General features: G+C 45.9%; 1 protein-coding gene across 2 annotated transcripts; it reads left to right on the top strand.

Annotated features, from left to right (window-relative positions):
• The first annotated feature begins 28,934 nt into the window (after positions 1-28,934).
• JAG2 (jagged canonical Notch ligand 2) lies at positions 28,935-137,782 on the top strand. 2 transcript variants are annotated; one of them, XM_077323861.1, is made up of 26 exons: positions 28,935-29,542; positions 30,585-30,905; positions 80,011-80,065; positions 84,968-85,222; positions 88,870-88,930; positions 96,618-96,748; positions 98,323-98,442; positions 99,510-99,623; positions 103,231-103,344; positions 104,683-104,796; positions 105,245-105,291; positions 105,978-106,151; positions 111,773-111,923; positions 113,506-113,670; positions 114,926-115,039; positions 117,451-117,564; positions 118,658-118,771; positions 120,515-120,631; positions 122,598-122,625; positions 125,130-125,215; positions 127,265-127,378; positions 127,834-127,949; positions 129,565-129,813; positions 131,440-131,571; positions 133,333-133,489; positions 135,283-137,782. In XM_077323861.1, the coding sequence occupies exons 1-26, from the start codon at positions 29,462-29,464 to the stop codon at positions 135,753-135,755; spliced, it is 3,717 nt and encodes a 1,238-aa protein (XP_077179976.1). In that variant the 5' UTR covers positions 28,935-29,461; the 3' UTR covers positions 135,756-137,782. The 2 variants fall into 2 exon arrangements, with proteins under 2 accessions (XP_077179976.1, XP_077179977.1); XM_077323862.1 differs by lacking the exon at positions 104,683-104,796 and having other exon boundaries at positions 28,936-29,542.
• Positions 137,783-144,179: the final 6,397 nt, after the last annotated feature.

Genomic DNA, 144,179 nt, shown 5'->3' with positions numbered 1-144,179 from the left:
GATCCTGCACTTAGCAGGGGGTGGGACTAGATGGCCTGGATGGCCCCTTCCCACTCTAGGATTCTAGGAGTCTAGTTCAGCAGGGGAAGGGGCTGCCTAAGAGGGTGGGGAGCTCCCCCTCACTGGAGGTCTTCAAGCAGCGTCCGGACAGATCCTTCTCCTGGATGCTTGAGGCTGATCCTGCACTGAGCAGGGGGTGGGACTAGATGGTCTGGATGGCCCCTTCCAACTCTATGATTCTATGATTCTATGAAAAACAACGTGAGTCCTGCTGAATCTCAGCACTGCCGAATGCCGAAAACAAGCTGGTAGAAAATTGCATCAAAGCACATCAACCGGCCAGGGTAAATGGTCGTCCATCTTTACCCAGAGAGCATCAGTGTGAGAACAGCAGTGATGGGGAGAACGGCTATCAGGTCACAGCCGAATTGGGGCGGCCCCAAACGGTTTCCAAGACAAGAGATGTACGGAGGTGATTGGCCATTGCCTGCTTCTGTGTAGAAACCCTGGACGGAGCCCAGACCTACGAGCATTGATCCCCAGCCGGCTTTCCAATCAGGAGGGAGGGCTAATCATGGAGGGAACAGCGTAGTGATTCAAGAGACCACATTCCAAAGAAGATCTCAGCCCCCTCGCCCCACTCCCCATCAGCTAAGATTCAAACAGATGGCAGGAGCGTGTCTTCATTAAAGCCAGCCTCGGGGTCTATAGGAAGAAATTGTTCTCAATTAAATCAGTATTATGTGCTGCGCCACAGAATACTGATTGGAAGTTCCATTCCCGGTTGGAATGTCCTTGGGGTGCCAGAAGAAGTTGGTTGGTTCTTATATGTCACTTTTCTCTACCCAAAGGAGTCTCAAAGCAGCTTACAATCGCCTTCCCTTTCCTCTCCCCACAACAGACCCCCTGTGAGAGAGATGAGGCTGAGAGAGCCCTGATATTGAGCAGGGGGTGGGACTAGATGGGACTAGAGGTGGGGAGCTCCCCCTCACTGGCCGTCTTCAAGCAGCGGCTGGACAGATCCTTCTCCTGGATGCTTGAGGCTGATCCTGCACTGAGCAGGGGGTGGACTATATGGCCTGGATGGCCCCTTCCCACTCTAGGATTCTTTGAGTCTAGTTCAGCAGTGGAAGGGGCTGCCTAAGAAGGTGGGGAGCTCCCCCTCACTGGCCGTCTTCAAGCAGCGGCTGGACAGATCCTTCTCCTGTATGCTTGAGGCTGATCCTGCACTGAGCAGTGGATTGGACTAGATGGCCTGGATGGCCCCTTCCCACTCTAGGATTCTATGAGGCTAGTTCAGCAGTGGAAGGGGCTGCCTCAGGAGGTGGGGAGCTCCCCCTCACTGGTGGTCTTCAAGCAGCAGCTGGACAGATCCTTCTCCTGGATGCTTGAGGCTGATCCTGCACTGAGCAGGGGGTGGGTCTAGATGGCCTGGATGGCCCCTTCCCACTCTAGGATTCTAGGAGTCTAGTTCAGCAGTGGAAGGGGCTGCCTAAGGAGGTGGGGAGCTCCCCCTCACTGGCCGTCTTCAAGCAGCGGCTGGACAGATCCTTCTCTTGGATGCTTGAGGCTGATCCTGCATTGAGCAGGGGGTGGGACTAGATGGCCTGGATGGACCCTCCCAACTCTATGGTTCTACAGTTTTCCAGGATATAAACTTTCATGAGTCAAAGTTCACTTCCTCAGACTCAGGAACATGTATATACCCTGGGAGCTCCCCCTCACTGGTGGTCTTCAAGCAGCGGCTGGACAGTTCTGCAGTTCTATTTCTCTGGAGGGACTCAGGACCAAGTCCAGCCCAAAAGTCTCAATACTTCCCAACTCACAACATCACTCAAATTGTCACCACACATCAGAATCAATATCTACATCGCCTCCCACCACTAGAGAATTAAAGTGGCTCAATTAGGATACATCACTGTATGTCCTAATGCTATGATTACTATTTTAACGATTACATGCTGTTTTATTGTTTTTGTATACGGCATTGCCCACCTTGAGCCTTCGGGGAAGGGCGGGTTATAAATAACTCATTATTACTATTAGTCACCCAGCAAGCTTCCACAGCACAGCGACATTCAATCTGGCTGGGGTGCAGTGGAAGAGCTGCTGCTTGGCATGTAGAAGGTCCCAGGCTCCATCCCCACCATCGCCAGTTAACAGGACCAGGGAGAGGGGATGTGAAAGACCTCCGCCCGAGACCACCAGGAAAGCCACAGCCAGCCTGATCACAGACTAGCAGGCCGACATGTTTATTATTACAATTACTATTACTATTACTATTACTATTACTATTACTATTACTACTATTATTACTATTATATTAATATACCTCCCTCCCCGAGAACTCGGGGCAGTTTACAGAAAACAGGAAAAGATACAATTAACATACGGTAACAGGTAACAGTAACAGTAATAACATTATTTTTAACACGCCCGCGGCGCCATGGGCGCCGCGGACTAAATAATTCACTAAGGCCTGAGGGGGAGGAGTTAGGGCGGGCTTTGTCCGTGATGTGGAAGGGGCCCGATTGGCCCCTTCCTCCAGACTGACAAGCGCAGGGCCAATTGGCAGGCGCTTGGCGATTGCCGCCACGCCGCCAAGGGAGCAATTGCGAGCCGCGCACAGTTGCTCCCTTACCGGCGCCCTGATATGTCGGGAGGCGCGAAGTGCCTCCTGACACGTAAGGGCGCCGGCTACAGAGCACCCGCCAGCCGCACATAGCGAAGCGCCTCCGACGTGTCAGGCCGGCGGCCAGGGAACTGCCACTGCCCGCGCGCAGCGCGGCCGGCGGGTGCTCTCTCGCCGCCACCCGCCTCACTGCCCTGAAGACTGGGAGCTGGATGCTCCCTCGCTGCCGCCGCCAGCCTGATAAGCCGGATCTCGCCTCGCCGCCGCCGTACTCGCCACTGCTAAGAAAACTCGCCGCCGCCTGCTCCCTCGCCGCTGCCTCGCTGCAGCCCTGACGACTCGGGGGCACCTGCACCTCCGGTAGCGCCCACTGTATCCAAGGTACAGCGGGCTGTATTACTAGTAACAATAATAATTTAACAAGATCATAACAATAACATTATAAATAGCAACTGCGAGACCCAGTGGGTAAAACCGAATTAGTGTTGGTCGTAGGGGGGGAGCTCAGGGGGCCAACTGGAAGCGGTGGTTTGGGTCGACCTCAACCAAATGCCTGGCGGAGGAGCTCCCTTTTGCAGGCCCTGCGGAACTTTTAGGTTCTGTCAGGTTTATATCCCACCCCTCCTGACAAGTCGGCTCAGGGCGGCTTACAAATAAAAAGGCAAATAGCCTTTACAGTAATCAATGCAATAAAACATAAAATCAATACTCCACCCCCAGTTAAAATATAAAACAGTCAACCCAAAACAATAGCAATCACAAGATGGCGGACAAAAATCCAAAAATAACTCCCCAACTTCCAGCCCACAGTCCATACCACGCCATAGCAGCATATGGTGGGATGACAGGCAGTGTGATGTACTAATCTGATGTTGAGCGGGACACACAGATTGATCAACAAACCCTGGGATCTCCCCATGGCCTCAACCAAAAGCCTGGTGGAACTGCTCCATCTTACAGGCCCTGCGGAACGTTGATAGCTCTGTCAGGGACCTCAGCTCTTCCAGGAGCTTGTTCCACCAGAGCCAAAAAGGCCCCAGCCCCGGTCTAGAACAGGCGGACATCCCAAGGGCCCGGGACCACCAGGAGATTCATACCCGCAGCGCCAAGCACCCTGCGGTGGGCATAGGCAGTCAAGCGGTCCCTCAGCTAGGCAGGACCCAGGCCGCGTATAGCCTTAAAGGTTAAAGGTTGTAAAGCGGCTTCATGTACATCGTGGGCGTGGCTTACAAGGCGGATTTGCTCATCCTCATCAGTAGCTGAGCCCTCAGTCTCAGCAAGTGGCGCGCATGGTCCTTTGCTTCTTCTGACCCACACATCTGGCTGCCAGCATGCCCGGCCACCCCAGCAAGAGCCTGGCAGTGAACTCCCTCCTTCCTGTTTGCGTGCGGAGTAAAGGCTGGTATGCAGGCAGCCAAGGCAGCAAGGTTCGGTGCATCTGCTCATCACACCAGCGGCCATTCGCCCGCGAGGCCCGTCTTTGCCGTGACAGATTTGCCTCTCTAAAAGTAGCACTGACAAATGCAAATGAGGGCTAATTAATGTTTCCCTGCAGTCGAGTTGGCAGCGATCGCCCGGCATTCATGTCATTTCATGGCTGCTGACAGCGCTGCTAATGGGGCCGGGTACAGATTGGGGGGGGGGGACATTAAGCGGGCCGGCGGGATTGTCACGGAGGAGACGCTTGTCTTGCACAGAGTCGGATTGGAAGGAGAGGCCATGTGCAGCCAGGAGAATGAAATGGAGAGCCATGGGGGAGTTGGGCTCAGCCCAAGATGGGCCTGGCATTCTTTAGAGAGGAGGGTCGCAAATAAAACAGAGTGCAGATTTCTGGTGTCCTGTTTGAGAGCCGGCTTGGCGTGGCGGTTCATAGCCATGGTGTCTAATGTGGAAAGCCGGTTTTGATTCCCCACTTCCCTTCCACATGCAGCCAAATGGATGACCTTGGGCCAGTCACGGTCCTGTTAGAGCGGTTCCTGCGGAGCAGTCCTGTCAGAGCTCTCTCAGCCCCACTGACCTCACAGGGTGTCTGTTGTAGGGAGAGGAAGGGAAGGGTGTTTGTAGGCCACTTTGACACTCTTTTGGGCAGTGAAAATTGGGGTATAAAAAACAACTCTTCTTTTTTTTCTGATTCAACACAACCAAAAAAAACCTCTACCAAACAGATGACCAGCTTCATCAGAAGAAAACCCATTACTGGACTCTTTTATATGGATCAATGGTCTAATCCAGCAGGCCTCTTCTGTCAGATGGCTATCTAGCCTCTACTTTAAAAATCCCAAGGAAGGAGAACCCACCAACTCCTGAGGAAGCCTGCTCCACTGAGGAACCACTCTGTCAGGAACTTTTCCCAGATGTTTAGCTGAAAATTCTTTTCAATTAATTTCAACCCATTGAATCTGGTCCATTCCTCCGGGGCAAAAGAGAACTGTGCTCCATCCTCTACATGGCAGCCTTTTAAATATTTGAAGATGGTTATCAAATCCCCTCTCAGTCGTCTCCTCTCCAGGCTAAACAGACCAAGCTCCCCCAACCTTTCCTCATACGTCTTGGTCTCCGAACCCCTCACCATCTTTGTTGCCCTCCTCTGGACATGCTCCAGTTTGTCTACATCCCTCTTCAACTGGGGTGCTCAAAACTGAACACAGTAGTCCAAGTGAGGCCGAACCAGAGCAGAGTAAAGAGGTAACATTACCTCATGATCTGGACACTATATTTCTTATGAAGGCCTCGGCCTCTCTGCCCTGCTGTTGGCCCTCCAGAGGAACCAGTTGGCCACTGTGTGAGGCAGGAGGCTGGACTGGATGGACCCCTGGTCTGACCCAGCAGGGCTCTCCTGATGTCCTTAGGAAGGCCTCGGCCTCTCTGCCCTGTTGCTGGCCCTCCAGAGGAACTGACTGGCCCCTGTGTGAGACAGGAGGCTGGACTGGATGGACTCTGGTCTGATCCAGCAGGGCTCTCCTGATGTTCTTAGGAAGGCCTAGGCATCTCTGCCCTGTTGCTGGCCCTCCAGAGGAACTGGCTGGCCCCTGTGTGAGACAGGAGGCTGGACTGGATGGACCCCTGGTCTGACCCAGCAGGGCTCTCCTGATGTTCTTAGGAAGGCCTCGGCCTCTCTGCCCTGTTGCTGGCCCTCCAGAGGAACTGGCTGGCCCCTGTGTGAGACAGGAGGCTGGACTGGATGGACCCCTGGTCTGACCCAGCAGGGCTCTCCTGATGTTCTTAGGAAGGCCTCGGCCTCTCTGCCCTGTTGCTGGCCCTCCAGAGGAACTGGCTGGCCCCTGTGTGAGACAGGAGGCTGGACTGGATGGACCCCTGGTCTGACCCAGCAGGGCTCTCCTGATGTCCTTAGGAAGGCCTCGGCCTCTCTGCCCTGTTGCTGGCCCTCCAGAGGAACTGGCTGGCCCCTGTGTGAGACAGGAGGCTGGACTGGATGGACCCCTGGTCTGACCCAGCAGGGCTCTCCTGATGTCCTTAGGAAGGCCTCGGCCTCTCTGCCCTGTTGTTGGCCTTCCAGAGGAACCAGTTGGCCACTGTGTGAGGCAGGAGGCTAGAAGAGATGGCCTATCAGTCTGATCCAGCATGACTCTTTTTATGTTCACTGCAAAAATAAATAAACAGATGAATAAATGCAATTGGAGGGTTGGGAGTCGGGACACCAAAACGAGTGCTTTTTCTGCCGAGCGAGAAATGCCTCCTCTCTTTCCCGGATTAAAGTGAATGGAACATTACTCATGGCTCGTGAATTATCAGCCCATCGGCAAAACAAGGTTATGAGAGAGGAGAGTGCATTTACAGGAGGAAGTTGCGGCCACCGTAATGTTGTTATGGAGCACAGTTACATTTTAAAGCCTTTTTTCTTTTCTAAAAAAAAAAGTAGGACTTTTTAAGCTCTTTCCTATTGATGGGAGCCGTCCTGGGCATGAAGTCAAAAGGACGGATTGCCTCTTTCAAGCAAACGGCTACTCCGACAAACAAGATTCAAACCAGCAAAATACATGTTCTGGGAGAAGAAGAAAAAGGATGTTCTTGTGATGAAGAAGAACAAGAGTTAGTTCTTATATGCTGTTTTTCTCTAACCAAAGGAGGTTCAAAGCGGCTTACAGTCGCCTTCCCTTTCCTCTCCCCACAACAGACACACTGTGAGGGAGGGGAGGCTGAGAGAGCCCTGATATTCCTGCTCGGTCAGAACAGTTTTATCAGTGCTGTGGCGAGCCCAAGGTCACCCAGCTGGCTGCATGTGGGGGAGCGCAGAATCGAAATTGGCATGCCAGATTAGACATCCACACTCCTAACCACTACACCAAACTGGATGTAGGACAGTTGCAGTCTATGTGGATGCTGAGGTTTCAAGAAATAAAATGTAGGGGTTGAATTTCCACATTTCCACAGGCCTTAAGAATGTCCTGTTGGTGTGAATGACTCAACATTCTTGGATATGTGTGTGTGGGGGGGGGAGGGAATATGATACATCACTCTAGATCAGCCTTTCTAAACTTTTCGGCCTTTGAGAAACCCTGAAACATTCTTCAGGCTTCGATAAACCCCAGAAGTGGCGTGATGGTGCAGAATATGGTTGGGAAGCAGAGCTGAGGACACGCCTACCCAGGGCCCCTCCTCTTCCCACGCCCTCCAGGCTCCGGGGAATGGTAGAGGACAGGAAGGCCTGGAGGATCATTGTCCATGGGGTCATGACGGATCGGACACAACTTCGCACCTAACAACAACCTTTTTTGCAAAATACTTTGTGGGAGATTTATTTCCTGCATTCAGCATCATGCTTCTATGTGTGGGCAAAAGTGCAATATTAACCAAGTATCCCAATATTCCCCCCCTTCAGTGGAGCATGCCTTTTGTCGCTTGCCCCTCTCTCATCAGCCTGAAAAGGTCCTCCCCCCTCAACTCCAGAGGGAATTGGGGGTTGCCATCTGAGGCAGAAGCTACAAAAGCCATATCCTGCAAGTGGAAACCTTTGAGCGTGCAGAAACAGGGAGCTGGATTCCACCAAAGGTTTTGTACCAATATCCTGTGCATAATTTAAGATGACCCTGCACTGAGCAGGGGGTTGGACTAGATGGCCTGTATGACCCCTTCCAGCTCTAGGATTTTATAATTCTGGTCACCCTGTATTAGAATGCTTTGTTCGTCCTTTCTCTCTGTCCATCATTCATTCATATATTCATGAATCTGTTTAGGAATTTATATACCTCCCATCTCCGACATAGCATCTCAGGGTGGTTTACGTAATCTAAAAACTCAATAAAGTCATAAAATTGACAAGTATAAAATTTCAGAGCCAAAATTAAGTACCGTTGCATCAGCTAGAAATCTATAATAATCCATAGCCTGACGGATTTTGAAGTTAGGCAGAATCAGAGGGGGTCCCCACTGCTGTGGTATGCAGTGATATATGCAGACCTACCGAGGACCAATCTTGAGGTCTGTGGCAGGATCGTAATTCAGAGCCACCAATTGGCTCAGGACTGGTTGGTTACCCTGCGGCAGCCAATAGAGTTGTAGCGGGTAGGATCTACTAAGGATCCAATCAAGTCAAACTTTCAGCGACCAATCACCTGCACCCCTTATGGATCCATTCTTCCATGTATGTATATGTTGGGGGGAGGTTGTTTTGGGGGTCTTCACTGTAGTTATGGTACTACTTGTACTATGAACTGATCACTAATAAAGAGCTGAAAGATTCCAGTTCCTCCATGTTCCTCGACCCACGGGTCTAACACCCACTGGGGACAAAAGTGGTATATAAATACACCACATAAATAAGATGCGAGCAAGTGGCTTATCTGTTCCTCTTCGGTCGTTCCTGATGTTCAGTTCCTCTCAGAGCTCCAAGACTAAGCAGGGACTCGAATGTGGGTCTCCCTTGCATTGAACCTCAATGCTCTGGACCTGGTGCCACTCACTGAAAGCGTGTTGCCCAAACTGAGGTCTATCAAAATTTGGCAAAAGCCAGTTGCAGAATTATCTCGCACCTCCTACCGAAACAAACACTTGAACGCTGGAAGAATTCCAGCCGCACCAAGAATAACGGGGTCCCCGCTGAGCTATGCCAGACCAGCTGCTCCTTCGGATTACTGGCAGATTTGGGAAGCCCGAGATCCTCTTCTCCATCTGAGAGGGACATATACATTCTACGCACTCTGGGAAGAATAAGAAATAAGGATGATTTGTGAAGACTTCCAGACAGAATGATGGGCCTTGGGAAATGATGTACAGTCTTCCCTGTGGTGTGGTATCTACGCCATACAAGGTAGTTTACAATCAAGCACGTAAAACCCGCTCAAGATCCCCACCCCCAGAGAAGTCAAATTGGCCTCAATTAGGGCTTTTGTGGCCCTTGCAACGACCTGGTGGAATACTCTACCAACTGAGATGAGGGCCCTGTGGAAATTAAAACATTTCCACAGGGCTGCAAGAATAAGGTGTTCCACCTGGCCTCTTCTCCATGATCCAGTGGATGTCATTCTTGTGATTGAAATATGCTGCCCGCATGTGCCACCGAATCCTGCCACTGGTTTGTTTACAGCAGGGGTAGTCAAAGTGCGGCCCTCCAGATGTCCATGGACTACAATTCCCAGAATCCCCTGCCAGCAAATGCATTTGCTGGCAGGGGCTTCTGGGAATTGTAGTCCATGGACATCTGGAGGGCCGCAGTTTGACTACCCCTGGTTTACAGATTTCAAGAACGCTTGAAAGAAAAAGCCCAGAGAAAACTTTCTCATATATTCAAAGGCAGCCCTTCTGGTAGGGGAATGTTTCAGGGTAAGGCTGTGTGTGCCTCTCTAGTGGCTTTTCCCAGTGTTCGTAGCACTGCACAGAAACTCCTCTCCATAGCAACCACCTATATTGTTAGAATTTTGGGATATTAAAAAAACCAAAACACCCCCCCCCCCCCGAACTCCAGACTGCTTGTTTACTTCTAGCGGATGAAATAACAAGCCAAAACTGCGGGTGGATTGCCACGATAAAGACTGACAGGTTGACTCTGATACCTCTGAACATAAGGCATCCAATTACTATCTTTTACAGAAGGCAAATGCCAAAATCCAAGAGGGAATGGCTTCTGCAGTCTTGTGGGACAGCATACTTCAGAAGTGATGCTCTTATGTCACAGTGGTCACTTCTGGGGGTCCAGAATTACCCAGAATCTAAGATAGAGGATTTGTGCTCAGTGCAAATACATTCACAAATTAAAGGCCCAGTTTGTAGAGACAAGTTCCATATGTGTGTTCTGGATAGTCTCTGGTGTAGAGGGCTGTTCCTCTTGGGCTCATGCTTCTATTTGTGCAAGACCAATGGCTTCCAGAGGGCTCTGCACAATTCTATGTCAACCTGCACTCTGGGTGGATTGTACCTCCTACGCCACTTTGATATCAGCTCGCATTATGACAACGGCACTAGGTTTTTCTGGGCACTCTGTAAATTGGGCTGGCACTGTTGGGCTTGCAATAACCCTCCCCCCACCTATGTTCAGTTATTACTGCAGAGATCCTCTGGTTTGACTTTAGTCCTTTGGAATCAATGGTCGATAAAGGCACATTCTTCACATCCAGTCTGGTGAAGTTTGTGATCACGAATTTAAAAGGTTGCCATATAGAGGATGGAGCAGAGTTGTTGTCTCTTGCCCCGGAGGGACAGAACAGAACCAATGGGATGAAATTAATGCAAAAGAAATTCCATCTAAACCTCCGGAAGAAGTTCCTGCCAGTTAGAGCGGTTTCTCAGCGGAACAGGCTTCCTCAGTAGGTGGTGGGTTCTACGTCTTTGGAGCTTCTTAAACAGAGGCTGGATAGCTATCTGACGGAGAGGCTGCTTCTGTGAAAGTTGAAGGAGGTGGCAGGTTACAGTGGGTGAGTGATAGGGTTGTAAGTGTCCTGCACTGTGCAGGGGGTTGGACTACATGACCCACAAGGTCCTTTCTAACTCTATTATTCTATGATTCACGATTTTGCGATGATTTGGCTAGTGTTACTTAGTAAAATTGCAATGTATGGCTGCGAGAGTTGGACCATAAGGAAGGCCGAGCATCAAAGAATTGAGGCTTTTGAACTCTGGTGCTGGAGAAGACTCTTGCGAGTCCCTTGGACTGCAAGGCGAACAAACCGGTCAGTCCTAGAGGAGATCAACCCTGACTGCTCTTTAGAAGGCCAGATCCTGAAGATGAAACTCAAATACTTTGGCCACCTCATGAGAAGGAAGGACTCCCTGGAGAAGAGCCTAATGCTGGGAGCGATCGAGGGCAAAAGAAGAAGGGGACGACAGAGAATGAGGTGGCTGGATGGAGTCACTGAAGCAGTAGGTGCAAACTTAAATGGACTCCGGGGAATGGTAGAGGACAGGAAGGCCTGGAGGATCATTGTCCATGGGGTCGCGATGGGTCGGACACGACTTCGCACATAACAACAACTTAGTAAAAGTTTCTGCAAAGGCTGACTCATGGAATCACAGAGGTGGAAGGCACCTCCAGGATCATCTAGTCCAACCGCCTGCAGAATTCAGGAAATTCACACCCACCATAGTGACCCAATTCCATGCTCAGATTATGCCCTTCTGCCCACACATTTACAATCTACCTGAATTCACAGAATTAGCATTTGTCAGACGGCTATCTAGCCACTCTTTAAAAATTTCCTCTGCACGCAGCCAGCCAGGTGGCCATGGGCCATTCACAGTTCTCTCACTTAGGCCCACCTCCCTCACAGGATGTCTGTTGTGAGGAGAGGAAAGGGAAGGAGAATGTAAGCCACTTTGAGACTCCTTCAGGTAGAGAAAAGCGGCATATTAGAACCAACTCTTCTTCTTCTTCAGTAATATCAGAGCTCTCTCAGCCTCACCTACCTCACAGGGTGTCTGTTGTGTGGAGAGGAAAGGGAAGGCAACTTTAAGCCGCTTTGAGACTCCTTCGGGTAAAGAAAAGAGACATATAAGAACCAACTCTTCTTCTTCTTCAGTAATATCAGGGCTCTCCCAGCATCCCCTCCCTCACAAGGTGTCTGTTGTGGGGAGAGGAAAGGGAAGGCAACTGTAAGCCACTTTGAGACTCCTTCAGGAAGAGAAAAGCAGCATATAAGAGCCAACTCTTCTTCTTCTTCAGTAATATCAGGGCTCTCTCAGCCTCCCCTCCCTCACAGGGTGTCTGTCGTGGGAAGAGGAAAGGGAAGGCGATTGTCAGCCACACTGAGACTCCTCTAACAAAAAGCAGGTTACAAAAGAACCTCCTCCTCTTCCTTCTTCTCGCTGATCTCCATCTTATGGAAATCGGCACTGATAAGAGACATAATGGAATGTCCTCTGATCCCCCTTTGATGTTGCCGCAGCAAAATCTTTTCCCTTCTCCATCTGGGAACACTATACAGGAGAAACCATCCTCATCTTCGTCTTGTTGCTGTTGTTATTGTTTATGAAAACTCTTTGTAAACATCTAGCTGCGCCAGGGACGGACAGATGCTCGCCACTGAGAGCAAAGTCCATCTACATATGGGCAGGGAGCTGCAATCCAGGCTCGGCCTGCTGTTGGCAGCTGACTGGAATCGGCGTGCATTGTGGAGAAGGAACCCGGAGTGAAGCACCAAATGGTTACTTCTGCTTCTGAGAGCCAGTTTGGTGTAGTGGTTAGGAGTGCGGACTTCTAATCTGGAATGCCAGGTTCGATTCTGCACTCCCCCACATGCAACCAGCTGGGAGACCTTGGGCTCACCACGGCACTGATAAAGCTGTTCTGGCCAAGCAGGAATCTCAGGGCTCTCTCAGCCTCACCTACCCCACAGGGTGTCTGTTGTGGGGAGAGGAAAGGGAAGTCGACTGTAAGCTGCTTTGAGCCTTCTTCGGGTAGGGAAAAGTGGCATATAAGAACCAACTCTTCTTCTTCTTCTTCTTCTTCTTCTTCTTCTTCTTCTTCTTCTTCTGCTGCTGCTGCTGCTGCTGCTGCTGCGAGTTCTGTCTTGGGCCGGAGCCAGAGATGGATCGCTCATTCTCCTGTTCGGGGCAGGCAGGTGGAACAAGCTGTTTCTGAGCGGCCTCCTGCTTTTCCTTCCAGGGGGCTGCGCCACTAACGTTGCTGTAACCACAGGCTGACTTTCCCCCCAGCAATCTGGGCTTGTGTAAACACCTTCGCAAGATGGTTATCCGTCTTAAAGAAGGAATTGTTGGGAAACAAGGGGGCCTGGGGCTCGGTGGGGGATGGCAACGTGCTGAACAGACCTGGGGGAACTTTGATTGGCCAGCTTAAATCTAGGGAGCTTGACAACATTCATTCCCAAGGAAACATACGTAGGATTGTTAGTCTGTAACAGGGTGGCCAAACAGCAGCTCTCCAGACGTCTCTGGACTACAATTACCATGAGTCCCTGCCGGGGCCTCATGGGAATTGTAGTCCAGGGACAACTGGAGAGCCACAGTTTGGCCATCCCTGGTCTATAGCTTGTATGTTTGGCCGTCAAATCATAGTTGACTTACGGAGACCCCCATTGAGTTTACAAGTGGCCGGCCATTGCCTGCTTCTGCATACCGGAATATGGTATTGCCTGTTGGTTCCTGTTAAGTCTGCAGGTTCGGTGAATACAGACACAGAAGTTCTTTGAAAAGAACTGTTTATTAGCATTTGACTTCAACTATAAAAACAAGAAGCAAAGGACCACCCCACCCCTTCCAATTTAGAAACACTTTCAGATGGACCATAAGTGGACCATCAGTGGAATAGGCTGCCTAAGGAGGTGGTGAGCTCCCCCTCACTGGCGGTCTTCAAGCAAAGGTTGGATACACACTTTTCTTGGATGCTTTAGGATGCTTTAGGCTGATCCTGCGTTGAGCAGGGGGTTGGACTAGATGGCCTGGATGGACCCTCCCAACTCTATGGTTCTACAGTTTTCCAGGATATAAACTTTCATGTGTCAAAGTTCACTTCCTCAGACTCAGGAACATGTATATACCCTGGGAGATTGTGTTGGTCTTTAAGAGGCTAGCAGACTTCAGTTGGGTCATTCCAGAGTGTCAGAAGAAATTGCCGGGAAGTTTTGAAAGCGATCGTCTGTGCCTCCAATTGCAGCCAAATCCAAATGTAAGCTCTTGAGTTTAAATGACAGGATGAACGGCTGCAGGTCCTTTTCTTTTTGTGTCTTCTCCCACACCTCATTGATGGGGCATTTCCACAGAAGTGATCAAACCAGACCCTTTTACTCTAACCAAGACCTGCCTTTATCCCATAAGAATTGGGTTGCCACCTCTGGGTTGGGAAATAGCTGGTCTTTTTTTTGGGGGGGGGGCAGGGTGGAATCTGAGGAGTGTGAGGTCTGGGGAGGGCCGTAGAATCCACTGCCAAAGTGACAATTTTTCTCCAGGTAACCTGGAAAAAAATAATCCTGGAGATCAGTAGTAGTCCCTTGAGACCTCCAGGCACATCCTGGTGGTTGGCATTTCGACCAGCTTGCTGTAGTGGTTAGGAGCAGATGTCTAATCTGTCCTCCTCCATATGTAGCCAGCTGGGTTACATTGGGCTAGTCACAGTCCTGTTAGAGCTGGTCTCTCAGAGCTCTCTCAGCCTCAACTCCCTCACAGGGTGTCTGTTGTGGGGAGAGGAAAGGGAAGGTGAATGTAAGCCACTTTGAGACTCCCTTGGGGAGAGAAAAGCGGCATGTAAGATCCTCCTCCTCCTCCTCCTTCTTCATAAGTAGAAGGGTCTGATTTGAAGAGAAAAAAGGTACTTGGATAAGCTCAACCCTTTCCCCATGACTTACCTCCCTGTGATCTTTTGCGCTATCCCGACTTTGGAGCAGAGAAAAGGGAAGCAGGGTTTTAGGCTGCAGAAAAAATCACAAGGGAGGGAGCAAAGGATCACCTCTCCTCACCTGTGTGTCCCTCTTGCTCGGAAAACCGGGTTCACGCCCATGTTTTGTATGTAATTGGGGCAGGCTCCGTTTTAAATAGACAAGCCTGCGGCGGTTGGGTTGAATTTCTGGCACAGAGTGTTCAGTGTTCTCTGCTTGCAAAATGAACGGCAAGTGGCATGAAAAGGTGCGTTAACCCAGTTTGTGCTCTGCTTTCTTTTAGCGCCCGATGGTGTGCAGTTTCCTTTCTTTGAATTCTGCGCTGCTGAAAGCTGATTCTCCAGAGTTGCAGGATCTGCTCCGATGAAACTGGAGGAGCAAAAGAAGAGGTGAAAGCATGCTATCTTCCTGCTTAAGAACGTAAAAGCCCTGCTGGATCGGACCAGTAGTCCGTCTAGTCCAGCATCCCATCTCAGACTGTGGCCAACCAGTTCCTCTGGAGGGCCAACAACAGGGCAGAGAGGCCGAGGCCTTCCTAAGGACATCAGGAGAGCCCTGCTGGGTCAGACCAGAGGTCCCTCCAGTCCAGCCTCCTGTCTCACACAGGGGCCAGCCAGTTCCTCTGGAGGGCCAGCAACAGGGCAGAGAGGCCGAGGCCTTCCTAAGAGCATCAGGAGAGCCCTGCTGGGTCAGACCAGAGGTCCCTCCAGTCCAGCCTCCTGTCTCACACAGGGGCCAGCCAGTTCCTATGGACAGCCAATAACAGGGCAGAGAGGCCGAGGCCTTCATGAGAACATCAGGAGAGCCCTGCTGGATCAGACCAGGGGTCCCTCCAGTCCAGCCTCCTGTCTCACACAGGGCCCAGCCAGTTCCTCTGGAGGGCCAGCAACAGGGCAGAGAGGCCAAGGCCTTCCTAAGGTCACCAGAAGAGCCCTGCTGGATCCGACCAGGGGTCCATCCAGTCCAGCATCCTGTCTCACACAGGGCCCAGCCAGTTCCTCTGGAGGGCCAGCAACAGGGCAGAGAGGCCAAGGCCTTCCTAAGGTCACCAGAAGAGCCCTGCTGGATCAGACCAGGGGTCCCTCCAGTCCAGCCTCCTGTCTCACACAGGGGCCAGCCAGTTCCTCTGGAGGGCCAGCAACAGGGCAGAGAGGCCAAGGCCTTCCTAAGGTCACCAGAAGAGCCCTGCTGGATCCGACCAGGGGTCCATCCAGTCCAGCATCCTGTCTCACACAGTAGCCAACCAATTCTTCTGGAAGTCTGACTGGGAACAGAGGTCGAGGCCTTCCCCTGATGTTGCTTCCTGGCTCTGGGATTCAGTGGCTTAGTGCCTCTGAATGTGGAGGTTCCCCTCAGCCACCATGGCTAGGAGCCAATGATAGACCTCTCCTCCAAGAATCGAAGCTGTTTATTCCTGTGGCCATTGCAACATCCTCTGGCAGCAAATTCCACATTGTAATCACTCTCTGCGTAAAGGAGGAGTTCCTTTTGTCTATCCTGAACCTACTTCCCATCAGCTTCATTGTCTGAGCGCAAATTCTAGTCTTTTAGGAGCGGGAGAAAAACTTCTCTTTGTCAAGAGCCCAGCTTGGTGCAATGGCTGAAAGCAGCAGCCTCTAATCTGGAGAGCTTGGTTTGATTCCCCGCTCCTCTGCATGCAGCCAACTGGGTGACCTTGGGCTAATCACAGTTCTCTTAGGGCTCTTCTTGAACAGCTGTTCTGTCAGTGCTCTCTCAGACTCACCTACCTTGCAGAGTGTCTGTTATGGGAAGAGGGAAGGAAGGTGATTGTAAACCACTTTGAGGCTCCTTCGGGCAGTAAAAACCGGAGTATTAAAACCAATTCTTCAATTCTCCTTGTTCTCCATGCTGCCGTTTCAGCGGCCTATAAAGCACTACCCAAGTTGCATCTCGCTCTTCTGCAGAGCAGCACAACTACCCTCTGAAAACTAGGGACAGAGACGTCTTGTCCCCACAAATTGCTTGATCCAACTCGTGAGGAGCGTTTTTGTCTAGCTCCAAGCCCTTTGGTGAGCTAATTTTCTAAATGCAGAGACCATTTTGTAATATAGGAGAAGGTTCAAACAATCACCCGCTACAAACTCCATTGATACCTGCCTATCTGTGACCACCTCGATTCCACATCCCGACCTGCGTAGATTCGCAACTGTACACCATTCAGAAGTGAAGAGGTGTCCCCTCTCTCCCGTTCTTAATCGGGACAAACAGATCTTTGCCGTACTACCCTATTTACTTGCATATAAGCCTAGTTTTTCAGCACCTTTTTTACATTGAAAAAGCTCTCCTCGGCTTATACGCGGGTATATACGATAACTGAAATAAAAACCTGGTCCAGCCAACTAATCATTGCATTGCCTTTTGCAAAAGTGTACTGCAAGCTGAGCTTGCTCTGGCAGCTTGTAAGGACCATCAATGGTTTGACTGAGGGGCTCTGATCTTTTTTCCCCCTTTGCCTTCACTTCTTCCTCTTCTTAATCATTTCTTTCAAACTACTCTTTTGGTTTCTGTGGGTGGGGTAGGGTGGGTTTTGGGGGTGCTTTGGGATTTATTGTTTCTTTCTCCTAGTGTTTCTTCTTTTAATTTAGGGGCAGCATTGTTTGCCTTTTCTTCTTGGGGTTGTGTTTCTTTTAAGAGTTTATTTTTACAGTTCTTTCTTTCAGTGTTCAGTTTTACAGTTCATTATTTCAGTGTTTTGTTCGGGGGGGGGGCACTGCAGTTGTAGTTAGAGTTGTCCATTCTCCCAGTTTGGTAGCTGTTGTACTAAGTTGCCAACTTCGGTACTGTTGTTCTTCTCTGGTTTGCTGGCCTGGGGGGCACTCAGGGTGTCTGGCACCAAGAGAGGAAGGGAAGGCAATTGTAAGCCGCTTTGAGACTCCTTTGGTTAGTGAAAAGCGGGGTACAAAACCCAGCAGCTATTCATCCTCTTGACTTTTCTGTATTTGTCGGGGGGGGGGCTGGATGGGAGAGCCTGTGATGATGGAGCATTTCCCACCCTCGGCTTATATGCAAGCCAATACGTTTGCCCAGATATTGTGGTGAAATCAGGTGCCTCGGCTTATATGCAGGTATATGGGGTGTTTCCTCGTTTCATTCATTGCTGTTGAGAGTCTCTTCCGATTCAATTTCCAGTTCTGATTCCTTTCTTCCATGGCATTTTTTGGGTGCTGGTTTCACATTTGTACTCGACAGATGCACAAACAGGTGGCGCTTTTTATGGCAACGATTCCACACAATTCGTTTTGTCTGATCGGCACAGTTTTGTCCCAGGGGAACCAACCCATTTTGGAAAATGGCATTTTCAAAACAGCGTGGCTGCGAGATTTGGTAGCTTCTTTTGTGGGGAAAACAAGCATGGTTGGCCACCATTATCCAATAAGACTAGAGAATCTGTAAATAGCTAGAATATTACATAATTATTTTTTAGAAAATTACTTTGGTTTAACCAAATGCATGCCTCTCAAGTTCTGCAGGGCCAGCAAAATGCAGCTCTTACACCAGGCATTTGGTTGAAGCTGACCGAACTAGCAGTATCTCCAGGGCACCCAGACACTCCTCCCCATGAACTCAATCCTGAACTGACCAACCTCCGAGATCATAGTTAGCAAGTTAATGTTATCACCGGAAAGGCTGGTTGAGGAACCCTGGTCTAGAGGGCCTGATCTCCACCATCTGGAGATCAGCAATAATTTCAGAAAATCTTCCAGCCATGCCTAGAGGTTGGCAACCCTGCATAGGACCCTTTGAAGCTGCCCTGGCCTGTCTCAGATCCGTCCCGATCTGTATTGTCTGCTGAGACTATCAGTGGCTAACACAGTCTATTAGTTAAGAGCAACGGCCTTGAATCTGGAGAACCAGGATTGAATCCCCAGTCCTCTTTCACAAAAACCTGGGCCAGTCACTGTTCTCTCCGAACTCTCAAGGTGCCTGCTGTGGGGAGAGGAAGGGAAGGCAATTGGAAGCCACTTTGGGACTCCGTAAGGTAGAGAAAAGCAGGATATAAGATTCAGCTCTTCTTCTCCCACATGGAGCCAGCTGGGTGAACATGGGACCCTCAAAACACCCTCAGCCGCACCTGTCTCACAAGGGGCCTGTGGTGGGGAGAGGAAGGGAAGGCAACTGGAAACCACGTTGGGACTCCTTAAGGTAGGGATTCTCCACCCGGGTTATGTGAAACCCTGGGGGTTCATTGAGGGCCCTGAAATAGTTTCCTGAATGGGAGGGAGCTAATTCTTTTATATATATATATATTTTTTTTAATGTGAAATATTTATCAGGTGATTTGACCATATATGGTCATGTCAACCCCCCCTTCCAAAAAATGGCCAATTAGGTCCTGGAGGATGTGGTAAGGGGATGGTTCCTGGCTAGGCGTGTCCACAGCTCTGATTCCCAACCATATTCTGCATAATCGTGCTATTTCTGGGGTTTCTGGAAGCCTGAAGAATGTTTTAGGGGTGTCTCAATGGTAGAAAGGTTGAGGAAATCTGTCCTAAAGGCAATCTTCTTCTTCTTCCCAGAAACCCTTCCCCTCACCTGCTACCAAATCCTTGAATTGGAGATGATAGGGATTGAACCTGGGACCTTTGGCATGCCAAGCAGAGGCTCTGCCACTGAGCTATGGCCTCTCTCCATGGCTCTCCAGGGTCACAGGTGGAGGTCTTTCCCATCATCCACTGCCTGGTCCTTTTAACAGGAGATGCCGAGGATTGAACCTGGGAACTTTGGCATGCCAAGCAGAGGCTCTGCCACTGAGCTATGGCCTCTCTCCATGGCTCTCAGGTCTCAGGCGGGTCTCAGGCGGAGGTCTTTCCCATCCCCTCCTGCCTGGTCCTTCTAGCTGGAGATTGAACCTGGGACCTTCTGCATGCCAAGCACATGCCTTACCACTGAGCTACAGCCTCTCCTGCAGGGTTCCCACAAGTTAGAACCCCACCAGGCCTCCCAGGTTTCCATCCTGGCCAGAACATGATGATGGAAAGCCAGCAGGAGTGTGTGTTAGGGGTGCCAACCTCCAGGTGGGACCTGGGGATCCTCTGTTTTTACAGCTCATCTCCAGATGACAACGATCAGTTCCCTGGGAAGAAATGGATGCCTTGCAAGGAAGACTCTGGCATGCCAAGCAGAGGCTCTGCCACTGAGCTATGGCCTCTCTCCATGGCTCTCAGGTCTCAGGCGGGTCTCAGGCGGAGGGAAGAAATGGATGCCTTGCAAGGAAGACTCTGTGGTGTGGTACCCCCCTGAGGCCCCTATCCTCCCCAAATCTCCAAGAGATTCCTAGCCTGGAGCTGGCTACCCTACCCTCATCCCCTGCTGACGGTCAAGGGGGAGTTGGCAATGCTTGCGAGTGTGATTCATGAATTACCCTGAGGAGCTTGTAAAACCTGCAGCTGGTAGAGGCCCTTCCTTTCTGTCCTTGGCTGGGACTCCAACCCCATTAAGCGGAGCTGAAATTGCTCCCCACTAGAAGCAAAAGGCATTCATCACATGCTCAGAAGAACTTTGCTCTTAATTCCTTGGAGGAGGGAGGGAGGCCAGAAAAACCCTCCATCCAGCCGGGAGAAAAGCACGCTGCAAGTTCTACCTAGAAAGTTTTTAAAAAATATATAGGTCACCCTTATAGGATAAGGATTTGTACTGATCCTGCCCTGAGCAAGGACTAGAGGGGCTGGAGAACCCCTGCCCACTCCAACATCTTAACCCCCTTTTAAAGCAGAGCGATGGAGTCTCCCCACCCTCCTGCCCTTTGTAGCTGTGGGGCTGGAAGAGAAGGCAGGTCCATTGCAAAGGTCACCCGAAAGGCCAGCTGTTGAGGCGGGTTCAGAACAGCTGGGGCATAAGAAAATAGAAGCCACGGGCCAGAGAAAGGTGGGCAAACGCAAGCCCACACCCCAATCGATGGGAACAGGGTCAGGCACCTAAGGTGGCCAGGAAGGAGAGAGGCCGGGCGGCCGGCAGGGCTTGGGGAGCGGCTTGGCCACCTGGCCTCCACCAAGCAGCTGCTGAGTGTCAGCTGACGAGGGGGGGACACAGCTGCACCCTGGCCCTTGAATAGCCAAGGAGGAGCAGGGTGCCGGCTGGCGGTGGAGGAGCCAGGCTGGGCTTCTGAAAGGCAGGGGGACGGGACGGCTTTGTGAAGGGGTCTCGGCCCAGCGGGAAGGCTGCAGTCCATTGACTTCTGGGTTATTTGTTCCCCTTGAGCCCCCTTGAATGGAGCAACGGATGGAAGGGTTAAGGAGGGGGGAAGGAGGGGGGGCAGGTTTACAAGGCCAGAGGCCAAAAGAGAGGGGGAAAGAGAGGGGGAGGGAGGGTGTTCTGAAGTGAGATCTGTGCAGATGTCCCTGTGGCTAGTACAGAAGATGTTTTACTAGTTGACTGAACAGCGGTGGGCAGTGATCTAGAGCAGGGGTAGTCAACCTGTGGTCCTCCAGATGTCCATGGACTACAATTCCCATGAGTCCCTCCCAGCAAGCGCTAAACCATGGACATCTGGAGGACCACAGGTTGACTACCCCTGATTTGGAGGACTGGGTATTGTTCCCCCGCTCCTCCACCTGCAGCCAGCTGGGCGACCTTGCATGAGTCACAGTTCTCTTAGGGCTGTTCTCACAGAGCAGGTCTGTCAGGGCTCTCTGAGCTTCACCTCCCTCACAGGAAGGGGAAAGTGTTTGTAAGCCGCTTTGGCACTCCTTCGGGTAGTGAAAAGCGGGGTATAAAAATTACTTTTCTTCTTGCTCTTTTCTACCATCACCTGTGTCTAATTTTTAAACGCAGTAAGGTGCCAATCATGAAAGTGTTGAAACCACGTATGAAAAAGAGACCCAGAATCGTGTAGAGGTGGAAGAGTTGAACTAGGAGCAGAAGAAGAGTTGGTTCTCATATGCTGCTTTTCTCTCCCCGAAGGAGTCTCAAAGCATCTTAACGTTGGCCTTCCCTTTCCCCACAACAGACACCCTGTGAGGGAGGGGAGGCTGAGAGAGCCCTGAGATTACTGAAGCACAAGAAGAGTTGGTTCGTATATGCCGCTTTTCTCTACCCGAAGGAGTCTCATACATTTGCCTTCCCTTTCCTCTCCCCACAAAAGACACCCTGTGAAAGCAGGTGAGGCTGAGAGAGCCCTGATATTACTGCTCGGTCAGAACAGCTTTATCAGTGCCGTGGTGAGCCCAAGGTCACCCAGCTGGCTGCATGGGGGGACCTCGGAATCAAACCCGGCTTGCCAGAGTAGAAGTCTACACTTCTAACCACTCCACCAACCTAGGATCTGGGTAACCCATGTTTGAATCCTCCCTCTGTCCTGGAAGCTTTCTGGGTGACTTGGCCCACTCATGAACTCTCAGACTAAGCTGCCTCACAGGGTTGTTGTGAACCCTGAGCCCCCGGGGACGGCAGTATATAAATATCATGAATGAATGAATGAATGAATGAATGAATGAAAAAGGGAATGATGCCAGCTGCTTTGAGTCCCCATTGTGGAGACAGGCCAGATAGAATTTCCTGCATTCCGCAGAGGGTTGGACTAGATGACCCTGGAGGTCCTTGCCAATTCTATGATTCTAGAAATAAAATAAATATGAAAAGGAGAGCATCAATTAAGGGGAGGAGGAGAATCCCGAGGATGACAGAGTGTGTTTCTTGGGGTGCAAAACGTTGACAGCAACTGAGAGCCAATTAAGGGAGGAAAAGAAATTAGGAGAATTGGCCGTTCAATTGGCCTCTGAGAGTTTTGAGCAGAGATCCCCAACCTTTTTGAGCTTGTGGGCGAATTGGGAGTTCGGGGGGGCACAGCCCCCAAGTGGCAGCTGCCAAAGGCAGAGCCATCCACAAAATGGCTGCCGCAGGAGGCAGAGGTGGCCACAAAATGGCTGCCCCCAGCCTGATTTCAGTCACACCGTGTAGTGGTAGCTGCAGCCCAAGAAACCTTTTAAAGAAATGCCTGCGCAGCCAATCAGATCTCCAGTGGCCAATAATAACCAACTCTTCTTCTTCTTCTTCTTCTCTCCTAATTCCTGTAGTCATCTGACAGCCACTAAGAAAGTTGTCAGTGGGCAGGTGGGGCTTCTGCCCAGCAGGAATTCTGATTGGTCGTTGGCGATCTGATTGGCTGGTGTCGAGAGTCCTGGATTTTAATGCGGGTGAATTTCCAGTTTATTCCCCAGCCTCCAATAACTCACCGATCCCAGGCTCGTAATAATAACAGTATTGTTTGAGCGTAGGAGGCTTCTCTGTTCGCGTGGCAGCTTGACTTATTGCTGCTGATAATTTCTATAGCACCTCCAGCAGGCAGCACAATCTCAAGCTCTTATTTTATTCCCCCTGGAGACACGAGAAGCAGGCCATTCATTAATCCCTGTTAACAATCGGAAAGCTACCGGCTGGAGAAAACCGATTTGCCCAGGAACGCACACTGAATCTGGGATTTAAAACCTGGTTAGCACAGCCTGAAGACACACAGTTTCCCCTTATCCTGACTCTAGGATTAATACATTTGCCACCGTGTTGTTGTTGTTGTTAAGTGCGAATTCGTGTCCGACCTATTGCGACCCCAGGAATTACAGGCTACCTTGACCCCCAATAGTGTTCATTAAAACACCCATAGCCGTAATATTTTTACAACAGAACTATTTTTTACATATGAGCCTTAGAAGGATTCTTGCTTCTGTTGGCTTGGGGGGGGGGTGCATGAAATGGTCCTCGACAAAAATGCTTATTTGGGAGACAAACTGCCTCTCCTCTGCCTTCTCAGGAAATGGGAATCCTGCGCCATCAGAAACATGAACAGCAAGAGAGAGGCTCAGAGCGAGAAGTGGGAAGAAGCCGCCCACACGCTGGATTCGAAATTGGGTCCTATGCGAAACACAGCAGATCACATACATCGGGGGGAGGGCGTGGTGGCTAGAACAGCCTTTTTCAACCTACGGACTGTTGAAGAAACAAATTTTAATGCTTCAAGGGCAATGGGAAGTGATGTCAGCTGGCCATGCCTCCTTGCCACGCCCCTGGAAGTGACATAACCACATGCACCCTTCAATTCCTTTTGCTCCTTCACTCCCTCCTTTGACTACTACAGTGGCTCTGCCTCATGTAGACCAGAAAGGAGGGAAGGTTAGGAGTGCGGACTTCTAATCTGGCATGCCAGGTTCAATTCTGCACTCCCCCACAAGCAGCCAGCTGGGTGACCTTGGGCTCGCCACGGCACTGATAAAACTGTTCTGACCGAGCAGTGATATCAGGGCTCTCTCAGCCTCACCTCCCTCACTGTTGTGGGGAGAGGAAAGGGAAGGCGACTGTAAGCCGCTTTGAGCCTCCTTCGGGTAGAGAAAAGCGGCATATAAGAACCAACTCTTCTTCTTCAATATCATACAACTGACTCTCGCCCTTTAATGTTTACACCCACAACCTACCCACTGTACCCTCCAGGTGAAAGCAGCCAGTTCCCTAGCTTATGGCCAAGTCCAGTAAGACAGATAGGGAAAGGCCGTGGACCCCCCTCCAGAGCCCCCAGGGATCTCTGGTTGGGAATCCCTGGGTTGGAGGGCTGGACTAGGATCGGGAAGGCAGGTTAGAATCCCCCCTCCCCCAATCTGCCATGGGTAAACTTGGGCCAGTTATAAACTCTCAGCCTAAACTTCTTCCCAGGGTAAATAAGTGGCTTCAGTTCTCCCTCACTGAGGAAGAAAAATGAATAGATACAGAGGGCTGCTCCTGATGTCTTAAAATACCACCTTTCGGCACTGGTTTTTGGTGATAATTAGGAGCAACAGGAATATCTCAGCTGGGCAGTGGGGTTTACCGTCTTTGGTACTCCCAAGCAGAATGCCAGCTGATCAGCGGTATGTTTGGATTGCGATGAGTGACCTCAACCTCTGCCAAATAAGTTTGCAGCTACCTGCTGGCCTGAAGCAGACTCAGTGACTGATCAGGGTTGGTGCTGATCAGCTTGGTGATGGGTTCCGATCCCCTCCCACCCCCAGCAAAAGAGCCACATGGTGAAGTTGCAAAAAGGCGAGGAAAAAACGTTGTTTTCTCTTTCCTCCCTTCCGAACTGGGCTAGGATTGAAGCAATGCTTCCCATTTCTGCATTGCAAGAGGCTGGGGAGAAAGAGCTCTCTCTCTGTCCTCCCCTCGAAATCTGGGTGGCAACAGAAGCAAGACTTTTGATCTCTGCATTGCAAGATGGAAGGGAGAGCTCTAGTTCCTCCCCTCATCCAGCTGAGTTAGGCTAGAAGCAGTGGTTTTAATCCCTGCATTGCAAAAAGGAGACATGAAAGAGGGAAAAGAGAGAGAATTCCTCTCTCTTTTTTCTCAGCAGCCAAAGCCAAGAGCATGGGATGAGGAGAAATCAGCTGGCTTTCTAATCACCCGTCTAAATTTGCCTCATCACAGCTTTCCAAGGCTCTAAGATTCAAAGAACCTAACTTCTAGTTTATCAGCTGCAGCCTGGTTCCTGATCAGTCCCTAATGGGTACACAGCACAATTTCCCCCAGCAGGAAACCAGAAGCCAGTTCCCACTGGATCCCTCATCAGCTGAAGGAGATCCCAGGTTCAATCCCCAGCGTCTCCAGTTAAAAGGGTCAAGCAGTAGATGATGTGAAGAATCAAGGCCCCGGAGAGCCATTGCCAGATTGAGCAGACAATTCTGACTTTGACCAGCCAAGCATCTGTTTCAATATAAAGCAGGTTCATGCAAAAGCCACTGTGGGGTTGCACCTCCCAATAACAATTGTGCTCACTCTTATAGCCCCGTATATTTTTAAAAATAGAAAGTACAGAATTTGAGAGTCCAACTGTTTATCAGGGGGTAATCAATGGCAATGACTAGAAGAAGAAGAAGAAGAGTTGGTTCTTATATGCCGCTTTTCCCTACCTGAAGGAGGCTCAAAGCGGCTTACAGTCGCCTTCCCATTCCTCTCCCCACAACAGATACCCTGTGGGGTGGGTGAGGCTGAGAGAGCTCTGATATCACTGCTGGTCAGAGCAGTTTTATCAGTGCTGTGGTGAGCCCAAGGTCACCCAACTGGTTGCATGTGGGGGAGCGCAGATTCGAACCTGGCATGCCAGATTAGAAGTCTGCACTCCTAACCACTACACCAAGCTGACTAAACCAATGTTCTCATACTTTGGTCATATTATGAGAAGACAAGACTCACCAGAGAAGACAACAATGTTAGGAAAAGAGGAAGGTGGCAAGAAAAGAGGAAAACGCAACAGGAGATGGACTCAATCAAGGAAGCCAGGGCTCTCAGTTGGCAAGATCTGAGCAAGGCTAATAAGTAGGATGTTGGGTGGTCATTCATTCATAGGATTGCCATGTCAGAAGCACATTGACAGAACTTAACAGCCACCATGGATAAATGCAGAGAAATATACATTTCTAGCCAATTTCACTATTATCTAGTCAATTTCACTATGGAGCAAAATGTACATTTCTAGCCAGTTTCACTATTATCTAGTCAATTTCACTATGCAGCTAAATTTACATATCTAGCCCATTTCACTGTCTATAGATAGTCTGAGGAAGAGTGCTTGCACTCCGAAGCTCACGCCTTGAATAAATCTTTGTTGGTCTTAAAGGAGCTCCTGGACTCTGATTTTATTGTGTCACTGTTATCTAGTCAATTTCACTATGCAGTGAAATGTACACATCTAGCCAATTTCACTATGCAGCGATATGTACATTTTAGTCAATTTCACTATTATCTAGTCAATTTCACTAACCAGCCAAATGTACTTTTCTAGATAATTTCACTATTATCTAGTCAATTTCACTATTCTCCTTTAGAATGGTGTTAGATCAGGGGTTCCCAGTCTTTTAGAGTAGGGGTAGCCAACCTGTGGTCCTCCATGTCCATGGACTACAATTCCCATGAGCCCCTGCCAGCATTTGCCAGCATGGGAATCGTAGTCCATGGACATCTGGAGGACCACAGGTTGACTACCCCTGTTTTAGAGCCTTTTGGAATTCTGATACAGCCACAAAATGGTTGCCCCAGGAGGCTCACCCAGGGTTTATTAAAAAATCTGCACATCCACTCAAAGCTCCAGTGGCCTGTCAGAAATCTTCCTGGACAAAAGCTCCGCCTGGTCCCACCTACTTTCTAATAACACTTCATGGGCACCAGGAAAGGTGTTGGAGAGTGCCTTAGGCCTAGGTACCACACTCGGTACCCCTGACTTAGACCATTGCCCACTATTTCAAATACAGCTCATAATATCTCAGGGATCACTTCCTGAATTGGGAGCTCTATCACTACAATATTTTCCTCCTTAAGATAGCTCAAATTGTCATCCTTAGCTGTCTTTCATAGAAGTTATCCTAACTAGATCTTCTTCTTATGCGCACAATTTGGATGCATAAGAAAAAGCCCTGTCCTGAGACAACTTGTGCTAGAGGGGTGGAGTAAAAATCAATCAATCAACCGAGACAAGAACCAGTATATCCAAAAACAGAGTTTAGAAACCAATTAAGGTTTTATTTTTTTCCGCATTTCAAATCGGAGCATATAAAATATCAGGCTCTTTAGTCCATTCGGCAGGTTTTTCTCTAACTGGAGAGTGCGTACAAAAAGAAATATTTTGATTTGCACTTGCATTTCATTAGGCTGAGACCTTTTCTAAAAACAACTGAGCACTTTAGCCAGAAGCAAATTTGTAAATATGGTGGGAAGCTGGGGAGGGGGGGGGGCTTTATGGTTTCCTGCTGCTCTAATTTCCTCCCTGATATCTCACTTGGCAAAAAACAGGGTTGAAAACCACAGTCTGAGGCCCTATATAGCAGCGCTTTCTTCCCTCACAAGAAATTACATGCAAAGAAGTCAGCTGCGTGCCAACAGACCTGGAGGGAAAAAAATTCCTGCCCCTTCCCTTCATGGGGGTACTCCATGCCCTGAAAAATTTCACCTGCTGTCTTCTACCTTTTGGGCCCCTATTAAAGAGGTAGGGTTTTTTATCCTCCAGTTTAGGAAGGCACTCTAGGGCAGGGGTAGTCAACCTGTGGTCCTCCAGATGTTCATGGACTACAATTTCCATGACCCCGCCAGATGGCAGGGGCTCATGGGAATTGTAGTCCATGAACATCTGGAGGACCACAAGTTGACTACTTCTGCTCTAGGGGCATCCCTTCCTTCTTCCCTTTTTGAAAGCGCTGCTCTTCCTAACCATCTCCCCACTAAATTGCCAGAAATTTTCCCAATCTGAATTTGGCAACCCCAACGTGACTGCAGTTCTTCTCCAAGTCAGGGACTTGCTGGAAACTAAATTCAAGGGACAGACTCTTGACTTGCCAACCTCCAGGTGGGGCCTGGAGACTCCAGGAATTAATTGTAACCTCCAAGCAAAACATATTAGCTCCCCTGGAGATAGGTTACCAGCTCAGGGGTGAGAAATACCTAGCGATTAGGGGGGAGGGTCCTCAGCTGGGTCTAATGTCAAAGCATCCATCATCCTAAACAGCCGGGGAACTGGGGATCAACTAGTAACAGCAGATCTACAGGTACCACCTGAAGGGAAGGGCAGCTGCATTACGTCAATACCAAGTCACCCTCCAATCCCCAAGCCTAGGCTTGCCATCCTCCAGGTGGTGGCTGGAGATCTCTTGCTATTATAACTGTTGGCCAAAGACCCAAGATCAGTTCCCCAAGGAGAAAATGGCTGCCTTAGGAGACGGACCCTATGGCCTTACACCCCATTGAAGTCCCACCCCAAACTCTACCCTCCTCAGCCTCCACCCCTCCTCCCCCAATCTCCAGAAATTCCCAGTCCAGAGCTGGCAACCCTCACTTCTCCTAGGGGATCTGCTGGGAGAAGATGCAGGATCTGGGTCAGGGAAGACCCTCTGAGGAGTAAACTACCCCAGAGTCCACCCTCCAAACTGCCATTTTCTCGGGGGAGGGGGCACTGATCATCCTGGATATGAGCTGTAAAACAGGGGGGATCCCCAAATCCCACCTGGGCTCCTGGCACCCCTATTAACCCTCAGGCCCCACAATCAGTCCTCAGCCTCCCACCTGGGGACCTGGCACCCCCCATTAACCCTCGGGCCCCACTCTCCACGCATTCCACAGCCTCCCACATGGGGACTTGGCATCCCTAGTAACCCTCCGGCCCCACTGCCCAATCTCCAAGCCTTCCCCCCCCCCCCCAAGGGCCTGTCATCCCTATTCACCCTCCGCCTCGACTGGAGCTGCTCTAGCGCGCCGTCTTTTGCACATTTCTGCTTCCCCGTCGCTCCTCCCCGAGGAATTCCCCACTGCAAGCCGCCCTCCTCCCTCTCCGCGGGGCAGAAAAGGCACGCCGAGATTGCCGCGCGAGCAAGGAAGCGAGCGAGCGAGCGAACGCGCGCGCGCAGGGCCGGGCCTTGCCCACGCGCCACAGGTGGATTGCGCACTCCGCCTCCTCCTCCCCACTCCCCGGGGTCCTAACGAGGCGCGCGCTGAGTGGCTCGCGGGGCCGGGCGTATGCAAACGCGGCGCGCGCGCGCTCCGGGCTCCTTTTATTTTATTTTATTTTTTTTGCACGCGCCTCGCCCGGCTCGCAGCTGGGCCAGCCCTTTAAGGAGCCGCCGCGCGTGGCCACACCCGCCCGCCAGCCGCCGCGGCCCGGGCCCTTCCCCTTCATTAATATGAAGGCAGAGGCGCTGCTGACTAATGGGCAATGAAGCTGTCACTCCGGCACCTACTTGTTGGGTGTTCGCGCGGCGGAGGAGCTGAGAGCGGAGTTGCAAAACGGAGCTGCTGCCGCTGCTGCTGTGCTTGCTGCCGCCGCCGCCGAATCCGGATCGAGGCTGACCAGCGCTCGCGTCGCTGCTGCTGCTGCCGCCGCCGCCGCTCCCCCCTTCCCGCCCCGGAGGCTCGCCGACTGGCTGGATCGCAGGGGCAACAGGGGTCGCCAACCGGTCTCCCGGGGGCGCCAGGAGCGCCGCGCCTCGCCCCCGCCGATGCGATTCCTCCTGGCCTCGGCCGGTCGATGGCTTGTCGGGTCCTCCTCGGTTGTCTTCTCTGAGCCGGCGGCGTTGGGCCGGGAGCTGCAGGCATGCTGGATTGTGGCAGGCGGCCCCGGTCTCTGCTCGCCGCGGCGCTTCGGATCGGGCTGCTGCTAACTTGGTGGGCGCAGGTAAGGAAAGAAGGAAATATAAAGGGGGGGAGGCAGGGGGGAGAAAGCGGCGCAGTGACGGGCGGATGGGCTCGCTCGCTTCGTTGCAGCCTCCGCTTTCCCTCGGGGGCTCGTTTTTATTTTTACGTTTTTGCAAAAGAAGGGGAAAGTGGCGGCTTGCCTTGCAAACACGCGCCGTGCCTTGCGCCCAGCCCCGGGTGGGGGTTGGGAATACCTTGCGTTGCGCCCCCCCCCCAGAATAACTTGAAAGCTTCGGCTTCCTTGGCTGGGGGGGGGGGTACGAGAGCAGCTGGCCGAGGCGCTTCTAATTGTATGGCTTCAGCCTTCTCTCCCTCTCCCCCCCTTGCTTGTTCTTTTTTTTTTTTTGCAACGGGTTGCTTCCCGTGCTCCTGTTGGCTCTGGAAAGAGACGGGCCAAACTTGCATTACGCGCCGTTTTAGAGCCTATTTCGCCCTCCCCTCCCTCCCAGGGATTGATTTTTCTGAATGCTTCTTATGCGTTTTAGGGGGAATTGCCTCGCAATTGCACTTTCTCCAGCTCTTCCGCCTTCCTCTCCCGGGGGATGTTTTAAGTGCTTTTGTCTTTTATTCCTGCGTTGCAAGTGGAGTTCTTATCTCTTCCCCTCCCTTCTTAATTTTCTTTTCTTTTTTTGCATGGCTTTTAAAGCTTTTCCTGTCGGCCGGTCCCTGGCGTTGCAGCGCGCTTTGTCATTTTATTATTCACCGGACGGCGCGACCCGCTTCGAATTAACACGCTTAAATTTGCGGGAAGGGCTTTGGCCAGGGGTAGTCAAACTGCGGCCCTCCAGATGCCCATGGACTACAATTCCCATGAGCCCCTGCCAGCAAATGCTGGCAGGGGCTCATGGGAATTGTAGTCCATGGGCATCTGGAGGGCCGCAGTTTGACTACCCCTGGCTTTGGGCAAGGAACTAGAGTCGGCGGGGGTGCAAAGCGCGCCCGCGCGGCTCTTCCCAAGAGACGGTCTCGTAAAAGCGCCTGTCTCCCGTTTGATGTTTTTTTTTTTTAATTTTTATTTTTAGGTCTCGGAGGCCTCGGGCTATTTCGAGGTGCAGATAAACTCGGTGAAGAACGTCAACGGCGAGTTGTTGAATGGGGAATGTTGTGATGGCGTGAAAAACCCGCAGAACCTGGACTGCAGCCGGAACGAGTGCGACACTTACGTGAAAGTCTGCCTCAAGGAATACCAGTCCAAAATCACGCCCACGGGAGCCTGCAACTACGGCTCCGGATCTACTCCGGTGCTCGGTGGGAATACCTTTTATCTGACCAGCCGCAGTTTGCACCAGGGCAGGAGTCAGGAGATGGGCCGGATTGTCATCAATTTCCAGTTCGCGTGGCCGGTAAGGGCAACCGCTTCCCCCTGTTCCTACACGTAACGCGCTCGGTGCCCTTACTTAGAAGCCGCTTTGGTTTATAGGAGTGCGCTGCCTTTGTAAGCCCGCCCTGGATCTTCCTTGCTTGGGAGGGAAAGCTCTGCCTTCTTGCAAAGAAGAGTAGAGGGCTCCGCTTTGACTTCCGCCTCTTTGCGGTTGGTTCATTGCTTTCTGGCCCCGGCCAAGCCCTCCGGGGTTGCAAGAAGCGGCCAGCCCCGCAGACCTCGGTTGTTTCATCCAGGCCGGGCCGTCTGCAGGCATTTGCTACCGTGGTGCGTTTGAGGGGCTCCAGTCGGAACGCAACGCCCCCCTGTCCCGGCCCACCCCCGGCCTGTGACCGTCTGTTGCTTGGAGAGGGCCGCCCAGTGCATAGATTCGCCTGGAGTCGGTTGGGATCGCATGGAGGGCGGTTCTTCCCTATTAGGAGGGTGGGAGAATCGTGCAAAGCCTTTGGAAGCATGGGGGTGGGGTGGGGGGGGGGAGAGAAGAGGAGGAAGGGGGTATGTTTACACGGGCGCGTCTTCTGGAACGGGAAACCGGTTTTAAACAGGGATTCGGCGTTGGCACCTTGGCGCATTCGAGCGGATCCGGAGCGTTGATGGGATTCCGGTGTGGGTTTTGCTAGCAACGGAGCAGAGCGGTCGCGGCTGCTCCGGAATGATCAACAAGCCGGGGTGGGGTTGGGTGCTAAAGAAGAGGACCTCAACCTGGCAAGCCTCGCCAGGTGTTTGCACAAATAAGAAAAAAAAGAAAAATCCAGGTGCAAGCGTCCGTGCCCGGGGGCTGGCGAGGAGGAGCCGCGCGGCTTTCAGTGGAAGGAGTGCGCCGGCTTCCTTTTAAATAAGTAAAAAAAAAAAAAAAAGGCGGGCTGGCTCTCCAGCAGAGGGCGCGTGCTCTTCGGTGTTAAAATTCGGCATGAAAAGCTCGGTTTTCTGAAATAAAGGCACTTGCACGGGGGGGGGAATTCGTTTAGTAATGGAAGGTGTAACCTGGGAGGGAAAACGAAGCGTGCCGGCGGGGCGGGGGAGAGAGGCGTCGGCCCGCCGCCGCTGCAAAATGCCAGCAGCTGCGGCGTTTCGCCCCGGGCGCTGGATGGGCTTGGGCGCGTGCTGCTGCGCGCGAAAGGCGCGAGCGGCGCTTGGCTCCCGGGACCAGACCTGGCGGGGAAGGAGGGGAGGCGTGGCGGGAACGGCTTGGCGCGCGCGCCTGGGCGGCGACCGTTGAGCGCGCGGAGAACCGTCCTTCCTTTCCCCCTCTGCGCGGTCGAGGCAGGCTTTCTGAGGGGAGTCATGGCTGTAAAAACGAGAGGAAAAACAATCACCCGCCCATGCAGGCACCCACCCTCGACTCCTGTCAGTTCGAAAGCAAATGGGGGAGTTGAAAGGCAGAGGCCTCTGGCTACAGAAAGCGCCTCAACTTTTCCTTCAAAGGAAGTGACTGCAGTGTCTGAGTTTTATGGCAGCGCATTAGAGCTGGCCTTGCCTCAGAGCAATGTGCCTTGTTTCCCCTGCAATCCTGAGGTTGCCAGCTTCAAGTTGGGGAATTCCTGGTAATTTGAGGCATGGAGCCTAGGGAGAGATCTCAGCCAGGGGGGTCATAAGGACATGAGAGAAGCCATGTTGGATCAGGCCAGTGGCCCATCCAGTCTGACGGCCTTTGGCATCCGGTGGCCAAAACCCAGGTGCCATCAAGAGGTCTGCCATAAGAACAGAAGAGAAGCCATGTTGGATCAGGCCAATGGTCCATTCCATGCAACATTCTGTGGCATACAGTGGCCAAAACTCAGGTGCCTTCAAGAGGTCTACCATAAGAGCTGAAGAGAAACCATATTGGATGAAGCCAACAGCCTATCCAGACCAATGTTCTGTGACATACCCTGGCCAAAATCCAGGTGCCACCAGGAGGGGCCAGAATGATGTAGAGTTTGCTGTCCAAAATGACCATTTTTCCCCGGAGACCTGACCTTGGCAGTCTAGTGATCACTTGAAATTCTGGAGAATCTCCTGGCCCCACCTGGAGGTTGGAAATGCTAAGCAGTTTGGTTCTCACCCAATTACTCTGCAGATAGCCTGGCTGCAAGTGCCAGCTTTCTAATTTTTGTTTCGGGGTCCATCCCTAGGACCTAATAAGCTGGTATGGGTGCTTCTGAAGCAGGGACAGAAAATAACTTCACTTTCTCACTAGTGTTGTCTCTGTCAGGCTTTTTGAAGCAGAAGATAGGAGTTGCCACTTTGGTTATCATTGCCAGGTGTGGCGCACATTCACTCTCTCTTCTGACCATATGCAGAGTGAATTTCTTGTAAGGTTGAAGTGACCATGACCTAGCTCCTAAAATTGTTGGGAATTGCAGGTTCAGGCCTCTTGCATATTCATGTGGAAATGAAATCGAGGTCTGTTCCTTCCTCCAAATATGCGAGTGTGAGAGAGAATGGAAATGGAAATGCTTTGGCTGCCCTCTCAGTTAACATCTGCTGACGAAAACTATTTGACCTCAATGCCTGCCTTTCTTTTCAAGGCTTGAAGGAGCAGTTGTTGATGTTGTCAATTGACAAGTCTCTTTGAGGTTGCAGAATGAGCTAGGTGTGCCAAAGATTCTTTTAAACAAAGCATCGTTTAATCTTATCTTAACCTGATATAAACCTGTTGATTGGGATGTATGTTGCTTCCAAGCCTTGGGGTGGCCCAGTAGTGTAGATTTTTCACTGTGTCTCTTAAATTTGGAACTGTTCAACTGTGCAGCCACTGGTCGAGCATATACTCTTGTTCCACCCTAGCCCCATGTTGGCCTCTTGTGAAGTTTGGGAATGTGGATTCATGTAATACAGCTTTGTTCTTGTGGAGGGACAGGCAGTGAACAGGGTGTTGTGAATTGAGAAGATAATGGGCTAAACCAAAGGTGGGTGATGAAATCTAGGGAAACTATAAAACAGTGGTTCTCAACCTGGGGGTCGAATGGCCCTTTTACTGGGGTCGCGGCAGGGTGAGCAGCTTGGGGGGGGGGGGCATTGTCACTGTTGCTGCTTCTCCTGAAGGCACCCGCCAATTTATTTACAATTTCTAACCAATGTATATACAGTTGTGAACAATGGATCTTCACACCCTTGGTCAGTTTTGATTTAATTTCTGTGAAAGAACACTTGCATAATTTTTTATGGTTGGTGGGTCACCACGACATGAGGAACTGTACTAAAGGGTCGCGGCATTAGGAAGGTTGAGAACCACTGCTGTAAAAGGAAGTCATTTGTGATCTATGGGTGTTCGAGAGAGGAGAGTAAGGCTCTGTTTGTATGACAACATGGGCGTGAGGGTAGCTGCACCTGGCTTCTCCATCTGGTTACGACCAGGAAGGGACAGAGTTGGCAGTGGATTTCTGGTGAGGCTGTTGGGTGGTGATTGTGTAGCATGACTGTAGGGATTCTGACGGCAGAAGCCAGGTGCTGCTGGACTTGGCAGGGATACTTTGCTGTTCTTGTTCCCGACCAAACTGTACTCCACACAAACCACGCCAGCATCTGCTATAAATGGTTTGTGGGCTTCTGATTAAGAAGTATTTTTATTATTGGGGGAAGACTATTCAGAGCAGTTGTGTGCTATGTAAAAGGGAGTTAGTGGAATATGGTTGAACAACTGCTAGGCTTCCTGCCCTGGCGGTAGACACAAGTAGCTTAAAATTCAGCCACAGAGCTTCTTGAGCTTCTATCCCCCCTCCCCCAAAAGGTGGTTGTTTCTTATGTCTTTCTCCCAGGACAGCATTCTGCTGTTAATAACACTCAGGGAGGGGAGCACTTGGATTTAAATCGAGCAGCTGGTACTCTCTGTTCTACATTCAGCAATGTTCTACTTAAAAAAAAAAGTTAGGTTCTTCTGAAATATACCGTATATCCAAGTGGGCAACTGTACCACTGTCTGTTACTTTCACTGCCTTTGTTTTAGTTTTGCACAATCCTAGTCCTATCGTATTCCTTCTGAGATGGCTTCTCCTGTTGATTCCATCAATTCACACAGTGTAATGTGCCTTGAGTCTCAATGAAAAGGACAGGAGAGTAAATATGAAATACTTCGAAGCAAACTTTGCCACTGCCCTTTATCTATTAAAGGACAACTAGAACATGTATGTATTGTAGAAAGGTCTTGGATATTCTAGAGCAGGGGTAGTCAACCTGTGGTCCTCCAGATGTTCATGGCAGGGGCTCATGGGAATTGTAATCTATGAACATCTGGAGGACCACAGGTTGACTACCCCTGTTCTAGAGCATGTATTCAGTTTGCATTTATTTCATATACATCCCACCTATCTTCCCAGTGGGGATCCAAAGCAAGCAAGATCCTTCTTCTCTGCTTTATCTTTCCAACAGCTCTTTGTGGTAGCTTAAGCTAGGTGTGTGTGACTGGTCTCAACTACAACACCGTGTTGTGTTTACAATTACATATACATATCATTCTGTTTTCTGTGGGTGTGGATTCAAAATGGCTGGCATATTTCTCCCTTCTGTCATTTTTTCCCTTACGCAGCACTAAGGTATGTTATGCCATTAGAAAGTGACTGGCCCACTCAGTCACTCAGCCAGTGCCCATTTCACAGTGGGATTCAAACCTGAGTCTTCCAGATCCTAATCCAACACTCTATTTTTATTTATACTTTCCAGGGTGCCCCTCCCTGCAGGCGGGCTTAGGGCAGCTCACAACATATAAGCTCTCTTGCACGACACTGGGAAGACCTGTTGATTTATTGTTTACGTGTTTTAACTCTGTTTTATGAATTGTTGTGAGCTGTCCTTAGCCTTTGAAGAAGGGCAGCATATATAAATTATAATTTAGATTAAATCCCAAAATACAGTTATTTTATTTATACTCCACCCTGTCTCTGGAAACTCAGGGTGGATTACATACTTAACACTGTGTAATCATGCCCTACAATGTACCCAATTGTCCGCTGTATTTCCCCATTGAAAGTAAACTTCAATAGTGATAGACTACCAGCTTTACCTTCTTTCACGCACCATCTTAAGGAACTATATGATTCTCTGTAATTGTCTTTAAAGAGAGGCTATTTATAACTCTGATTTTAATTCTTTTCACTCTATTCTGCCACCAGTCACTTCCATTATGTGGGCCACAGGATAATTCATGAACAGTGCTAGCATGTCTACAATTAAATGTGGGTTTTTATTGTCTTTCTGTGCTGAAATCTATAGTAAGTTTCTGAATTTAAGTCTTGCATGGAAGAGATTTTGTTTCAGTAGCTTAAATGTGTTGTTCAGTATTGTTGCAAAATGTTAGCTATAGCAACTTCTAATTGAATGACTGCTGACATGCATTCTAAATATAGCTATAACTGGACTGTTATTTAATTTTACTTTACAATAGACCTCTCTCTCTCTCTCTCTCTCTCTCTCTCTGAATAAAGTTAAAACAGTCAACCAGGTTTATGCAGCTGCATTTGGTTTGACTTTTGTCAGTAGTCTCTTCCTCAATTCGTTTTAAGGGTTTTTTTTAACCAGATAAAAGGACTGTTTGTCTCTAGGGCAGTGTCCTAATAATGTCCAATAATTCTGCGATTGATGCTTAGTCAGTTCAGTAAACTAAAATGGTATACATTGAAGATGAGGAATGACAATCAGCAAGAAATCTAAATATTTTGTCATGCTTATGATAACTTACCAGTGTCCTTCAGTTTGGATAAACTTACAACTGCAAGCTATTCAGTTTGCATTTGGACTGTGCTGCAGTTATGGGGGTTCCATGATTTCTACTGTAGTTCATTGGTTATTCAGGGTTGCCACCAGCCTGAACATTCTGTGTGGAGATAGGGCATGATTTTTGTTTCGCTTCCAGTAGGGTTTTGAAGCAATGTTTATTCTATGGCAAGTATCCCTGCTAAAGAAATGTTAATTTCTAAACCGTTATGGTTAAATGTTTCCGCACCTTGTTTTAACCATGTTAATTTCATTGAGTAACTATGCTAATTTTGTTGAGTGTTCCCTGTAAATATATCTCTTGGGACAGAAGCACTAGCATGTTGTACTAAAGTGTCTGCATGACGCAGTCAAAATGCTGTTGAACTTCAAATGCTAAAACTAGCTCAGTTAATTGCAAGAGTGCATGTACTTTCATTTTGCTGCAGACTTGTCTGAATTGGAATACCTGCTGCAAGTAAGAAGTGGCTGTAGTTAACCAGGCAGGAAAAGGGTGTGGCCTAATGAAAAAAATATTTATAGGTAAATAACTTTTGTGAGATTTGCACATTTTCTGTCTATGGCTATAACTCTGTGCACACACTTTTCACTTGACGATAAGATCAGGGTGTAAGCTGTACTTGAGACTCTCATAAGCTAGCCAGAACATTTCTGTCCTCAAGTGTGCTGTTGTGTTAAGGTGGAACTTGGCTGCTTTCCCATATACTTAAGGTTAATTCTGATTCTAAATACTAGGTAAACTTTTCTGAATATTGTGGATAAATATTATGTATGCCGTTCTAAAGTTGCCATGAAAAAGCCTTGGGTTTGTATAGAATGCCTTATTTGGTTAAACTGTGTGTATAACAGCCTAGATTTATTGCCCATAGCTATAGCAGATTTGAGTGTGTTTAAAGCCTATGGGGAAGTCATAGAATTAATGAACTACTGCATTGCATTACAGCCACTACCGTGTTATAATTCTTGTTACGAAATATTCACTTTTAATTGATGGGTTAGGAAATATAATACACACAGTGGTTACTATCCATGGTGATTAAAAGGAGCCTCCACATCTATAGACAGTAAACCTCTGAACACCAGTGTCAGGAGGCAACATCACATGAGAAGGCCTTAGCCTCTGTCCCCTGCTGTTGACCTTCCAGGGTAACTGGTTGGACACTGTAAGAGACAGGATGCTAGACTTGTTAGACCACTAATCTAATCCATTTGGGTTGCTCTTACGTTCTTGCTGAAGTCATACCATATGAAAACATCTTTAATAGCTGTTTCAACTATAGTTGGATGTGTTTGTTTAAAACTACATGTGGTAAATGCTTGTGCCATTCTAAGCAGGTCTCAAAAGTTTCTCTTAGTGGCATCTACAATGCTGAAGGGCAGAAAAACAAGTATTTAAACTAAATAATTGGGGCTTCCTCCCAGGAAAGTATTGAGATTGCTGTATTGGTCCATGCTGCTTTTACATACTTGAAGACTGGCTGGCTTACTTTTTGTGTAAGTTGGAAAGGACCTAGTTGTCCTGTCCAATTTCACATGTTCCTTCAAGCTTAACATTCCTCACAGATAATCCATGTGATAAGACACATCCTCTGACTCAGGTTAACGTGACATGAGAAGAGTGCAGGAATGATGAAGGTACGTGAAAGCCAGGTGAGCCTAAAGGCAAAAGCCAGGTGATTCAAGTAGTCCAGCATATGATACAGGGGAAGGAGGAAGGAAAAATCTGCAGACTATTTTACCTGAGGGGATCTGTATGAAAAAGGGAATCTGCTCCTACATGCAAACCAAGGTGGCTGAAGCTTTGTATGCTACCATAAATTAGTTGTACCACAGTGATTACTCATTGTCTTGCTGGTCAATTTTTGAACATTTTTTTCGTATCTTTAGGATTCTTTAGTCTGTTACGGGAAAGAGTGAAAGGACAGGGTGGGGCTGTGGTTCAGTGTCAAAGAATGTGCCTGGCATGAAGAAAGCCGCATATTCAATGCCCTGCCATGACCAGACAAAAGATGGCGAGGAAGACCTTGATTTTGAGAACCTGTAGAGCTCCTGCCAGCCACAGCAGAGTGTTGACTTTGATGGGCCAAGGGATTGGTTCAGTAGAAGGCAGTTTCATGTCCGTTCCAATGACTAAGTGAAAGGCAACAGGCATCATTGCTACATGAGTAGAAAGGAAGTCAAACATTGTACATAGTATTTAAATAGTGAAGGTTAGGTTCAGTTAGAGAACACACTTGTCCTGGCAGATGTGAAGAACCCACATATAGACCTGGCTGTATCTTTTATTATTATTATTATTATTTAATTTCTAGACCGCCCTTCTCCCAATAGGTCTCAGGGCGGTTTACAACATAAATAGTTAAAACACAATAAAATCCCCATAAAAACCCCAATTAAAAGTTATCTTTTATTATCTCTCTCGGAAGTGGTGATTCAACCCCTTTCCAGTTGCCATTTCTGTGTGTATAAGAAAATGCTGTTCATATTTTGATGGGTTGTATATCCACAGTTGGATTTTCTTTATTTCTTCAGCTGATGCTTTTTGTAGTGCATCATGTGTGTCTGTTATATGTTGACTAAATATGGTCTATCTACCGTCTGAAAATGTTTCCTTCATTGCTAGTCATTTATAATATATATATAAGTATATGTTCTATCCTGGTTAACTTAGAAAACTGGTTTTGTACATGGTTACAATTGGTATAAAATCATACAGTTGTATTTTCATATTTTTCTTTATGCTCAGGTAGTAAGACATTCCCTTACAAAACAAATCTGGGGGGCATTTATTCTTCAGCTCTGGCATTGTAACTCTGGGGGAAAAGAACATCAGATTACATCTAAAACCCTGCAGTGTATCTCCATTCATGGATTGGTTCTTCCTACTCCCCCCCCCCAAAGCAACATGAAAAGCTGCCCCTGAAATTTGGGAGAGCGTTTGGGAGTAACATGGGGCTCAATTTGAGATCTAGGAAACTGTGATTTTCCTCAGCGTGAATGAAAGTGCCTGCCACTGATTCAGAGGTCACTTTTGATGTAGTTTATATCATATATTTATACCAAATGGCTTAGAAATTTGTACTATTCAAAAATCTTTGGCAATGTGATATTGATATGTGTTAAGTTTTTGAACTTGAAATAGGGTACCAGGCTTGACTTTCCATCAAACATCAATTAATATTTTTGTTAACTCGAATCCACAATTTTTGTTTCAGAGGAGTAGGTGGCAGGTTCTAATAATCTAAAGTTACATGCGTATGTTTTTCAGGAGAACTTGTGAGCAATGTACATACAAATATTTAGTCAAATTTTTTCTACTGTGTAGCTGTATCCAGACTAGTCTAGTTTTGAAAAGGGGTAGCTGATACTATAAACATGACAGATGGTGTTGAATGTTGGCTGTTCAATGAAAATGCAGCACTTGGTATTTACAGATGATACATGAATTTGAAATACAGCTTTTCCTCACAGGAGTACAAGACTGAAATTCGAGTGGATTACTCTTAAGTGGAATTGGTCTGAGGGGGAAGGATAGTTACTTAGCTTTAAAAAAGTTAACGAAGTGTATGGGAGGATAGAATGAAGAAGTGCCTTGTTGCTTGTTAGAAATGAATGAAAGCTGGAGTATTGAAAAGGTGACACCTGTTCTTTCCAAAAATTTTGTTGTTCCGAAGTCCTCACTTTAAAAAGCTTACTGGTTCCCAAGACCCACTTGGAGTACTGTATTCAGTTTTGGGCACTACAACTGAAGAAAGATGTAGAGAAACTGGAGTGTCTCCAGAGGAGGGCTACGGAGATGGTGAGGGATTTGGAGATCAAGTCATATGAGGAAAGGTTGAGGGAGCTCGGTCTGTTTTGCCTGGAGAGAAGATAACTGACAGGTGATATAATACTTGAAGGATTGTCATATAGAAGATTCATAGAATCATAGAGTTGGAAGGGGCCATGCAGGCCATCTAGTCCAATCCCCTGCTCAACGCAGGATCAGCCCAAAGCATCCAAGAAAAGTGTGTATCCAACCTTTGCTTGAAGACTGCCAGTGAGAAGGAGCTCACCACCTCCTTAGGCAGCCTATTCCAGCAGGGTTGTTTTCTGTTGCTCCAGAGGGCTGGACCAGAACCAGTGGGTTTAAATTAATTCAAAATAATATTCAGATAAACATCCACAAAAAGTTCTTGTCAGTTCAGTTCCTCAGTGGAACAAGCTTCCTTGGGAGGTGATGAGTCCTCCTTCTTTGGAAGTTTTTAAGCAGAGGCTAGGTAGTCATCAGACAGAAATGCTGATTTATGGATTTAGGCAGATTGTGAGTGGGTGGGCAGGAAGGGAGGTGCCAGTGTTTGTCTCTTGTGGCCCTTCCTTGCATAACCAGGGAATTGCTAATTGCTGCTGTGGGAAGGTAGGTGAATTTCTTCCAGGCCAGGCTGGATCTGGAGATTTTTGGTGTGTGTGTGTGGGGGGGGGGTCACCATGGTTAGGCAGGTAGTTGTGAGTTCCTGCAATGTGCAGGGGGTTGGACTAGATGACCCTGGAGATCCCTTCCAACTCTGTTTCTATATTTATAGCTTACTAAAATGGGAACCTTGGATATAACTAGGAGAGGCTGTATGTTGCATTATTGGAGTATAAGTGTGCTGTAAGTTTGGCTTTAACCCTTGATCTTATATTTTGTCCAACACTGAAAGTGCACAAAAGTACTAATGAACATGTGCAAAAAAGGAACCGGGGCTGTGTAGAAGCTAGATTACTATAGTTTTTATACTCTGTTTTTACTACACAAAGGAGTTTCAAAATGGTTTACAGATGGCTTTGCCTTCCTCTCCCCACCCCACAACAAACACCATGTGAGGAAGAGGAGAGAGCTGCTCTGCTCTGCAAGAATAGCCCTAAGAGAGCTGTGAGTAACCCGTAGTCACTCAGCTGGCTGCACATGGAGGAGAGGGAAATCAAACTGGGTTCTCCTAATTAGAGGCTGCTGCTTTTAACCTCTATGCCACACTGGCGGTAGTCACTAGTTTCTCTCCCCTGCCTCATGATATTCCACCTGGAAGGAAAATGGTATGTCTATACAGAAGGACATTAAAAAAAGAAAATAAAGGATAGGCAATAGTAAAGATAGGCATCAAAATGCGGGACGCCATCAGATGCTGGATGGCAGAAAGGTATGATTATCATAAAACACATGAAATTCCCTTGTGTAGAACTCCCTTGGTCCAAAGTCGGCATTGTTTACTTTGGCAGCATGTCTCCAGGATCTCGGGCTGAGGTATTTCACATCTTCTTCAATGTCAGGACTTCCACCTGAGACCTTCTGAATGCCATGCACTGAGCTGCAGCTCCTCATTCGTGGTGTAAATGCACAGTGTGTGTCGGTAGTACTTGTATCTAAAGCAGCCAGGGTTGTTCAGTGTATTCTCTGACTTGTGGAGCCTGTCCTTCATCAGTCTTGTGTTTTTTTAGTTATAGGAGACAAAGCTTGAGAGGAGTTACCTGTTAAACTTCTCTGGATGAGACTGAAATCGTTCTTCTGCCTGAAAAGGAAGAATCTCAATGGTTCTTCATGTACGCATACTCATTAGTATCCTGCAGGAGACCCACTGCCTCTGTTTATTGGAAATGAAATGCTCAAGGACCCTAATTGCTCAGGAGGAAATGGGGTTAGTGTGTAGGAGACCTATATAAAGGTAAAGGTAAAGGTATCCCCTGTGCAAGCACCGTCATGTCTGACCCTTGGGGTGACGCCCTCCAGCGTTTTCATGGCAGACTCAATACGGGGTGGTTTGCCAGTGCCTTCCCCAGTCATTACCATTTACCCCAGCGACCTCGGAAGGATGGAAGGCTGAGTCAACCTTGAGCCGGCTGCTGGGATTGAACTCCCAGCCTCATGGGCAAAGCTTTCAGACGGCTGCCTTACCACTCTGCACCACAAGAGGCTCTAGGAGACCTATATAGCATCTTTCTATAAGCTGTTAGATTTGTTTTCAGAAGCACCTTAGAGTAGCGATCCCCAACCTGTGGGCTGCGGACCACATGTGGTCCTTCGACTAATTGGAGGTGGGCCCCGAAGGATGCCTTCTCTCCCCCCCTGGCCCTTTACTTCATCCCCCCCAGCCCTTTACAACACACTTCATTGTTGCGGCATGTCTGTATCTTATTTTGAAGGGATGTTTAAACATTACCATAGCTATCAGAGAGCGCTAGGGCAGTGGTTGAGAGTAGAGGAGTAAACTACCCCCCCCCCCACCGGGCCTCAGTAAAAGGTGTTGAGTGGTCCCTGGTGAGTGGTCCACGGTGATAAAAAGGTTGGGGACCACTGCCTTAGAGAACAGCAAGACTTACTGAGTGTGAGCTTTTGAAAGTCAAAGTTTCCTTTGTTAGATAAGAGTAGAAATGGAGATCTCAAAGTGTTCTTTATTCTAGTCAGAAGATAGGAGAGGCTTGCAGAGGTGCTATATTGTAATCAGCTCGATTATAGGAGAGGGGAAATGCCTGGCAGCAGAACATTTGCACTATCTCTGTATCATGTTCATACTGCATCGTCTCCTCTCAGAGTTTCTCTCCTTAATAACAGTAGAAATTGTTGTACGTTACAACATCACATTTAAATTATAGTGTATCTTTATCGTTATCTTTGTTCTGCATTTTTGAACCTGCAAAAATCAGTAATTTATGGCACAGTTTTCATTGTATACATTGCATCATGGGGGTGTAGATGTGTTGTGTGCACCTAAACCATTTGGGATTCTTTGCCCATCTTGGTGCTGCATTTCTAGCTAGCATCTGCCTGTACCATACAACCAACAGCACTGAAAATGCACAATGATAATTAGCGGAAATGAGGTGTTTTTCAATGTAAAATTTAGAGCCTGGAAATATTTATCTGCAAATATGTATTAATTTTTTTAAAGTTTCCCTATGCAATTATAGCTCTTGGGTGCTAACTGATTGGTTTTACCTAACTTTACAACATCAGCTGTATCTCTTGGGATTTTTGTAATATGTACTTCTTAAACATTATCTGTTGTATATAATGGAACAGGTCACGGTACCTCAGTTTGTAGTGAGTGTGCCTATGGATACGCTAAAGAACAGAAGTTTTAACTTACTCAGTGCTACCCAGGAAGTGCATTGTCACTGTGTGATGTTGTGATACTCTAGGATTTGGAGCAAAACTCATATTTTAATTCCCTCACCCCCTTTTGTTAGCCTTCAGTATTTAAGTTGTCATTAGACTAAGATTTGAATTGTGGCCTTTCACTTTGCTACAGCAAAGGGTCATACCAGCTATACATAGGTTCTGCCATCTTGTAGGTACAATATTAGAATGATGATGCTCTTTATTTTTTTTATTTATTTAGATTTCTATACCGCCCATTTCTTTGCAGCTCTGGGCGGTTGACACTGAACATTATATAACGTACATGGAACATTATACAGACTATAACATCAAAACAACTTTCAATAAAACTTCAAAAGATTACATCAAAAGATTGTTGTTGTTGTTATGTGCGAAGTCGTGTCCGACCCATCGCGACCCCATGGACAATGATCCTCCAGGCCTTCCTGTCCTCTACCATTCCCTGGAGTCCTTTTAAGTTTGCACCTACTGCTTCAGTGACTCCATCCAGCTACCTCATTCTCTGTCGTCCCCTTCTTCTTTTGCCCTCGATCACTCCCAGCATTAGGCTCTTCTCCAGGGAGTCCTTCCTTCTCATGAGGTGGCCAAAGTATTTGAGTTTCATCTTCAGGATCTGGCCTTCTAAAGAGCAGTCAGGGCTGATCTCCTCTAGGACTGACCGGTTTGTTCGCCTTGCAGTCCAAGGGACTCGCAAGAGTCTTCTCCAGCACCAGAGTTCAAAAGCCTCAATTCTTTGACGCTCGGCCTTCCTTATGGTCCAACTTTCGCAGCCATACATTGCAACTGGGAATACCATAGCCTTGACTAAACGCACTTTTGTTGGTAGGGTGATGTCTCTGCTTTTTAGGATGCTGTCTAGATTTGCCATAGCTTTCCTCCCTAGAAGCAAGCGTCTTTTAATTTCTTTGCTGCAGTCCCCATCTGCAGTGATCTTGGAGCCGAGGAAAATAAAATCTGTCACTAATCAAAAGATTACAAAACCACATTTATAATATAAATAACAATTAACAGTAACTTTGGGAGAGTCATGTTTAATCTTATTTAGAATTCCTCAAGCTGAACAGAGGTGTTCAAACATAGATTCTGGCTGACCACTAAAAAAATTCTAAAATAACTGACCCCGTTGGCCTTTTTTGCCCCCATGGGGACAGTGTTGGAAGGGCAAGAAAACTCTGTATCCTCTTCATTTGGCAATATAATCACTGTAAGGATAGATTTTATCCAGTTATTTAAAATTGCTTTACATATTTCAGCCTCTATGCCTGAGGCAGACCCTGAGTGACTTAACACTCTGCCCTTGTGCCCCCCCCTCCCCAGGTCCTTGTGTGGAAACTCAAAGCAAAGTTTACAAATTTAGTTTTAGGCTGCCTTTTTCTTTTTAAGGGAGGTTGCTAAGAAACTGATGAATAGTCTCTGGAGTGTATTTTGTCTAGCCAGAGACACAAGAGTTTGTCCTCCTAAGGTTTATAGCTTGCTTATCCAAGTGAGCACCTAGCTTTAAAACACTGAAGTGGCCTTAAGTAGCAGTTTCTGACCCTGCCAGTTGATTCTTTAGTCTTACTGCTTTCATGCTGTTTTCCCCCCAAAGGAGTGATTTCCAAAGTGTTTAGCTTTGGATAGACGCTGAAAAACATGGAAACTTGAAAGCATTCCTATTGCAGAAACAGCAGAATCTGATAATACGGTGTATTTTTTTCAAAGCTACTGAATCCTGATCAGGATTCAAAGAACTGTAAATCTAGTTCTGCGAATCCCAGGGGCAGTCACTTGAGACTTTTTTTCTTCAGTGGCGCTGCCACTCTCCACTCAAATTGACTAGCAGACTGCTTTTGAAACTGATAAATGTTTCTGCATTAGTTTTGTTATGCCATGAATCATAGAATAGAATCATAAAATAATAGAGTTGGAAGGGACCTCATGGGTCATCTAGTCCAACCTCCTGCACTATGCAGGACACTCACAACCTTATCGCTCATCCACTGTCACTTGCCACCCCCTTGAACCTTCACAGAATCCACCTCTCCGTCAGATGGCTATCTAGCCTCTGTTTAAAGATTTCCAAAGATTGAGAACCTACCATCTCCCAAGGAAACCTGAGGTGGCTGGATGGAGTCACTGAAGCATTCGGTGCAAACTTAAATGGACTTCGAGAAATGGTAGAGGACAGGAAGGCCTGGAGGATCATTGTCCATAGGGTCGCGATGGGTCGGACACGACGTCGCACCTAACAACAACAAATAGCAGAGCTACATTTTAAAAGGCAGGATGGCCACAGTTATCTCCAGTTTGGCCCTTGAAACAATAGTAAAGCAGACTGCGGCACATAACTGAGCTTTCCCCTTAGAAAAGGCAGAAGGTACGCTCTTGTGGGAAAAGGCCAGTGAATGAGTGACAATCTGTGGTGTGGAGATGCTGGTTGGAAAGAAAGAACTAAAAAAGGAAAGTAATACTTGAAAGTTAATTTTTTTACCTTCATAAATACTAATGAGGAATAAGTATGGAAAAAAATCTCAAGGTTCTCCTACCATTTGAGTAGCTAACGGCTATATAAACGCAGGCCACTGAGGTAGAAAATGTTACCTGGGGCGATGGAATAATCTTTTATAGTTGCCACTGCAAATACATTCCTTTTCACTATTCATAGATAAGAAATCCTATATAGAAGCTTCAGAGAAACCAAGCTGACAGGACAAGATCAGAGAAAATCAGTAGTAGGATTACTCTGCAGGTTCTGTAGTTCTCTTATCCTCTGTTGAAAGCCCCATCTATATCTGCAGGAAGATGAGAGAGAAGCTCTGGACTGGAATGTTGCAGGAAAAAAAAGAATTTAGTTTGAAACTTCACCACATATACCTCCCTCAGATGCGAAGAAAGGTGTATCTTTTATTTATGCATTCATTTATGTCCTCCCTCTCCAGTGGGAGCCTAAAGCAGCCTACATCTTTCTCCTCTTTTCCATTTTAAATTGGCTCAGTAGTGGGCAAGGAAGACCTTGGTTTACATCCCTTTTTCAAGTGGTGGAAGGGTCCTCACATGACTCTTCCAACAAGGGTAGACCTACTCCATCAGGGTCCAATTTGACACCCAGACCCAGAGTTCTCGAAACTAATTCCCTGGAAGCTGAACAGGCTTCTCTCCTGACAGTTACATCACTCAAATAATGGATATGGTTCTGGCCTCCAGGAAACTGACCAACACTCTATAAACATTCCTGGAAAGTATTCATTAGGTGGTGTAGACAGAAGAAGGTGAAATGCTTGCATCCCATGATCAAGGAGATGTTAAACTTTTTCCAAGAGGGCCTACGAAGGCAACCAGCAGCCATAATGACCGTTATCCCAACAGTCCAACAGGTTCCTATTTCTAGGCTCCCTTATATACTGAGGTTCCTGAAGGGGGCAGCAGTTAGGGCTCATTGGTTCCATTTGTAGAGGTTAAGAGCGGTCCTTGCAACCTTAACTCAGCTACCTTTTGAACCATTGAAGCAAGGTACCATTACAAATGTTAAAAATGAAAACTATTTGCCATCTTGTCAACTAGACGGGTTTCAGAACTGGGAGCCCTGTCAGTCAGGAAAGACCTGTATTTTTCACAAAGATGGGGTGATCCTTAGGATAAGGTGACCAGATTGTCCCATTTTGGAGGGACATCTGGGGGTACCTGGTAAATTGTACTTATGTTGAAGTTAAAAAATATATATTACAGTACTATTTTTGCGTTCTATGAAACTTTTTGTTGCTCCATATAGACCAAATTTTTAATCAAGACACCCCCCCTCCCCCCGGTCAATGGTGTCCCGCTTTACCAATGTTAAAATCTGGTCACCTTACCTTAGGATGACCCAGCCTTTTGTCAGGAAGTCAGATCGGCCTCCCTGAAACCCAGCCCACTGTCAGGCGTATCTGACACTGCACACACCCCAACCATAACAGTGGAAACTAGCCATTCAATCCCTTCCCTCCATCATTGATTCATAGAATCATAGAGTTGGAAGGGGCCATACAGGCCATCTAGTCCAACCCCCTGCTCAACGCAGGATCAGCCCATAGCATCCAAGAAAAGTGTGTATCCAACCTTTGTTTGAAGACTGCCAGTGAGGGGGCGCTCACCACCTCCTTTGGCAGCCTATTCCATTGCTGAACTATGACTGTGAAAAATTTTTTCTTGATATCTAGCCTATATCGTTGTACTTGTAGTTTAAACCCATTACTGCGCGTTCTTTCCTCTGCAGCCAATGGGATGGAGCTTTCCTTCCTGTAGGGGAGTGAGATCTGCTCTGAGTGACTTTGTCTGTGCAGTCTGCTTATAGGCTCTACGCAGTTTAGAACACACATTTTGCAATCTTCATGGGAAGTTGTAACCTTTCCTGTTTCACTTGGAATGCTTGCATTATAGTGGATGGAGGCCTGCAAGATATGTGCAGCCAACCTCCTGAATTAGCTGTCTTCCTCTTGGTTCAATCAAAAGAAGCTTTGGGGGCTGTCAGTCCTAGAGAGCACTTTCTCCCTTCCCTAACTAGGTATTTGTGATTATATGCTAATATCCTCAGCACTATCAACTCATCCTTCTCCTCCTTGGCCTTTTTGCTCAGTTAGCATGGGAAAATAATGTTTCACTTCCCATTATACTTTAATTTAAAAAGTTCATTTATTCGTTTATTTCATTGAGCTAGAGTTCACAGACCTCGAGTTATACCGACAGATATGGGAAGGCAGTGGTGTGACCCTGATCTTGATGGCCCTGACCAGGCCAATGTTGTCATATCTTGGAAGCTAAGCTGGGTTGGACCTGTTTAGTACTTGGATGGAAGACCATGAGGGAAGTCGAGGACCATAACACAGAGACAGACAATGGCAGAACGCCTCTGAAGGTCTCTTACCTTGGAGGTCAGAACGCCTCTGAAGGTCTCTTACCTGCGGGGTCACCATAAGTCAGCTGCGACTTGACTTTGCTTTCCTCCACCAGCAGTGTGGAAAGAGGCAAAGGGCTTGGGCTACATCTGTTTGCTTCCCAATACACCAGTCTCCACCTGTGTCCAGTGAGCTTCAAACACAGAGTTGATCTGCAAAGGCACCTTTTTCTGCTTGAATCCTGGCTGGCAGTACTACAAATGGCAGTAGTAGACTTACCTCTGCCCCTTTCCAAACCCATGCACTCTTTCACTGTCAACTAAAACCTTTCCAGCATGCACACTTCTCCCTAGAAGTTGCTTTCCTGGCAATGTACAGAGTGGACTAATTTACTCTTGAGTTAATGCTATGGCAGAAGTGGTAAAACATCTCAAAGATCTCCTTCCATAAGTCTGTGAACCATTTATCTCCAGGTTAATGGTGTGTGTGCATAAATGCAGCATAGGGATTCTGAATCAAATAATGCAGCTATTTACACTGCCTTGAAGATACAATCTCTTAACGGGTGTGGGTGAGGACAAATTAGTAAAGCTTGGGAGATGGAAGGACGGTAGCCTGTTTCAAATTGCCTAATACCTCGTTTAACAAATGCAGTTTATGGTTTTGAAATACAAACATTTTGTTCAGAGACTATTGGTATTGTGTGCTTTTCATTGACAGTGGCTCTCCCAGATCTTAGGTAGGAAAAGGTCTTTTCCAATACCTGTTACATGCAGTCGTTCATCTGGAGATGCTATGGATCCAGTCTGGAATATACTACAAAGCATGTGCTCTGTCACTGAGCTCCTGCCTTTGGATTTTTTCCCCCTAGGGGTGAAAACCATACTTCTTTGAGAGTGAGATTCTTTGATTGAGCAGAATTTGCTCATGCAAGTGGTCTGTGGCTCCCCATCTGTGAAAAACCACAACTTGCCACACATACAAAAATTCTTCACAGAAAGGAAGCAGCAATCTTGAGTTCATGACTCCCTTGTTTTGCATTCTTTAGTATTTGGTACTTTTCTGCAGCTGCACTTGAACCTGTCTACAGTTCAAATTAATATGCACAAATTAGTAACCACAGAATTGCAGGATTCTTTGGCAGTTTGTGGTCTCTTCAAGAGCTGGTAGCCCAAGCTCCCTGTTCTAGACTATACTTCTAGTAGGTCACTCATAAGGAGTGTGTGCACACTTTAAGTATGAGGCAGCACTGATAAATTATTGATTGCAGCCCATATGGAAACATAGCTCCAATGTTCCATTGTCTCTTGTTAATTTTTCCCCTCAGAACTCATTCATGCATTTGGTGGCCCAGTAATCTCTTGGAAGAGTTTGAAACTTTGGCTACACTTTATTTGTAACAATATTACTGGATGGGCGGTTAGGCTTATAGACAGAGTTCAACGAGATCTGAACACAATGGAAAAATGGGCAAATGAGAACAAGATGCAATTCAATAAAGATAAGTGTAAAGTTCTGCATCTGGGTCAGAAAAATGAAAAGCATGCCTACTGGATGAGGGATACGCTTCTAGGTAGCACGGTGTGTGAACGAGACCTTGGGGTACTTGTGGATTGTAAACTAAACATGAGCAGGCAGTGTGATGCAGCGGTAAAAAAGGCAAATGCCATTTTGGGCTGTATCAACAGAGGCATCACATCAAAATCACAAGATGTCATAGTCCCATTGTATACGGCACTGGTCAGACCACACTTGGAGTACTGTGTGCAGTTCTGGAGGCCTGACTTCAAGAAGGACGTCGATAAAATTGAAAGGGTACAGAGGAGAGCGACGAAGATGATCTGGGGCCAAGGGACCAAGCCCTATGAAGATAGGTTGAGGGACTTGGGAATGTTCAGCCTGGAGAAAAGGAGGTTGAGAGGGGACATGATAGCCCTCTTTAAGTATTTGAAAGGTTGTCACTTGGAGGAGGGCAGGATGCTGTTTCTGCTGGCTGCAGAGGAGAGGACACGCAGTAATGAGTTTAAACTTCAAGTACAACGATATAGGCTAGATATCAGGAAAAAGTTTTTCACAGTCAGAGTAGTTCAGCAGTGGAATAGGCTGCCTAAGGAGGTGGTGAGCTCCCCCTGACTGGAAGTCTTCAAGCAAAGGTTGGATACACACTTTTCTTGGATGCTTTAGGATGCTTAGGGCTAATCCTGCGTTGAGCAGGGGGTTGGACTAGATGGCCTGTATGGCCCCTTCCAACTCTATGATTCTATGATTCTATATACCTGGTTCTTTCTAAGGTTGCCAAATGGTGGCAAGTCAAAACTGTGTCCTGATGTCCCTAAACTGCATTTGTTTCAGATGGTAGCTTTTATGGCAAAAATAATAAACTTCCTGCTAAAATTCTTCAGCATAATTGGACTAGGATTACAGAAATTTGAATCAAAGCAAAAAGTAGTTCACAATACTTTAATCAGCAGGAAATGGTATGTGTATGGGAAAGACCTTCATTCTGCTGGCTGCAGAAATAAACAGTTGTCTAATAATGTCTCTGAAGAGAATCCCATGATAGCTGTTTGTATGTAATAGAACAGGCACAACCTTTCTGTGAGTTGTGTTTTTGGGCTGCTATCCTGTATGGGCTAAGAGTAAAGTCAGTAACTCAGTTTTATGAATGCCTTGGATATAGCTTGTATTAATGGGTCTAGAATCATTTAATTGATTAAAGGTAAAGGTATCCCCTGTGCAAGCACCGAGTCATGTCTGACCCTTGGGGTGACGCCCTCTAGTGTTTTCATGGCAGACTCAATACGGGGTGGTTTGCCAATGCCTTCCCCAGTCATTACTGTTTACCCCCCAGAAAGCTGGGTACTCATTTTACCGACCTCGGAAGGATGGAAGGCTGAATCGACCTTGAGCCGGCTGTTGGGATTGAACTCCCAACCTCATGGGCAAAGCTTTCAGACGGCTGCCTTACCACTCTGCGCCACAAGAGGCATTTAATTGATTGGAAACTGTCAATTAAGAATTAGATATGGAATTTGGTTCGGACTTAACAGAAGTTTAAATGACATAGTTAAGAGATCTGTGCCATCTCGAAAAATTAAAGTTACATAAAAGTTAGAGTGGAAAAGACATATATGCTCAGACCTTACACTCTTTCCATCTAAGCTTATAGAATCGGTTAAAGGGGAATGGCTTGCGCTGCTGGATAAGAATGGACTATTCATCAAATTTTATGCTAATAAAGGTATCTGAATCTGAATGGACTATTCTCAGAATTTAAAGCCCTTACATTTTCTAGGACCTTCAGCAAGGACTAGTGCCTCGAGAGCAAACCATGAAAGCCAGATGACCTAGGCCGCAGTGCACAAATGTGTCAAAAAACATGCAGAGGAAAAATACCCCAGATCCCATAGAGCCAACTCCAACATTCAGTTGCCATTTTGAGTGTGCTATCTTTTCAATGCAGCTCAGCATATTACTCTGATGAGCCAAATAAGTGACTCCACAGGGGACTTGAACAAAATCAGCCATCTAAATAACAGCTGACTGGAAATACAAACAGCTCCAGGTCCCTTAGTATCACACTAGAGTTTCTTTCCATCAGGGAAGGAGCCCATTAGGGAACCAAAGGGGGAAAATGAATATTTCCTCAAAATATCTGGTGACCCCAATGTTTTCCCTTTACCAGATTTTTTAAAGAGACCAATTAATTCTAAATGGACAAGTCTTATGCCTAACACATATTTTTTAGACTTTATTTAAAAGATACATGCCTCACCTTCTACCATGGAAGAGTTTTTGCAGATGCCTCTAGTCAATATGCCAGTAGCTGCACTGTAGTCCTCAGTCCTGCTGGCAGAAGACAGAGGGCCATATTTGGGATGTAGCAGACAAAAAAAGACATATTTTGCCTTTAAAAAGGCACATGTGGCAGTTGCTATGGCAATCAGGGGTTCCTCATCAGGCTCCATAGTCTCTAGAGCAGCAATAGCATGGAACAGGAAGCTTTTACAGTTACTTCCTGAAAACAATAAAAGCTTAATTAAGTGGGCGAATGCAACCCTAGATACCATGATTTTTTCAGGCAGGGCTCTAGATTCTACAACAGCCACAAGGATATTTCTCTAGTTTAGGGTCTGGCAGGATGATTTTCATTCCAGATCAATCATTGCCTCTTACCAATTTCAGGGTGACAAATTAGTGAGTCTCATAATAAAATTTTATTTGAGACTCAGGTTAAGAGGGGTAGTCTATAAATGGAAGAAATAAGAAAAGGGTACTGCATACTGAACTGTTCATGCTGCAGGGCACTGGGAAATTACTACTTTTTTTACCAAGCAGTCCCTATCAAGGTTCAAGCAGGATTTCAAGAGAATGCTATAGATCCAGTTCAGACAAAATCACAGAGATGGAGCCTTTTCATGTTTTAACAAAACAGAAAAAGTGTGACTCTGCCAGGATTACTGTGGGAAGACGTCTCCTAGGTTTCAAGGTCACATGGTGCAGTCATAATGGACAACAGAAGTTTCACCTTCTGACTACACCATAAAATTCCTTCCGCTACCACCAGAATGCTTAATCATTTTGCGCCTACACTGAAAAAAACAAAAGAGATAAAGAACCATAGATGCAATCAAACATATATTCTAGATCAGCACTGTAGATCCCTGACTCTGAGATAGACCAGGGAATGTATTCATTATTATTCATAGTACCCAAAAAAGAATGGGGACTGGTGAGATGTATTAGACAAAGTTCCAGAAATAACATGTACAATTTCATTATGGAAACACTCAGATCTATCTCAGAAGTGTCACTGCCAGGCGAATACATGACATCTCTGGACTTCACAGAGGCATATTTTCATGTGCCAATTTTCCAGGAGCACCAAAATTATGTTTCTGTGTCAGAAGCCACTGTTTTCAATTTTGGCCACTCCAGTCGACTTATTGACAGTTCCAAGAGTGTTTCTAAGATGCTCATCAATCCTTTGATAGCCTTGAGACATTGGGGCATTTATCTTCACCCCTAATTGGATGATGTACTTGTCCATTCCAACTCTAAGAAGCAAGTGATCCTAGACACAGCATGAACCTTCCAGTTCCTACAGGAATTTGGGTTCCTAGTGAACTTAGAGAACAGTTCTCTCAACCCCTTTTAAGTTCTAGGACACCTGAGGATCATTAGAGGTACTACCAAAAATGCCATCTTCATCACAGACAAGAAAATCCTTAGGATAACATGATGTTATTAGTGATCAGATGCAGGTCAAGTTCATTAAGGAGTCTGTTCAGCCTCATGAGTGTAATGATTTCCAGTATGGATGTTCTACAATGGGGAACATTGAGATCTTTACAACAACTACAACTGCCTTTCAGAGGCAGATTGCCATGAAACAGGACACATTGGTGAAAGTGCCTTACAAATTGCTATTAATGGATGTGAGCTTCTCCAGATGGGACACCACTCTGGATGGCATCCCAGTACAGGGCTAATGAAGTCAGAGGGAATCTCTCCTACAATTCAACTTTTTTGAGCTTTGGGCCATTTGACTGGCACTTCTGGCCTTCTCATCAGTTATCACAAATAATACCTTGTGTTAATAAGAACCAGCAACATCTCAGTAAAGGCTTATTGTCAACAAACGGAAGGATCCAAATCCTCAGCCAGTTTGGTGTAGTGGTTAGGAGCAAGGACTTCTAATCTGGTGAGCTGGGTTTGATTATCCACTCCCCCACGTGCAGCTAGCTGGGTGGCCTTGGGCTTCCCACAGCACTGATAATACTGTTCTGACCGAGCAGTAATATTAGGGCTCTCTCAGCCTCACCTACCTCACAGGGTGTCTGTTGTGGGGAGAGGATTGTAAGCCACTTTGACACTCCTTTGGGTAGAGACAGAAGCAGTCATACTAATGAAGTGGTCAGAAAAGTATCTGGTATCAATTAGAACCAAACATGTCCAAGGCATTGCCAACATTCAAACCAAGCGGCTCAGCTAACAACGGATACAGAATGGGGAATTAACAGTGAAGAAAGGTTCCAGATGATAGAGAATAATTTTGTAATTCTTTTAGTAGATCTATTTGTGTTGCATCAGAACCACAAGATTCTTCCTATAGCTGAGAAGATAGATATTCTGACATTGGACTGGCTAAAAGGCCTCTTCTGTGCCTTCCTCCCAATTTCTGTATTTCACAAACTCCTATAGAAGATCAAAGAACAGCATGCTGCAGGAGCAGTAGTAATGGCAATGTCATGGCCTCATTAGCCATAGTTATCCATTCTGCTTCAAATGTGGTCAGCCTCTTTAAGTCTACCCATCACTCTGGATTTGTTACATCAGGGTCCCATATGGCAGTGGTCCCCAACCTGCGGGCCGCGGCCCGGTGCCGGGCCGCAAAGGCCATGGCACCGGGCCGCGGCTCCCTCTCCCCGCCCCCCCCCCCAGCAGTAAAAAACTTCCCAGGCCGCAAGCTTGCGGCCCGGGAAGCTACTTACTGCGGGAGGCGGGGAGAGGGAATCAGGGCCAGGCCGCGCCTGTGCGGGCCACGCCCGCTCGGCCCGATCCGCGGGCGCGGCCCGGGCGCGGCTCGCGGGCGCGGCGTGGGCGCGGCTCGCGGGCGCGGCTCGGGTGCGGCCCGATCCGCGGGCGCGGCGTGGGCGCGGCCCGCGGGCGTGGCCCGCGGGGGCGCGGTCCGCGGGGGCGCGGCCCGATGCCCTGCCGGTCCCCAGCCTCGGAAAGGTTGGGGACCACTGCCATATGGCACCCCATCCAAAGTTGCTAGAGCTGACCTCTTGGAAGTTGAGAGATTCCACAAGCTAGGCTACGGCCACAACGTCACAGGGACTCTTTTAGCTTCTAGGATAAACTCCACCAACAGAATCTACAACATGACCTGGAAAAGCCTTTCTGTGCCAGTGTCAAAGAAAGAAGGTAGATTGCTGGAAGCTCTGCACTAAAAATATATGACTGTGCTTTCTATTTTTTATTTAATTTAGTCTGTCTTACTGAGACCCAAGGCAGATTCCACAGTGTAAGTCAATGAGGCATCTAGTAACTAAGCGATGTAATAGGATGGATTCTGGAAGTCTGAAACCAAGTGTTATATATGAAATATTAATGCAGAAAATGGTATTTTGATAAGCAAAGCTATACAAAGTAGTATAGTTCAGTACCATTCCCTTGATAATAGTGGCTTTCTGAACCATTCCATTATAGTGTGGCCCTACTATCTTTTTAGAAATTTTCTCCTGAACAGTTCTCTTGTATATAGGCTAAGGAATTATAGAACCATGAGAGCCTTTCTGACCTCCCTGTTAGTTCAGCAGTGGAATAGGCTGCCTAAGGAGGTGGTGAGCTCCCCCTCACTGGCAGTCTTCAAGCAAAGGTTGGATACACACTTTTCTTGGATGCTTTAGGATGCTTTGGGCTGATCCTGCGTTGAGCAGGGGGTTGGACTAGATGGCCTGAATGGCCCCTTCCAACTCTATGATTCTATGATAGGGGACTGTATGTGGAATTAGTGCCGGAAGCACAGTTTTAGTATTTGTGCACGATGACTTGTTGCTCATTGAGGTGGGCCTGTGAGGAATCCTGAAGAAGGGAAAATCTTTATTGCTTTATCTTTTCCATTCTTGCTCACCTTGATATTCCTTCTTCCCATTAATGGCCATTGATGCCTTCTCCTGCTGCTTTCCTTCATTACCTATACTTCTTAGCCAATGCTGCATTTTTTCCTGTTTCAGGTCACTGCAGCCATCCAAAGCAGCCAGAGTCAGCACTTTTGTTTTTGTGATATCTATACATGTGTTCATTATAAGCTGCTCATTGAGGGTGGGATCATCTAATTTTATCTTGGATTCTTTTCTACAAGCTTGAAGTGTTCATATTTGCAGGTCATTTAGTAGAAGAGATAAGGGCTTGACAAATCCCAGGCGCAGGGTTGCCATTGTACCTAGAAATTTAATTGTGAAGCCTAAGTGGACTCTGATGCCTCATGTTTTTTGATTGTTTGTTTTTCTTTTTTTGTGGTAGCAATAACTAAACTCTTAAATGCTGGAATCTGAGTCTAGTCCCCTGCATTTTTGGGGCTGCCTTCTAGAACCAAAGAAAATGTGTCAAGGCCTAGAACAGATTAAGTGGCTGTGTTCATTCAGACAATGCTTGCTGATATGACACTGTGAATCTGGCTAGGTTTAGGAATGCCCTTGACACAACCAGATGATGTCCAGTCTCAAATGCCTATGAAGTTTGTGTCATGATTTTTTAAATTAATGGAGCCTACTAAGTTAACTACCATTAAAGTTATAGAGGAGAATGTTGCCAGGGGCCAATCCACTCTTTGCTCTGGCATGTAAGATTTCACAATTAGCAGCTGTAGCTTTAGATTGAAGACTTAGAATCTTTATTACTGATAGACTATAATAATGTTCACATTTGCTAAGCCAGGATTTGCTTTGAATTAAGAATCCCAATCGGTATTTATTTAGTAAATTGTAGGGTGTGAAAAAAATCACTTTTCAACTCAGGTCTGTTGGACCCCCTCAATATTTTGTTTTTTCCGGAACAAACAGTTCCAATACAAATATGGTATTTGGACCTGTTTCCCCCCCCAGAAATCCCACATTTTTTTCAGTCCAATAGATCCAAGAAGTAGAAACCCTATTTCTTTAAGCCAACCCTACCCCTGGGGCTGGCTTGGCTTGTCCTTCAAGGTGTTTCCAGGATGAGCATGCAGTGGGGAAAGATCTCCCAACTACACATAGACCTGGCTTGGAGGGCTTCTGCTAGGGTGGGGTTTAAACGCCATCACAGGAGAAACTTTTCCCAGGATCTCTGTGCAGTTTCTGCTGCCTGGGATGGTCCTGGCTGTGCTCTCCCACCCACGGCAGTTTATGGGGGGGGGGGAGCCTAATGGACAGCTTAAATGGCTTTCAATGTAGAACCATCAAGCTATTAGGTTTGAATGACTGGTAACCATTTCAGCAATCCATTTTGCACCATCCTGCTTGGAAGTGGGGGGCTGGGGCAAAATGGACAGCCCAGATATGCCTGAACAAAAACTGGAATAAACAGGCTGTCATGTATATGTGCTATGCTGTCAAGTGAAATGTTTAAAAAGAACCATACAAAGTGCTTACTCTGGGGAATTCTGATTATATTGGAAGAAGGTTAACGTTGCTTGTTTTTAATAGAAAGGTTCTTTTATAGCACTTGCATCTGTCAGTCATTAATGTATCTACTGCCAGAAAATGCAGTAATGGTTCACTACAGCATTGCTTGGCATTCTTGAAAAGATTGGATGTTTAATACATACAAAGACACTGTTCTCTTGTGTAGAATATAAGGAGTTAAAATGCCTGTTCCAAGACAACATCTTCCACATTCAATGGGGTGTGGATCAAGCCTCAGTGGAATATATGGTAAATTACAACTTCTGGAATATAAAGTAAAGGCTAGGTTAAGTAGTAATAGTACCAGTTTAATGACTGGGGAAGGCACTGGCAAACCACCCCGTATTGAGTCTGCCATGAAAACGCTAGAGGGGGTCACCCCAAGGGTCAGACATGACTCTGTGCTTGCACAGGGGATACCTTTACCTTTAAACCTGGGGTGGGAATGTATACTATCACAAGGTGTCTAGTCCTGCTGTATACTGCATTGGTCAGACTGAACCCAGAGTACTGTGTGCAGTTCTGGAGGGGAGACTTCAAAAAGCTTGTGGGAAAAAATGAGAGGGTTCAGAGGGAGTGTGATGAGCATGATCGGGGTACTGGGGACCAAGCCCTGTGACGGAAAGACTGAGAGACTTGGGAATGTTCAGCCTGTAGAAGACGAGATGGAGAGTGAACATGTTTGCTGTCTTGAAATATTTGAAAGTTTGTCACTGGGAGGCGGACAGGGAGCGATACCTGTTGGCAGCAAATGATAGGACTTGTTCTACTCTGCCGGGCCTTACCTAGTCAGAGCCGCTGCGGTTGCAGCTGAGAAGCCACACTGAATTACTGTCCACTTATCAAGGTCCAAAGTAGGCTGACGTCTTTCGGAGAAAGCAGGGAGTCCAGGTTCAGCAAGATAAACCAGAGTACATGAGTCACGTAGGGTCATTACCAAAGGAGCAGTCCAGAAGCATGGAGCGTGAGCAAGGATGCAGCAGAAGCTCAGCAGAGCGAGTAGGGAGGCGGGACGGAGCAGAGGAGCAGGTCAGCAGGGAGTTGGATCAAGGGAGCTGATTACCAGGGGTAGCAGATGGAGGTCCAAAGAGCAGGCTGAGGTCTTAACCGGGAGTCAATCCAGCAGAGCTTTTTCTTTTTTTTTCTCTTTTTTTAATTAATTAGTTAATATTGATTATATATATATATATACACACACACACACAAGATTGTCATTTATTAATTGATTCTCTTGAGAGATTCATCCCCCCTCCCTCACCTCCATTCAGTCATTGGTTAGTTTGATAGTCCACGAAGAGCTTCCATTGCTTCTGGAATTCATTTTCCAGTCGGCTATTGACTAATACTATCAGTCTCGCCAATTTAGCAAAGTCAGATAGCTTTTCTAGCCAAAGTTCTGTCGTGGGTATCATCTTCACTTTCCAATTTTTAGCCAACAGTATTCTGGCCGCCATTGTAGCATAAAAAAATAATACTCTTGCCTGTACCGGCAGATTGTCCGGAAAGAAACTTAGTAACCAGTACTCAGGTTTCAATACAAACTTATTTTTTAGCATCTTTTCTAGCTCCTAGCGAACCTTGGTCCAATACTTATACACCCTATGACACCTCCACCACATGTGAAAAAATGATTCCACCTTCTCCTGATACTTCCAACATTTGTTATTACCCCTATTGGACATCCTTACTAAAGCTTTTGGTGTTAGGTACCAACGATAAAACATTTTATACCAATTCTCCCTAACGGCCTGACTCCTAGTTAGCTTTGGTATTTTATTCCATATCCCTTCCCAAGTTTCTAAAGAAATTTGAGTTTTGAGGTTCATCATCCATTTAATCATGCAGTTCTTAATAGACTCTGTTTCAGTCTCATATTGCAAGAGTATTTTATAAATTTGTTTTTGTAAATGGGCTTTTTCCTGTATAATGATTTTCTCAAACTCCATTAGGGATATTTTAACACCCTTTGAAGTTCCAAATTCCGTTTTGAGTCTCGACCTCAATTGGTTATATTCTATCCATTGCAATGGAATTCCTCCTTCATTCAGAGTTTGAAGGTCTTTTAGTAGGCCTGTATTAGTTAAGATGTCTATATACTTCAGACAGGATATCCTTGTTTGCTGAGCTTTTTCAACACGAAACAGGTACCAGGTATATAGGTGGATAGGCAGGCAACATGTTGCACCCACAGAAGGACTTAAGACCCATTCTACCTTAAATGCAGCCTGGTCTGGCGCCCTTGCCATCCATCACTAATTCACAGCTGAGTTAAATCTTCATCTTTGTAAAGGCAGTCAACTGCTCACCCTCCACCTGACAGCGAACTGCCAATCTCATGCTCCGCCAGTGAACTGTCAAGTCAGTACGCCATCTCCAGTGTTCTGGGAACCCCTTAGGGCTCGATGGGACTGGTAGGGCGGAACCCAGCACCTCATGCCCACCAACCTGAACCAGCCCCTAGCATGAGCCTGGGAGCTGATTGCCCACCGGTTCCTGTGCTCCCCTGCTCTGTGCCGGTTCTGGCCATACCAAGTGGAGTGATCCCAGGCTCCCCGGAAGACCCGCCCGCAGCCATTGGATCATCTGCTGGAAGTCACTAGAGAGTGCAAGCATGACAGGACAACAGTCATGGCTTTAAACTATGTAGAATGATTCTGGCTAGGTATCAGAAAACAATTTTCACAGTCAGAATAGTTCAGCAGTGGAATAGTCTACCTAAACAGGCAGTGAATTCCCCATCACTGGCAGTCTTTAAGCAGTGGACAGATACTTATAAAAGACGCTTTAAAGCGATCCTGCATTGAGAAGGGGGTTGGACTAGATGGCGTATATGACCCCTTTCTACTCTGATTCTACTACAGTTGTTAATATAAGGAAATTGATTTCAGTTAAGAAGAAGAGTTCATTTTTATACCCCGCTTTTCACTGCCCAAAGGAGTCTGAAAGCAGCTTACAATCGCCTTCTCTTCCTCTCCCCACAACAGACATCCTATGAGGAGGTAAGTGAGACTGAGAAAGCTTCTGACAGGACTGATTGGTCAGGACAGCACTATCAGGACTGTGACAAGCCCAAGGTCGCCCAGCTGGCTGCATGTAGAGGAGTGGGGAATCAAACCCAGCTCGCCAGTTTAGAAGCTGCTACTCTTAACCATTACACCATGCCGGCATTAGTGTAGGCTGAAATATTTTCTTTGGCTATCAGAGCCAGTCCAAAAACTTAGGTGCCAGAGCCACGGCTATATTTCCTACCAAAGAACTGACTACTGAGCATTTCAGTTTATCATAATCTTATTCAAGATGTAGTTGACAGAAGTGTTGTATACATGTAGGTAATTCTGTCTGTCGTCGTAATAAAATCATTGCTGAAAATACAAGGCTTCTAAGTGAAATATTTTGTGCAATGGTGACCTGGTGCCTGGGATGTGGATCAAGCCTTTAATGTAATAGTGCGGTTTTACTGTAGAAAACGATAGGTGTGAATATATCGAACGCATTCAAAAGCAGACCCCATTGTTGTTCTGACTCCTTGATCAGTTTGCTCTGAATCCTGAGGGCAGAAGCAGATTGACTTGACTTAAAGCTGTTTTCAAATGGGCCGTGAAACTTGCCATCATGACCTTGTACAATAAGGGGTAGTTAAACTGCAGCCCTCCAGATGTCCATGGACTAAAATTCCCATGAGCCCCTGCCAGCATTTGCTGGCAGGGGTTCATGGGAATTGTAGTCCATGGACATCTGGAGGGCCGCAGTTTGACTACCCCTCAGCTACTGCTTCTCTGCCCTATGGGGACTACTCTTGGTTATTAAATGTTCCCCCACTGCAGATCTTTTTTTTAAACATCTTTTGAGATCCATGTTTGAGGCGATTTTCCTGGACTTGCAAAATAATTTCAGGGTGCACTGAACCGTTTCCTCCATGAAGTGAGTTTCCTCTTTAAAAAGGACCAGATATATATAGTGAAAGCTGAGAAGGCTGGCTGTTAAAGTGAGGCAGGGAGGATTTAGCAGCCAGCTGGTACAATCTATGACATCTTAAACGAGTGCAGCTTTTGCAGAAAGGGCTGTTCATCCATGTGCTCTTCCCTTGCGCCATTCATTCTCCACCCTTCCCAGCCCCCATCCTGCTCTAAGCAGGCTTGCCAGCAAGAGGGAGAAGAAACTGAGATAAAGCATGTACTATCTTGTTGATGGTTTGGTCTCCCTGGAGCTGTTTGCTCTGGAGCTACAAAAGCTCTCAGAGCCATACAAGCCGCTTTTCGTTCTATGCCGATGCACTGGTTTTGATTTTAACTTTAGTTTTGCGCAAATTAGCATGAGTCGCCTGGCTTGGCCTGATCTTGTCAGAGCGTGGAAGTTAAACGGGGTTGGCCACAGGAAGGGAGACCACCAAAGACGTCCAGTTGCTGTGCAGAGCCAGGCACTGGCAAACCACCTCAGCGCATACCTTGCTTTGAAAACCCTATGGTCACGGGGTCACCATGAATTGGTTGCAACAAGATGGCACACAATGGTACTTATTACTATTACGTGTTAACATTATCATCACAGTTTTGTCCTGAGGATATGTGTAAAGGGCTTTCAAGACAAGTGACAAGCCGAAGCGGTTTACCATTGCTTTTCTCTGCATAGCTTCTGACGTCCAATTTATGTATTTTATTTATGTTTTAATTTATATACCACTGCTCTCAGGAATACTGTCTCGCAACGGTTTACAATAAAACAGTAAAAAATACAATATTGTCGTTGTTAGTTGCGAAGTCATGTCCGACCCAACGCAACCCCATGGACAATGATCCTCCAGGCCTTCCTGTCCTCTACTATTCCCCGGAGTCCAAAAATACAATATAACCCCTGGCTATATGCTGGCAGGGGCTCATGGGAATTGTAGTCCAAGGACATCTGGAGGATCACAGGTTTGACTTCCCCTGCTCTATCCCTCAAAGCTACAATGCAGGCAGCAGTTGCCCACATACTGGACTTGGACCCACAGGAACCCCCCTCTGTTCCTGTCCAGGCATGTAACAAAAGACCCAGCTTGCTTTAGCATACCTTTTTTAATACACATTAACGATAACTAGTTACGTTTGTCAATGAGTAACTTTTAGCTTGCAGTTAGAAACAGCTGTTAATACAAAGCTTTCTTCGTTACTGGGTCTCAAGAGAGCCAGCGCTCTCAAGCAAAGCTTGACAAGTCTGAAGTTGTTTGGAAGCTTCAGGTAGTTTCAAAACAGTGATCCCGATTTCTTCCTCCTGGCTAGATATCACGACCATTGATCCAGTGGCAATGGATCTAAAAATAGAGAATATCAAATGTATACAAATGAAAAGTGCATTGCTTGCATAGGAATGATCTCATACAGCCACAGTTTTCGAAGACAGGGTGGAATATAAGTCCCTAAATGAATAAATCAGTAGGACTACCAGGATATTTGGGTCTTCAACTATAGCTTGTTTCACCTTCAAGAAGGTACCTGTAGTCTCCTCTGTCTTTCTGACAATGTTTTCAGTCATTTTTTCAAGGTCCCAACATTTTCAGGAGCTAGAGGCTATAGAATGAATTACCTCAAATCACAGTGTGGTTTAGGTCTATATTTAATTTTTTCCCATGGTTCTGAAGAGGAACAGGAAATGGTGACCCATTCTGGGCTCTAGCTTCTAAACCAGATGCAGAAGCTTCGATGGTTCTGAATGGAAACTCTTTAATTCATCATAGAAATTATGAACAGGTGTATTTCTTTTCTTTTTTTAATAGACCTCACTGAGATATTATCTTTACATTCCAGGTTGACTTCTGTTTTGGAAGTTTTTTTTCAGATTCTTACTTTAGAACCATCACTTCCAGGTTTTTGGGCAATGCCAGTTTTTGTGTGGCATCAGCTCCCAGATCCTTTACCAAAATGGTGGTATTGTTAGTGACTGCTCCTTGGAGGCATGACCTCTACCTTTAAGTTTAACTGAATGACCTTCAGGTTAGCGAGCCCCTCCATCCTGAATGGAGCTGAGGACCTGTGGAGAACAATAATTCTTTGGTAAACATTGGTTTGTGATTGACTTTAAAAAGAACCTTTTGTCACATTCTCTAGTAATAACTCAATTGAGGGCAGTGATCGAAGCATCAGCGGGAAAACATTTCCTTCCACCATAGGCACATTTCCTTCCACTATAGGCACACGGACAATCATTGCTTTGGCTCAGCAAGTTCCATCTCAACCTTCCTCAAGCACCATGTTCCCTTCGGGTTCTCTTGGGCCACAACCGAGATGGTCCCACGAGTGAAAACACGCTTGAAAGTTAATTATTCCCTGGCAGACATCAGGATTAGTGAAGAGTCATTGGAAAATTCCTGTTTCAAACAGGTGAGATCGTCTTAATTTGTTTGCACAACGCCTCTAGCCTTTTGAGAGGCACATCTCCTACCAGAGCTGGTGGTGACGCCAGTTGCCAACCTGGGAGGATGGAGTCAACTCAAGTACAAGAGAATTCGACCTTTTGAGATCAGTCCAAACCAAGAAATTGTAAAGTGTGGTATTCTTAAAATCCCTGGAGATGGTAATGGGCTAGATGCAGACCAACAAACTGAAACTCAGGCTAGATGAGGCAGGCTGAGATCCTATTTGATGATAACAGAACTGATTGTCTTATTTTTTGGATAACATTACTCTCAACTGGTGTACCCTTCTTTGAGAGGCATGCCAAAATATACTGCATGTGTGAAAACAGGTAGAGTTGTGTGTGCTTTGCCTCACTTGTAGAAGTTAGAAGAGTTGTTTTTAATACCCTGCTTTTCATTACCAGATGAAGTCTCAAAGTAGCTTGTGTTACAGTGTTAGTCGCTGCTGAAGCAGTGCTTTTAAAACTGCACATCCATTCGCCAACCAGAAGCCTTGTTGAGCAAAAGACTCACCTGGACCTTCCTACTTTGTGAAAACACTTGGCAGATGCCAGAAGGGGTCTTGGTGGGCACCATGTTGGAGAACTCTTGTCTAGTTATAGAAGATGGCCAGTAGACGTTTTTCTAGGTTGTCAGTTCGGTCATAGTGAAATTTAAAACAAAATATGCTCTGATGTTTATGCCATAGCATTCTTGACATAACTTAAGAGCCTCTTGTGGCGCAGAGTGGTAAGGCAGCCGTCTGAAAGCTTTGCCCATAAGACTGGGAGTTCGATCCCAGCAGCCGGCTCAAGGTTGACTCAGCCTTCCATCCTTCCGAGGTCGGTAAAATGAGTACCCAGCTTGCTGGGGGGTAAACGGTCATGACTGGGGAAGGCACTGGCAAACCACCCCCTATTGAGTCTGCCATGAAAACGCTAGAGGGCGTCACCCCAAGGGTCAGACATGACTCGGTGCTTGCACAGGGGATACCTTTACCTTTACCTTTATTCTTGACTTTCTGGAATATATGACCTCTGCCTATGAAAACTGCCTTTTTGCTTTGCCAACCTTAACGTGGCACTCCAATAATACTGTGAATTACTTTATTTACCTTGTATGAAGAGTTGCCGTGTTATTAATCCCACATTGAATGTGAGGGCTGAAGAAGCAGAAAAGTGTTTGCGCTAGAAGAGAGCTAAGTGAGAAAGTATTACAAAAAACAGTAGAGGTGAACATACCTTAAATACATACCTGTGTTGAAGTTGGTGCTTATGGCTATTCAAATGGCTGTGCACAGGATGGAAAACAGGCAGACTGCAATTTCTGTGTTCCAGTGACACACTGCTATATTAGTTGCAACAATTTCCTGGGGATATGGATCCAACTGCCTGCAATGACTTTTTCAGATAACGGACTGGATGTAGGCTGGCTTCTCCATCGGCAGGATGGGAATGTCTTTGGCTACCTTTTCCCACTGCACCCCTCAGATCTCTACCAAATGCTGCAACTGAGGGGTAGGGGACTCTGATGAATGATAGAAGGTGAGGGTCTGCAGTGGGAAGGGGAATCAGCTGGAAACATCTCATTTACTCGGGCTCATGCATATTACCCCGGAAGTGTTGGCCAACTTTGTCATGAAGCTACTACTTCATGTCACCCACCTTGAGCCTCACAAGAAGGGTGGGTTAGAAAAATTATCATCATTACTTTAAAACGCTATATGTTCACTGTTCTGAAGTGGACACAGACTTGCGGCCATTTCTACTGCTTCCTTCCCGCTTATCAGTTTTTGATACTTAAGCATTAACTTTTTTTTTAATACAACGGTACAACCATTACTTAAACTTAGACGGGGTGGTGATGATGATCATGATGATGTTATCCGTTCAGTCGTGTCCGACCCTCGGGGATTCTGTAGGAAAGTCTTCACCATGTCCCCGTCTCTGACTGCTTCTTTTAGTTGCTTCATGGTCATCCCTGTATCGGCTTTGGCAACCACGTTTCCTTTTGCCGCTGACCATGCCGAACATTAATGATTTTTCTAGCGAGTTTGATCACATGATGTGTCCAAAGTAAGTGAGCTTTAGCCATAATATCTTCCCTTCTAATGACATGGTTGGTTTGCTCCTCTCTAAAACTATCTTGTTGGTAACTTTAGCTGTCAGGGTACGAGTGGATTAAATGAGCATGTTGGAGCAGGCTAGTGTATTGGACAATGATCTGATGGAACATCCAGGCTCAAATCCCTACTGTGTCATGGAAGCTTGCAGGGTGACCTTAGACCAGGGTTCCTCAAGTGAGGGTGCCTCTGGACTTCTAACACAGTGTGGTGGGCACAGTCATGAAATGGCGACTGCAGGAGGTGTAGCCAGCAGCAAAGTGGTTGCCACAGCTCAGCTTCAGTCACACAGGTTGACAGCTACTGCCAATCAAATCTCCAGTGGCCAGTCAGAAGCCTTGCTGGGGAAAGCTCCACTTTGCCCTGCCCACTTTATCAAAGCCCTTGGCAGGCATCAAGAAAGGTATTGGCAGTCACTCTGGTTCCCATGGCCTTGACATGACCTACCTCACACTCTTGTGAGAATAAAAAGAAGTGAAGAACAAGGTAAACTGCTTTGTGTCGCCTACTCTGGAGAAAGTTGGGAGATAAATAAAGGAGACAAAATGGCTAAGTCAGCCCCCCTCTTTTTGGACCCAGAAGAGTGTGTGAGGTACTTCTGTTCAGGGTAATTCCAAGGTTATCTGATCACAAGGAATCTGAAGGTTACAACTCTTTTGCCTCTTAATGGGTAAAAATGGGCAATCACATAAAAGAACCTTCAGATAAAGTTGCAGGAAATTATCTTGAACATACATTACAGAAATTAGCATTTGCTGTATTTGTTTGTGGCACAGTTTACTGATGTAAACAGAATTGATTTTTACTATATATTCCCTGTCATGTAAGGCAGGGGTAGTCAACCTGTGGTCCTCCAGATGCCCATGGACTACAATTCCCATGAGCCCCTGCCAGCAAACGCTGGCAGGGGCTCATGGGAATTGTAGTCCATGGGCATCTAGAGGACCACAGGTTGACTACCCCTGATGTAAGGAGATCATAGTCTGAGGAAGAGTGCTTGCACTCGAAAGCTCACGCCCTGAATAAATCTTTGTTGGTCTTAAAAGTGCTACCGGACTCTGATTTTATTACAGAAACTGATATGCATTTAAACATAAGTAATTCAGCTTTCTTCTCTTCTTAAAATGTCACCGACACAAGTTGATGCAATATGTCACTTTGTAGCAAGGATATTAAGTCGATATATTTGAACCCTGCTAACTGTCTTCCAGTAAGATCATTTTTCAAAACGGTTTATTGTATCTAACAGAGTATTGGAAGGTTCCTGTTGTGGTGTGATTGCTGCCAAAAGTAACACGCAATGGCGCAAAATGCCATTTCGTTCATTGGAGACAAGTCAGACACCCTGATGTGTTTGGCATCCTAGGAGGCAGGAACTAAATGGATTTTTCCACCCCCCCAAAAAAGGAACCTTCTAAGTTACTTCAATATTTCCTTAGGCAGTTACCCTCCGAGCAGCAGGTTGCCATATTTGTGCACCACAGGGGGGGGGGGAATATTAACATACTTAATAGGCAAGAGGTATTTTGCCCTGCCACCCACCGACACTCTACACTTTACCCTCTCCTCCCTGATAGTGGGCATTAGTCTTGGACACAGGGCTTGTGTTATTTATCACCTGTTCGCCGTGGATTTTTATATTGTATCGGTATGTCCTTTTAATGGGGGTTCTAATGGGATTTTTCATGAGGACCTTGTGACCTGCCACTAGCCATTGTATGGGAGTGGTGGGAAATAAACCAGATGGATGGATGGAGAGAGAGAGAGAGACATATCCACTCTCTGCCCTCAAACACCTGCAGTCTCAGAGGCCGTGATCCATTTGGAGACGGGATGGCAGATGTCACCTCCTTTGTTGGCAGAGGGCAGGTGTTTCTGAAGCTCAGTGCTCAGATGCAGGAGAAGTGGTTGAAGGTTACCCCCCGTCCCTTCTGTTCTTCAAACCCCCAGGGATTTGCATGAAGGAGACTTTGGGCGCTTTCATGCACGCTGAATAATTCACTTTCAGTGCATTTTTGCAACTGGATTTTTGTTCAATATGGAAGACTTCCTTCGTGGACCATGTGAAATACTAATTAACAGTTGGGTAATGTGCATTAAGTCTCGAGAGCTCCCTCCCTTCTGTGGGCATCTGTTGAGCTGCTAATTTGAATAGTTGATAGGTTAAAAGAAATCTTTTTGTGCTTTGGCATATGTGAGATATTGGACTTCAGGTTTGAGGGATGCTGTTTCTGGTCTTTGGAAATACGAGTCAGTTGTTTGGTGTCATGCTCTAAATCCAAAGAGACTTCCGTTCTTCCTTGGGGTAAATTCTGATTGAAATTCTGATTATGGTGATGTGTCACTTTGAGAGAGGTCTTTCTCTTAAGAGTGTGTGTAATATTAATTATGGCTCACATGCAATATTCAGTGAGACTTCCAATTTTGGGGCATACTCGTTATCTGATTGGATGTAAAGAATGCTGCCATCTATATAGATTTCAAGATATATGCGAGAGAGAGAATTTAGTGTTTTTCACTTTTTTGTTCTAATTTGTATAAGGGATAGTTACTTGTGAGTTTTTACATGATCACAGGCTGCGTTCAGTTGCTAAAAACCAGGTGACGTTTTTTATTTATTACATTTATATACCACCCTACTCTGAGGCTTAAGGTGGCTCACATGGATCACTGTGGCTAGGTATTATGGAACCAAAAAGGGAACTAGTAGTTTGACTTCACAGAATCAGAGTTGGAAGGGGCCATACAGGCCATCTAGTCCAACCCCCTGCTCAACACAGGATCAGCCCAAAGCATCCTAAAGCATCCAAGAAAAGTGTGTATCCAACCTTTGCTTGAAGACTGCCAGTGAGGGGGAGCTCACCACCTCCTTAGGCAGCCTATTCCACTGCTGAACTACTCTGACTGTGAAATTTTTTTTCCTGATATCTAGCCTATATCGTTGTACTTGAAGTTTAAACCCATTACTGCGTGTCCTCTCCTCTGCAGCCAGAGGGAACAGCATCCTGCCCTCCTCCAAGTGACAACCTTTCAAATACTTAAAGAGGGCTATCATGTCCCCTCTCAACCTCCTTTTCTCCAGGCTGAACATTCCCAAGTCCATCAACCTATCTTCATAGGGCTTGGTCCCTTGGCCCCAGATCATCTTCGTCGCTCTCCTCTGTACCCTTTCAGTTTTATCTACGTCCTTCTTGAAGTGAGGCCTCCAGAACTGCAAACAGTACTCTTGGCGAAGGTAGCAGAAAGCCAGCTGCACTAGTCTCGTGACCTGAGCCTCCATTGAGAGGGAGTACTCGAGGATCACACCCCGGTTCCTGGCGGAGTGAAAGTGGAGACAAGTAGGAAAAAAGTAGATTTATAAATCCATATACATTAGAAAACAAAAATCGCATAGTAAGAGAGAGAACTGCAATATTTAAAAAGATGAATTAATAGAGATTCACAACAAGGGGATAGAATCCTAGAATCATAGAGTTGGAAGGGGCCATTCTGGCCATCTAGTCCAACCCCCTGCTCAATGCAGGGTCAGTCCAAAAGGATTTGGAGAGCAGAAGAAAAAGGGTCTGTTTGTTGTTGTATTTTAAACCCATGGACTGTTGAGGTCCATAATAAGAGATAAGAAATTAGCAAATGAACTGCTTACACTTGAGTAGTGTTATTAATAATGGGTTGGTGGAATTTACTTTGAGCACGTCATTAACGTTCTCAGGACAGAATTTGGGAGAAGAATTTAGGATAGTCCTAGCTCTAAGATAGATCCGCCAGGGAAAATATCTTAATAGGAGTTCTGAATAACAACACGGATAGCTGTAGTTTTGGAGTCCTGGAATCTGAGAAGCTACTGGGCCTGAGTGTCACTATAGTTTTGAGGATATTCTCAGGTATAAGGCTGGACAATGAGGATCTAGTTGCTCTAGAAACAGCCTTTAGATCTGGTTCCTGAACTTCAGCAACATGGGAATCTTTATTTCGGTTTATAATTTCCTAAGGCTCTTGGATCCTGGCAACCAATCAGTCTCCCCATCCCAGCTCTCAGCCTGCCAGAGCTTCCTCCCCCCCCCCCTCACCTGCTCTTGGTGGCTCACCTGGGACTGTTCTAGGAGGACCTGCTGAGGCTCAGCTCTCCTCCCCCCCCCCTCCCTCTGGCTTGCCAGTGGCTTGGACATGCTGTTGTACTGGTCCCCACTCTCACTGCTTCATGGTAAGTATGTTGCCTGCATATGTGCAGACAGTGCTTTTTATTGGAAGAGGATATTTAAACCTTCTATAGCACAGGTAGTCAAACTGCAGCCCTCCAGATGTCCATGGACTACAGTTCCCATGAGCCCCTGCCAGAGAACACTGGCGAATGCTGGGAGGGGCTCATGGGAATTGTAGCCCATGGCCATCTGGAGGGCCGCATTTTGACTACCCCTGTTTAAGAGGATATTTAAACCTATTTATTTCTAACTTTTCAGGTTTTTCTGCAAACCTAGGAGGCCACAAATTTGCAGAAAAACCTGATTGGGATAAGGGTATCCACAGATAAGGGGCACGATTGGGGATTAATTACATCTTTTGGGAAAATAGCTGGATATAACATTTTTATGACTAATAAGTTGGAGAAGAAATTGTGTTTAGCCATCTGGGAAATATATTGAAACTTAACTAATGAATGAGTGACATTGGGGTTCGAGATGCTTCTTTTAAGAGTCTGCAATCATTCCTCCAAAGTCAGGGAAAGAGGATGAAGTTAGGTGAGAAAACTTTGTAGAATATGCCCTAATATGTGAGGTTCCTCAAGGAGCTGTTCTCCCCAGTGTTCTTTAACATCTATATAGGGAATGCATATAGATCTGGAACTTTCAGCTGGATTGTCATCAATATTCCAATGACACCCAGCTAAATCTGTTGATGGATATCTGTCCACGCCCATGGACTCTGACGAGATGTCTGGAGGTAATGGCAGCCTGGCTCAAGCGTAGTTGGCTGAAGTTAAATCCAGCTAAGACAGAGGTCCTTTGGCTGAGCTGCTACAACTCCAGGCTGTTGACAGAGTCCAATTAACAGCAGGAGACCATCAGGAGTCTAGGTGTGATTCTGGATGTTTCCATATCCATGGAGACCCAGGTCGCAAATGTCAGTCACCAAGCATTTAATCATCTCTGCCAGGCCCGACAATTAGTGCTCTGTCTGTCCACATCTGGCTTATCCACTGTATCAGTCTCCTCCAGGATGGATTACAGCAATTTGCACTACACAGGGCTGCCCTTGAAACCATTCCAGAAACTCCAACTAATCCAGAATGCAGGTGCTTGAGTACTAACTGAGACCCAATGGAGAGCCCATATCCAAGCTGCCTTTGCTCAGCTACACTGGCTCTGGATTGATGACCAGGTCAGGTTGAAGGTTTTAGTTCTCACCTTTTAAAGCCCTTAATGATCCGGGACCACTGTGTCTATGGGACTACCTCTCTCACACTGTCCCTCCAGGGCATGTAAGACAAGAGCTATTCTGCCAGGCCTATGGTTGCCTAAAAACACCTGATCAGTTGTCCCCCCTGGCAGAATCTACCATGAGGCTCAGGGCAGATACCATCATTGTATAAAATTCAATAGTTTTAAAATTATGTATGTGTTTGTTTGTTTGTTTGTTTGTTTGTTTGTTTGTTGGTCCGTCTGTCTGTCCGTTTGTTTATACCGCCCTCCCCAAAGGAAAAACATCATAAAAACAATGGAGGTTGGATGGGAGCGCACCCTCTTTGAGTGCCTGTATAATTGGACACCATGTTCCAATCTTTTTGGAATTTGGGGGTTATTTTGAGGAGAAGTTCCTGCAGCTGAACTGCAAATTTGGAGCCTCTACCTATCTCCCTATGGCAACCGAATCAAAGTTCGGTGTTTCAGTCAAGATTGATTCGAGCAGTTTATAATGATCCCCCTCTTTTTCATGCTAGTGGAACAGGCAAGTAGTGTAATCCCTCTTTCAGTACACTCATTTTAAATCTATTTTTTTGTATTATAATATATGTTTTCACTTTTATCGTAATCACCCCTGAGTCCCTTGAGATACAGTGGATAATAAATATAGCCATAAGAATAATACATGTACTACGGTCTCATATGTGTTCATTTACATTCATTATTTTTTATTTTATTTATGGTATTGTTATTGTTATTATTATAGCCTGCCTTTTTTGCAATGTCCCAGTAAAATTAACAAAACGGAGCATTCAGTGTTGTGGGCCACTAGTGTGTTGATAGTAAAAATGATGGCAATCCAAAGGCCTAGCTTAGTAAATTTACAGACTGGCTTGTGAGATTATGGGGCCGAATAGAGATGTACTAAATGCCTTGCTTGAATAAAGAAAGGACGGGAAAATATAGTAACTTTGAGAATTACTGGAAATGGTTAAGATTCTTGATATCTAAAGCTCTTCATCATTAATGGATCATTTTTACAAATTGTAGAGCCTCTTGTGGTAAGGCAGCAGACATGCAGTCTGAAAGCTCTGCCCATGAGGCTGGGAGTTCAATCCTGGCAGCCGGCTCAAGGTTGACTCAGCCTTCCATCCTTCCGAGGTCGGTAAAATGAGTACCCAGCATGCTTGCTGGGGGGTAAATGGTAATGACTGGGGAAGGCACTGGCAAACCACCCCGTATTGAGTCTGCCATGAAAACGCTGGAGGGCGTCACCCCAAGGGTCAGACATGACCCAGAGCTTGCACAGGGGATACCTTTACCTTTTATCGTTGGCTTTCTTTTGTCGCTTTATTTAATATCTTGTAGTAGGTAGTTCATATTTATAATTTTCTAGAATTTCTATGGGACTGAGTTTTGTTTTATTAAGTTCTAATTTGAATTTGAGGTGGTAGTTGACATGTATTTGATATTGAAAAACTTCCTATTCAGTAATATTAAAAGGCACTGTAGGTTCTTGCGGATTTGAACTTTGATGAACCTTCAATACCCAGATAGCTGAAGTCTTCTAGTGTATTATGTAATACATTTATAGTAAGCTAACAACCTACAAGAGCCTCTTGTGGCGCAGAGTGGTAAGGCAGCCGTCTGAAAGCTTTGCCCATGAGGCTGGGAGTTCAATCCCAGCAGCCGGCTCAAGGTTGACTCAGCCTTCCATCCTTCGAGGTCGGTAAAATGAGTACCCAGCTTGCTGGGGGGTAAACGGTAATGACTGGGGAAGGCACTGGCAAACCACCCCGTATTGCGTCTGCCATGAAAACGCTGGAGGGCGTCACCCCAAGGGTCAGACATGACTCGGTGTTTGCACAGGGGATACCTTTACCTTTACCTTTTTAACAACCTTTTCATTAGAAAAACCCGCCGTGACTCAGTGATAGATCACGTGGTATGCAGAAGGTCCCAGGTTCAATCACTGGCAATTTCAGTTAAAGGATCTGACAGTAGGTGCTACAAAAGACCTTATTCTATGGTCTGAAAGGGGGGAGAGTTTGGTTAGAGACACCAAATTTGCAGTGTAATTGTGGGAGCCTCTCCTCAAAAGAACCCTAAAGTTTCAAAAAGATTGGACCAGGGGATCAAATTCTATGAACACCCAAAAAGGGTGTCCCAGTACTCACCATGGGAATTTCCCCTTGCCATTGGGAACATTGGAGGTTGGATGAGGGATTCTTTAAGTGCCTGTAGAATTGGACACCATATTCCAATCTTTTTGGAATTTGGGGGTTATTTTGAGGAGAGGCTCCTGCAGCTGTACTGCAAATCTGGAGCCTCTACCTATCTCCTTACGGCCGAATTGCAACCAAATCAAAGTTCGGAGTTTCAGTCAAGGTTGATTAGAGAAGTTTAACTTGAGGAGTGCAATTTGGTCCAGATTTGTCCAGAAAGTGTCATAGAATCATAGAGTTGGAAGGGACCTCCAGGGCCGACTAGTCTAACTCCCTGCACAATGCAGGAACTTACAACTACCTGTCCACCTACAGTGACCCTAATTTCATGCCCAAGTGAGCCCTCCACCCAAAATCTCCAGAATCCAGCCTGGCCTAGAAGAAATTCACTTACCCACAGCGGCAATTAGCAATTCCCTGGGTATGCAAGGAAGGGCCACAAGAGACAAACACTGGCACATCCCTTCCTGTCCACCCACTCCCAATCTTCCTAAGTTCATAAAATCAGCATTTCTGTCAGATGACTTGTTGTTGTTGTTGTTGTTGTTAGGTGCGAAGTCGTGTCCGACCCATTGCGACCCCATGGATGAAAACACAACCTGTGCTCCCAAGTCCTAAACTTTTCCCCCCAAGGCCATGTGGTCTCGCTCTATATACACACTGCACTGGGTAGTATCATTCCCACTTGAATGAGCAGGAAGGAAGATCTGTCCTTGGGCTTGACATTGATTCGGGTACTTTTCAGGCTATACAAAACAAACTGCGCATGCCTAGATAAGACTGACCTTGATGAACCAGTGGCCTGATTCAACGTAAGATAACTTAATGTGTACAGTACTTTAAAGTGTTGTAAATTGTCAGAATGACTCCAATGATCATACTGTCAAACTTCCATTAAAAATGACTCTGGGTGTGGTGAAATTATTTTAAGAGTTGGCCCTTTTCACAGCATCTTTGAAATGAGCATTGTTTGTTATGGAGAGCAAAAAGTTTTTCAAGTTGATAGCGAGGTCCCATGAAGTATCAAGCTGCGTTTTTTTCTGAAGATATAACAGCTGTTTAATTCTCACCATCTAGTTATTTTTAATTCTGTAAACTGGATTCTCTAATCCTTAAATGACTGTATTCGGCTGAATTAAGCCAACAAACCATTATCGGGATATTGAAACCCAAAATGGTTTGTCGGTTGGAGGAAGTGCTTTCTAATTAAATTCTCACTTTTAAACTAAAGAAACTCTAATTCATCTAATTCATTTTTCCCCCCCAAAGCAAATAAATGCTTGAAGTTCATCCTCTGTTCTTTTTTGGAACTGATTGCTGTATTCAGCTGTAGGAGAGCCCTGGGTCCTTTTATAACAGGAAGCCAAAGTATTTAAAAACTTGGGCTGGGATCCGTTAACATTTCCTCTTTCTCTGGTTTGGTTCTGGCATTAGCGTCTCAGTATGGATCAGTAGCCAATTCAGTTACTCTGAACCAATTTGCATATGCTTCGAGGAAATAATTTTGAATTAATGAATCAATAGTGGGGTTTGTACCCCTCCCCTCCCAGCAAGCCAGCTCATAAATACCTGGTTTTATTTTCCAAATACATTACTTTTTCATAGCTATGGTAATCTTAAATTACTTTTGTGAGGGAATTAACTCATTGTCAAACTTTAGAAGTCATATTTTGTTTTCATGTGCATGAACCGATTGCCTGAAATGGAAGGAAAGTGGTCTAAAAGTTTCTAAAATTGACCCATTCGGAAGTCCAAATGAATTCTTGGTATCTTTTATGCTTCTGTGTAACAAACTTCCCAAGCGGGACTTCATCCTTTTCCATATGTGGAAGATACTAGTTCTCCCTGTGTCTGGAGATCACACATTTCCCTATACGATGTGTTTTTACTTCAAATGTTCCAATAATGTGTGAAAACAAGAAACACCACAAGGTTCAATAGTGCATTGCGTTTCATCTCCACCTATCCTTTATGTGCTGATTTTCTTAATGCAGGGGTAATCAACCAGTGGTCTTCCAGATGTCCATGGACTACAATTCCCATGAGCCCCTGGCAGCAAATGCTGGCAGAGGCTCATGGGAATTGTAGTCCATGGACATCTGGAGGACCACAGAGGTTGACTACCTCTGACAATGTATAGAAAGTCTTACCACGATGGTGTGTAAAGTCTGATTGCATGGATGAATGGATGGATGGATTGATTTCATTTACCGTATTTGCCGGCGTATAAGACGACTGGGCGTATAAGACGACCCCCCAACATTTCCACTCAAAATACAGTACTATGGGCCACTATGGGCAGCTATGTCTATCCCAACTGAAGTGCACCCGGCATATAGGACAACCCCCCCACTTGGAGGCATGTTTTTCAGGGGGGGAAAGTAGTCTTATATGCCAGCAAATACTGTATACACTGCCTCCCTGGAGGCTCAGGGCGGTTTACAAATAAATGTATAAACAATACAAGAAACAATCCAAAACATATAAATAACCATAACATGAATACGATTAACTGATAATTGTAACAGTGCAAACAGTGCACCATTAATATATTATTATATATTATCAAATATCTCGACTTGTCACTTTATTCAGGAGACTATTCAAGAAGAAACCAATGTATGTGATTTTTTTCAGTGACTCAGTATCATCTTTACAACTGGCCAAACATTTCTGATAATACAGTCACACTCTGCTTATGGTTTGGATTGCACTTCAGAAATCCCAAATAGTAACGTCTACCTACACTCAAGGTGAATGCATTAGGTAGGAAAGCTACTGCTCCCAAGCCTGCACCTAGCCAAGTTACCGAATCAGCTTGTCAGGTAGTCTTTTCCTTAGGGTCAAAGCAGAGATCCTTTCTTTGTTGTCCCCTAAAGCATTAGTCCGCAACCTTTCTAAGGCTGCAGACTGGTGATGGTGGGGAGGGCGATCCGGCTGCCGTGCATGCGCGTTTGCCCTGGCGGCCCTGCTTCCCCCCCACCACCACAAAAAGAAGCTTGCCGGGCCGCAAGCTAATTGGCCACTTTTGCGGCCAATTTGCTTGCGGCCTGGGAATTTTCTCACTGCGGGGGGGGGGGGGCGGGGAGAGGGAGCCACGGCCCGGTGCCAGGGCCTTCGCAGCCCGGCACCGGACCACAGCCCAGTGGTTGGGGACCACTGCCCTAAAGAACCACCTAGCCAAGTTACCGAATCACATTTTGAAATGTCTTCAGACCACTGGCTTTATGTTCAAGTAAACCGATTTGGGTTTGAATTGAATTCTGGCTCACTGAACTGTGTTTCGGGTTTGACTTCTTAGTATATAAAATGTATTTTACCCTATAAACCTGATGCTTTTTAGTACAAGTCTGGTGTGAGTGACAAACCAATCAAGCCTTGCCATCGCCACAGTGAATGCCAGTATCTGTGCTGGTGAGTGTAAGTGGCACCACAGTTGTGTCAAGCCAACTAGGTTGATGCTATTTGTGTGTGTGCTGATGTGTTGTTTTCAGCATGCTATTCACCGCGTTCTTTTTTGGGGTGTTCCTTGGTGAAGAAAAGGGGGTGTCTGTTGCGAGGAGAGGAAGGGAAGGCAATAGTAAGCTGCTTTGGTAGAGAAAAGTGGGGTATGAAAACCAACTCGTCTTCTTGTTGATAATTGTGAATCTGGCTCTCCGTGAGTTGTAGAGTATCACTTTTTTTTTTTTTTGACATCAAGTTGCAGCCAACTTCGGGTTTCCAAGTCAAGAGAGGTTCACAAGTGTTTTGCCATTGCTGGTCTCTGTGGACTGCCCCTGGACAAACCATCTTAACTTCTGAGATCTGACTAGATAGGGCTAGTCTAGGCTATCCAAGTCAGGGCACTATATCCGTGCACCTCAAGGGATTTATCTCTCCAGCCTTTTTCTGTTAACTCTAAATTTCTTTGGTTCCAAGTATGGTGAAAAAAGTCGAGAGACTGACCTGACGTCTGCGTGTGCGCACATCTCAAGAACATACTCATATAATCATAGAGTTGGGAGGGACCTCCAGGGTCATCTAATCTAGCGGTCCCCAACCTTGTTGTGGTCGGGGACCGCCTCCGGGGGGTGGGGGAGAGCCAGCGGCCCGGCTGCCACAGTTACGCGTAAACGTCCATGCGCAATTGCTGCACATGCGTGTTTTGGCCGCCAGGTGGCGCTAACACGCATGCACAGAGTTGCCACGCATGCGCGTTTCCGCCAGCAGGGGCGCAAACGCGCATGCGCGGCAGCTCTGCGCGTGCACGTTTGTGTCGCCGGCGTGCCGGCTGCCGCACTGGCCTCTTCCCCCCTCTCACTGCAGGGGAGGAGGCAGGCGCGGCCGCTGGCGGCCCGGTATGAAGGCCTTTGCGTCCCGGTACCAGGCCGCGGACCGGGGATTGGGGACCCCCTGCACTATGCAGGAACACAATGCTGCTTGAGGAGGTAGTGAGCTCCCCCTCATTGGCGGTCTTCAAATTGCGACTGGACACATACTTATTGTGGATGTTTTAGTGTGATCCTGCCTTGAGCAGGGGGTTAGACTAGATGGCCTCTATGGCCTGTTCCAACTCTATGATTCTATTCATCATTAACAATTTGACTGCTAGGCAGAGGAGAAACCAATTAGAGGTGGCAGCAAGCATTTAATATAACCTTAGCAGAATGAGAATTTCCCCCAATGCTGTATAAAAATATACCTGTGATTTATGAGGCATCACTTCATTACAGTGACATTATTATTATTATTATTATTATTATTATTATTATTATTATTATTATTATTATTATTATTATTATTATTATTATTATTATTATTATATTTATAGCCTGCCACTCCCTTGTGGCTCGTGGCGGATAACAATACCACTATCAGTGATAGTATGTTCTTGAGATGTGCGCATAACACTTAGCATAGGCAGTATCATACAGCTAAGGTCTTCTTGCTATCAGGAATAAAGTTTAGACCGCCTATCGCCTTATGCTCCCCGCTGGGCCGTGCAGTCGGCAGGTACTAATTTGTTGGTGGTTCCTGGCCCACGGGAGGCTTGCCTGATCTCAACCAGGGCCAGGGTCTTTTCAGTCCTGACCCCGACCTGGTGGAATGAGCTCCCAGAAGAGCTGAGGGTCCTGCAGGAACTCTTGCAGTTCTGCAGGGCCTGCAACACGGAGCTCTTCTGCCAGATCTTTGGTTGAGGCCAGGGTGCAGAAGATCGAGGGGCACCTCCACATTTAAGAAGAACTTCACTGCATCTGGAACGATTGGTACCCCCGGAAATTCCCCTGATGCGCTGTGGGGGGGGGGGAGACGGGAGGAAGATGGGGGTTTGATTACTTTTTGGCTGCTGTAGTGTGGTTGGGTTTTAATCGTTGTGGGGCTTTTTTTCTTTTAATCTTTGTAACCCGCTGCGAGACGATCCTCGATAGCGGTGGGTAAGAAATCTAAATAATAGTCCTTCCGGGAGAAATTACTTATTTTATCTATTAAGCATCTGTTTATCTCTGGCTACATTAAGTTGGGAGAGAAGAATAGTTGGGTAAATTGTTTTTTTTTTTTTGTGAGTATATGTGCACGCATGGTCTTCATCTCTTCTGCAGAGAGTCAAAGTGTTTTTGTACAAGATTTTCTCAGGCAGTGGCCAAATTGAAACTTCCTTAGCTTCAGCAAGGTGACGTCATAATTTGGCTGGTTTCTTTAATAAGGAAGTGGACGGGGCTGCTTCAGATGTTAACTGTCTGTATGAGCTGGACTTAAATTCTATACAAAAGATCTGTAAGCTGTGTTTGGGTTGTTATGTACAGGAAAAGATGCCATCCTTGTTCAAAATTTAAAAACATTGTCTATGATCTCCACTCTCTTAAAATGTGTCACAATGCTTCATATTTTAGATTTATAGTAATTCTAGGAAACACAGGAAACATAAGCAGAATATTAGGGGATTAAATTTTTAAACCGCTTTTCTTAATGTGTCTGTTATCATTTTGACCCTTAGTCAAAATTCAGAAACTGGTCTGGCAAAGTTTGACAGGTATTCAGACCAAGGGCTATTTTGATGTGGTGTTTTCAGAACTGTAACTTTCCTTGTTCCCCCCAGTAATTAATTTAATGTCTTTTTAATTCCAGAGAGCATTCACATTAATAATCGAAGCCTGGGATTTGGATAATGAGACTAAACCTGGTAAGTATATCTTTAAAGAATTTGAACATTGTGACATTTAAAATATTAGGGAGGGGGGTGCAGCTATGTACTAAGTTTGCCACCCCTTGTTGAAGGTATCCAGAGACCCCAGTTTGAAAAGCCATATTCTCTCAAACAACCACTGCTGTTGTTGTTAGGCTTGCTGTTTTGTTCCACCCCTGAGAAATAGAGGATCTGAAGAAAAAGTGCTCTGGGAATTTCCTTATGTCTCCGTGATCTGTAGCCCAGGAGATTCCTAGAGTGTCACAGAAGCACCACCTTGCCCGCCCTAGGCACCACCCTCAAAATCTTCTAGTATCTGCCAAACCATTGCTGGCAAACACATTGAAAATAATTCAGTCCCATTATTTGCATGTTTAGAGTACTTTTAACACACTTCTTAGGGAACAAGGTTTGACATGGGTTATAATAACTTTTTGACAGAGCGGGAGGCGTTTGGCTGCTCTTAGCTTCACAAGTGTCCGTCCGTATTTGCCAAGGCAAGCTATATTGTATAAAAAAGCCTACACATATTTTCAGAAATTCATAACAGTGCTAAGGCCGAGTCACAAAAAGACATTGGACTTGACTTTAGTCACACATTTGATAGTTTTTCAGTTGTGTACTTTGGTGCCCACAAGTAACCCGTCCTAATGGAGCTTCCTTATTCTGGTCATGGTAGAGTTGAACTTGAATTAGAACTGATTTTGAATGACATAGCTTGTGTTAAATAAGCCAGTCTTCACTCATTGTATAGAGAAAATTAATGCCGATAGAATAGCTGAATCAAAAGAATGTGAATTTGCTTGGGTTTTTGTACTTGGTTGATGTTAAACTGAACCTCATTTTACTTTTTGGATGCTTCATTGCTGATTGCGGTAGGGTATTTTTTTTAGAGGGGGGTAATCTGGAAATAATCGAAGGCAATTTGTACCTTGTCCAGAAACTCTATGCTAGTTGTGTGTTTTGATGATTCTAGATTATTGACCAGTTTTCTAGAATACATTAAGGGGAAAAGCTAGCTAGTGCAGCACTCAACCTTATTTTTAGTTCATAGTACATTAAACTGATTATCAAGATAATTTTTAAAAAGTTGGATGCCCATCTAGATGGGGTTGTGTGTCATCTGCATGTGTATCCCATTGAAAACCACATAGTGTAGATAGAAGCACCTGCACTGTAGTTCCTAATCAGGCAACTGATACATGAGTAGAAACCGATTTGTGCCCTTGGATTACCTCGACTATGAGGATGATGATGTTAGCCATTCAGTCATGTCTCACTCTTGGCGATCCTATAGCTCAGCCCGTCTCCATGTCTTTCTGTCTTGCACCACTTCTTTTAGTTGTCAGGGATTGCTTTCGGGCACTTGTGGTAGTCACTTGTTAATGTTAAGGATCAGCTTAAGCAAACTCAATATGCTTAATTAGACCATTGTTAACTCTGATTGACAGGAGCTCTCTCTCAGATCTCAGAGAGAAGCCTTTCACTTCACCTGCTATTTGATCTTTTGTATCATGGTTGCTTTAAGAGAGGGGCTTAATCATTCTGTCCATTCAGCTTGTAAAGACTAAGGGAAATCCACAGTATCGGTCCGTCTTATTGGCCCCTAAATTATATAACAGTCATGTCATTTATTATTTATTTACTATATTTATATACCACCCTCCCCTAAGGCTCAGGGTGGGTCACATAAAACAGAAACGGAACAGATAACTTAGTTTAACAATAATAAAGTGCTAACAAAAATAAAGTTATAACAACAAGTAACAGAACAGTAGAAAAATATGGGGAACATTAAATGAATGCATACTGATAGCCCAGTGGGTTGGGCAAATTGGAGAGGGTGCCATAGGAGGGAGGCTCAGAGGGGAGGGCCCACGGGTAGTGGTGGTACAGATCGACCTCTGCTAAGTGCCTGGTGAAGGAGATCCCTTCTGCAGGTCCTGTGGAACTGTTCTAGCTCTGTCAGGGCCCTGATCTCCTCTGGGAGCTTGTTCCATCAGGTGGGGGCCAGGATGGAGAAAGCTCTGGCCCTGGTTGAGGTCAAGCGAGCTTCCCTAGGGCCGGGGGTCACCAGAAAGTTGGAAGTGCTGGAGCGTAAGGCTCTTTGGGGGGTGTAAGCAGAGAGGCGATCCTTCAGGTACACTATTGAATATCTTCATGATTTTATTGCAGAGTAACAACTCCTAAAACATGTGAAGGACTGTGAGGTCACATGAATATTATATAGACAACCCTTGGCACTTGTGTGGTAATGCTTTATGGAAGCCATAACAAGCTAAACATAGGCTTTTTCAGTTCCTTGTTTAGATTTGAAATTTCCAGTAGTATTACTAAACTATATTGTTACTACACAATGGTTTTTCTTCTTTTGTACAACTGTCATACACTGTGTATCCTATTCTGTATTTTTGGTTCCCACAAGAAGCTTGGCAACCCAAGGGCAAAGTGTTAAGAACCTCCCATGCACTGATCAGATTCCAAGCCCTGGTTTCTAGTCTAGTTTAAACTAAAACACAAACGAAGTATAGTGAGCCAATCTTGAAAATTCTATATTCTACTCCTTACTCTGTGTGTTTATTAGCTGTTCTTTGACTATCCTTCTGATGATATCATGCAATCCTTCTAGCTTACAAAATCTACTTGAAATATTTTTACACACAAACGGAGTTATCACTTCCCACTGTTTCACATAGCCCTTAGGGTCAGGATTCCATTGAGCTGTGCCTGAGGCTGTTCGTTGTTTTGTTTTTTTATTGCCATTATATTTATATTTGGAATCCAATTAATTTTTTTCAATAAATTGGGATACAATTTATTTTTATTTCATGTCTTAAGAAGATTAGAGTTCAAAAGTAGAATCTCCGGTTCTTTGGAAACCTGTAGCTGAAGGTTCATGTACAGATTTCCCTCTACGCTAACATAAACTATAGAGTTGAGCATCTATAGGTGACGTATGAGTCTCTGCCATGCTTATGCAAGACTATCTGCTGGGTGGAAGGATGCTGCCTTTCTGCCCCACATACAAAGGGCTAATTCTGGCTTCCCTTCTCTGCTGGCACAGGTGCTGGGTGGGCTGAAGGGCAAATCGCCAATGCAACAAGAGAAGGTCAAGCTGAATTAACCCCTTCAGGACTGCTGTAGGCAGGAATCCTGCAACATGTACTCAGACATGCTTGTCTGTCTCCAGAGAGACTTAACAGAGATCTGTCTCTTTGTGTGTGACCCTTTACAGCCTTTTTACTCTACTGCATACTTCAACGCTGGCCCTTTGTAATGAACAACATACCTCTCCATGAGTAACGGGAGAGAATCAATTCCCCCCTCCCTTACCCCAACAATCTAAAATAGTTTGAGATGAAATTTGAGTTCAGCCGCTCTTGCAGAGCCTAGCTGTACATTCTTAAGTGGGTGTACTTCTGACAGGCTGGTTCCATTAGCGTGCCAACTTATTCATGACGTTTGTATCTTCCTTAGCTGTGAGTAAACTCCAGAGGGTCACAAATGGAAAACACTTTTGTTATAGTAACCAACATTGCATTCTAATAGGACATTGCTGCTGCTTTGGGGTTCATTTTCAGTATTTGGACTGAACCACAGTAGAACTTTGTGGAGCAGAAGACAAATCTTGCATGTACTAACTAGTCCATGAACATCTTGACCTAGGTGGCCCAGACTTGCCCATTCTCATCAGATCTCGGAAGTCAGTCAGGGTCAGCCCTCGTTAGTACCAGATGGGAGACTACTAAGGATGCTGGGGGGGGGGGTTGCTATGCACAGGTGGGCTACGGTGAGCCACGTCTGTTTGCTTCTTGCCTCTAAAACCTATGGCAGCCTTTCTCAACTTTTTTATCATTGAGAAACCCCTGGAACTTTGTTCAGGCTTAGAGAAACTCCAGAAGTGGGACAATCATGCAGAATATGGTCGAGAAGCATAGCTGTGTACACACCCACGAGAGGCCCCTTCCCATCTCCTCCAGGCCCATCATTGGCCATTTTATTATTATTATTATTATTATTATTATTATTATTATTATTATTATTATTATTATTATTAGATTTATTCCCCGCCACTCCCTTGCAGCTCGTGGCGGGTTACAACATTCTAAAATCCCCATTAAAACTCCATTAAAACAATAATTACATTCCCAGCATTACCAACATGACAAGATTGGCAACTCAACTTCCCCCCCTCCCACTACTGGCGGGTGGAGAGGGGATCCTGATGGTGTTTATTTCAGGTCCTGATGGTGTTTACTTCAGGTCCTAATCCCAAATCCCAGGGATTAGGTCATATCGCCTGATAAATCTTCAACACATTTTAAAAATATATACAGAATGAATTAACTCCCACCCATTTGGGAAACCCTTCCAAGTCCATCAAGAAACCCCAAGGTTTCACGAAACCCTGGTTGAGAAAGCTTGCCCTATGGGGGCACCATTTGTAAGCCATGACTTGACAACACTTCCTTCCATCAGTCAGTGAACGCCATTTAATCCTTTTCCTCTAGCCTGCTGCCTCTGTAGCAGCAGTCTGTCAACATGATTGATGTTGGTTTGTCACTATTTTCCACTCCGGTTGATAATGGCATCACCATTTGGAGCTGTCATTTGCCAGTGCAGAAACTTGTCTTGTGCTGGCTGCCTTGTCTCTAATGGGGTGGATCCTACCACTCCATTGAGCAAAGGTTATTTTATTGATAGATTAAAATAGTTATACTCCACCTTGCCTTTTAACTCAAGTATGAAGCCTGTCTCCAGTCTAACTTAAGCAGCTCTATTGTTGGACTTCTTAGTTGGAGGGATTCACCTTGAAGTACGGTTGGATCCCACCCCACTCTCTTGTCTTTGTTTGTGAAACAGATGGCTTGCCTTACTTCTCATTTTCTTTCTTTTAAGACGAAGGCGAATTCATTGATCGAGTGTCGTACGCCGGAATGATCAACCCAGAAGATCGATGGCAGACGCAGCAGCTCAATGGCCACGTTGCCCATTTTGAAGTCCAAATCAGAGTAAAATGTGACGAAAACTACTATGGCCCACAGTGCAATAAATTCTGTGGCCCCCGCGACGACTTCGTGGGCCACTACACATGTGACCAAAATGGGAACAAAGCTTGTATGGAAGGCTGGATGGGCAAAGATTGCAAGCAAGGTACCACGTTTCTTAATTTTAGACCTTGGAATACCATGCTCGAATCTGAAATGCACAGTGCTTTGTTAATCATGGTGATATTTAAGAGCTGATTACCCTGCGCGATATGCCCGATGCCTGCTGGGTCATGGGTCTTCAACAGGACTTGCAGTCAGGTGTACATTAGTGGGACTCGCCTTGAATTTCTCATTTGCTTGCTGCTGTGAGGGAGCACTACATGGAAGGAGATAAAAGACCTTCTGGTACCATCCCGCCCCACTTTCACCAGCAGAAAGGGTAGTGGAGTGGCTTTCTCTGCACCTTTTCTCTGGCTTCACAGGCTTTTGCTAGGGAATCTGAAACCTGAGAAGAAGAGCGAAAAGCACTCCCCCTTTCCACTAGCAAAAATAGGGCAGGAGGGAAAACACAAGCTTCTTCTCCTCTTGCAGCACTGAGCAAATGAGTGCTTTTAGACAAGTTCCCTTCAATGTACAAATGATTGTGAATCCTGTCACACACCCGTGACATGTCAGGTATATCATGTAGTTTGGCCCTGAGCCTGCAAGCCTTTGCATGCAAATGACCAACTACTGATGTATGGCCCTCCCCCTAGGAGATATTTCTGTATGGAACTAAGTTTGAGTCCAGTAGCATCTTTAAGACCAACAAAGTTTATTTCTGGGTATAAGCTTCCATCAGCACGCACACTTCTTCATGAAAGCTTGTATCCAGAATTAAAATGTGTCAGTCTTAAAGGCATCTCTGGACTCACACTTTGATCTGTTGCTTCAGACCAACATGGCTACACACCTGAATCTGTATTTCTGTGTGATTCCTGTACTGAAGAAGAAGAAGAAGAGTTGGTTCTTATATGCTGCTTTTCCCTACCTGAAGGAGGCTCAAAGCAGCTTACAGTCGCCTTCCCATTCCCACAACAGACACCCTATGAGGGAGGTGAGGCTGAAGAGAGCCCTGATATTCCTGCTCGGTCAGAACACCTTTATCAGTGCTGTGGTGAGCCCAAGGTCACCCAGCTGGCTGCATGTGGGGGAGCGCAGAATTGAACCCGGCATGCCAGATTAGAAGTCCGCCCTCCTGACCACTACACCAAACTGGCTCTCAAAGAAGCCTTTGTTGTGTAGGGAAAGTTCTCTCAAGACTTTCCATTTTTCAAGGTTTGGTGCTGAAAGATCTGCTTTCATTGACCTCATGACTCCCATTTGCCTCAACACACCGGTGATGATGCCATTTTTCACACACGTTGAAGGATAAGCATATGCAGTTTATCCAAGCCCATCCTTCCTTTCAAGTTCCTTCAGCTTGATCATCCCGTGATTTATATTTATATTCATATTCATATACCGCCCTCCCCCGAAGGCTCGGGGCGGTTTACAGGGAACAGGAAACAGATACATATAACATGAGGAACACAAGTGACAACAGCAACAGTACAACAACAATAACCCCAACATGATAACAGTAATAAGATGAACTGCAAAGGAGCCTCAGCTCAACTCCCACCGGGACCCAGTGCGCCAGGCAGTCTAGTGGCGGTTAAAATAGGAGGTGGGGGGGGGGGCTGAGGGCCAATTGGAAGCGATGGTCCGGGTCAACCTCAACCAAATGCCTGGTGGAGGAGCTCCCTTTTGCAGGCCCTACGGAACTGTCTAGGTTCCATCAGGGCCTTGATCTCCTCTAGGAGCTCGTTCCACCAGGTGGGGGCCAGGATGGAGAAAGCTCTGGCCCTGGTTGAGGTTAAGCGGTTAGAATGGGTTGTGTTGCTTTAGAAAATTAATTTTGGCTCTGAATAGTTTCAGGGAACAGTATTTAAAGGTATAGTCCAGGGGCTCCTTTAAGTCCAACAAAGATTTATTCAAGGTCTTAAATGTGCTACTGGACTCTGATTTTATTGTGCTACTTCAAACCAACATGGCCACTCATTTGAATCTATCACTATTTAAAAGTTTTTGGTTTTTTAATTTTGGAGAACTGCATTCTGTATATCTCTTGGATTAGGAAGTACATCTAGCAGTGTATTTGAAATCAATATAAGGGCCACTTGGGATCTGTTGGAGTGTTGACCAGCCATTCTCAAGCTTTTTTTGGCTACGGCTGATTTATTTTATTTATATTTATTTTATTTTTGTGTTTATATACTGCCAGCCCCTGAGGCTCAGGGCGGTTTACATAAAACGTAGGAAACAGTATATGGAACTTAGTTTTTCATAACAACAATAATAATATTAACAAAACTATAACTGAGGTAATGGACTATAACAATGCAAAAAGATCCAGAGCAGAATGCATGAGTGGATATCTGGGAGGGAGCAGGGGCCCTGTAGATATTGCTGGTTCACTCAGTCTCAACCGAATGCCTGGCTGAAGAGCTCCCTTTTGCAGGCCCTGCAGAACTGTTTTAGCTCCATCGGGGCCCTGATCTCCTTCGGGATAGTAGCTCATCTGTTTCCTGGACCCCCTGCAGTAGGCTGGCCACTTGCACAATGAGGAAGGCTAAAAATTCCTAAGTTAAGAGTGAACTAACTATATGACATACCACCAGGCTTTCAGACGAGGCTGATGACAGGAACCCCCGACAGCTTGGTCCCTTCCCGAGCAACTTAACACTCTGCGTGTCCTCAACCATTGCTGTTATTCCTTCTTAACTGTTGTGATTGCCCAAGTGTTGTTATTGTTGCAACTGTTATATCTTTTTCCTCGTTCACACTGTTCCAAATGCTTTGGTTTGCCTTCTCCACTGGTTCTGGGTACACTGCCCCGAGACACTGCAGTGAGGGCTGGTATATAAATTGCATGAATGAAATAAATAAATATGTGAGATTTCTAGAACCTTTGACCAACAGAAGCATGCATGTTCGGTTTGTTCCTTGAATGCATTAATTTCAGCACATACAAACAAACAGATTACTTTTTTCCCCTTTTCCCTTGACAAAGGTCGGGCTTTATATCAATTAATGACGTCATACAGGTCAAAAGGGATATTTCATCAGTTCAGTTACCAGTTACCAGTTTCACATTTTTAAGTCTGTGACTCCTTCAAATGTGCCAGAGCCCCCCTGAGAGCCAACTTGGTGTAGTGGTTAGGAGTGTGGACTTCTAATCTGGTGAGCCGGGTTCGATTTCGCGCTCCCCCACATGCAGCCAGCTGGGTGAACTCAGGATCGCCACAGCACTGATTAAGCTGTTCTGACCAAGCAGTAATGTTAGCAGCAATATTAGGCCTCCCTCAGCCTCACCTCCCTCACATGGTGCCTGTTGTGGGAAGAGGAAAGGGAGGGCAGTTGTGAGCCTCTTTGAGACTCCTTCAGATTGAGAAAAGCGGCATATAAGAACTGACTCTTCTTCTATTGAGAATGGCTGGTGTAGATCATCAGAAAACGTCAGCATCTTGCGTTTCTTATTTCTCTGTCCCTATTTGTTGTCTGGAATACAACTCTTATGACTTCCCCTGCCTGGTGAAAATAGCTGTCTACTTTTCATAACTACCAATCAGTATGATCTGAACGTGTTGAGATGGAGTCAGAAATGCCTGACCAGTGTGCCATTGAAAAGAGGTTTCTAAACATGAAAGTGAACAATAGAAATTTATTTGCAGAACGGATTCTTTCCAGAGTTCTGGCACTAACGGATTAACCTTTTTCTCTTCATAGCTGTTTGCAAACAAGGATGTAATTTAATCCGCGGGGGCTGCTCTGTACCTGGGGAGTGCAAGTAAGTATATATATATATATATATTTTTTTTTTTTTAATATATGTTTATATACCGCCGCTCTCAAATGTCTCGCAGTGGTTTACAAGATCAATAAAATACAATAAAATCCTCTAAAATACCCCTTAAAACATAATAGAATGATAATATGACATAACAAGATGACGGACAGTAAAATGTCAACCCATTCCCCCGTTCAGCATGAGTCAAACTCTCTCTCTACCTAGGAGCGAGGAACCTAGTTGGCTAGGGTTTGGATGTTTTCCCCCAAACTCTCGTGTAGTATGGCTCCATTTCACATTCTTGTGGGGAAAGAACTAATGGTCAAGCACACCTATATTCTTCCTTTAAAACCTTTTGTGCCTGAGTTTTTGCTTGAGCGGTCTCAGTTTCCTATCTTGCTTGTCTCCAAAAGTTTCTGTCTTTTTCTTGGAGCAGGTTTGTAGCGTTCACAATGCCAATCTCTGACGCTCTCCATAAACTGCTAAATGGATAACACCTTGCTCATATAAGCTCCTCTAGCACAGGTTTTCTCAGCCAGGGTTTCATGAAGGGCCTGGAAGGGTTTCCCAGATGGGTGGGAGTTAATTAATTTTAATATATTTTATAAAATTTGTTAAAAGTCTTATCAGGTGATATGACCTTCTATGGTCACAAAGACCTGGCCCCCCTCCCAAAATGGCTAATGACGGGCCTGGAGGGGTCAGAAGGGGAGGGGCCCCAGTGGGCGTGTACACTGCTATGCTTCCCTAACACATTTTGCGTGACCGCGCTACTTCTGGGGCTTCTCAAAGCCTGACAAATATTTCTCAATGTTAAAAAAGTTGAGAAAGGCTGGTCTATCAGTGGCTACTAGCCATGGTGATTGAAGTGAACCTCCACATTCAGAGCCAGTAAAACTGATGGGAAGAGGTGGTGAGACTTGTTTTGATTGATTGCTCCATATAAAGATGTTTTATACTGGGTCGAGCCGTTAGTCTATAGCCCGGAACTGTTGCTTATTTATCAGTGGCTCTTTTTTTACTGGATCTTTTGCAGACTGAGCCCTCTGCTCACAAAAGCCTGTGTTCTTCCATACAGTTATGGCTCCTCCTCTTTTTAGTCGGCATTCTGGCCAGGTTTTATTAGCAGCTAGAATTTTTTTTTTCACTAATGTATTCTATATTGCAGAGTATCTTAACCTTGCTTGTCTTTGTAATACGAGACACTTAATCACGGGCATTAAAACGGTAGCCTGGTTTTTACAGGTGAACGTTGGTCTAAAATATCGAATGTCTCATGTAATGCTACACAAATCCAATGCATTTCCTGACAGGACGCAAACCCTCATGACCTCATAAAGCAGAGCGGCTTGTGGCTCTTTATAGACAAACAGTAGACTCACTATGAACATGAAGCTGCCTTATACTGATTCAGGTGCTTGGTCCATCCAAGCCAATAATGTCTATTCAGACTGGCAGTAGCTTTCCAAGGTCTCGGTCAGAGGCTTTTGACATTACCTGCTGCCAGATCTTTTAACTGAAGATGGCGGGGATTGAACCCAGGACCTTCTGCATGTGTAGCAAATGCTCTGCTGCTGAGCCCCAGCCCCTCTTCTAGATTGGAGGAACATCCTGTCCTATCATTGCAAACATTCTACTTAGGCTTCATAGATTTTGATTTGACAGCAGTCACAAGCAAGGAATGGACAACTCCTTAACATATAGAAAGGCTGGGGAAGGAGCCTTCTGTGTAGAAAGGGCCATCAAGGAAGGAACCACACCAGCCTTTGGTTGACCCCATAGGGTTTGCGAGGTGTGAGCCAAACGGAGGTGCTTTGCCATTGCCTGTCTCTGCATATAGCAGCTTTGGGCCTCCTTGGTGGCCACCCATCCTTGTATTAATCAGGGCCAGCTCTGCTTGGCTTCCAAGACATAACAAGATCAGGCTAACTTAGGAAATCCAGGTCAGAGTTTAGGTGTTCTGAACCTTGACTTAACGCTTGTTGCAGTATCACCCAGTTCATAGGAATTCCCTTCTACTTTGCTGACAGCATTGGCCAGTGATGTAGAAGGCCTGGGGTTGGGCATGGAAGCGTCTCGAATGAGAGAAAATATATAAATCTGAAAATTGACTAAAAGAAAAATCACAAAATCCAATTGCATCAGTTTCTGCCATCCAATCAGACTTCCTCCTCTCATTGAGACATTTCCTTGGACTGGATTTTGATCTGTGGTGCTTCCCACTCTGGTAGCCTTTTCCTGCCTCAAATGTTTTGGCTAACGTTTCCTTTGGAAGCTATGTATATATGAGTTTTCTTTTGTCAGGATGGCTGTTTTTAAATAAGATAAGATCTTTAGAAACATGGGGCAGAATTAAACATTTTAGCAGCACTTACGCTGTTGTGCATTAGAACCAGCCCTGTTCATTTCAATTCATGATGAGATTTTCCTGTCTCCATCATATGCTTGGAACCCATCATGATTAACTTCTTAGCTGTGCTATGGCACTCTTATGTTTGTCCAAGCATTGAGTATGCTCCTCCAAGCCTTTTCCCCCTCTCCGCTGTGTTTTAGGAATGCGTGGCGTTCCCTCTCAACCATTTCCAAAACGGAAGTGGAACTAAAGCTGCTCTGGCACCTACTAATCCTGAATGTGGTCTGACTTCCTGTTTTTCGGGAAATTGTAATTTACCCTTCCTTGTAAAACGTGAAAAGGGATCCGTTTACTGCACGTAACCTTTTGACTCGTAAACAGTGTGTTTCTTTGGGCGAATGCCATCTTGCAGAAATGATTAACAGGCAGTAGAGAGAAACGTTAGCTTCTGTGTTAAAACCTTGTGTTTGAACAATTTTAGCAAATACAGTACTCTTCCTTAATAGTAATGACAGTAGTCATTAGCCGTTAGTGTGTGGCCACTAGCAGATCTATGTACACCTTTTCCAGAAAGACATGGCCTGTTTCAATAGCAGTATTTAAAATAGATACGAAAGCTAACTTGCTTTTGTAATAGAAAATACAACTGGATATTCTTTTTGCTTGTAAAAATTGGGTAATCTGGTGTGAGGTTTTTTTAAATCTTATTTTATATCAGGTTTGCAGGGGGGAGAGGGGGTTTAACAAAAAGCAAAACCACCAAAAACACACACAGTGTTTGCCCAATGCCTTCTTGAAATGGTCATAACTTGCAGAATAGATTTTGAAGGGGGCAGTGAATTCAGCAGCCTCTTCCCCATAATGTATATTTAGGTTGGGGAATATTGGTTATGACAGGATACTGATCTGAATAAACTTTACTAATGCTGAGTTCGGGCAGTCTAGTTTTGAACAGATTATATTCTTTCTCTTATGGCTCTGTTTTGCCAAGACAGGCACTAATCAACCTTCATGCGGTGGTTACATAAATCTATGGATAATAGTTAACCAAGCATTTGATAAAACCTACCATTTATATTATGTCGGTGTGCCTGTTCAAAATGCTTTATATACCTTCTTGGGAATCCTTGTATTACCATCATCCATATCAGGGGAAGGGGCAGCTGAGACAGGACCAAGTAGTAAGCTCAGAGCAGAGGTGACGCTTAAATAAGGGACTCCTTGGCTTGCACTCTTAGGTACTGAACAAATGGATTCTGTCTTGATGCATTAGCATGGTGGAGGTGGGGTGAGGTATTAAGCTCCAACCCCAAGTAATTTACAAAGCACAGAAAGGTTAGAGCCGGCATGCACCAGCTTGCATTTCTGCCTAATGACCAGCTTGTGTCACCTGCTTCTTTCATTGTATGAGTGTATGGGGAGGGGAATTCTGAGCTGATAAATTCATCATCATTGTCACTGAAGGTTCAGGCCAAGTGGCTTATGACAGGGGTTGTCAACCTGTGATCCTCCAGATGTCCATGGACTACAATTCCCATGAGCCCCTGCCAGCATGCTGGCAGGGGCTCATGGGAATTGTAGTCCATGGACATCTGGAGGACCACAGGTCGACTACCCCTGGCTTATGAAGCACTGATAAGGTGTCTGCAACTTGGCTCTGCTGCTTCTTGCCACTAGTGACTTTCTAGATAGAGGAGCAGCCAGTCGAGAAAGTTCCCCGTAAGTCACATGGCCACTCCACCCCCTCTGGGTTTAGCAGTGGTGATAAAGCTTATCGTGGCACTTTGATTCCTTCTGAGTTTCTCAGCACTGAAGTCAGGATTTTCTGAAAACATCAGTTCTTGCTTTCTCTTTCTTCTCCCCTTCCCCCTCATCTGCTCCTTGAACTTTTGTTTCCAGCACTTGTGTGTGCAGGACCATATGCAAACATGATCCAGTTGTCACCAAAATGTAATAGTGCAGATTGTGCAGAAGAAGGGCCTTTCCATATCAATCTCTGCATAGGTTAGACCCCTGCGCATGGGTTAAACCATGCGCCTCAATATCGGGGGGCTGTGGGCCGTCTAGTACAAACTCAATCAGATCCTTCATTTTTGTGACGGAATGCTTGGATAGGGCTCTTCAGCCCCCAGCAAATAAAGTCTGCAACAGAGTCCTGAGTCTGCATTTTTATTTTTATTGAGAAGCAAGCCCCACGGAGTTGGAGCACGTGACCTCAGTCTCCTCATTCTGCAGTCTCTTTGGGAGTAGCACTTCGGGAAATCCTGAACGTTTAACTAGTTTTTCCAGACACATAATAACTTTTCTGGGCCCCTCTGTCTGCCACCCGTTCTAGTTAGAAGGAAATCCTGTAGGCTCTGCAGCTGTTCTCTGTGAATAGTCAAGCCACAGGCGAAGTGAATATAGCCAGATTGCTTTTTGTCTTCTGCAGGCACCTAGCAACCTCTGTTTACCCGAACTCTAATTATCCCAATGAAGTCGCTGTCCCTTGAAACACATCGATCGTGGCGCTTGCACCATACTATCTTTACAGCTTGCATGGGATCGAGCGGAATTTCTAAGCTTTGCCGGCGTCACGTTCTTATTTGCTTACTCGGTTCCTGGACAGAGGCTGAAGGTAGCTGTGTGGGTCCGCAGCAGAACCCAAAAGCAAAAGCCACTTTATAGGATGCCTTTTAAAAAATATATATATGAAGGTCAGCCTGAGTAACACACAGGTATTAGGTGGTTTTTGTGTTCATCATCTTGAGAAATTCAGCTCTTGGGCTGTAGGCAAGCCTGTGTATAGGTGGGGTAATTTTGCATGTAGGTTTTTAAAAGCTCCGCAGCCTGCTGAGAGCCAGTTTGGTGTAGTGGTTAGGAGTGTGGACTTCTAATCTGGTATGCCGAGTTCAATTCTGCACTCGCCCACATGCAGCCAGCTGGGTGACCCTGGGCTCGCCACGGTTCTGATACAGCTGTTCTCACAGAGCAGTGATATCAGGGCTCTCTCAGCCTCACCCACCTCACAGGGTGTCTTATGGGGAGAGGAAAGGGAAAGTGAATGTCAGCCACTTTGAGACTCCTTCGGGGAGAGAAAAGCAGCATATAAGAACCAACTTTTCTTCTTCATTAATACCAGGGCTCTCTCAGCCTCCCCTCCCTCACAGGGTGTCTGTTGTGGGGAGAGGAAAGGGAAGGCGACTGTAAGCCACTTTAAGCCTCCTTCAGGTAGGGGAAAGTGGCATATAAGTACCAACTCCTCTTCTTCTTCTTCTTCTTCTTCTTCTTCTTCTTCTTCTTCTTCTTCTTTGTTCAATTAAGTTAGTAGCTTTGGTGTCAGCAGAGAAATTCTTGATAATAATTCCTCCTCCTGAAATGGAAATTTCCCCCACACATAGACACCCGAAGGGGAAAAAAACACACAACCTGTGGTTCTCCTACGACTCATCTCAAGTGGCTTCTAATGTTCCATTCACCTTCTGCATTTCATAGCCATGGGGACTTGGAGCCCAGCTCCACACATTACGGCATCCCTGCAGCCACCACAGGGATGTGCTGGCAGCATTTCAAGACAAGGATTTTCTTGTTTCGAAAGGAGCCCACCAGGGCTTGGTGTAGTGGTTAAGAGCAGCAGTTTGTAATCTGGCATACTGCGTTTGATTCCCTACTGCTCCACATGCAGGCAGCTAGGCGACCTTGGGCTAGTCGCAGTCCTGTTAGAGTTTTCCTTGCTGAGCAGTCCTGTCAGAGCTCTCTCAGCCTCAGCTGCCTCACAGGGTGTTGTGGGGAGAGGAAGGGAAGGCAGTTGTAAACCGCTTTGAGACTCCTTCGGGTAGTGAAAAGCAGGGTATAAAACCCAACTCCTCGTCTTCTGATCGTGGAAGCCATTCTCACGGTGCCAGAGCTGATTGGAGACCCGGGTGAGATTTCCCTTGAGGATGCTTGAAAATGGGACATGGAGAGAGAGAGAGAACACCACCTCTCCCTTCTGCTGCCTCCAGGGTCCCTGTCTCTTCTGCTGCCTCATCCCCCAGTCTTTTCAAGCCTCTTCAGCCAGGTAAAGACTGCCTGGGCCCCCACCTCACCAAAACATCGCCAGGTTGGCTTTCAGGATCAGACTCCCACAACCTTTTTGAAAAGAAGAAAGTCCCAGCCATAACGTCGCTCCACATCTCTGCCATGGGCATGAAGATGCTATATCATCTAGACAGGATCTTAGAGATCATGTAGTCTAAATCTCTGAGTGCCAGAATGCCAAGCCGACAGATGGCCCTTCAGCCTGTGCTTTAAGAGAGTCCTCCATCTCCTGGGGGAGCCTATTGCAAAATAAATGACCCAGGCTCTTCCCAGTCGCTTACTGCAGGATCACCAGCAATTCTTATGAAATAAATGTCCTACCCTTAATGGAGACTCAGCAGGATGTTATTTAGAAGGTGATAAATACCTCTGTGCCATGGAAAGTTTCAACTGCCCGTTTCCACACACTGTGCCTTTCTTAAAGCCACAGGACTTTTCTTTCCAGGCCTGTCAGCAATCCTGCAGCATCGTGATACGAGCTGTTAGTTTGTGTGAAAAATATTGAAGTCGGTTTTTATGTATTTTTTTATATTCCAACATGGCTGTGTCTTATATTCTCACCGTCATGGGAGTGACTGTTTTTGTTTTCATCTGAGTCTCTTGAGGAATCAGAGTTTTCTTGTGAAACATTTGCAGAATGTGGCTAGTACATGATCAGAATCACAGAATCCTAGAGTTGGAAGGGGCCATACAGGCCATCTAGTCCAGCCCCCTGCTCAAGGCAGGATCAGCCTAAAGAATCCTAAAGTATGATGTCATCCATTCAGTCGTGTCTGATCCTTGGCGATTCTATAGGAAAGTCTTCGCCATGCGCCCCTTTCTCTGACTGCTCATGGTCAACCCTGTATCGGCTTTGACCATGTCGAGCCAGCAGATCCTATGGCGACCACGTTTCCTTTTGCCGCTGACCATGCCGAGCATTAATGATTTTTCTAGCTAGTTTGATTGCATGATGTGTCCAAAGTAAGTGAGCTTCAGCCACAATGACATAGTTGGTTTGCTCCTCTCTACAACTATCTTGTTGGTAACTTTGGCTGTCCGTGGTATTCACAGCATTCGTCTCCAACACCCTCATTCGAAAGTGTGTATTCTCCTCCTGCCTTCCTTCTTCAGGGTCCAGCTTTCACATCCATGCATAGTGACGTACAGATCTTGAAAGGGGGGAGTTCCAGCATTCTTAGGCGCTGGGCGATAAATGAATGTGATGCTCTGAATGTGTCTGCCATGTATAATTGGCCCTCATGTTGCTAACCCTTAACATGCACTTGCCTCTAGGTGTAATTATGGCTGGCAAGGACAGTTCTGTGATGAATGCGTCCCCTACCCAGGCTGCGCCCACGGGAGCTGCACTGACCCCTGGGAGTGCAAATGCGAAACCAACTGGGGTGGGCTGCTGTGCAACAAAGGTACCGAACTCTCCTTCGTAGTATCCATGAAATCTCATTCCTAACCAGCAATGGAATAGCAGCTGTTTATGCATTTGCGTAGTCACTACTAAGAGCATCTGTTTGTCTGAACTCCCCTATGCCACATTCCTGCTTAAAATACAGCAGGCGAAATCTCTGAGTCTGTGATCGTAATAATAAAGATTGGATTGGAAGCTGACGAAAGCAAAGCACCGGTTGCTTTGAGGTGGGTCGGAAACCCCCAAAGAACAATAGTGCACTGGAAATAAATAATTAACTTAGTTATGTTGCCTCTATACATTTTGCGTAGACTTCTTCAGGGAGATCTATGGGAATAGAAATAAAAATCTTCCCCCCAGAATTGCTATTTCTTAAAAAAAAAAAAAAAAAGCAGAATTAAAAGAATTGGTAAAAAGGCAGTTGATGTTGAACATGTGAAAAGTGCATATATTTATCCAGAAACGCAAATCCATGAAAATGTTTCGGATGTTATACAGGTGCAGTACGGAGATTGGAACACCTTCAAACAATTTTTTTGTAGAATTCTTTAATGGGCACATGCAAAAAAAAAAATAAAATTCAGACTGTTTTAGATTCAGCCCAATTAGCTTTGAGCCAAATCCAAAGCAACTCTTTCCTGAGTCAGATCCAGCCAAATTCAAAGTGATTTGATGCTATTAAAGTCAATGGGAAAGTTTCCCTCTCTGTCTATTTTATGGTCTGGGGGAGCAGGGGTTTGAGTTAGACACACCCAATTTGCAGCATGGCTGTGGGAGCATCTCTCAAAAGAACCCCATCATTTCCAAAAATTTGGACCAGGAGGTCCAGTTTGGGCAGCCAAAAACGGTGAACCTGTCCAACTTCCATTATTTCCAGTGGCAAGGGGGGAAAGATTCTCTGTTCTTGTCTCACCACAGTGGAGGTCAGATGGGGGTACCCTCTTTGGGTGCCTGGAGAACTGGATCCATTTTTTTTCTTTTTTTGAAACTTGGGCAGCTTTTTTGATGAGATGCTCCTACAGCTGTGCTGCAAATTTGGTGCCTCTACCTCAAACTCCTGCCCCCACCCCAGATGATGGGGAAAGAAAATGTTGGCCTGAATCACAGTTTTCCAAGGCTGATTCAGGCAGTTTAACTTCAGAGGAAGGTCAATTCAAATCGGATTAGTCCAAAAAGTGTCTAAATCAACATTGATTCTGGGTACTTTGCCCAAACTAAATTGCATATGTTTACTCTCTAACTTCCGTAAGTTAGACCACTGTGCAACTAAAACTGCATAACTGTATAGTCAGAGCTATAGAAGCATCTGCAAAATGTTTGGGCACAATGTAATCTGAATATGTTTTTGCACAATTTTTGTTTTGTTTTTTGCTACGTCTTTGGACAATCCTGTCTTTGCCCCAAGGGCAGAGATGGAGATGGCAGGGCAGCGAGCAAGTCAAAGACGGAATAGTTGTGTGTGTTTCTATATATTTAAGACATTACTCTTTTTTAAAAAGGGAGGATATTCCAAATAGCAGTTTTGTGTCTTCTCATATCAAGTGATTTCTCTCCCTCCCCCCCTTTCTATTCTAGATTTAAACTATTGTGGAAATCATCATCCATGTGTGAATGGGGGAACCTGCATGAATACAGAACCTGATGAATATAGCTGTGCTTGCCAAGATGGTTATTCTGGAAAGAACTGTGAAATTGGTAAGAGGAGATTTTATTTATTTACTATATATTTATCCATAATTAATGAAGTTATTTTTGTTTGCTGACCTTCTTGCTAAAACATTTTATCTTTGGTCTATGGCCATAAATTAATGTATCTGATTTATGTTTATACTACTGTTTCTACTAAACCCTACTGAGTTACTATGCCCTACTTTTTTAAAATGGGAAGTTATCTTAGCTACCATATAGGGGGAAGAAGAGGATTATCTCTATTTTCAGTAACTGCAAGATGATGTAGATTTTTTATGTTTGCTTGTAGAGAAATCAGCCTCTTGAAATGCTTTATACAGGGAATGATTCCTATACACCAGGGGTAGTCAACCTGTGGTCCTCCAGATGTTCATGGACTACAGAATGCTGGCAGGGGCTCATGAGAATTGTAGTCCATGGACATCTGGAGGACCACAGGTTGACTACCCCTGCTATACGCAGTCTTAGTGATTTGAAAAAAGGGGAATTAATGCATTTTGCCAGTCTTTCCGTCATGACTACCCCCCAAAGACAACTAAATGGTAGTGCATAGCACACCATGCCCAGCAACAATACATTCTGTTATTTCATTCATTATTCCTACCTTTCATCAAGGAACTCAGGCCAGTATATACAATTGTCTTTTCCCACTTTTGTAGTTGTAGAGGGTAGGTTTGACTGAGTGATTGGTGTGAAGGTCGCCAGCTGAGCTGGGTCATGAATGAATTTATTTTTTATGTATTTATAACTTTGTGAAGGAAGCTAGGCTGAGAGACGAAGGGTGGCCCAAGGTCACCCCATCCTGCAGGCTTCCATAGGAGAATGTGGACTTCCCAGACATGAAACTCTTAACACATTACATGATCCATGGCTTATAAAACAGTATATACCTCCCAGAATTCTGGTGGGTGATTCCAGCAAGAGCAGAGAGATGCGTTGCCGAATCCACGGAGTATTACTGTGGAGACTCCCCATACATGAAGGCCCCTAAAGTTTCTCAGGAAGGAATGCCATTGCTTTGTGTGTACAGAATAATAATCCTAAACCTAAAGAGCATTTTATTTTCTCACTAGCTGAGCACGCGTGTGTGTCAAATCCTTGTGCTAATGGTGGAACCTGCCATGAGATTACATCAGGATTCAGGTGTCAGTGTCCAGCGGGATGGAGCGGACCAACGTGTGCTATTGGTAGGTACAGCTTGTTCCTCAAAGTACCATGCAATAAACTGGCACTAGAGTTGTGCTCTCTATAGCAGGGGTAGTCAACCTGTGGTCCTCCAGATGCTCATGGACTACAATTCCCATGAGGCTCATGGGAATTGTAGTCCATGGACATCTGGAGGGCTACAGGTTGACTACCCCTGCTCTATAGTATTGTCTATACAAAAAGGTATAGCTCTTAGTTGAATGATCCATGAAACGCGGCTGTGCATCATAGTTCTTGTCTTTGCCTGGCATCACATTTCTTCCTGATAAGACAAAATTTGGGTTGCGTGAATTTTGTTTCTTGACTGGAGTGGCATACGTTTGCATCCAAAATACGTTTACACTCGACCAGGGCCAGGGGCTTTTCGGTCCTGGCCCCAACCTTGTGGGATATGCTCCTGGAGGAGCTGCAGGCCCTGCGGAAACTCTCAGCGTTCCCCAGGACTTGCAAAACGGAGCTCTTCCGCCAGGTCTATGGTTGAGGCTGGGCAGCAAGGAAGATCATGGCCCCCCCTGCAGGAGTGGCATTAGTGAATTTCATCTGCACCCTCTGCTCACCCTTCCCCTCCAGAATATATTATTGGGAAGATTGTTGGACTGGGAAATGTTTTGGCCACAGCATCTTTATCCCCACGGGGTTTTGATTGTAATTGTATCTTTTGTTTGTATGCCTGTTTTATTGGGGGTTTTACTCAGGTGTTGTAACCTGCCTCTAGGCTTCAGGGAGAGGCGGGCAATAAATTGAAATAATAAGTAAATATAATAAATAAATAATATTGCACATTTGAAGGAAGAGCCATATTCTGGTTTTAGCTGGTTGCTAGATGGGTACTTGTCAGGAGCATTTCAGTTCCATACAGTTTTGCTTATTCTTCATCATGACATCTGTAGTGCTGAATTTTTTATTACTTACTACATGGTTTTATGTGTATTTTACTGTCAGTTTTAATTATTTCACAGTAGTTGACTGTTAGCTGTCATCGGGCGGAAAAGAGTATACATATTTTTAAATAATAATAATTTGGGATTGCCTCTAAAAGCCAGGCTACACATTACATTTTTCATGAGTCAGGCTGGAGTTCCTGGGACTTGACTCCCTTTCCCTGCAGCCTCTCAGTGGCTGTGCATTAAAAGCAAATACTTCACATACAGCTCCAAATTTATGCAAATAACTCCTAACCAGGGACGTTTTAGCTAGGGGAAATGGCCAGGAGTGGAAGGCAGGGGCTGCTTCTCCCTCCACGCCTCATTTCCAAGCTGAATTAAGCTCCTGCTGCTTTTTAAAATAACATTCCCCATAACTGCTGTGAGGCAAGCAGGGGACTCCAGCCCAACTTGCCAAAGAAGTACTGCATAATCACAGCAGCACATGCTAGCTAGAAAATCACAGCAAAAAGCCTTTGCCACACGACTCACATGTGTGTGGGAATAAGAGCTTTGCTACAAGATTCCATTAGGTGGTAGAGTTTTAGAGGTATCTGCACTGGGTATTGGGTTCCATTCTTTCTGCCAAGAGCTTTACCTCTTATTACTTGACAAGTGATTTTGCTATCCCATCAAATCTCAGCTGACTTCTGGCAACTCCATAGGGTCTTCTAAACCAGGGGTAGTCAAACTGCGGCCCTCCAGATGTCCATGGACTACAATTCCCAGAAGCCCCTGCCAGCATTCGCTGGCAGGGGCTTCTGGGAATTGTAGTCCATGGACATCTGGAGGGCCGCAGTTTGACTACCCCTGTTCTAAACAATTTAGAGGTGGTTTTGCCATTGCCTGCCTCTGGGTAGTTCCCCTGGTATTCCTTGGTGGTCTCCCATATAAACACTGAGCTGGGCCAAACCTGCTTAGCTTCTGAGGTCTGACAACATCAGGCTAGCCTGGGCAATCCAGATCAGAGTATAATATGACGACTTATTAGTATGTCCTTTTTCTTTCACCTAGCTTTGTCTGACAAAACAGAATCAGAGTCCAGTGCTTGCCCTCAAAAGCTCACGCCTTAAATAAATCTTTGTTGGTCTTAAAGGTGCCACTGGACTCTGATTTGGTCTTGTTGTGCTGCTTCAGACCCACACGGCTACCCACTTGAATCTAGCTTTGTCTAGTAAGCCTTGTTTGCTCTGGCCTTGCTCAAAGATGTTTCTTACTCAGAGAGTGAGTTTTGAAAAAAAAAAGAAAGACAGGTATGCAAATTCTTAAGTTTGGACCAGGGAACATCCTGTTCCTAAATCAAGCAAAAGCCGCATCGTCCTTTTGGGATTTACCGGCTACGTAAACAAGGCCCTAACTAGTTTAATAAGAGCAGCTGAACTTGTTTGCTCCTAATAGGCCATGTGAAATTGTATTATGTGCTCCTGCTACCTTGCTTAAACTGCTTATTGCTGTGCCGCTGTGTTCTGCCAGGCTCTCGTCTGAGCCGGGATTTCTAAACATTCTGTCACATGACGTAAGCGTAACTTCAACAATGGAAGGAAGGGTGTGTGGGTAATACTGAAGCATGATTCGGAAGATGCCTTCACATTTGGCTCAACTGTTGTTCAGGGAGGTCCGGAATGCCTGCATTTTGAAGGCTGCTTTCTACATTACATTTTTTAAAATATCACAGGATTATTCCTGCAACTTCTCCTTCTTAAACTCATGACCGGAACATTTTAGAAGAAGAAGAAGAAGAAGAAGAAGAGTTGGTTCTTATATGCCACTTTTCTCTATCCGAAGGAAGCTCAAAGAGGCTTACATTCACCTTCCCATTCCTCTCCCCACAATAGATACCCTGTGAGGGAGGTGAGAGAGCCCTTATATGACTGAAGAAGAGTTGCTTCTTATATGCCGCTTTTCTCTACCCGAAGGAGTCTCAAAGCGGCTTACAGTTGCCTTCCCTTCCTCTCCCCACAACAGACACCCTGTGAGGTGGGTGAGGCTGAGAGAGCCCTGATATTCCTTGCTCGTTCGGAACAGCTTTATCAGTGCCGTGGTGAGCCCAAGGTCACCCAGCTGGTTGCATGTGGGGGAGTGCAGAATCGAACCCGGAATGCCAGATTAGAAGTCCGCACTCCTAACCACTACACCAAACTGGTGCAAGAATCGACTTAGTATGGTCGCTCCACATAAGGGATTTAACCAGGCGTACATATAGCCTCAATCACTCTCTTTGGGACAGAAGAAGAGTTGGTTCTTATATGCCGCTTTTCACTAACCCGAAGGAGGCTCAAAGCGGCTTACAGTTGCCTTCCCATTCCTCTCCCCACAACAGACACCCTGTGGGGTGGGTGAGGCTGAGAGAGCCCTGATATCACTGCCCGGTCAGAACAGTTTTATCAGTGCCGTGGCGAGCCCAAGGTCACCGAGCTGGTTGTATGTGGGGGGAGCGCAGAATCAAACCCAGCATGCCAGATTAGAAGTCTGCACTCCTAACCACTACACCAAACTGGATATAAAGCCCAGTGCCTTTATATCTGAGTTTGGGGTAATGGCTTTCGGGATGGTCCATGCAGTTTGATGGCACCCCTCTCTTGAAGTTTGTGGCTAGGTCCTCTCTGCCTTGAAAAAGTGTGCATATCGTCTCAAGTCACTTCAAGACCCTCTTTCCCTCCCCCAGATATCGATGAGTGTGCCTCTAACCCTTGCGCCAGTGGCGGAACGTGTGTTGATCGCATTAACGGGTTTGAATGTATATGTCCACAGCAGTGGATTGGGTCCACCTGTCAGCTTGGTAAGTCTGGACACTTGAAGGTGATTTGACAAGGTGATGGGGGTGGCATTTGTTCAAATTATCAGTAAAATGTTCAAAAGTGGTGGATTTCATGTCAGTCGCTTAATTTAACACTCAAATTCTCCCAAGATTTGATTTAAATTAGCCACCACACTACCTCTGAGCTCCAGGGCTCTGTACTCTGCAATGTGGAGCATTCTTCCCTGCCTTGATGCATTCCCTAAGCAGTGGATGATGATACTTCTGGCATGACAGTAACAGTAACGTCCTGACCTCTGGGGTGGCTATTAACGAGGGCTGCTCTGTGGTGTTCAGTTACTGCACCTTTTTGTGGTTTGTTTTGGCTCGGGTGTGCTCTGTTCTTGCATCTTGCTTGACCTACATCTCCCCGCCCCTCCCCGTGGTGTGTGCATGTCTCTGGACTGTGCAGAGTCCCTGCAGATGAGGGGCCAAAGGCTATGTTTTGCTAACCTTTGAAACTCCCTCCCCCCAAAATGGTGTACAGGACATGATTAGACCAGAAAAGTGGCATTTTGGTCCCCAGATCTCTCACAACATGAGTATAAATGTGTATTACCCCTTGACAGATGAGACTATCCAAGTATCCAGTTTTGGCTTACGAGTAACAACCCAGCGACAAATTTGTCACGTGGATGTTTTAATCTTATATTGCATCACATTATAGCAAAGACCCCCATCTAGTGTGGCGTAGTGGCTAAGAGCGTCAGATTAGCATCTGGAAGACCCATGTTCGAACTCCCACTCATGCTGAGGAAGCATCCTGGGTTGGGTGCACTTGTGCTAGTCACACTTTCTCAGTCTAGCCTACCTCACAGGGTTTTTGTGAGGCTAAAACAGAGGACAGGGAGAATGGCCCCTTCGGGTCCCCACTGGGGTGAAAGGCAGGATATCACTCAATTAAATAAATAAATATTCCCTTCTCCAAAGCCAGTGCCTGTCCTAGCATTTTCACTCGCATTCGTAAACATTGGAGGATATACGTCCAATTTAAACCCCCTTAGTGGCACAGTGATCGCTCACAGTTCCCCAGACTAATGTTGCCTTGCCCTATGGAGCAAGATAAGAAACAGCAGCCTGTTCAAACAGCATGTGTGGCGACTTCAACTTGGAACCCTGAATTCCTGAGCCTTGCTGATCCAGGAAGAGGATGCTGCGTGCCGAAAATATCTGCGGATGTGCCACAGCATTGTCACTGGGTCCCCTCCTTCTGCGAGCCATTTGCGCGGCTGATATTTGGGAAAGCTTTGCTTTGGTGCAAGGGCAGCCTCTTGCCGGGTTTGTTCTTCACTCTCTGCTTTTCTTTCTCTTCTTTCACAGATGCTAATGAGTGTGAAGGGAAACCCTGTCTTAATGCTCATTCTTGCAAAAATCTTATTGGTGGATATTACTGTGACTGCATTCCAGGATGGAAAGGACTAAATTGTCACATCAGTCAGTATTTAATCTTTAGTATCTGCCTTTGACCCTAAAAGAGCTTCTTCTTTTTTTTACTCCTAGACTAAATCAGAGCTTTATTCTGTAATTCCTGTCTTCTCTTTCGACTTCTGAACCATCACAATCTTCTCAAAGAGCCATTTTTAATGCTGCCTCCTTTTGGCGGTCGTTTCCTTGCATCAAAAGCCTTAGCTTTCGGGTTATGGAATGAACTAACCGGACGTAACTAAACTTTGGCCTTGGAAGACTTTGCTCAGATGTATCACTTTCCTCTTGCCTTTCAGCTGAAATAGAATTAGCCCTTTTCGGTTCTCTCAGCCTTGTGTTGCGAACCCCTTCTGGAAAACATCACATTGATCACTGATATGATGAATTCAAGACACTGCTTGCCTTCGCTCTGTAGGCTTTCCTGCAATTTTTGACATCTAACCTGTTTGTTCCATAGATATTAATGATTGCCGTGGACAGTGTCAAAACGGAGGGACTTGTAAGGTAAGGCGGACTGTTCAATGATCACTTTTTCTTTAGAATGCTCTGAACTCATGGACGCTTTAGGCTGAGCCTGCACGGAGGAGCGGGTTGGAATAGATCGCCTCTATGGGTCCCTTCCCACTCTGTGAGTCTAACAACTGCTTCAAAGAGGCTCCTGTGTGGCCAGTGTAAGGGAAGCATAGCCGACAGGAAATTATCTCCTATTTTGAGGATTAAAATTATCTTTAACCTGGCAGCGTGGCAGCCCGGCCAGCACATGCTAGCAGGGGCTCCTGGGAATTGTAGTCCATGGACAACTGAAGAGCCATAGTTTGGCCACTCCTGCATAGAACAACATAAGTAAAGTCAAGTGTAATTCAGGTCAAGTTGTCAGTGACCTGGTCTAGATCACCAGCTCTCAGAAGTTAAATTGGTTAGTATTTGGATGGGAAGACCACCAAGGAAGTTGAGAATTACTACACGGAGGCAGACAATGGAGAACAACCTCCGAACCTCTCTTGCCTTTCTGTGGGGTCAGCATAAATTGGCTGTGACAATTCCATTTTACGCCATCAGGTTCAGTGGGCTTGCTTTAAAAAAAACCAAAGGAAAACAAGTGGGTATTAGGGATTTTTTAACATCTAGGGAAGATGCCCGTGAGTCTCTTGCAACGAGGGTATCGCTTTCAGCTTTTTCTTTTCTTTTAGGATGAGGTGAACGGCTATCGTTGCTTATGCCATCGTGGCTTCGCTGGAAAGAACTGTGAAATAGAAGTTGATGAATGCATGAGCAACCCGTGTCAAAACGGAGGACGCTGTGAGAATCTGGTCAACGGATTCCATTGTGTGTGCCCTCAGGGCTTTTCGGGAACATTCTGTGAGGTAAAGGCTGCTTTGGAATTGTTACCAGCTGTGGTGACTGAGTTCTGGGCTGATTCTGCACTTACTTTGTTTTTTCCGTTGAGGATCCTGCTGAATTCAGATCGATTTGAACTCGGGTCTTCTTCTACCCCCCCCCCCCAATTGAAACAGAAAGTGTTCTGCACTTGTTTGGGAAAGCTCAGGGCAGGGAGGGGAGCAAAGCGCAGCAGGAGTCTATTTCTTTCTTTTCTTGAATGGGGGGAGGGAGGAGGATTGGAGACAGCGGGGGTGGGGGGGAATAAATCCAAGAGGTAAATCTCTGCTGAGAGTTAGGGCTTCTGGAGCGCGGTCACTTTAAGACAAGCCTTGCAACCGGGAACCAGGAAGTCTTTGAACTGACACCCTGGCATCAGGGAAGACTGTTTTGCTACGAGGCACGGAGAAGGGAGCTTACTGGCAAAAAGCAGCACTTACTGATGCCAATTTTTCGAATATCGAGGGTTATATCCACTTCTGGATATCACGGGGGGAAGGTAGGGTCACTCCGGATCAGTCATGCATGTTGCAGAGGGAAAATTTAAAGCGCCCAAAATCAAAGAGGAAATCGAATTCAGTGTAGACGGCAGGGATTTATTCGGACTGGGAATAGGTAAAAAGCCCTGTGCAGACTCCTTCCATGTTTACGCTGGAGCCAGTCAAGGCTGCTGACTCGTGTATTAATGGAGCGGTTAATTTAATACTCCATTTGAACAGGCAGATTTGTTGGCCTGTAGTACAGTCCACTGGCTTTATTATTTGAAGGGAAAACCCCCTACTTGGCTTGCAGAAGATCCCAAGTTCAGTTGCAGCGTCTCCAGTTTAAAAGGTCTAGGCTGTAGGTGAGATGAAAGACCTTTCCCAGAAACCAAGGAAGAACCCCTGCCAATCTGAGTAGACAGCACTAACCTTGATGATTTTTTGGTTTTCTCTCTGGCTATGTTGAAATGCAACCAACAGGCCACAAGGGCCTCTTAAAAGGGATAACATGCATGCTTCCTACGCCAGGCTTTCTCAACCAGGGTTTTGTGAAACCCTGGGGCTTCTTGATTGCCCTGGAAGGGTTTCCTGAATGAGTGTTAATTAATTAATTTTTAAATATATTTTTAAATTTTGCTACACAGCTATGCTTCTCAATCATATTCTGCACAATCACACCACTTCTGGGGTTTCTCGAAGCCCGAAGGATGTTTCAGGGGTTTCTCAACAGTAAAAAAGTTGAGGAATTCTAGTTTTTATCATTCCCTGCTGGTTTCTGCCATTTCCGAGTTTTGCTGCCAGGGAAGCAAGTTCCTCTTTAGAGGTGCTAACTTTCCAGTGACGTACCACAGTAGGTAGTATCAGGCCACAGTGATTGGTGGCAGGAGGACTGTTCACAAGAGCCGGTTCCAAGCAGCAGACTAGAAGCCTCCCTACCTCTACCATCGGAGGAGTCAACGCTCACTGGCTCATTCGCAAGGAAGGGCCAAACTAGACACTCCGTTTTGCTGAGTCGCGTCAGGGTCCTCCAGATCCTTTTGCCACAGCCACACAGCAGCTTCTGAGAATGTCATTTTAAAATCGAAAGGAGCCCGATTGGGCTTGAAAGTCCCCACCCTCAATCTGTGTTGTTTTCCCAAATTGCAACTGCCCAGGAGGGGAGTTACTTGCATAACCATGAAGTTGCACAGGGAGCATTCTGAACATCTGCAGTTCCGAGGCTATGTCAATAAGTCCCTGCCAAGGCTGTTTTGGCTTGGGGAAAACAACATGAGGTTGGCGGTAGGGAGGCAACACCCACTCCTCCCTCCAGCATCCCAATTCGCAGCTGTACCCGGCAGCTGTTCCGTGGCCAAGAATCTGGTCCAGGTTTCTTGGATCCAACTTGCCGAGTATTGTACAGTGTGGTTTGGCCCTAATTCTCACACTGTTCTACACAGGAGGAGCAGGGAAACACCGCTTTTTACTGAGTCTGTTGGTAAGGAACTGGGTGGTGTGGACATTCCCTAGCATGGCTTCTTGGCTTTTCTGACTGTCCTGGATTCTGTTCCTTTTTCCTTATATTCATGGCGGAATTGCATTTTTTATGAAGTTCAGATTCTTTGAGCTGAGAACGTATCTAGGGTGTTGTTGGGTCTTTTTGCTGCATATATTGGAACATAGTTTAGAACAGTGGTTCTCAACCTGAGGGTCGGGACCCCTTTGGGGGTTGAATGACCCTTTCACAGGGGTTGTGGCAGGGCAAGCAGCTTGGCCAGGTGGGGCATCCACACAACAGCCTTACCGGGTAGATAGAGAGAGAGTCTTGAGCAGTGGAAAAGAGCGAGATCAGCATGGTGGGACAAGAGGCAGAACTGAACTGAGAAACCCTGGGGAAAAAACAATTTATATACAATCGTGGACCGTCATGCCATTGGTCATTTTCGATTTAATTTCTGTGAAAGAACACTTATAATTTTATGGTTGGGGGTCACCACAACATGAGGAACTGTATTAAAGGGTCACGGCATTAGGAAGATTGAGAACCACTGGGTTAGATTATGCCACTTGTGCAAGGATTAGATTTGCAAACTGACTTCTGGCCCCTGTTACCATTTGGGATTTTTTGATGATCAGATAAATATCGATGAAAGAATTTGGCAGCACCCCTCTAAGATTTCGGGAAATGCAACCCTCCAAAAGCCCTTAATCCCTTTGCTGAAGCGGAACAGTAAAAGGGAATCTTAATGTGATTGTGGGAGACAAATGGAGGATGCATGATGGAAAACTTTCCTTAACTTTTTCTGTCTATATTTATGTTCTTTCCTCGCTCCCTTTAAAAAATACTGATGGGCTGAGAGTCACCTTCAGCTGGGTTGAAAAACTAAGTTTTTCAGTTTGCCAGAGCCATGGCAAAAGTTGAGGACAAGCTCGTTTGGAATCTGTTCATCTCACTCCCATCAAGAAACGTAGAAACGACCACCTATTCCAGTACTGTTATGTCTGCCTTGCTCACATGTAGATGCTGCTTTTAAAGTAAATCTAATTGACATGAGACCACAGTGTTAAGATTAGTCACTTCCTTAAAAGGATGTGTCTGTGCAAAGGTTTACATGGCAGGAGCCCTTGTTTAAGTTTTGGCACTTTCATCCTCATCGTATTAACAAATCAGTTTTAAACTACCTGATTTGTGGCACTAGAAAGGCAAAGACCTGCTTGCAGCCCATCAACAAAATGTGAATAGCTTTTAAGAAATACTACAAGAGGCACGTGGAGCCAAGGCGAAAGGATGAAGCCCCTTTACAAGCTTTGCAGTCCTGGTGACCTCGGCAGCCCTATGCCGCTTCCATGGACGTGCATTTGGGAAAGAGTAGTTAACCGTGTCTTAATGTATAAATACCATTTGAAACACTGTGGGAAAATTCTCCTCTTCAAAAATGCCTTTAGACATTTTTTCTATTTTTCTATTTTGAACAACCTGTGCCGGAAAATAAGCAGTCTCCGAGACTGAAAGAAGCGATGGTGGGAGTATCATTTGGTTTCTGGACCACCTTTCTTGTGCCATCCTACGTACCGAAGTCATTTCCCAAGGCAACGATACACCTAGTAATGTAAAGAAACAGACACTAAAATCGTTCTGTGCTGACAGAACATTAAAAGCAGGAACACAAGAAAAGAATCCTTTAAAAGAAAAGTAGTACAGCGACTCTCAATTCCTGGCAAATAGATGGGGAAAAAATGGAGATAGTGACAGATTTTATTTTCCTGAGCTCCAAGATCACTGCAGATGGGGACTGCAGCAAAGAAATTAAAAGACGCTTGCTCCTGGGGAGGAAAGCTATGGCAAATCTAGACAGCATCCTAAAAAGCAGAGACATCACCCTGCCAACAAAAGTGCGTTTAGTCAAGGCTATGGTATTCCCAGTTGCAATGTATGGCTGCGAAAGTTGGACCATAAGGAAGGCCGAGCGTCAAAGAATTGAGGCTTTTGAACTCTGGTGCTGGAGAAAACTCTTGCGAGTCCCTTGGACTGCAAGGCGAAAAAACCGGTCAGTCCTAGAGGAGATCAGCCCTGACTGCTCTTTAGAAGGCCAGATCCTGAAGATGAAACTCAAATACTTTGGCCACCTCATGAGAAGGAAGGACTCCCTGGAGAAGACCCTAATGCTGGGAGCGATTGAGGGCAAAAGAAGAAGGGGACGACAGAGAATGAGGTGGATGGATGGAGTCACTGAAGCAGTCGGTGCAAACTTAAATGGACTCCGGGGAATGGTAGAGGACAGGAAGGCCTGGAGGATCATTGTCCATGGGGTCGCGATGGGTCGGACACGACTTCGCACATAACAACAAAGTACAGCTATTGTAGTAGAAATCAACAGAATTCACAAAATGAACTCAGAACATCCTTTAAAAGACTTAAAACCTCAGAGAACGCCCTGTTTCATACCCTAACCCAGCCTTTCTCAACTTTTTTAACCTTTGAGAAACCTCTGAAACTTCTTCAGTCTTCAAGAAACCCCAGAAGTGGCGTGATCGTGCAGAATATGGTTTGGAAGCATAGCTGTGGACATGCCCACCCAGGCCCCTCCCCTGCAGGCCCACCCTAGGCCATTAGAGGATGATGACATGACCGTACGTGGTCATATCACCCAATAAATGTTTAACAAATTTAAAAACATATTTTAAAAATTAACTTCCACCCACTCAGATCCATCGGCCAGCTCCTTCTCTCGTGAGACTAACGTTATGACCTCTGACTGAACAGGCGGTGGTTATAGGATTAGAACGCCATCATTGTTGTTATTGTGTAACATATAATGGGAACCTATGGGGTTTTTATTGTGATTTTAATGTTTTATTGTGAACCGCCGTGAGATCTTTTGGCGAACAGCGGTATACAAGTTGAATGAATGAATGAATGAATGAATGAATGAATCAACCCTTCCAGGGCCATCAAGAAACCCTAGTTGAGAAAGCCTGTCCTAACCAGTCTTACCTCCATTATTTGAGGTCACATGGAGCAGACCACCTGCTGATAATAGCTCTTGTGAACGTTAGGAAGGTCATTTGAGAGTGCGTCAAAAATACAATAGGTTGGAATCCCTAAGAAAAAAATTATACATGGCTTAATCAAATACAAATCTGAAAGTAGCCCTCAGTTCTCATAATGTTTCCTTCATTTATAGTCCAGCTTTCTCGTATTCGGGGACGCTGAACCGATTAAATCATTCTCTTCCCCATTTTATCCTCACGGCAACGCTGCATGGTAGGTTGGGCAGAGATCACCCCAAGGTTTATGTGGCAGATCAGGGGGTTCAAAGCTGGGTCTCCTGCATCCGCGTTAGATGCCCTAACCACTGCGCCATGCTCCCTTTCTGTTCTTAATTTGTTCTTTTTATTTTTTTTATTTATATATTTGCATTTATAGACCATCTCAGGGCGGTTTACATCATCAATTAATATAAAACAATTAAAAATCAATCAACAATTAATGAATAAAATTGAATCCTTTTACGTTCTCCTTACAGTGCTGCATTCCTGTAAGTGCCTTCCACCTAGTTTGTAAAGGCTATAATGACCGTGACATAACTCTTCAACGTACGTCAGGACACTTATCCCATGATTTTTTTTTAAAAAACCCATTACAGATTGATATCGGCCTCTGCAAGCCGAATCCTTGCCAAAATGGTGCTAAATGTTACGAACTGCGGGGAGACTATTATTGTGCCTGTTCCGATGACTACGACGGAAAGAACTGCTCCCATCTCAAGGACCACTGCAAAAACAATTCTTGCAAAGGTATCATCTGCCTTTTACCCCTAATAGTGAAGCTTTCTGAAAGCCAAATGAAAATGGTTGCCTTGCAGCAAAGCAAGATTGCTCTCTGCTGTTGTTGTTTTCGTTTACGAGAAATGACATCCTCAGTGCAAAAGTGAAAAGATGGAATAAAATATCTTCCTGGTGCATAAGAAGTGAAGAAGTTACTGCCATTCGCTTCATGGGCCCTGCTTACAAACCCAAACTTTCCTGCATGCGTTTGAAGCACAATTATATCCATATTTTCATGAGTATCAGATCTGCCTGCTGAATATTCCTTATGGAATATTGCATATTCAAATACAGTAAAGCTTTGTTTCGGAGGGCAGCTGTGTTGATCTGCTGTAGAATGGCTAGTTTTGAGTCCAATAGCACCATAGAGACCAGCAATTCCAGTGTAGGAGTTTTTGAGAAACAAAACTCCCTTCACATATTTCTGATGAAGGGAACGTTGACTCTCAAACCACATACCCTGAAAGCTGTGATGGCCTCTGAGGTGCTCCAGGATTCAAATCCAGCAGAAAAAGTTTTGTCATCTGGTGCTAGATTATCTGGCACATTCAGTTAATTGGGATCCCGCTGGATCACCATGCCCATGTATCTCTGGGCACACATATGCCCCATTCTTGTTGTCGCTTGTCATTGCTGGACTTCTGGTGCTGCCAGCTGACATCATCCTTAGGTGCTTCCTTCCCCCTTCCCCTCAGCCTGCCCCGAGCTGGCAGGAGCTAGCTTTGCCAGAGGACTCCTGGGCAGCTGGGTTGTTCACCTGCCTGCTGTATAGTGATTTGGGCAGAAGGGTCCCTCCAGGCATGGAAGCTGTTGTCATGGTGTTCCCAGTGGAGTGAGGGGTTTTGTTGCAGATTCTTCCTAGCAGAGGCAGGGCCAAGCAGTAAGCTGGAGCACTCTGTGTATTTGATGTAGTGGTTAAAGAACGGTGGACTCTAATTTGGAGATCTGGGTTTGATTGGGGGAAGTTGACGCTCTGGGCACGCGCCCAGCCTCCAGCTTCATACTGACAATGTTCTCTGAGAGCTGACATGATGTCATGGCTAGAATGTCGGACTAGGACCTGGGAAGACCAAGTCCACATCTTCTGCTAAGCCATAGAAGCCTTACAGGATGACCTGGGGCCTCTCAGAGACCCAGTATGGCAAAGTGGTTAAGAGCTTGGGTTAAAGTTGGGTTAAATTCCCCACTCATCCACCTGCAGGCAGCTGAGCTAGTCACAGTTCTGTTAGAGCTGTCCTCCTGTTCACTCTGTTAACCCAACCTACGTCACAGGGTGTCGGTTTCGGGGAGAGGAAGGGAAGGTGATTGTCACAAGCAGGGTATAAAAACCAACTCTCCTTCTCAGCCACTTGGGGACTCCTTTGGGTAGCGAAAAGTGGGGAGAAAACCAGCTGGTCTTCTCTTCTTCTAATCAGCACACATACCGGGGAAAAAACCCTTTCCTATGAGTGCCAGATATAACCCCTTTACTGCATGCCAAGAGGTGAAAAGTGGCACTGGAGAATATCTTTGGGAGCCTTTAAAAATTTCCACTTGCCTTTTCTTTCCTCAGTCATAGACAGCTGTACGATTGAGGTTTTTGCCAATGCCACCCAGAAAGGCATTCGCTTCATCTCATCCAGTGTCTGCGGACCCCACGGACGGTGCATCAGCCTTCCGGGTGGGAACTTCACTTGCGCCTGCGACAGGGGCTTCATTGGAGCGTACTGTCACGAAAGTAAGTGGAAGGGGGACAAAAATACTTGTTTAAATATAAATTGACTCTTTAACGCTAGGAGTTGTTGAGGAATTTTACTTGGAAGATCGTTTGGGGTGGGAGCTTAGATTCCTTAGGGCAGGGGTAGTCAACCTGTGTTCCTCCAGATGTTCATGGACTACAATTCCCATGAGCCCCTGCCAGCAGTTGCTGGCAGGGGCTCATGGGAATTGTAGTCCATGAACATCTGGAGGAACACAGGTTGATTACCCCTGCCTTAGGGGATTGGGATCATTTCACTTCTTTCTTGTTTGTTTGTTTGTTTGTTTATTTATCATATATTTATCATACTTCTGGGTTATTAGTTCAAGTTTCAGAGCTTGGTTGCGACTGGTCCTTTCTGTGACTATTAGCAGGGGCAGTAAGCTAGCGCCAGCTAGTAGCCAGCTAGTAAGCTAGTAGCCAGCTTCCGTGCCCTATATTTAAATCATGGCTGTTCATTTATGAACTATTTAGTTCCAATAGATGATGGACCAGCAGTTACCTTATGGGGTGGGGAAAAGTTGTTTCTACCCGTTAAAAATATGTCTAGTTCCAATTTTGTTGTGAAACATCATTCCTCCTCCTGACGCATGCCAACTGACTACCTAACAGTAGGAGTCGAAGATGGCAGGCAGGCCTGTGGTCCAGTTCTTCCACCTTCCAAATGGAACTCCTGTGGTCTGGTGGAACAGCTCCGTCTCGCAAGCCCTGCAGAACAGTTTCACAAGCCCTGCAGAACAGTTTAAGCCCTCGGGTTTCTGGTCTTGTTACACAGTGTTCTCATGCTGGTAACATTTTCCCAAAAGGATTACCAGAGAATTATAGCCTGCCCAAAGCAGTCTAAACCTGCCATGGCAGAGAGTACGAGAGAGCCAGCATGGTGCTGTGGTTGACTAAGATCTGGGAGACCTAGCTTTGAATTCCCACTCGTGCCGTGGACGCTTGCTGAGTGACCCTGGGCCAGCCACATCCTCACAGCATAGCCTATCTCACAGGGTTTGGACCATAAAGTGGAGGAGAGGAGACGAATGCAAACCCCTCAGGTCCCCATTGGGGAGAAGGCAGAACAAAGAAAAGAAATATAATATCAGCAGACACCCAGGGACTGTGCTAGACTGCAAGAACGCAACAGATTATGGAGTAGAAGATTTGTTAATGTGCCCAGTGAAATAAATAAGGCCATATTGTACCAGATAAAATAGCTCTAGTGATGATTATTTATCATTGTCCTCAGATATCAATGACTGTCTTGGGAGACCTTGCAAGAACGGTGGGACTTGCATAGACGAAGTGGACTCGTTTCGATGCTTCTGTCAGAACGGCTGGGAGGGGGAATTGTGCGATATCAGTGAGTACCACTAAACATTTCCATCCTTTCTCAACTTTTTTTACTGTTGATAAATTCAAGTGGGAAGTCTGACTGATATTCAGACTGACATTCAAGTGTCAGTCCAAAGTAGCACAACAAAAATAGAGTCCAATAGCACTATTAAGACCAACAAAGATTTATTCAAGGCATGCAGGCACTCGAAAGCTCACGTCTTGAATAAATCTTTGTTGGTTTTTACTGTCAAGAAACCCCTGAAACATCCTTCAGGCCTCGGGAAACCCCAGCAGTGATGCAATCATGCAGAATGTTGTTGAGAAACATAGCTGAGTATGCCCACCTGGGGCCCCTCCCCTCCCCCTCCAGGCCCATCATTAGCCATTTGAGGGGGTCAACATGACCATAGATGGTCATATCATCCCATAAATGTTTAACAAATTTTTTTAATATATAGAAAATGAATTCCCACTCATTCGGGAAACCCTTCAAGGCCATCAAGAAACCCCAGGGTTTCATGAAACTCTGGTTGAGAAAGCCTGTAGTAGCATAAGATTACGTTTTAGCTGTGGTAGGACTCTTTTGCAGCCCAGTTTTAGAGGTGCTTTACCCCACATGGAGGGGGAGCGGAACTGTTTCTCAAATTACAGAATCACAGAGTTGGAAGGGGCCATACAGGCCATCTAGTCCAACCCCCTGCTCAACGCAGGATCAGCCCAGAGCATCCTCAAGCATCCAAGAAAAGTGTGTATCCAACCTTTGCTTGAAGACTGCCAGTGAGGGGGAGTTCACCACCTCCTTAGGCAGCCTATTCCACTGCTGAATTACTCTCACTGTGAAATTTTTTTTTCTGATATCTAGCCTATATCGTTGTACTTGTAGTTTAAACCCATTACTGCGTTTCCTTTCCTCAGCAGCCAACAGAAACAGCATCCTGCCCTCTGTTAACTGTTGTCAAACAAAAGATGAAGGAAGGCAAGAACCAGTAGTGCAGTGAGAAAATGAGAGCTTATTGATAGAATACTAAAGAAATCCTAGTTAGAGGAGTATATTTTTATTTCCCACTGCACTGCTGCCATTTGTCTTTGCCTTCTTCTGTCTTAGCGACTGACTCAGCCCTCTTTTGCTGTCAAGCAGAAGACATCAAGTACATATTTGGTCATAAAATACCTGTCAAAACAGGGTTGTGGCTCTCTTCTCCAGATTGCTCTGCTAAGGAGAGCATGAGCTCCCTTAACACCGGTTGGCAGCCATTGGAATTGTGTTTAATCCTGCAGATTCAACAATTTACAATAGCACTATAAACAGTTTAACTACTCAAGCTTCAAATCATGCTCTACAATTCCCACGAGCCCCTGGCTATTGTAGTCCATGGACATCTGGAGGACCACAGTTTGGCTGCCCTCATTTAAACGAAAATGCTGTAGAACAGCACTTAGATTAAGCTGACAAATTCCCTGTGGGCCATAAACCTCAGGGGCATCCCTTCAGGGTCTCAGACAGGAATCATTCCTTGGGACTAGTTCTTCCCTATCCTGGTGGTTTTAGGGACTGTACCTGAGAAGCTTCTATTTAGGAAAACGTGTGTGTTGTCCATTGATTCCTGTGGGCTTTAAACTCAATCATTGCCAGTGTTTGTCTCTTGTGGCCCTTCCTTGCATATCCTGGGAATGGCTGATCGCCACTGTGGGGTGGTAAGTGAATTCTCTCCAGGCCAGGCTGGATTCTGGGGAAGAAAATTGGGAGGAGGAGATCACTTGGGCATGAAAATGGGGTCACCGTGGGTGGGCAGGCAGTTGGGAGTGTCCTGCATTGTGCAGGGGGTTGGACTAGATGACCCTGGAGGTCCCTTCCAACTTTAGGATTCTATTTGTTTATTCACTTTATAATATTTATATACCACCCTCCCTTGCGGCTCAGGGCAGTTTACACTGGAACTATCATGAAAACAGTACAATATAGCAGGCATCATCTTTTGAATGTGTAGCACTCTTAACAATAGGAACTTAAGTCAGTTTATTTGTCTTCTTCCCCCTGTGTCTGAATTTGAATCCACATCCAAAGTGGTCCACTCCCCTCTATGTGTGCGTGGTGTTTATAATTAGGAATCACTGTTCCTTGTTGCTCTTCTAGCCACGGTTCCCTAACGGGGCACATATCCAGGAAGTGGGCAAAGCGGGGCTTGTGTTTGGCAGGTGATTCCCAACTTGAATACAGCCCCGGTGGGAGGAATGAGCTGGCTGCAATACTCCCTAAGGTTCAGGCCGTGTGCCCAAAATGAAGGTTTATGCTCTTTTGCTTGATAGCGATTGCAGCTGTGGTCCTCCATGAGCCGCAGAGTGACTTACCGCTGCATTAAACCGTCTCTCGTTTTGAAAAATGGTTGTAAAAATTGTAAAAACTTTTGCTCAAGTGCCACGCATTTGAACTTACAGATGCCAACGACTGCTTGCCAAATCCATGTCATCATGACGGCCGGTGCATCGACTTAGTGAATGACTTTTATTGTGAATGCAAAGATGGCTGGAAAGGCAAAACATGCCATTCACGTAAGTGTCTTCGTGGTGCGCTGGGGTTGTTGGGTTTTTTTTTTTTGTTCCGATTTTGTGTGTTTTAATTACCAGAAGTTGGAAAGGAAGCTTTTTAAACATCTTGGAAAATAGGTTTGTTTAAGGAAGTCGTGCACAAACACGTCCGATAATCGTCTCTTGCTCCAAACGGAGCAAACAACTTAACAATTTGGCACAGTGCGTTGAACAAAGCTGGAGAGGCATGCTCGCAGTCGTTTTGGAAATTAGGCAATAGCAAGATGCAAAGCAACAGGCTTTAAAATCTGATTTGATAAATTCAGTTTGCAACCTGGATTCCGGCATTACTGAATGAGGTGCTTTCGTGAGTCTTTTAAGTAAATAGTAAGGATTTGTTCATTTACATCAGGGGTAGTCAAACTGCGGCCCTCCAGATGTCCATGGACTACAATTCCCAGGAGCCCCCTGCCAGCGTTTGCTGGCAGGGGACTCCTGGGAATTGTAGTCCATGGACATCTGGAGGGCCGCAGTTTGACTACCCCTGATTTACATTATCCTGCACTGTCTGGAAGGGACTTTGTGATTTCTACAAAGCGTTAAAACAGCAAACATAAACAACCTGTAAACATCAGACTCGTACAACATAGTACCAGGAAGGCCCCGATACTTCTGTCATTTTCCAAAAAGTGTAAAACAGAATTGTTCAGAAGGGCATTCTTGCAGGAGGAGCAAAGCTGCCGGCGTAATGGATGCTCTCAGGAGATGCATTTCATTAGGCCTAAGGTCCTTCCTGTGCCAATCGGTCTATTGTCTCAAACAGATGTTTGCATCTGTTCTTGGATTCCCCATTCCGCAGTCCCGCCCCAACTGTGTTTATTTTGTCTTAGTAGGCCTCTTTGCTTTCACAATCCCAGTGTTTATGAAACTATGTAATCCACTTACTGATTGACTGAACATTTTTGAGCATACTTGTCATCTGCCACCAAGTCCCCGTGAGAATGGTTAAGCTGTGAATGAAAAGGGTAACAATGGTATATTCAGCCTCTGAGCTTAGTCGTGTTCCTGTAAGGCAAGGAAGGGGTCATGCATGTAATCGGTTATTTGTGACTTCTAGGTGAGTACCAGTGCGATGCAAATACTTGTGCGAACGGAGGGACGTGTTATGATGACGGTGACACTTTCCGGTGCTCGTGTCCTTCAGAATGGAAGGGGAGCACATGCAACATCGGTATGTACCAAATATTTATTGACTTATTCTGGGATTTCTATTCTGCCCTATCTGGGGAGAAACTCTTGATTATTTTGGTCCGCTTTCAGAGATCAGTTTAAACTTCAGTTTGGACTGGCTGATTCTAAGGAGAGCAGTTGGGATCAAATTCAGGCTCTACTCTCAGATTGGTTACTCCAGCTCTGTTTAACAGGGGTGAGAATAAAGGGTCCATGCCTAGCCTCCAGCCTCATACAGATGTTGTTCTCTGAATGCTGACATGGTTTTGTGGTTAGATTGTTGGGCTTAGACCCAGGAGGACAAGGTTCCCATCCCCCATTCAGCCCTGGAAACCTGCCAGGGTGACCTGAGGCCTATTGGGAAGGCAGCATGGTGTCGTGGTTAAGAGCAGCAGATTCTAATCTGGCAAGCCGGGTGTGATTCCCCACTCTTCCTCCACCTGAAGCCAGCTAGGTGACTTGAGCTAGTCACAGTTCTCTTCGAGCTCTCTCAGCCCTACCTATTTCATAGGGTGTGTGTTGTGGGGAGAAGAAGAGAGGGTGTTTGTAAGCCACTCTGGGACTCCTTTGGGTAATGAAAAGCAGAGTATTGAAAAAAAGCTCTTCTTCTATCACAATCTCTCAGCCTAGCCTACCCTCCCAAAGTTATGGTGAGAATTAGTTATGGAAAAATCGCACGCATCACTATAGAATGGGTGAGACTTGTCTTGGCAGTAGTACGTGCGAAAGGGATGTGGGGGTCTTAGTAGAGCCTACATTGAGCATGAGTCAGAAGTGTGACTCAGTGGCTAAAAAGGAAAATGGAATTTTGGGCTGTATTAAAAGAAGTATAGTGTCCAGATCATGCAAGATGATGTTTTGCTCTGGTAAGACCTCACTTGGAGTGCTGTGTTCAGTTTGGGCACCACAATTGAAGAAAGGTGTAGAGAAACTAGAGTGTGTCCAGAGGAGGGCTACAAAGATGGTGAGGTGTTTGGAGACCAAGTTGTATGAGGAAAGGTTGAGGAAGCTTGATCTGTTTTCCCTGGAGAGAAGATGACTAAGAGGTGATATGAAAACCATCTTCAAATACTTGAAGGGCTGTCATAGAGAAGATGGAGCAGAGTTGTTTCTTGTTGCTCCAGAGGGTCAGACCAGAACCAGTGGGTTTAAATTAATTCAAAAGAATTTTTGACTAAACATCTGGAAGAAATTCCTGACAGTTCGGTTCCTCAGTGGAACAAGCTTCCTTGGGAGGTGGGAAGTTCTCCTTTTTGGGAAGTTCTTAAGCAGAGGCTGGAGAGCCATCTGACAGAAATGCTGATTTTATGAACTTAGGCAAATTGTGAGTGGGTGAGCAGGAAGGGATGTGCCAGCGTTTGTCTGTTGTGGCCCTCCTTGCATATCCAGGGAATTGCTAATTGCCACTGTGAGATGGTAGGTGAATTTCCTCCTGGTCAGGCTGGATTCTGGAGATTTTTGGTGGGGGGAATCATTTGGACATGAAATTGGGGTCGCTGTGGATAGGCAGGTAGTTCTGAGTTCCTGCATAGTGCAAGGGGTTGGACTTGGTGACCATGGAGGTCTCTTCCAACTCGATGATTCTATGATTCAATTAAGTGGAGAAGGGCGGAACTTTAGGATATGAAAAGCCACTTTGGGTGCCCGATCATAGAGAAAAGCAAGGCCTAAATAAGTAGTCATATTCTGAAATTCATGTTAAAATCTCTATAGTAAGGACACGTCTTTGTCTGTTTTACCAAAGCTAAGAACAGCAACTGTGTTCCCAACCCTTGCCTGAATGGTGGAACCTGTGTGGGCAGTGGAGATTCCTTTTCTTGCATCTGTAAGGAAGGCTGGGAAGGACGGACATGCACACAAAGTAAGTTCCCACCCATTTATGTCAAACACTAGCCCTTCAACCAACGTAGTTTGGATATCCAGATGGTTAATCCTAAGAGGAGGACTTAACACTGAGGCCAGCTCAAATCACGAGCTTGAGAGAGACTGAGCTATACAACTTGTTTGGAAATTTTTCTTTTAGAGTTACAGCTTGGGATTTTTACTATCATACCAATACGATGAGTTGCTTAGGTGTGGCAGAACCTTCTGAGTTTGTAGCTCAAGACGGAACACGCACAAAATGTTACATCTAGTCTAAATCTGAAAATTCCGCTTTGAAATTACCTTTAATAGCATCTCCCTTCATTAGGCTGTGAGTCTTGGGCACTATAACCAGTGATAATTGCAATCATTTCCTTAAACTTGAAGAAACAGCTGGGGGTGGAGAAAGGGATGGTTTCAGGAGGTGGGGGGGAAATGTGCAATAACTGGGAATTTCTTTTTGGCTGTGCCTTCATGGTTTAGCAGCTTCTCCATAGCTGTTCAAAGTGTTGTTTTTTTCTTACCTAACTGAGAATCTGACACTCTGAGCCTCAGGCGAGGGCGGTATATAAATATAATAAATAAATAAAATTAAATTAATGACAGTCCTCTCTCAATGTGCTTTAAACTGGGACTTAGCTGTAGTCAGAAGACCACTAGAAGGCTGAATCTGGTTGAAATCAAGGAAAGGATCACTTGATTCAAATAAACTTTGTGTTAATGACAGTGAAGACTTGATATGTTTTTTTTATTCTAGTATTTAGATCAGGATGATAAAAGTTAATACACGTTTATGACTCTAAGCAACATCCTGTTTTGCAGCCACAGAGTGTGGTTACATAAATGAGAACCAAAAACTGAGAGTAACATGGGGATTTTTTTTTAAAGAATTGTGATCGGTTGTATGGTAGACAAGACACAGTGGGAAAAAAACATAAGACTACTAGGAAAAGAGGAAGACGCAACATGAGATGGGATTGACCCATAAAGAAAGCCACAGCCTTCCATTTGCAAGTCCTGAGCAGCAGAGGTAGACAACCTGTGGTGCAAATGCTACCTCTGCTGCAAATGCTGGCAGGGGCTCATGGGAATTGTAGTCCATGAACATCTGGAGAACCACAGGTTGACTACCCCTGCTGAGCAGGGTTGTTTAATGATAGGGTCTCTGGGAGGTAATTTAATTAATAGGGTCTCTCTCCATAAATTGGAAGTGAGTTGATGGCACATAACATGCATGAGAGATATCTAAAAGTGGAAGTATATTCCTTTCTATCTGTCTGTCCTATCTATCAATCAATCATTTATTTTTCAATTTTTGGCCCGCCATTCCTGCAAGTGGCTCATGGTGGGTAGCAAAGTTGATTAGGTAAAAGGTAAAGGTATCCCCTGTGCAAGCACCAGGTCATGTCTGACCCTTGGGGTGACGCCCGCTAGCGTTTTCTTGGCAGACTCAATGCGGGGTGGTTTGCCAATGCCTTCCCCAGTTATTACTGTTTACCCCCCAGCAGCAAGCTGGGTACTCATTTTACTGACCTCGGAAGGATGGAAGGCTGAGTCAACCTTGAACCGGTTGCTGGGATTGAACTCCCAGCCTCATGGGCAGAGCTTTCAGACTGCATGTCAGACTGCCTTACCACTCTGCTCCACAAGAGGCTGAGGCAAAGTTGATTATTCTCCAGTAAAACCCAATTAAAACCCCCAATACAATTAAAGTCAAAAATATCCAAGTGGCAATAACCCCCTCCTCCCCATCCAACCAGACGGTACCCCCACCTCAGGGGTAAGAGGCTTAGTTCGATGATCTGGCTCAGCCTGGAGGGGCAGCATAATCTTACTTATGGGTATATCTCTGTTTTTATTTCCCCATACTATTTAATGAGCGCTGGCAGTTCAGTGAATGGTTATTGTGTGTGTCTAAGTATATTGTCTTCAAATGTGTTGATATGTTACTGTCTTCTGTTTAGATACTAATGACTGCAACTCCCATCCATGGTAAGTACTCAAGGATTATATCTTCTAATATTATGCTTGAATGAAGAACAAAGTTCGAGTCCAGTGGCGTCTCTAGAGACCAAAGAAGTTTTATTCAAGGTACTAGCAGAAAAGCCTGTTGTATCTCTGAATACAATGGCGCTAGGCCATCCCACCCTGGGCAAACCAGGCAAGGCCTGGAGAGGCCTTGGCGGACCCTCTCGGGGTGGGGGGAAGGTGCTGGCGGAGACTCCACTTCTTCCACCGTTACCCCCAAAAGGTCTGCCAAGATCTGTCGAGTCCTCGGTGGGCTTTTTCGGGGTGGGTGGGTGGAGAGGAGTCAGTCTGTCTCCCTGCCCCCGCCACCGCCCCCAAAAGGCCCACCAAGGCCTCCACAGGACTCGACAGGCCTTCTCAGGGCGAGGCAGTGGGGGGCAGTCCACTCCTCCCGCTACCCCAGCAGCTCTGGCAAGGTCACGGCTGGAGCTGCTCGGGGAGGCAAGAGAGCTGGCAGGGGCTCCCTTCCCCCAGCAGCCCACAGTCCCAGGCCCTCTGCCCTCTCTGCTCCTGCTTGCTGGGCTGGAACTTCTTCCAAATGGAAGAAATTGGAGGGGGGATGCAACCAGGGGCGGGACATCCTTCCTGATTGGCCATTGGTTGGATGGACAGCCAATCAGGAATGGGACAGCAGACATGATTGGTGGTTATGCAGTGAGTCCCAGCTCCTCCCAGCACCCCTTACCGGCTCTATTAATGGTTACAGATTACAGATAAGTTTTCATATGCATGAACACTGTCTGAAGAAGCATGCATGCACACAAAAGTCTGTAACTTGAAGAAAACTTTAGTGGTGTCCAAGGTGCCACTGGACTATCCTTTGTTCTGCTGCTCCAGACCACCACAGCTTCCTACCTGAATCTAAAGTTAGCCCTGGGCAGTCTTAGGCTACGGGCACCCAGCAGTGTTCACCACAGCAAGAGCATCAAGCAGCATGGGAGTGAGCAAGGCGGATGCTTGCTTGCTGCTGCCTTTAGGATTACGTGCCCTAGAGCAGGGGGGAGGAAAATGGCAGTGGTGTGGGGGAGAATATTATCATGGCAATGCTGCAACATCAGTGCACCACTCTGATTCTCTCGAAACTCAGTGGCAGGGGTGGCCAAACTGTGGCCCTCTAGATGTTCATGGACTACAATTCCCACGAGCCCCTGCCAGCAGCAGCAGCAGGGAGGGCTCATGGGAACTGTGGTCCATGGACATCTGGAGAGCCACAGTTTGGCCACCTTTGCTCTATGGTAACCATAGAGCATCCCACCAAGACATGGCTGCAGTGCCAGCTTACAAGTCCTCACCCCCTATACCCCTCCCGCTGGTTGTCAGCTAGGACTGTGCACATTTCTTAATCTGGTATTCTTCAGTTTGGGTCAGCTGGACCTGACAACATTTTGTTATTTCCCAAAGATCTCAGATTCCCAATACCAGAACAGTATTGTCTGGGTCAGCACAAGTATCGAGGTTTCTGCTAGTTCCTTCTTACACTGCCATTTCTTTGCTTTTATCAATTGCCAGCTGCAGCTCAAATGATGTAGTTTTGCTGCACTCGTTTCTGTGCCTAGTCACAATTTGAAATGTGTGTAGAACAATTTGAGTTGCTATAAAGTTTTGCAGTTCCGTGTAGTTTATCATACTTGTTTTCAGAATTTCTCTAGAGTCTTCACAGCATTTTAGTCTTGTCAGCTGGAAAATCCTAATTTAATCCAAGTAGCTAGGTTAAACAACCATCAATTAATTTTACAGTGTATTGATTTCTATAGCTGCATCTTGTGCTCTAAGAGTAGCTAAAAATCCATTTTATAGCCAATCCTGACTTCTCCTTGCAGTTGTCCAACAACCAGTGCCTCTTTTCTCTACCTCAGAGTATGTTCTTATTAAACTAGAATCATAGAGTTGGAAGGGTCCTTGTGGGTCATCTAGTCCAACCCCCTGCACTATGCAGGACACACTATGTACGCTGGTATGCTGCTTCTTTGTATTTTTTAAATGTTTGCTTCATTTATACCCCAGTGGGTGCACCCAAGGCAGCTAACACCATTCTCCTTCCTCCATTTTAACCTCACAACAATCCTGTGAGGTAGGTTAGACTAAGAGCATATGACTGGCCAAAGGTCACCCAGCAGGCAAGCAATATGGAAGCAGGAATATTTGTGCCACTGTAGACTGTTAATTTGATACTTAACGGGCACAAGTTAAAGCAATACACATAGCTCATTGAAACTGACATGCTTTGTGAATTCATAGTACAGTCCTTATGCAGTGAGTCTCCTGGGGGGGTTGGACTAGATGACCCAGGAGGTCCCAACTCCGTTATTCTATGAATGTGTTATGGGGATTTTAGGGGTTTGTATTGTTTTTCTTGTACACAAGTAAATAAATAAATGTAATTTTTCACATGTCATGTACAATGACCATTTGTGAAGCACCTTTGACAGCCTTCATTGCATTGATGGGTTTATTTATCTTTTTTACAGCTACAACGGAGGCATCTGCGTTGATGGAGTCAATTGGTTTCGCTGTGAATGCGCGCCTGGGTTTGCTGGTCCAGACTGTAGAATTAGTAAGTACTCGTCTAGGCAAAGAACTGAGAGGGGTCGCACCGCTGACCCCAAACCCCTTTGCCACATCTGCCCTTTGGCATCCTGTGCATTAAGCTTCGCAGAAGCCAACTGAATTATTCATTGCGCTGATCTTTGCTGTTCTTTGCAAGGTTGTCTCGGCTGTTTGAGGACAGCATAACCCACCCCCCACCCCCCACCCCCCATTTTGACAAATGCAACTAAAATGCTGTACTTTGAATGGTGGACTCAGATTGTCAGGCACACGTTGGTTTTTCATTAATCTCTTCACCCCAAGACAGTTGCAGAAAGGCTCTTGGGACTTTGTGTGTGCTCTTCTAACTTGAATGCTGTGCTCAGAATGCACAAAGTAGATTTGCCTCTATTGACAGTAGAGTTTGTTTGTCTGTCAGTTTAGTTGTTTGTTTGTTTGTTTATTTGAGAGCCAGTTTAGTGTAGTGGTTAGGAGCGCGGACTTCTAATCTGGCATGCCAGGTTCAATTCTGCACTCTCCCACATGCAGCCAGCTGGGTGACCTTGGGCTCACCACAGCACTGATAAAGCTGTTCTGACCGAACAGTGATATCAGGGCTCTCTGAGCCTCACCCACCTCACAGGGTGTTCTGGGGAGAGGAATGGGAAGGCAAATGTAAGCCACTTTGAGACTCCTTTGGGTAGGGAAAATCGGCATATAAGAACCAACTCTTCTTCTTTTTCTTCTTCTTCTTCTTTCTTCTTTCTACCTATCTTTTTGTTTGTTTGCCACCCTCCCCTCTGAATTGGGAAATTCTTGGAGATTGTGGGTAGTGCTTGGGAAGGGACCACAGAGGGTGTATAATGTCAGAGTCCATTCTCCGAAACAGCTTGTCCAGGAGACCTGATCCTTGGTGATCAGTTTCGAATTCTCGGAGATCTCCTGGCCCCACCTGTGTCAGAATGCCCTGCTTCTGCCATGATTAATAGTTGCTTTGTGACCCGTTAGTTTAATTAGCAACCTGGTGGCCAGCGACCTTATCCTGCTTACAGTCACCTGGGCTTTTAGAACAGAAGCCTGCTTGTAACATCAGCATCTGAGAGTAGCTGACCTCCCTGTCAAGATCTCTCCCAGTTCATATTCCAACTAATGGATCATACGACCTTCCTTCTTCAGCTAATAACAAGAATTGGACAGGCAATTGGAAAGTGCTTGCTTTGCCCTGCTTTGTTTTCATACTTAACGATGTATTTTATTAATTTTAATGTAAATTTTAGCTTGTATTTTATGCGATTTCATTTTAATTATGTTGTAATCTGCCCTGAGTCCACAGAGATGAGGCAGAAAACAAATGCAGTTATAGATGGAGGGATGGCTAGAAGGATGACTGGCAGACAGACAGACAGAAGCTCAAATGCCAGAAAAGACGGCAGAGGAGGGAGATGTATGGAAGCTAGGGCTTGATCCTAATAGGAAAGCAAAGCGGAAGTCTAAGGAATGGGGACATGTTGGTGACTACATGGCTAACATTTTTTAAAAAGTACCAGAGCTCTTTAAGTGAGGGGGTTTCTCAGAATTTGGTCACTTGATCAATAGCCCACCTTCCTTGCTGGAATTCAAGGTGGATTGCAAAGTAATAGGCAGGCAACATGAAGGTTAGCTTCCGGATCAGGTTTAAGGTTTTGGTTTTTACCTTCAAGGCCATTCGCAGCCTGGGTCCTGCTTCCATGAGGGACCACTTGGCTCCTTATGTTCCCCATAGAGCCCTTCGCTTTGAATCTATAGATTGTTTCCAGTCGCCAGGAGGCATGCCTGGCCTCGACCAGGGCCAGGGCCTTTTCAGTCTTGGCCCCGACTTGGTAGAATGAGTTCCCAGAAGAGCTGAGAGCCCCAATGGAGCTATCACAGTTCAGCCAACTGTCCCATGGAGGGAATTAATTTTATGCTTATATGCTTGGCCTCAGTTTACCCTCTGTAAAATCAAACTGAGGTCTCATCCGGCTGTGTTGCAGCCAAAACCTGCAGTAGTTTGCACCTGGAGCATTTGGGCAACTGCTTTTTCCCTCCCATTCCCCAGATATTGACGAATGCCAGTCCTCCCCTTGTGCATACGGGGCAACTTGTGTGGACGAAATCAACGGATACCGCTGCACCTGCCCCCCTGGAAGAGCGGGAACCAGATGCCAAGAAGGTAACTTGAAGCTTTCAACCGAGAGCACAATATCGGATGACTCCAGTCTTCTACCTGCTGTTTTTAATCTGCTTTTTTTGAATGGGGATCACTTGGGCTATTGTCGTATCGATTACATTTCCAGCCTGCTTTTTAAGACAATGCGGATTGACATTTTACTATGTCTCCCCACTTCCCCGGTGGAGTTCCTAGTTGAATGTGAGGAACAGGGTGGTAGGTGGGCCGGGCTAAGTTGTTGGGAAGGGTTCTGCGTGTGTTTCTCCACCTTTTAAAATTTGTTTCCTGAAGTCAGCCTTGCAGGGGGGGAGCTAGCATAGGTAGCAAAGATTTGTTCCAAATGGATCAAGGGTGGTGGTTATTTTTTAAGTTTTACATTATTTACGGTTCAAGAGGGTTCATCTGAATTGCTTCTGTACTTAAAGTGGAATTTATCTCCACTTTCTCCTCTCCGCCAGTGATAGGATTTGGGAAGTCTTGCTGGTTTAAAGGAATGTCCTTTCCCCACGGCAGTAGATGGGATCAAGAATGCAACAGCTGCCACTGTTTGGATGGGCACATTGACTGCACCAAGGTAGTATCAGATTCAAATGCATTGTGTTGTCTTGCATCTACCCCTCCGATTTGAAAGCCTCAATGGCACTCCTCTGCCAGCTGTCATAATTACGGTATGTGCTGGCGTATAAGACTACTTTTTCCCCCTGAAAAACATGCCTCCAAGTGGGGGGGTCGTCCTATACGCCGGGTGCACTTCAGTTGGGATAGACATAGCTGCCCATATTGGCCCATAGTACTGTAATGTAATGTAACAAACTCTATATTTTGAGTGGAAATGTTGGGGAGTCGTCTTATACGCCGGCAAATACGGTATGTAATTTTGTAGCATCTCTGCACAGCCACTAGGAACTAACCACTTCTCCCCACACCACCCTTGTCTCCACTCAACACACACTCAGACAGAATATGATAGCATGCAATGAAAAGAACAGGAACAATGCCACCCCCTGAGTATGTTTGCCTGCCCGGCACTTTCAAGTTTGCAGAAGCAGAGCCCAGAACTGTCCCCATTGTACCTCTGATGTGAAGAGGTACAGATAATGCACTGCAGTCTGTCTCGTTTGCTTTTATTGTGTACAGATTCATATTATACTTGTTTTTGCTAACTCTTGCCAACTGTTCATATTGCTGGGAAAACACTTAAGACTCTGCTGTCATAGGATCATAGAGTTGGAACGTACATCCAGGGGCATCTAGACCAGCCACCTGCACAATACCGGAACTCAACTACCTGCCTACCCACCGTGACCCCAATTTAATGTCCAAATGATTCCCACAAAGACACCAAAAATCTCCAGAATCCAGCCTGGTGTGGAGAAAATTCACCTACCATCCCACAGTGGTGATCAGCAATTCCCTGGGTGTGCAAGGAAGGGTCACAAGAGACAAACACTGGCACATCCCTTCCTGTCCACCACTCACAATCTGCCTCAGTTCATAAAATCAGCATTTCTGTTAGATGACTATCCAGCCTCTGCTTAAAAACTTCCAAAGGAGGAGAACCCACCACCTCCCAAGGAAGCCTGTTCCACTGAGGAGCCCCTCTAACTGTCAGGAACTTCTTCCGGATGTTTATCAGAAAATTCTTTTGAATTAATTTCAGCCCAATGGTTCTGGTCCAGCCCTCTGGGGCAACAGGAAACAACTCTTCTCTATCTTCTATATGACAGCCCTTCAAGTATTTGAAAATGGTTTTCATATCACCTCTCAGTCGTCTTCAGATTAGAGGCCACCATCCTTAACCACAGCATCGGCCAGGTGCCCCGTGTCTAGGTTAGGCAGTCAAGCGCACAGCCTCATGTAGTTTTGTAGGAATCTCTGTTTGACTTTGTGCCTTGGTTTACTTGAAGTATTCTAGAGAGTCCCCAACAACCTTTTCCACAGCAAAAAGGGGACAGAATGCCAATGGCTATTTCAAAATAAGCAAAAAAAAACCTGCATTAGCATCAAGCACTGTCTAAGAACAGAGCATTCCTAGAGAGATCCTCCTGTGCATGTGTGTTGTTTTATAGCTGATTGCAGGAGTATTCTTGGAACTAAAATGACTGGAAGAGCGGGCTGTTAATTTATGCATTTGTTGCCTTTTTGGCTATCTCTCCACATTGAAATCAGCAGCTCTGTTTAAATTCCAGGTGTGGTGTGGGCGGAAATCCTGCTTGTTTACCAGCCACCCGGACCATGCAGCCTACCGGTGTCCTAAGGGTCAAGAATGCCAAGAAAAAATGTACGTCAAATGTTTCCAACCACCTTGCGCCGACTGGGGGGAGTGCAGTGAATCGGAGCCCCTGCCTGCCAACATCAAGTGCCGTCCCAGCTCGGGCTACTTGGACAACAGCTGTGCCAGGATCACGCTGATTTTTAACAGAGACAAAGTACCCCAGGTGAGAATTTTAAGTGGCGTTAATGTTCTGACAGCTTCACAACAGTATGTTTTACAATATGGCACCATAGGACTGGCTGTCTGCTTTCAGAGAGCTGCAAACTAACAAGTAAGAACCTTTCCCTTGGCTCCCTTTAATTTTCGTCATACTGTGATCATGCCTCACCTTTCTCCCCGATGCAGTTTGCTTTGTTCTCTGTTTTCTCCTCACGATAACCCTGTGACATAGATTCAGGTGGTCGGAAACGATAGAACAAAGTTTGACTCTGGTGGCATCTTTAAGACCAACTAAGGTTAATTCTGAATATAAGCTTTTGTGCCCTTATATCTGATGAAGTGTTCTTGCACACGGAAGCCTCTGCCGACGATGCTAAACTGGGAGGGGTGGCAAACACAACAGATAACCAAATCAGAATACAAGATGATCTTGATAGGCTCAAGAAATGAGCTAAACTGAATAAAATGAAGTTCAATAGGGACAAATGTAAAGTTCTGCATTTAGGTAGGAAAGACCAGAGACACCAATATAGGATGGGGGAGACTTGTCTTTGCAGTAGCATGTGCAAAAAGAATCTAGGAGTCTTATGGAACATGAGCCAGCAGTGTGACTCAGTGGCTAAAAAGGCAAATGGGATTTGGGGCTGTATCAAACGGGGTATCGTGTCCAGATCAAGGGAGGTGATGGTACCACTTTACTCTGCTCTGGTTCGGCCTCACTTGGAGTTCTATGTTCAGTTTTGGGCACCCCAGTTGAAGAGGGATGTAGACAAACTGGAGCGTGTCCAGAGGAGGTCAACAAAGATGGTGAGGGGCTGGGGGCCAAGATGTATGAGGAAAGGTTGGGGGAGCTTGGTCTGTTTAGCCTGGAGAGGAGATGACTGAGAGGGAATCTGATAACCATCTTCAAGTATTTAAAAGGCTGCCATATAGAAGATGGAGCAGAGTTGTTCTCTCTTGCCCCAGAGGGATGGGCCAGAACCAATGGGATGAAATTAATGCAAAAGAAATTCCGTCTAGACATCTGGAAGAAGTTCCTGACAGAGCAATTTCTCAGTGGAACAGGCTTCCTCAGGAGGTGGTGGGTTCTCCATCTTTGGAGATTTTTAAACAGAGGCTGGAGAGTCACCTGACAGAGAGGCTGATTCTGTGAAGGTTCAAGGGGGTGGCAGGTGACAGTGGTTGAGCGAGAAGGTTGTGAGTGTCCTTCATAGTGCAGGGGGTTGGACTAGATGCCCCAGGAGGATGATCTAGGAGCAAAACATTCAGGGGGCTCAATGAACTGCAGCGGGAAATGAAATAGGACTGAGTTTGTGGATTGTTGGAGACACCTCAGTGCTTTTTGCGCGCTAGCGGCATTACAATACTGTGACTTTTAACTGCTATTTTGTTTATTGTGTCAGCTGCCTTCAGACACTTCAGCTGAAGAGATTGCATGATATGCGTCCCTTTTGATAAATGCTCTTGCTTTATTATTGGACCCACTGGAAAGGAGACTTAACCTCTTCCCCTTGCTCTGTGAACTCCAGTCTGTCCCTTGGGTGGGTTTTGTTCTGAGACTTAAGTTGTACTTTTAACTTCCATTCCCTGTTTCACAAGGTGGGGGGGTTGTGTTCCCTCCTTCTCACAGGGCACGACAGTTGAAAACATTTGCTCTGAAATCCGATACTTGCCAGTCACTCGATCTGTTTCAAGTGACCGAACGCTGCTGCTGCTGTGCGATCCGTCCTACTCCATAGAGAACGCCGTAGAAGTCGCTATTGTAAGTACCAGGTGTCCTTCTGCGCAAGTGGTAAAATGTTTTCCCCATTGTACTCTTGGCCGTAGAAATCTCTCGACTCGTTTTGCTTCTAACCGTAGCGCACTCCCTTCACTTGGCCACGAGACTGTCGGAAAGGTGGTGGAAGATATTGCAGGGAGCTGCGGCTTTTCTGAAGAATAAAAGAGCTTGGTGTAGTGGTTAAGAGTGGCAGCTTCTAACCTGGTGAGCTGGGTTTGATTCCCCGCTCCTCCACATGCAGGCCACTGGGTGACATTGGGCTTGTCGCAGCCCTGATAGTGCTGTTCTGACTGAGCAGCCTCACCTCTCTCACAGGGTGTCTGTTGTGGGGAGAGGAAAGCTGCTTTGAGATGCCTTCTGGTAGAGAAATGGGGGGTATAAAAACCAACTCTTCTTCTAAGGCATAAGGATCACGGTGTCAGGATAATCAGAGAATTATTGTGAGGCGCAAGCCAAAGGCTATAATATGGCACCTTCCTTGACTGAGAAAGGAGGAAACGAGGTTGTAAGGCTTCAAAAAGTACAGATCTAAGGGGGAGGGAAGATAATTGAAGTAAAAACTTGATGGCTTCAGATCACTGTCACAAACCAAAGTGGACAGGATACAATCACCTACCCTACTTCTTCCTACAACAAGACACCCCGTGAGGTAGGTGAGATTGAGAGAGTTCTCTGAGAGAACTGTGACATGATCACCCAGCAGGCATTGTGTGACAGGTCAGTGGGAAATCAATCTTCCAGATCTGAGGCCACCATTCTTAACCTCTCTACCAAGCTGGCTCTTAGTACTGAATTGACCAATAAGATCACTGGGGGAAGTCCCAGTGGGCTGACGACCCGAGAGGAGGGGCATGCACTCCTACTAGAGCCAGCCTGGCCTCAAATGAGGGCCAGCCTTTGCCCCAATAGATGTGTATAGGAGTCACTGTGATCAGACAGCCCACATCCCCATGTGGAGGACAGGACCCTCTGCTCTTCCTCCCATCCTGCTTCCATCAGAGGGGTGGAGGCTTTAATCCAGGGCCATTTTTACTTCTCACTCCACCTGGCTGGTCAGTAAGATACTCTTAGCTAGGCTGCCATTGCTTACTTGTATAGTAACAATGCAGCAAGAGCACAATTTATGTTCAATGGGTCATAAGGATCAATGGCCTAAGGAGGTTGTGAGCCTGAATGGCCCCTTCCCACTCTAGGATTCTGTGATTCTTGTTCAGCAGTGGAAGGGGCTGCCTAAGGAGGTGGGGAGCTCCCCCTCATTGGCGGTCTTCAAGCAGCAGCTGGACAGATCCTTCTCCTGGATGCTTTTGGCTGATCCTGCATTGAGCAGGGGGTGGGACTAGGTGGCCTGGATGGCCCCTTCCCACTCTAGGATTCTATGAGTTTAGTTCAGAAGTGGAAGGGGCTGCCTAAGGAGGTGGGGAGCTCCCCCTCACTGGTGGTCTTCAAGTAGCAGCTGGACAGATCCTTCTCCTGGATGCTTGAGGCTGATCCTGCATTCAGCAGGAGGGTTGGACTGGATGGCCCCTTCAGACTCTAATATTCTGTAACATTAGTATCCAGCTAGGTTCCTTGAGCAGGCTGGATGTTGGCACATATTACTGGCTTTGAAGGAGCCCCTCTGCCTTCAGCAGCATAACGGGAATTCTTGAACCCTCAGATACAAGGCTGGTCATCAAACCAAGGCTTACCGGCCAATACGAAAAACAAGGCCCGCCTAAACCTGTGTTCCCTATCTGATTTCAGTCTTTCATTTCGCATCAAGATGAGACCAATAACAGCCTTATTCAGAACGCTGCCAATACTATAGTAAACGCAATTACGAAGCGGCAAAACAGCGCCGTGATGCTGGCGGTCACAGAAGTCAAGATAGAAACCATAGTCGTCGGGAGTTCTTCGTCAGGTAAGTGTGAAAGGGTTTTTGTGACTTGCGTGCAAAGAGCAGCAACTGTATATGTCTTCAGTCCCCATCCCTGAGTACCCTCAGTACAACTCCTTATCTCCTTGTTCTTGCCCTCACTGTGTGAGGCTAGCTGTGGTGCCGTAATACATGTGATGCAGCCTCTTCAAGAGGAGCGGGCAGTATGCCAACTCTTCCGTGAGCATCATTGTTAAATGGGTGAATAGAGAGCCTAGCTTTCAGCGTTCCGCAGGGCCTGCAAAACAGAACTCTTCCGCCAGGGCTATGGTTGAGTCCGGCGTGTCGAGGAAGATCTGATGGGCCTCCCAGTGTCAAGAGCGTAAGCACCCAACATGTGATCCGCGCTGCCTCCTCCCACTCCTATATTAGATTTCGAGGGGCTAGTGGGTAGGTTTTATTGGTTGAGGAGTCTGTTTTTGAGGAGTCTGTATTGATGACTGTCCGGATGGGCTTTAATGGGGTTTTTAACAGACTGTTGTAACCCGCTACCGAGCCAGTTATGAGAGTGGCGGGCAATAAGTCAAAATAATAATAATAATAATAATAATAATAATAATAATAATTTGGGAGCAGTTTGTGCCTGTAAAGGTTGGTTCCCCCCCCACACACACACACACATATTCCCGCACACCTTTTGTTAAGTGTTCATACACTTAATGGGGAAGCCATCTCTCTTTCCTAGTTTGAAGCAAGGGACTCAGACAGGGACGGTTCAGTGGCTGTGAGGTTGAAATTGGGGTCAAAGTATGCTGCTTGGCATAACACTGTATGATGTGAAGGCCAAATTTTGCAGATTGTTTTCAGCCCTTTTGGGCTTTTTGGGTAGAATTCACGGAAGAATGGCTCTAGGTGCTTTTCCTCATAGGGTGCTGTCAGCTGGGCTGTCATAAACTATCGTCAGCCACTTATTTTCTGTTTTTAAAAATATACCACCTGGGTAGAAAACAAACCCCAGAGAAGCTACATATTATTGCTATTGGGTTGTTTGCTTTTTACCCCATGGGTTACTGGAGTGCCTCATCCTACTCTAAGAGTTTGTTAAGAGAGTGGTGATCAAGAGAACCATTTTTAAGTTATTTGGAGAGATGCATCTCTTAATAATAACCACAAAAGGGGGGAAAACGCTTTATGGGACACTTTACCTTTATATTAAACTAGAGGCAAAGCTCATTGCATTCAGGAAGACAATGGGTGCTAGATTTTTTGGGGGGGGATTGAAAGAAATCTGCAGACAGCCTCCCCCCCCAGGACCTGGAAAGGCTTCAGGCAGCTGTTAGGGAACTCACTGGCAGGGGCAACTCTCATACAGCAGGGATCTGCAGCCTCCGAGCCTCGGAGGGAAGTGGAAGGAGGAGGGGGTGGCCAGGGGTGGGGGATGGTAGATAGTAGACGATTGGCTGGCCACTGGACAGACAGGCAAGCTGGTTGGAGGAGGAGGCATTCAGGGGCTGGACAGCCACCCTGAGTGGGTGTTAAGCGCTGAGTGGCACTTAAGCCGTGAGACATGTTCCTCTTCCAAGCCCTTACCAGAAATATATCATGTGAAATATATTGGGAGTATATTTCCATGCAAATCCAGTTCCCCACATATCCATGTAAGCTGTTTCAGAGGACAAGTTGAAGGTTAAAGCTGCTTCAGCTGAATTGCTGCTCTCCTGATACCCCATTGTAGTACCTCTTTCTGGACCCATTCATTGTGTGTTCCCTCTGTATTTTTGCTTTTAACTGTCAGTCACAAACTAGGATGTGACATTTGGTTCTGTGTTCTTTCCTAGATTACCTGGTTCCAATCCTCTGCGCAGTTTTTAGCATCGTGTGGCTCACCTGTATTATAATCTGCGTGTGGTGGACCCGGAAGAGAAGAAAAGAACGAGAGAGAAACCCCCCGTCCCGAGAAGAGGCAGCCAATAACCAGTGGGCACCTCTCAATCCCATATGGAATCCTATAGAGAGGCCGTATGGTCCCAAAGACATTCACTACGAACGCAAAAATTTTATATCTCAAAAGAGAACTTACGACGGGGTAGAGGAGTCCACGGAGTGTGAGGAGGAGGAGGAGGAAGAAGAGGAGAGGGAGGTCATGGAAATGGACAAATTCCTCTCTCACAAACTCTCTAAGCCTTTGCCAGCAAAGGCTGTTGACTCATCTGAGAATAGCCCTATTAAGAAATCTCTTCAGACAACCAAAATGGACAACAGATCTGTAAAAAATGTGAACATGGCAAACCTTGAAGGCGGAAGAGACTAAGTCTGCGACTGGACCATAAGCCACGGTGGTCTGGGTTCAAGGGGGGGTGGGGGAGAAATTGACACCTCCACTTTGGGTCAAGAACTTTAAATATCCGGGAGTCAAATGTTCATAGTTACTTTATTTTCAGTAAAAAAAAGAATGAAAATAATAAAATAAAAAAAATTATTTTGTTTCTTTTAGCCTTGTATAAATTATTCGATGACTGTCAGAGTAATCTTTGATAGTTGCTATTTTTGTAAAATCTACTCAGAATGTGCTTGCTGGATGGTAGATGGGGGGGGGAGTTTATATTTTCGATAATTTCGTAAAAGTTTTATCGTACAATCTTCTGCGCTGTTTACAGGATCCATTCTCTGTCTTTAAAATAAACTGTTAACAGCGGTGGCTTTAAAACCTCCTGATAGAGGAAGTTGCCCATAAGAAGTCACAGCCCCCATAGACTTTAAGTCCCTACAAGAAGCTACTCTACTTCTAAATTCTTCCCCCCCCCAAAAAAAAAAATTGCCTTATTTTCCTTTTTGAACAAAAAAACTTGTCTATAGAGATCTTTCAGACTGTGTTTGGGGGAAAAAAGAAGAAAGTGGCCTTTTTTTAAGTTGAACGTGTCCGTGCGTTTCCTTTCCTTTAGGACTGCAGTATTGAAGCACGTCTCAAAAGTGCCTTGAAATTATAAAATAAAATTTTAAAAAAGATTCTATAGCAACTGTCAAAGACTGCCATGCCCATCTAAGTTTACCGCAAGAGGATGCTTTGGGGGTCCTCAGGCAGACACCGTTAATTTTCGGATTTGTTCGAGTGCATTTTTTTTGTGTGTGTGTAAATATGTATATATTTAAATGAATCACTTCTGTATATTTGAGTTAATAACTTAAAAAAATATTTTTGGTCTTTTTTTTTTAAAAAAGAAGTCATTCCTTTTTAATTTATGTCGCAGAAAGGGAAGTTTTATGGCAGTTTCTAATAAAATTTAATAAAAAAAACTTATTTTGGTATTACGTCCCTCTTAGAAAACAATGTTCATAACAATCAATGTCGGGGAATCCCTTGGTCTTTTTTTTTGTACTTTCCACTGTATTGCCGCTGACTGTTTTCACATGTAAATAGATCCAGGCTGTTTTCCACTCATCTCAAGAATGCAGAGAGTAGGTATACTGTACAGTATAAAGATATCAAGGCAATTAATTTTTTTTTCTTTTGCGATTGTTTATTACCCATGGTATTGCTTTTCCTTTTTTTTAAAAAAAACACAAAATACAGGCCTAATGAAGGGAACAATTCTTTTCATTCTCGTTTCTGATGTGCTTCTTCACCTTTTCTTCTTTCATTTTTTTTAAGATGGCAAATCTCTGGCTGGAACTCAGCATTATAGCAGGTGCATGGCCCCCACTTTAAAAAGCATCCCCCACCTCATCTCCTCCCTTTCTCAGAACTTACAAGTGATTCAGATCCCACCAGAAGACCGAGAGGTTCCCTGTCTCTACCCCCACTTCATTGGCTGCTACTTGTAGGGGCAGGGAAGCCCTTGGTGTGAGGTCACGTCTTCGCTATTTTGTCCCTAGAGAAAGGGGGAACCTCGGGGCTGCTTTTCTCAGCAGCCGCCCCACATCGGTCACAACGTCTGGTTCTGGAATACCTCGCGAGAAATTGATAATTTATAATGGAAGGCTTGTGCATTATATGTGGGGTTTATTTTTAAAGGCTTTATTGCTGTTAAAACAGATGAGCTATATCTTTATTTTTCATGACTGGGGAAACATAATCCTACATTACTTAGCTTGTCCTATCATTGAAAAGAAAATCGATGTCTCTCTCTCTCTCCCTTTTTTCTCCCTCGCTCTCTTCCCACCCTCTTAATATTTTGGCCACTCAGCAATGTATCCCTGAATGTTCTTTTTTTTAATTAGTTATTTTATACATGAATGCAGGAATTGCTTTGCAGGAATATCTGTGCAGTACATTTTGTTTGACATGTTCTTCGATAGCTTTCGGAAGAAAACTATTTATTAAAGCATTTTATAACAATGTTGGCGGTTGGCATGATTTTTGTCTTACTTTGAGCTTAAATACTCAATCCTGGGATTTCTTTTTTAATTCAGAAGTTTGTATTTCCCGAACTTCTTTCCCATTCCTTCTCTGTAAAGATTTATTCCCTTTCCTTGCGTAAAATCTTAAATAGTTTTGTTGCCTTTTTAATATTGCTGCCTTGTAAAACACAATAGGGCTAGAAATGCCGATCATCACTTTGGGCAGGGATTCCGGGGGTTTTGGGGGGGAGGGTCATCTTGACATGAAATTGGGGTCACTGTGGGTAGGCAGGGAGTTGTGAATTTCCTGCAATCTGCAAGGGGGTTGGACTAAATGACCTTGGAGGTCCCTTCCAACTCTATGATCCTACTTTCCCTCCTTTCAAATTGCTTGATTTCCTGATCCCTTCCACTCATTTGGTACTCCACTTTCCCAATTCTAAGGGTTCCTGAATTTGAATCCCGGAACAGAAGCTTGTGGTGAGAGGATTTGCTCGCATAGACCGTTTATGCACTGGAGGTTTCATGCCGGGCTGCAGGCTGGAGTTTTAGTCATGGCAGGTTGCCCCACCTCTTCCTGCACTCACATGGGGGAGCATTTGGCCCAGTGCACCTCATCCACCCCCATTCTGTGCTCCTGACAGGGGAGTGGGGCAGTGAAGGTCTCAGTGCATAAACGGTCATACACACACAAAAAAGAGACTCCTTTGGGTAGAGAAAAGCGGCATATAAGAACCAACTCTTCTTAAGACCCAACTCTTCTTTGTTGTATGTGTGTGTATGCGAGCAAATCCTCTAACCACAAGTTTCTGTTCCGGGATTCCCATTCAGGAACCCTTAGAATTGGGAAAGTGGTTTGAGGTATGTTGATTGTAAAAAAATTAAAATCTTTTTTGGGGGAAGAGCTGATTTGCAGCCTGAAATTTTAAGATTATCACACATCTTTGCAATATACAATTCTGAGCCTTTGGGGGGGATATTACTTGGATCTTAAGCCCTTGACTACAAAGATGCAGGCGGTCCCTCAGTCCAAAGGTCCTATTTTCCACAAGACACAGATTTCCCACTCTCTCTCTCTCTCTCTCTCTCTCTCTCACACACACACACACACACACACTGCTATGGTGCTCCAGGACCCACCTGCAGAAGGTGAACTTCATTTGGCCTTTTACCATCTTCTCTGTGTTAATTAACCCTCCGGAGATCACATGGTACTTGAACGAAATGCTCTTAGCAAAATTGGTCTGAGGTGGCCCACTAGCTTTTCACAGGGGGACATTTTCATTCTTCCTGGTTTCTATTGCTTTCGCAACCTCCCCCCCAAAAAGCCAGTATGATGTACTGGTTAAGAGTGATGGACTTGGATCTGGAGAAGGGGGGTTGCTTTCCCCGTTCTGCATATTTGGTGCCGGCAGGAGAGATTTGGTTTCTGGGACCATGGGATGGGCTTTCTTGAGGAAGGCCTACTAGCACTTGATGGACTGCACTTATCGAAGCTGGGGAAGAATGTGTTTGGCAGGAACCTGGGGAGATTCATCAGGAGAGCTTTAAACTGAAGCCACATGGATGTTCAACATAGGGAGTGTAAGGAAGGAGACCGATCGGGGGCAGCCCAACCGGCAAGGCCGGTTCAAAAAAAAAATAGATCGAAGAGGTGGAGGAGTGGCACTGTATGTGAGGAAAGGGCTTACCTGTCAGGAAATTCTAGTGAAGGATAGTATATCTACAGTGGAATCTGGGTGAAAATAAGCGAGGGGGAAACAAACAGTGTGGTGGTTGGTGTCTGCTACTGACTGCCTGACCAACGAGAGGATGTGGATGCTGCACTTTGTGAGCAGCTTGAGAAAATATCCAAGCGGTAGAACCTTGTCATCATGGGTGATTTCAATTTCCCAGATGTGTGCTGGGAAACAAATTCTGCGAAGCATCCTCAGTCATGCAACTTTCTGACCTGCCTGGCTGAGAATTTCATTTATCAAATGGTAGATGAACCCACAAGAGGTTCAGCCATACTGGACTTAATACTGACCAACAGGCAAGAGTTGGTGGATGAGGTGAAGGAGGTGGGGACCCTAGGGGGAAGTGACCATGTCCTCATAGAATTCCTTTTGAGATGGGGAGCCAAGGAAGCTTGTAGCCAGACACGGATGTTGGATTTTCGTAGGGCAAACTGTAATAAACTCAGAGACATGATGAGTGTCATACCATGGACGAGAATGCTGGAAGGGAAGGGAGCAAGTGAAGGGTGGGCGCTACTCAAACAAGAGCTATTGCATGCTCAATGACTATTCCAGAAATACGAAAACACTGCAGGAGCTCTAAGAAGCCTATTTGGATGAACAGAGAACTTCAAGAGGAACTAAGAAAGAAAAGGGAGATGTTCAGGAAACGGAGGGAAGGACAGAGCTCTAAAGAAGAGTACCTACAGGTTACTAGGCACTGTAGATCAATCATCAGAAAGGCCAAAGCTGAGAGTGAGCTAAGATAGGCCAGGGAAGCCCACTGTAACAAGAAAAGATTTTTCAGTTATGTGAGGAGCAAACGTAAAGTAAAGGAAGCAATAGGCCCACTGTTGGGTGCAGATGGACAAACTCTAACGGAGGATGCAGAGAAAGCAGAAGGGCTCAGCGCCTATTTACATCTGTTTTTTCCCACAGGTCAAAGTGTTTAGGCACATCTATAGATGGCCGTAGCCAAAGGATAGTGTCTGGGTGGCAGGTTAACATGGATAGAGAGGTTGTCGAGAGGCATTTAGCTGCACTGGATGAGTTCAGATCCCCTGGGCCAGATGAAATGCACCTGAGAGTGTTCAAAGAACTTTCCAGATAACTTGCACAGCCCTTGTCCATCATCTTTGGGACCTCTTTAAGGACTGGAGATGTCCCGGAGGACTGGAAGAGAGCAAACGTTATTCTGATCTTCAAAAAAGGGAGGAAGGATGACCAGTGAGTCTGACCTCTGTTGTGGGGAAGATAATGGAGCAGATATTAAAGGGAGCGATCTGTAAATATCTGGAGGACAATTTGGTGATCCAAGGAAGTCAGCATGGAATTGTCTCCATCAGGTCCTGTCAGACCAACCTGGTTTCCTTTTTTGACAAAGTAACAGGTTTGCTGGATCATGGAAATTCGGTTGATGTCATTTATTTGGATTTTAGTAAAGCTTTTGATAAGGTTAGAGAACCGCACTCAAAGAGTTGTTGTCAATGGCGTTTCATCAGACTGGAGGGAAGTGAGTAGCGGGGTACCTCAGGGCTCGGTGCTCAGTACTTTTTAACGTATTAATGATCTAGATGAGGGGGTGGAAGGTCTGCTTATCAAGTTTGCAGGTGACACCAAATTGGGAGGACTGGCAAATACTCCAGAAGATAGAGACAGAGTTCAACGAGATCTGAACACAATGGGAAAATGGGCACATGAGAACAAGATGCAATTTAATAAAGATAAATGTAAAGTTCTGCATCTGGGTCAGAAAAATGAAAAGCATGCCTACTGGGTGGGGGATACACTTCTAGGTAGCACTGTGTGTGAACGAGACTTTGGGGTACTTGTGGATTGTAAACTAAACATGAGGAGGCAGTATGATGCAGCGGTAAAAAAGGCAAATGCCATTTTGGGCTGTATCAACAGGGGCATCACATCAAAATCACAAGATGCCATAGTCCCATTGTATATGGCACTGGTCAGACCACACCTGGAGTACTGTGTGCAGTTCTGGAGGCCTCACTTCAAGAAGGACGTAGATAAAACTGAAAGGGTACAGAAGAGAGCAACGAGGATGATCTAGGGCCAAGGGACCAAGCCCTATGAAGATAGGTTGAGGGACTTGTGAATGTTCAGCCTGGAGAAAAGGAGGTTGAGAGGGGACATGATAGCCCTCTTTAAGTATTTGAAAGGTTGTCATTTGGTGGAGGGCAGGATGCTGTTCCCATTGGCTGCAGAGGAGAGGACACGCAGTAATGGGTTTAAACTACAAGTACAACAATATAGGCTAGATGTCAGGAAAAAAAATTCACAGAGTAGTGCAGCAGTGGAATAGGCTGCCTAAGGAGGTGGTTAGCTCCCCCTCACTGGCAGTCTTCAACCAAAGGTTGGATACGCACTTTTCTTGGATGCTTTAGGATGCTTTGGGCTGATCCTGCGTTGAGCAGGGGGTTGGAATAGATGGCCTGTATGGCCCCTTCCAACTCTATGATTCTATGATTCCAACTCTTCCACATGAAACCTGCTTAGGTGCAAAGTCATGTCCAACCCATCGCGATCCCATGGACAATGATCCTCCAGGCCCTCCTGTCCTCTACCATTCCCCAAAGTCCATTTAAGTTTGCACCTACTGCTTCAGAGACTCCATCCAGCCACCTCATTCTCTGTCGTCCCCTTCTTCTTTTGCCCTCCATCACTCCCAGTATTAGGCTCTTCTCCAGGGAGTCCTTCCTTCCCATGAGGTGGCCAAAGTATTTGAGTTTCATCTTCAGGATCTGGCCTTCTAAAGAGCAGTCAGGGTTGATCTCCTCTAGGACTGACCGGTTTGTTCGCCTTGCAGTCCAAGGGACTCGCAAGAGTCTTCTCCAGCACCAGAGTTCAAAAGCCTCAATTCTTTGATGCTCGGCCTTCCTTATGGTCCAACTTTCACAGCCATACATTGCAACTGGGAAGACCATAGCCTTGACTAGACGCACTTTTGCTGGCAGGGTGATGTCTCTGCTTTTTAGGATTACTACTACTACTAATTTAATTTATATACTGCCCTCCCATGTGGCTCAGGGCGGTGTTCACATCAATAAACACGGATATTAAGAACCTTGAAAACAATAAATGAATCACATTGTTAAAATCTCAACATTTTTTTCCAGGGATTAAGAGGAGGAGGGGGAACACCACAAAATAAAAATAGCTGCCCAGATTTTGGGGGGAGGCAGTAACAATTCCGCTGAAAGTGCTGGGGGAAGTGTGGCTTCAGCTTGGAAGAATGTTAGGCCAAGCTAACAATGGGCACCGTTTACACGGAGCCCTATGATCTCCTGCCAAGATCAGCCGGTCGAAAGGAACTGGAAAGCAGACCTGAACTGTATGCTGGTGAAGATACCCCACAGCATATCCTGCTTCTATTGATGTCTGCTGTATTCACGCTATTGTCAATTTAAGGCTTTTTCTTTAGAGAGGGGGGGAGGCACCATTTTTCTCCCAGCAGGCCGTGTAATTGTGCTTACGCCTGTGGTTCAGAAAGGCTCCCGGGACAGTGATTCCTGCATGCAAAACCAGCATTTTACAAGGATGGGTTTCTCCAAAACACAAGAGCTACCAAAGAGTGTTTCCAACACAGAGGTTTTTGTTGCGTTCGAGATCTCCCGAGTGGCTATTCTCTTGGAAGCATTAAATCCTTTGAGAGAGGAAGCTTCAACGTCTATCTCCTATCATTTATATCTGTCCAGTTCACACAAGAAGCGGATGTATTCTGAATGCATTAAGGTTAGGATTGTCTATTCAGACTGGCTGGCAGGAGCTCTTCTGGGTCTTTCACAGCGCCTACTGCCTAGTCCTTTTAAGTGGAGATGTTGGAGATTGAACCCGGGACCTTCTCCATACAGAGCAGATACTCAATCACTGAGCCAAGGCCCCTCCCAAAACTTAGAACCATTTCTTCATGTGCCCCTACTTTCCAGGATAAGACATGGCTGCTAGAGGCGGGGCCTTCTGTGTGATGGCACCCAGATTGTGGAGCACCATCCCTAGATTCACCTGGTGACCAGCCAATAGGGATTTATCATTTAGTTGCTTGTTTGTGTACTTAATTCATCTATACTCCCCGCAGAGGATCAAGGCAGAGAATCAGAATCAAAAGCCAGCGAGACAATAAAAACCATAAGCACAAAAAGTACATGCCAGAAAAACTATCGAGACAATTTCCCTAGATGTTTAAAACTTGTTCTAAAATGTACAATAGAGATTGGAATAATTTAGCGTATAAACAGCTCTTTCTGCGTGCACATTCATAGTGTGCTTTTAGTCTGTTATTTTAAGGTGCTGGGGAGGGGCAAGGTGAAGAAGAAGAAGAAGAAGAAGAAGAAGAAGAAGAAGAAGAAGAAGAAGAAGAAGAAGAAGAAGAAGAAGAAGAAGAAGAAGAAGAAGGTTGGTTCTTCTTATATGCCGCTTTTCTCTACCCAAAGGAGTCTCAAAGCGGCTTACAGTTGCCTTCCCTTTACTCCCCCCACAAGAGACACCCTGTGAGGTGGGTGAGGCTGAGAGAGCCTTGATATTACTGCTCGGTCAGAACAGGTTTATCACTACTTTGGCAAGCCCAAGGTCAACCAGGTGGCTGCATGTGGGGGAGTGTGGAATCAGATTAGAAGTCCACATTCCTAACCACTACACCAAGCTGACTCTAGCTAGATTCTGGA

This window comes from Paroedura picta, chromosome 2, assembly GCF_049243985.1.
Source record: "Paroedura picta isolate Pp20150507F chromosome 2, Ppicta_v3.0, whole genome shotgun sequence".
NCBI lineage: Eukaryota > Metazoa > Chordata > Lepidosauria > Squamata > Gekkonidae > Paroedura > Paroedura picta.
Note: the sequence above shows the minus strand (reverse complement) of the source record. Positions and strands in the feature narration are given on the sequence as shown.

Excerpts from the sequence above, each read along its gene's own strand:
- JAG2 (XM_077323861.1), top strand. The coding sequence starts at position 29,462 with ATGCTGGATTGTGGCAGGCGGCCCCGGTCTCTGCTCGCCGCGGCGCTT. Across the intron at positions 104,797-105,244 it reads AGGACTAAATTGTCACATCA|ATATTAATGATTGCCGTGGA; the intron begins GTCAGTATTTAA and ends TTTGTTCCATAG. Across the intron at positions 129,814-131,439 it reads ACAGAGACAAAGTACCCCAG|GGCACGACAGTTGAAAACAT; the intron begins GTGAGAATTTTA and ends TCCTTCTCACAG.